Source organism: Schistocerca nitens, chromosome 1 (assembly GCF_023898315.1).
Source record: "Schistocerca nitens isolate TAMUIC-IGC-003100 chromosome 1, iqSchNite1.1, whole genome shotgun sequence".
NCBI classification, from domain to species: domain Eukaryota; kingdom Metazoa; phylum Arthropoda; class Insecta; order Orthoptera; family Acrididae; genus Schistocerca; species Schistocerca nitens.
Genome location: NC_064614.1, coordinates 122,438,730 through 122,582,908, shown reverse-complemented (window position 1 = coordinate 122,582,908; position 144,179 = coordinate 122,438,730). Strand labels below are relative to the sequence as shown.

Below are 144,179 nucleotides of genomic sequence, written 5' to 3'. Positions count from 1 at the left end.
TGGCGATATGCACGAAAATTTTTTTTTCATGGTTTCTCTTCAAAATAACGTTTGTATGATATCTGTATATTGCAATATAATTGAAAGTGTTCCCAGACTTTATGTACACCCTGTATTTATCATTGGATCGTTTGAAACCTGGTGGCCAAAAAAAGACCACGGTTGGCAGGCAAAAAAGTGCTCTGTCACCATGCTAATGCACTATCCCACACATCAGCGATAACAATGGCGAAAGTTCATGGCTTTGAATTGGTTCCTCATCCAACCTATTCGCCAGACTTAGTCCAAAGTGAATTCTTCCTATTTCCTAACTTGAAACTTTAGCTTGCCAGGAAGAAGTTTTTCATCATATGAAGAAGTGAAAGTTGCAATCAACAAGTGTTTTGCAGAGTTGACAACATATTTTCCATTGGGATGTAAAAGCTGGAGGGTCACTGACTAAGCCGGCCGCGGTGGTCTAGCGGTTCTAGGCGCTCAGTCCGGAACCGCGCGGCTGCTACGGTCGCAGGTTCGAATCCTGCCTCGGGCATGGATGTGTGTGATGTCCTTAGGTTAGTTAGGTTTAAGTAGTTCTAAGTTCTAGGGGACTGATGACCACAGATGTTAAGTCCCATAGTGCTCAGAGCCATTTGAACCATTTTTTCACTGACTAAGTGTATATCCCAGAAAGGAGCGTTCGTCGAGAACTATGGTGATCCGCTTACGAAACAAATATTTTTTCTCGCCTTTTTTACCATATTTATCATCCATTTCCCAGTTTCCAGATACGTTTCTTGGGGCTAGCAGGGTTTGCGAGATGGATGTTGAGTTATTTGTTAATGTGGGTTACAGACGGAGCTGCAGGCATGACAAGCATGCACAAATCCTATTCACTTCCTCACAGCCTAAGCAATTTGTATAGTCCGTCCAGAATGCCATATCTGGTAGATGCGCATGCGGCAGGGCACGCGTGGGGAGAGCGGTGGCGGTGGGGGTTATGGGCATTTTTGTAAATATTAAGTGGGGACCCTCCACACCCACGCTTCCATGGTTACCATTGAGAAAGATCTATTGTCGCCTCTGCTTTGGCTAGTATCTAAAAAGGATTCCACTGAAAATGCTGCGATTTATTTTCGCCTGTCTTGTTAACCATTTGTAACTTTCAGAGAAGCATCATGAATGGCGAACTTTGAGTAAAACCTAGACATTTCTCTGGCTTCCATGTTAAAATTTGCTTCTTTTACCAAAACACAGTGAAGTTTATGCAGTCTCACTTCACTAGCATGTTGTTGTGAGCTAACATCCCAAAGATGTTCGGGCTCACATGCAGTTCCTCTTTGTCGAAATGTCTTGGCTCAAACTCGTCTTGGGGTTGAACCACATGTGTCGCATTACACGCCCTAAATTAGACACTTGTAGCCCTTTGGTTAAATTGTCTGGCTGATGGCAAGTTGCAGAATTGTATGAAATGTACAACGTTTCCATGAATTACTACAGAATTAAATAGTTTCCATAAATGTTTCCCTTTATAGCCGATCTTAGTCCCGCCATATTTAACACTGTTATGTCTCCCTGGCCACAAACAGCTTCTATGGGGTTTCCCTATGACATAGATTGTCGTCTGTCTCACTCGCACACTACAGTGCTTAGGCCCTTTTCACCACAGAAGACGCCTGTGAATTTCCCCCTCTCGTGGTGAATCTGCGCTCTTTGTGGCACATGGCCCTGGACGACAGGGTTCGTTTCGCAATTCCTGAATGCAGACTCTTTAGGCCATATACTTAAACGAGAGCGAAATGCTCGTTAACTCACATTGTGCAGACACTATTGCTAGAGAATTCTGAAACACTACTTTATTAAGTGAGGACCGAGGAAAAGTAAGGTCAGCGGCTTATGAAAAAGCACATCCTTGGTACAAACAAAGGTGTAATATCTTCACATATGTTGTTCCAAAAACCATAGCATTTATCGTTTCATCAGCTATCAATGACCCTTAAAATTACATTCTTTCATCGAAAAACACTGTAATTACTGGAATAACACAGTAGATAATGAAGATTTATACACTAACGATACGGCAGAATACTCTCCTCTTTGTGTGCTGACATTTGCCAAAATCTCATATCTGAAGCCTTTTATGAAATCCGAGGAATGTTGTGGATATTTCACTCTGGCTTTATCGCTGCCGTGGCGCGATCGCAAATAAGTGTGCTATTTCATATCAGTTTTCTCGAGACTGGTGACAGATAGATACCTCTACCCAAGTCTAAAGAAAAATTCAATATGTTAGCTAAATTTCATATGCAACAACATGTTATGTAATATGCACCAAACGCAGAATCATAGGGACCCCTATTTTTCATTGCAAACTTTTCCGAAATTCGCGCAATTCACTTCCACGTAAATATCATAATAATTATGACCACTGACAAAAGGATGGGCACATCATCATGAACCTGACACATAAAGCTATAAGTAACGCAAAAAAGTTTTTTTTCTGAATAGTTTCTGCAAAATCGCTTGAGAAAGATTGAAGGACTTGCACCTCAATTCTGTCATCTCTGGTCGGCCGAAAGGTGGGAAACACTTGTCGGCCTCCCGAACAAACGTATGAACTCGCCCAGCGCTTTGGACGAAAACTGCTCACTGCCCATCAGCCTCCACATCCTGCGCTGACTCTACCAAAGGCGCCCATATTCCACCCCCTCCCCTCCCCACCACGCACACACACTCTTTACTCTGACACTCAGACCTCCAGATGTCAGACAATCAGATCGGTACCAAACGTTGGATGCCGGAAGAGTATCAACCAAAACACCAATTTAATTGGTGCTGTGTGCTGTCGTCCAGTAGAACATACGTGAACGGTAATTAAAAGTATCACCAGAACTATGTCGCACAGGAAAAGCTTATCTGTGAGTAATTATATTATAGATCTCGTGTGTGAGAGAAGGTAGATCCTTCAGTCGTCGTACCAAAGATTCTGCGTTCAAACCCTGCTTATGAAAAACTGTTTACACGTGAAACTGTCATATGGGAGAACATTTTTCCTGACATTCAAAAGGACGTTTCGGAGTTTGTAGCAATGCTCTTGAAGCGGTCTGCTTTCTCTTCGTTAGCTCAACGTTATGTACTTATCATTGGTTGGTTTGTTGAAGTGGGGAAGGGACCAAACAGTGGGGTCATCGGTCCCATCGGATGAGGGAAGGATGGGGAATGAAATCAGCCGTGTCATTTCAAAGGAACCATCCCAACATTTGCCTGTAGCGATTTAGGGAAATCACGAAAAACCTAAATCAGGAGGCCGGACGTGGGTTTGAACTTCCCGAATGCGAATCCAATGTGCTAAGCACGGCGCCACCTCGCTCTGTCTGAGAAAAGATGATCATGTTGTTGTTGTAGATTATTATTGATCTTATTATTTGGTTTATTATTAATTATTATTATTATTGTTATTTATTTTATTTCTTTCCTGTCTCAGACGTTATGTCTGGTTAGAAATGGAAAGTGACGCAGACCTTGATCAAGCGTGACTTTTTTTAAACTGTACGGTATATGTTACATTGCATTTAGGAACTTTCGGACAATTGAACATGTATCAATAATTACGGATTTCTGTAGTTGTATATATAAGTTTGGATGTAGCTGTATTGCTTTGATGTACTGGTGGATATTGTGTGGTATGACTCCTGTAGTTGATAGTATAATCGGTATAATGTCAACTTTATCCTGATGCCACATGTCCTTGACTTCCTCAGCCAGTTGGGTGTATTTTTCAATTTTTTCTCCTGTTTTCTTCTGTATATTTGTTCTATTGGGTATGGATATTTCGATTAGTTGTGTTAATTTCTTCCTTTTATTGGTGAGTATGATGTCAGGTTTGTTATGTGGTGTTGTTTTATCTGTTATAATGGTTCTGTTCCAGTATAATTTGTATTCATCATTCTCCAGTACATTTTATGTTTCATACTTGTATGCGGGAACGTGTTGTTTTATTAGTTTATGTTGTATGGCAAGTTGTTGATGTATTATTTTTGCTACATTGTCATGTCTTCTGGTGTATTCTGTATTTGCTATTATTGCACATCCGCTTGTGATGTGATCTACTGTTTCTATTTGTTGTTTGCAAAGTCTGCATTTATCTGTTGTGGTATTGGGATCTTTAATAATATGCTTGCTATAATATCTGGTATTTATTGTTTGATCCTGTATTGCAATCATGAATCCTTCCGTCTCACTGTATATATTGCCTTTTCTTAGCCATGTGTTGGATGCGCCTTGATCGATGTGTGGCTGTGTTAGATGATACAGGTGCTTGCCATGTAGTGTTTTCTTTTTCCAATTTACTTTCTTTGTATCTGTTGATGTTATCTGATCTAAAGGGTTGTAGAAGTGGTTATGAAATTGCAATGGTGTAGCCGATGTATTTATATGAGTGATTGCTTTGTGTATTTTGCTTGTTTCTGTTCGTTCTATAAAGAATTTTCTTAAATTGTCTACCTGTCCATAATGTTGGTTTTTATGTCGATAAATCGCCTTCCTCCTTCCTTTCTGCTTAATGTGAATCTTTCTGTTGCTGAATGTATGTGATGTATTCTATATTTGTGGCATTGTGATCGTGTAAGTGTATTGAGTGCTGCTAGTTCTGTGTTACTCCATTTCACTACTCCAAATGAATAGGTCAATATTGGTATAGCATAAGTATTTATAGCTTTTGTCTGGTTTCTTGCTGTCAGTTCTGTTTTCAGTATTTTTGTTAGTCTTTGTCTATATTTTTCTTTTAGTTCTTCTTTAATATTTGTATTATCTATTCCTATTTTCGCCTGTATCCTAGATATTTATAGGCATCTGTTTTTTCCATCGCTTCTAAGCAGTCGCTGTGGTTATCCAATAAGTAATCTTCTTGTTTAGTGTGTTTTCCCTTGACTATGCTATTTTTCTTACATTCGTCTGTTCCGAAAGCCATATTTATATCACTAATGAATACTTCTGTTATCTTTAGTAATTGGTTGAGTTGTTGATTTGTTGCTGCCAGTAGTTTTAGATCATCCATGTATAGCAAATGTGTGATTTTGTGTTGGTATGTTCCAGTAATATTATATCCATAATTAGTATTATTTAGCATGTTGGATAGTGGGTTCAGAGCAAGGCAGAACCAGAAAGGACTTAATGAGTCTCCTTGGTATATTCCACGCTTAATCTGTAATGGCTGTGATGTGATATTGTTTTAATTTAGCCGGCCGAAGTGGCCGTGCGGTTAAAGGCGCTGCAGTCTGGAGCCGCAAGACCGCTATGGTCGCAGGTTCAAATCCTGCCTCGGGCATGGATGTTTGTAATGTCCTTAGGTTAGTTAGGTTTAACTAGTTCTAAGTTCTAGGGGACTAATGACCTCAGCAGTTGAGTCCCATAGTGCTCAGAGCTATTTGAACCATTTTTTTTTGTTTTAATTTGTTTGGATATTAAGTGTGGTATTCCAATTTTTCATTACTATGTTTAGGAACTGTATAAATTTAGGATCTACTTTGTATATTTCCAATATCTGTAGTAACCATGAGTGGGGTACACTATCAAAACCTTTTTGGTAATCAATGTATGCGTAGTGTAGCGACCTTTGTTTAGTTTTAGCTTGATATGTCACCTCTGCATCTATTATCAGTTGCTCTTTACATCCTTGTGCTCCTTTGCAGCAGACTATTTGTTCTTCATTATAATTTTGTTCTGTGTTGTATGTGTCATTAATTTCTGTGTAATGACTAAAGTTAATATTTTGTATATTGTTGGTAGGCATGTTATGGGGCGATATTTTGCTGGGTATGCTTGATCTTTAGGTTTCAGATAAGTTATTCGTTGTGTAAACGTATCAGGAACTGTGTATGGGTCTGCAATGTAACTGTTAAATAATTTAGTTAGATGTGAATGTGTTGAGGTGAACTTCTTTAGCCAGAAATGTGCTATTTTATCTTTTCCAGGGGCTTTCCAATTGTGCATAGAATTAATTGCTCGGGTGACTTCATGTTGCAAAATTATCACTTCAGGCATTTGTGGTATCATCTCGTATATGTCTGTTTCTGCTTGTATCCACCGTGAATGTCTGTTATGTAGTACTGGGTTTGACCATATGATGCTCCAGAAGTGTTCCATGTCTGTTATGTTTGGTGGATTGTCTATTTCAATGTGGTGTGTTATCTATTGCCTGGTAAAATTTCTTTTGGTTTGTGCTGAATGTTTGATTTTGTTTCATTCTATTTTCACTTTTTTTGTATCTTCTAAGTCGTTTGGCCCATGCTTGTAATTTCTGTTTCTTTTCATCTAATTGCTCTATCGCTTCTTGTTGTGAGACTTTACCTAACCTTTTTGTTTTTTGTCTGATATTTCATTTCTTATAAATTGTGTTAGCTGTCCGATGTCTTTTCTCAGTTTTTCTATTCTGATCTGTAGCCTGTGTTGCCATACTGGTTTTATGGGTTTCTTCTGTGTGTTGGTTGGTTATGATCTCTGCCTAGTGTGTATATTTAGTGTAGTGAGTGCTCCTATATAAACCAGTAGTTGTAACTCTTCCATAGTTTAACTATATATGACGGTAGTATCTGTTCCTGAAAGAACAGTTACCTTGGCTGACCATGCAGCTTTGCTAGAAATGAAATGATAATTAAATAGACACCCTAGCTGCAAACAGGCGTTGATGTACTTCATTGGGGACATGTTGAAAATGTGTGCCCCGACCGGGACTCGAACCCGGGATCTCCTGCTTACATGGCAGACGCTATATGCATCTGAGCCACCACGGGCACAGAGGATAGTGCGTCTGCAGGGACTTATCCCTTGCACGCTCCCCGTGAGGTCCACATTCCCAACATGTCCACACCACTACATTCGTAGTGCGCCTAATAGATGTTTGCCCATCATACTCATTACTCGTGGCAGATTAATCTACCAAGTCCCGTACGAGTTCGGGCATAGCGTGTGCGTTCGCACAAGCAGGTCAATGGCCGGGAAGCCATATTTTAACTATATATGACGGCAGTATCTGTTCCTGAAAGAACAGTTACCTTGGATGACCATGCAGCTTTGCTAGAAATGAAATGATAATTAAATAGACACCCTAGCTGCAAACAGGCGTTGATGTACTTCATTGGGGACATGTTGAAAATGCAGCTAGGGTGTCTATTTAATTATCATTTCATTTCTAGCAAAGCTGCATGGTCATCCAAGGTAACTGTTCTTTCAGGAACAGATACTGCCGTCATATATAGTTAAAATATGGCTTCCCGGCCATTGACCTTCTTGTGCGAACGCACACGCTATTCCCGAACTCGTACGGGACTTGGTAGATTAATCTGCCACGAGTAATGAGTATGATGGGCAAACATCTATTAGGCGCACTACGAATGTAGTGGTGTGGAGATGTTGGGAATGTGGACCTCACGGGGAGCGTGCAAGGGATAAGTCCCTGCAGACGCACTATCCTCTGTGCCCGTGGTGGCTCAGATGGATAGAGCGTCTGCCATGTAAGCAGGAGATCCCGGGTTCAAGTCCCGGTCGGGGCACACATTTTCAACATGTCCCCAATGAAGTACATCAACGCCTGTTTGCAGCTAGGGTGTCTATGACTATGATGGGCAAACATCTATTAGGCGCACTACGAATGTATGTGTCTTCCATAATTGTATTTTCATTTATTTTGTTGTGTATGATTGTGTTGATAGTTGTTGTTGTTGTTCCGACTTGTGGGTTATTTGGTGGTCTATGCAAGAATGGTCTAATGTCTGTATTTGTGTCTTTGTATTCTATATATGTCAGCTGAAATTTTTCTTCTATATCTAACATGTGTGTCACTTCGTGTTCTATTTGTGCTTATTCTGGTGGCTGTCTTAAGATTTCGTTTTCCTCTGATTGTTTAATTGATTATTATTATTGATTATTATTATTATTATTATTATTATTATTATTACTTTCCACGTGTGATGCAATTGTTTCCTTATTTTTCTGTTCTGATTGTGTATTCTTTGAAACTGCAAATGTATTTTATGGGTTTACTATTTGCAAAAACACGAAGCGAAAGCAGACTGCTAAGAGAACATTGCTGTAAACTCCAAACAGCCCTTTTACATGTCATGAACACGTTGTCACACATAACACGTTCACGTATAATTATAGTAAAGAAAATTGTATTCATTGGTGTTTGTACCTGGGACGTTTGGAACCTTTGCCGGCCGCTGTGACCGAGCGATTCTAGGCGCTTCAGTCCGGAACCGCGCTGCTGCTGCGGTCGCAGGTTCGAATTCTGCCTCGGGCGTGGATGTGTGTGATGTTCTTAGGTTAGTTAGGTTTAAGTAGTTCTAGGTCTAGGGGACTGATGACTTCAAATGTTAAGTCCCATAGCGCTTAGAGCCATTTAACAACACGTTTTAACCTTTGGAACGTAGATCTAACGCTCCACCAACTTCCCCACGGAAGCAACATGTGTTTGTTACAGTTATACTCGTCATATAGTTCTGGAGTTCCTTTTAATTGGCGTTTATGCCCGTTCTACTCGATGACAGCACATAGTGCGAACTAAATCGGAGTTTTGATTGATACTCTATCGACATACAACGGTTGGTACCGATCTGAGTGTCTGACACTTGGAGGTTTGGGTGACAGGGAAGGAAAAAACGAAGTGCAGTTAGATGTTATTCTTTCAAGAAAACGATTGAGAAGTCGGTGTTGCACTGGTATTTAACAAGGTCGGAAATGGACCTTTTAATGGCTACTTTCAAGTCGCCGTTCGTCTTCCAAAATATTAAAAATATTCCATGCCCCCAAGTCTTGGTCCTCCCCTATAAACTATCGTATGGGGGCTCTTGGTTTGTACAGTCGTGTCTGTTTGTGCTTTGAATTTCGATCTCTAACGACGACGCGCTCGTTTTGTCTTTTTAATGTGGAGGAAGAAACTGAACGGATGGAAACGTGAAATATGGTATAAAACTGGTAAATGAAACGGTAAAAATTATTCGCACATTTACTTAGTGGTTTGAGGATATTTCCTCGGACCCCACAATTAGCTCAGAACTTACGAAGAAACGTTTTCGAACCGTCTGTCACTCCTAAGTCCTTTCATTAAAAAGCAATCATGACAGAAGCTACAACATCACACGAAAGACAACAATAACAATTTCTCACGACCGGTAAGGATAATGATGGCTGAAATAAACATCTATGGGCGTTTGTGATAATTTTAGCGTGTGGTTTTGCATACCTCATCTTGCAGTAAGCCACAGATCTATAGCAAACTCCCAGTTTTTATGTTTTTCGTCCAATATTTTGTCCTTCATGAATTCATCTTTTTAATAATAACATCTCTGTCTTTTTTAATGTCAGCTGCTACGTATTTTGTTAAACGTAGATATAATAAACGTTGCTAAAGACACTTCAACTACCTGTTACATTCGATTCATATTAGCGCCTTTCCTACAGCTAAGAAAACTCGTGATGTACGGATAATAAGTCTCTCTGTCATAAAATAAAATACAATTTTTGAACAACCTATGAAATGAAACTTAACAACTTGCTCTTTCTCTTGGTTTCACTAATTGTAACTGGCAAGAGTAAAGTAAACACTATTTCTAATTTTTACTGTCGCTGTAATTACCCGTAACCAGACCTACACAGCGCCTGGTATGGCAGGCGGTGACTTGTGCAAATTGTCCCGAAATTAATTATGAATTCTCACAGCTCACTTTAAAAAGTAAAATGCGTCGTTTTATAGACTTAGAAATTTTCACGACACACTGTTTAGTTCTGTTCCACAAAATAAAACGTCGCGACACATCTGTTGTAAAGGGCTAATCAAAGTTGCGCTAACTGATGGAAGCGGGAAACGTAACACTATGACATTCGGCGGGAAAGGATGAGCTAATTTTGGTTAAATGTAGGGTTGCCGTTTCTAGCTGGGACCTACCTCGTCAGGACACTCTGAGATGAGGGTGTAGAAATGAAGTAAAAAATAGTTCCAGCCCCGTTTTACTGGAGAAGTCTGGTATTTTCAGTACAGGATACGCAACACCATCTTCAAGACGACCTTGTCAACATAAACTTGTTGATATAAATAAAACTAACTGAGGCTACACTTACAAGTTGCGCTAAGAGAAGGCGTTACTTCACTACTTGTGCCAAGCTCGTAACAGTGTTTTGCAAAATCGGACAAAAGTGGGTCATGTCAGGGCAATGTGGTCCATAACGGTGACTGTCCCGATATATCAGGACAGATGGCAACCCTAGTTAAACATCAAAGCATGCATGGAAGCCTTACCGACAGACGTTCGCATTGAAGACAAACATACTATAAAGGCACACGGTGACTAAACTCAAAATTAATGAAAGGAACATAGGTTTTCAAAAACAGTACAGACTGAGGTACATTATCACTAACCGTACTTCCAACGAATAGGTCTGAGACTCTGAATGTATTCTGGTTGTTCAAATGATTGGCGGAGCGTCCTACGTCGTTTGGGGCGAGACTGCAACAACACTAATTTTTAAGAAAGCATTGTTAACATATAATCAAAACAGCGGCAGAGCATCCGCACCAAAGAATATCCAGCTCGATAGTGAAGACGGAGCGTCCTACGTCGTTTGGGGCGAGACTGCAACAACATTAATTTTTAAGAAACCATTGTTAACATATAATCAAAACAGCGGCAGAGCATCGGCACCAAAGAATATCCAGCTCGATAGTGAAGACACAAGGGAAGACAAATGAAAGTTCGAGCGATTTTGTTTGGCAACTCGTGAACACAGTATCACAACAGATTATCACATAAGCTATAGTAACTCATGAGAACGGTAATTTTGCAGTCATTAAGAAAAGAAAAGGGAAGAATTTTATTGGCTGTTATTTTAACAGCACAAAATTTTCTTACAGTTAGAATCTTCAATCTACCGGCGTAATAGGAACTCTGAAAACACTAGAGCTTAAATAGAAAATAGCATCTCACTGAAGTGAATAATGTTGTCATTACTGCTGAGGTTATTCTCTGAATAAGGTTACGTGTATTAGAGGAAAGTACCGATACACTTTTGCTAAGCACGAACAAGATTGAAGATAGAATAAATACAATATATTTCACAAAAATAACTGAATACAACGATTGCTTTACAGTTAACTTTGAGTCCAGAATTTTATCCAGAACTGATTTTATCAATTATTACCCGAAGTATCATTTTATACTGCGATAAGTTAGTTCATATTAAGCTGTGCCCTTTCATAAACTGCACATATTTTAACAGTCAGCATTTATTATAAACTACAGCCAGGAATCTTACTTCGTTCGTCCGCAGCTCGTGGTCGTGCGGTAGCGTTCTCGCTTCCCACGCCCGGGTTCCCGGGTTCGATTCCCGGCGGGGTTAGGGATTTTCTCTGCCTCGTGATGACTGGGTGTTGTGTGCTGTCCTTAGGTTAGTTAGGTTTAAGTAGTTCTAAGTTCTAGGGGACTGATGACCATAGATGTTAAGTCCCATAGTGCTCAGAGCCATTTGAACCAATCTTACTTCGTTCGACCTACCAGCTTACTTTGATAATTTACATGTTTCACTTGTCTTAGGTCTTAATCATATCAGAAATAACCGTTACTCTTATTTGCAAAGACGCTTTCAAGAGCAAACAGTGAACGTTTTAATTAATTGTTATTACTCCATACATTCTAATAATACGCTGGTGAGCAGAACTTGAGAAGGAAATTAACTTCCGGAAGACATGTCACTGCCAAGTAACATAGTTCAGTTAAGCTTGCACCATAGATAGATAGATCTGCTTCAGTATAGCACAGAAAGTAACTGAAAGAAGTGTGCAACGGGACGAACGGAAAAGACACTTGTATTCAAAGACAAATATTACACTGAAATCATTACGATTTATGATGGCACTCTGGACATAACAAAAGGTGGGACGTGGTTCTTAACAGGATGTGTGATCACCGTGCTCTGCAACGTACTCTCATGCTTGCCAAAAGGCTGTTAATGAGTTCTAGTGGTAGGTCAAAATTGTTCAAATGGCTCTGAGCACTATGCGACTTAACTTCTGAGGTTATCAGTCGCCTAGAACTTAGAACTAATTAAACCTAACTAACCTAAGGACATCACACACATCCATACCCGAGGCAGGATTCGAACCTGCGACCGTAGCGGTCGCTCGGCTCCAGACTGTAGCGCCCAGAGCGGTAGGTCATTCCATTCCTCTACCACCATGGTTGACAAGTGCTGGATGGTCGTTGGTGCATATACACGTGTTACAATAATCGCGACGAAACTGATAGCGACAAAATAAAATAAAATCATAAGGACGGCTGTAGGTATTTTTATTTTTTGTCACGATAGTAAACGGCCGTCGTCCCAGAGACCTCCTGCTAAAAGGATGGACATACAAAAGTGTTACAATAAGTCTCTCCAGCACATCCCACACGTGCTCGAAGGAACTGAAGTCGGGGGAACGGGCACAACACTCCCTTCGCTGAATATCCTCTTGTTCCAAGAGCTCCTCCACCTGTGCACTTCAACGCAGTCGTGCATTAACATCCATAAAAATGTCGTGGCCTCTTCGGGAATAGTACAGTGTCACAATAACGTTGACCGGTGAATGTACCGAATTCAGAGGTTTATAGGTAAGCACGTTCATGCAACAATATGGCTCCCCACATCATGACACCTAGGCTACCAAAACAATCATGTTCGACAGTGTTCCTGGGTGTGTTAGATATTCCCGCCTCTCGCCATATGAGGGTATGTCCAGAGTCACTATGCAGACTGAATCTGCTCTCATCTGAGAAGAGCACTCCACCTGACTCCTCGTTGGTCCAGTGCCTGAGCTCTTGGCACCATCGCAAACGGTGCCGTCGATTTGAGAGTGTCATTGAAACGCAGCGTACTGGTCGTTGGGTACGCTTATGGGCCGCAGTGTCACTGTGCAGCGCGAGATTGCGTGACTAACAGTCCCGTAAAATGTGGTTGCAATTGCACCCGCTGTCTGACGTGGTCCCTTCTAGCCTGTTGCACAATGTAGTGGTCGTCTGTGCTGTAATTGACCGTCGTCAACCACCTCCTCTCCTTCGGGCACGATCACCTTTGATTCGGAATGGTCCCCATGCACGTTAAACAATGATGTGAGCAATAGCAATCTCATGCGCTACACTCGTCACACTTCGTCCTAGTTCCAGTTCTCTGATGATTCTTCTCCGTTTGAAGTCATTCAAATGTTGTCTCCGGGCCTTGTTGTAATGAAAAACAGCAAAACAGTGCACCGTAACTGCTCGCTGATGGACACACACTGTTAGATTAGATTAGATTCCCGTTGCTTCAACCACCTCGAAATGCACGGACAGCCCCATTTGACCCTGACGTCATGCCATGTGACGTTCAGCTTTCGGTGTACAACTAGTGTAATACATACAGTCACGACACAATCTGCTGTAAAGTTGTTACCGTTTGACTGCTGGAGAGACACTAGTGCTCCAAGCGGTACGAAAGCAGTCCCAAGCGTTGTAAGGATAATGTTTGTTTTTAAAAGCACTATATGATTAAAAGTACCCGGACACCTGGCTGAAAACGACATTACAAGTTCGTGGCGCCCTCCATCGGTAATACTGGAATTCTATATGTTGTTGACCCATCCTTAGCCTTGATGACAGCTTCCACTCTCGCAGGCATACGTGCAATCAGGTGCCGGTAGGTTTCTTGGGGAATGGCAGCCCATTCTTCACGGAGTACTGCACTGAGGAGAAGTATCGATGTCGGTCGGTGAGGCCTGGCACGAAGTCGGCGTTCCAAAACATCCCAAAGGTGTTCTACAGGATTCAGGTCAGGACTCTGTGCAGGCCAGTCCATTACAGGGATGTTATTGTCGTGTAACCACTCCGCCACAGCTCGTGCATTATGAACAGGTGCTCGATTGTACTGAGAGATGCAATCGCCATCCCCAAATTGCTCTTCAAAAGTGGGAAGCAAGAAGGTGCTTAAAACAACAAGGAGAAAGCCCCCTCCATGAAAAACACGACCACACCACAACACGACTGCCTCCGAATTTTACTGTTGGCACTACACATGCTGGTATATGACGTTCACCGGGCTTTCGCCATACCCACACCCTGCCATCGGATCGCCATATTGTGTACCGTGATTCGTCACTCCACACAACGTTTTTTCCACTGTTCAATCGTCCAATGTTTACGCTCCTTACAGCAAGCGAGGCGTCGTTTGGCATTTACTGTCGTCGGCCTATTACATATTACGAGCCTCTTCAACTGTTGGCGATATTTGTCAGTTCAAATGGCTCTGAGCACTATGGGACATAACATCTATGGTCATCAGTCCCCTAGAACTTAGAACTACTTAAACCTAACTTACCTAAGGACATCACACAACACCCAGTCATCACAAGGCAGAGAAAATCCCTGACCCCGCCGGGAATCGAACCCGGGAACCCGGGCGCGGGAAGCGAGAACGCTACCGCACGACCACGAGCTGCGGACTCGCTGTCAGTCAACAGACGAGGTCGACCTGTACGCTTTTGTGCTGTACGTGTCCCTTCACGTTTCTACTTGACCATCACATCGGAAACAGTTGAAAGGTGGCTACACTGAGCCACAGCGCCAGAGATCGCGCTAGAGAGCATTGTTCCGCCGCCTCCACTGGCAGTGATTATTGAGATGTCGTAGTGGGCAGTGCTTGGGGAGAGCTCGTAGTAGTCAGTGCTTGTTAAGAACTCGTAGCAGAGAGTGTTTTTTGAGATGTGCTAGTAGGGAGTGCTTGCTGAGATGTGATACTGAAAAGTTCTTGTTGAGATGTGGTAATAGCGAGTCGGTGTGGAGATATATTGTAATGATTAGAGTGATTTTGGTCAATATATGAAGGTAACGAAACTTGATTTATTTTTCATTATTTAATGTCGTAAATAATGCTTCATTACAGGTTCAGTCAACAAAGCATCTGGCTTGTGTTCTGGGATTAGAGTGTAATTCTGGTTTTCTTGAGTAATTATGGTATTTCTATTTCCTTTAATTAATTCAGTATAAATGATATTTAAAATTTCTTGTGTTGTTGAAGAAGAACCGTGCCAGATGCGTACGTTGAGTCATACTTCCACACACAGAACAGTTATACTTGTGCTTTGGTTTCGTAGGTTTTATAGTTGCTGGGGACTTAATTAATTAATTGTGTTAATGAAAATTTCCATTTCATTCTTTGTTATTGTTCTATGCAGTCAGATAGCGTAATAATACTAGTCAGGGCCAACCGTTTACGAGACTTCGTAACCGAACAGACAGCTACCAAATCAAAAAATTAAAATTTTTTTCAGTACATTTAATTAAGCCCCCATGCACGTGGCGACCGCTGCTTCGGATCGTCCCTTCGAATTTTTCTGATTGTAAAAAATAGTAGACAGTAGTATTGTTGTAGTAATTTGTAGTTTAGTAATTGTAGTCTATATTGCATGTGTAGATTTGGTAATTGACATTCTTCTAATGGTATTTTGCAAAATTTATTTTTTTTGTTGTCTTGTCTACGGGTTTGATAATTTAGTGCAGTTATTTCAATTGTTCGTTAATCGTGGTTGAGGGAAGCATTTCGTGTGAATGATATTGTTGGAGATAAAGAGCCATTGTGTGTAATTTTCGTACAGTGACGAGTTTTGTATGTTTTGTAAATGATTACGCGATCGATGAAAAAGGCAAAAATGATGGATAGTCAGAATGATGAAATTGTTGACATGGCGAACTCGCCAACACAGGAGAATAGTATGATGAATAATGAAGTGGAAAACAATTTAATAAGTCGGGAAAATAGTCCGGAACCATTTCAAAATTTTTCTCAATCAGAAAATTTTCAGAATTCGAGATTAACGACAGAAGATTCTGGAATAGTATCGAACACAGATAGCTTTACAGCTATGACGAAGGAAACTGGTTTTGCGGGAAATGTTAGGGGCGAAAAGAATTTTGAAACACTTAACACGGAGCAGTTGATGAGTGCAATATTAAATTTGGGATCACGGTTCGACTCACTAGACTCACAAATGGGAACAATTAAGGCAGAGATAGGAACAATTAAAACTGATATGGTAACAATGGAAACACGGTTAGGATCTGAATTAAAAACAGTGACAACACGGTTATGCTCACGAATAGGGACATGTTTCAAAAATACGAAAGATGAATCAAAGAAAGAAACTAGAGAAGAAGTACAACCGATTTTGAATGCTCACAATAATAGCTTAATTTCAACAGAAATTAGACAAGAGGAACAGGACAGGGAACAGGAAGAAAAAGATCGCGTGATAGTAGAAAAATTTTCAGAATTAAATTTACAACGAGCACACGATAAGGAAGAAATATTTGAAAGAATTGAGGAATCCGTACCAAATGACTTAACGCAACAGTGTGAACAGTCAACTACTAAATGTGACAATACCGAAACCCGAGTTGCGGCACTTACGGAAGACGTAGACTTGTTGGAGAGAGATGAGGAGATTTCGGATAAATTTACAGGTCTTGGTTTAAATGGGGACAGAGATTCGGATGATACAGCTCCATTGCCATTTGCAGAAACCGAAGAGTATCAGAACATAAATAAACATGTTGAAAATCAGGAAAAAATTAATGAACGCGTTAAAAGGGAAGTTGAGGCATTACGAATGCAAGTCAAACAAATTGAAGGGGAAATTGTAGGAAAAGACAGCAAAAGAAATTTGGAATCACAGATAGCAGAGGGGTTTGAAGAAAATAATTTGTTTCATTTACGGGATACAACAAGAGAGCGCCAGGCGCGCGAACTTGACAATAATCGACATTGGGACTGGAACAGACGCGGTAGGTCTTTGTCGCCGCGAGGCGGAAGCTTTGACTGTAAACACTTCTTGACTGTTCGGAAATTTAAGATCTTTTGCAATTCTAGGAATGACATACGTCCATGTTCATGGTTGGATCAATTTACGTACGCACTTCCGCCGAATTTGTCACAAAGTCACAAACTGAAATTTATGTGCAGCTATTAAAGTCCTCAGGGGATTCACTATACTAAGTGAATATGTGCCGTAGCGTTCACAGGGCCCCGAGCTGTAGTGGTGCTATTTCCCTTTTAGTTTTCTGCACCGCTGCTTACTCTTTCACTATTCTTTGCATCTATAAAAAACAACTCTTCTACTATCCATCTATCTAGACAGTAGGTAAAGAATAACCGGATTTGACTGTTTTACCCAAAAGTGACTTTGGAAATTACCGTTTGGACTTACTATATTTTCTGCAGCATTCATTCGTAGTTTAAACGAAATTTTACCTGTTTATCTTCGTGACAATATTACTTCATATGTTGACGACATTCTTATTGCTAAACGTTCTTGGAGTGAGCACAACAAAATTTTGGATTCATTATTACGTATTTTTGCAAGAGTTGGCATTACAGTGAACTTGGAAACATCTGAATTTGGTCGTTCTCAGGTGAAATTTCTCGGTCACATTATTTCTACAGAAGGTATTCTTCCTTATCCAGAGAAACTAGACGCTATTCGTAATTATGCTGTTCCTTCCACAAAACGTGATGTTCGTAGTTTCCTTGGTGTCTGTAATTTTCTTAGACGCTTTGTTAGATTGGATGATTTGGCCACACCTCGTTTACACATTTCAGTTATGCGCACTTTGGTCCCAGAAAATGCTTTCATAAATTGCGAGAAAATTGCTACTTCAGTAATATGGAAAAACGTATTCGATCTGTTCTTGCCAAATGCAAATTATGTCAAAAGGCTAAGCCGCCAACTGTTTCTCACAGAGCACCGTTGTTTCCTATCATTCCAGCGAAATTAAAGGAGATGGCTGCAGTCGATTTGTTCGGTCCAGTGGTTCGTTCTACTAATGGTTTTGCGTACATTTTCGTAGCAGTGGAACTGACATCAAAATATGTGTGTTTTACACCTTTACGCAAAGCAACAGCTCGTTCAGTATCTAACGCTTTCATCAAACATTTTCTTAAAGAAGTTGGTCATGTTGATAAGGTTATATCAGATAATGGATCACAGTTTCGCTCTAAAGTTTGGCTTCGTACTCTACGGCGTCGTAAGATTAAACCAATTTTTATTTCACTTTTTCACCCTCAATCTAATGCTTCAGAGAGATGGATGAAGGAAATCAATAAATTGTGCCGTCTTTATTGTCATCAGAATCACAGAACTTGGGATCAGTATCTTCATATTTTTCAAAACATTCTGAATTAACTTCCTAATGACTCAACTTCTTTACCGCCTCTATTGATATTAAAAAATAAAGCACCGTCAAATCGCATTTCTGAAATCGTTCCTTTTCCGCCTTCACGGAAACTGCGGCATTCTGAAGTTGTCAACCTGGCTCTACGAAATATTGCATCTGCGGCTGCTAGAAGAGAAAAATCAGCGAAGCGTCCTGGTCGTTTAAAAACTTTGTCAGTTGGTCAGAAGGTATTAATTAAGTCTCATCGTTTGTCTCACAAAGGAAAAGGCTTATGTCGCAAATTTTTTCTGCTTTATAACGGTCCATATAGAGTTCGCAAAATTATTCATGATAACACTATTGAAGTAGAAACTCTTAAATCTCGACGCTCTAAGGGAATACATCATATATCGAACGTAAAAATTTTTGTGGAATGACATACTTTTGAGACATCAACAGTTGTACGTAAACACACGGAGAATGCAAGGATACCGCGCTGTGTTCTGGCGGCGGCGCGTACTCAAAGCAACAGTGAAGTCTGTGCGCCGCACAAGGCAGTCCTTGACCGCAAACAATCACTTTCTACGTCACGCGTCTACAGCTGATCGAGCGCTCAGCGCGAATGCACTGACAGACGTAAACAAATACACAGTCTAATTTCTCGGATTAAATTCAGTATAAAGCTATGGTGACTTTATAAATTATGTTATTAACGTTCAGTATTTTTCAGGATACGGTTGTATAAAATATTTAAGACCTTCAGGTAAATTCTGTGCATGTCCGACGTTAAGACGACTTACTATGGAGAAAATTTCAGGAAGAATGTAATTTCGAAGAAAAAAGTAATAAACTAAAAAAAGGTAACTGTTAATTGAGTTTATTTTTCAGGTAACATATTTCCACTTAGGTACGTAGTTTAGATGTAATTTGCTGCTTGCGATTACATGATTCATACTTTGTGCTAATTTCATGTTCTATGAATCTACTTGTGAAGCGACGTGCTTGTGTACATTTACTGATTTTGACAATTATTGATTAATGAACAGTGTTATTACTTATGTATATTATGCATCGCTTGGCTGCTATGCCTTTTCACTGATGTCATATTTTTTTTACGTGCCTGCTGTGCTTATTTATTTAAATTGTAATTGTCAACTGATTAATTGTGCTGACTGTGGTTATGTATGTAAGTTAAACTTTGTGATTTATCTGCTTTTGCCTTCATGTTTACTTATTAAGGTTATATATGAACATTTATTTGCTTATGCTGATATGATGATAATGACCTGTTTATTATGTAAGATACATATTTGCTGCTTTGCGTATGGATTGCATATTTACACATTTCTGTTTGTTGTCATAACTATTCTTTAATTTGCTATATACAGAAATGCTGATATGAGGTGTACGTACATGGAGTTTAGGCCACAGTATGGTGTTAATTATAGATTGTTCGCTTGGCAGAGCCTCATTATAGGGATTGTGCTGCATCCACTTGTTGACATTCTGTTCTCTACTGGTATATTTACTCGCTATTGCATGTTTTGCTTACGCTCAGTGCCTTATATTTTTAAGATAAGAAAATGAACTGCTATAATTCTACGAACGACATTGGTACAAGAAACTGCATAGAAGTCACATGAGCTGTAGGTTTTATGGAAGCTGTATAAATTTATGCTAATAGGAAGGAAGCTAACGACATGACATACCAACACTAGGTTAGACCATTAACAGTTATTACACTGCATTCTTCGTGAGCAGTTGAAATAGGAAGTGACACTTGACACAAGAAATACTCCACATGTTTGCTTCTGTTGGCCATAATTTTTGAAGTCGTGTACACACTGAAAAATCATGATCATTAACACTTCGTAATCGTACTTAATTACTGAGAGTTATTCAAACTAAGTCTGTTAGAGGTCATGTATGCATTTCTTTTATTTAATGATGGACAAGGAACCAAAATGTATCTTATAATTTATAACGAGTAGAAAATTTGGGTCAGATGGATTACACAGAGGTTGTGTGTGGACACTGTGTCTTCGGATTGTATGGGATGCTGAATTGAAGTTGCACTAGGATTTTGTCTGTACTTGTTCGAGGAGACTGACTAGAGGAAAGAGTTGTTATGGAAGTGAAATGATATTGGTGCTGAGGTTTATATGTATCAACGTATTGAAGAGGTATTATAGAGGTATTGAGATTATGTGAAGTTGATGATTATTGGAGTTTTCGTGGACAAGAGGTAAGGTAAATGATATTGATGATAAGGTTTATATGTATCGACGTATTGAAGATGTATTATTGAAGTATTGAGATTATGTGATGCTGATGATTATTGGAGTTTTGGTGGATAAGAGGTAAAGTAAGTGAGGAGCATATTTTTTTTTTGTTGGTCTATATGGAACAAGGAGGATGAAGATAGCAGACTAGAACACTAAAGTAGAAGGAAGATAGTCTATACACACACTTTGTTAAATCACTAAGCAGTATATACTTTTTTTTGAAGAGAGGAAGTATTTGCATATCTTGGCTCACTGACAGTTGTTCAGCAACAGTACATTTGATCTGGCTTGGCAAACATTGGTCTTGACATGATGACTATGACGTTGACTTAACTATTATTGACTGTTATACATTGCTGCCACTACTACTTGATACACATGATGAACATCAAATTTTGACAGACTTACATTTACACAGTTCACACTATTCAATTACACAGTAGCACTAATGTGGATGAAAGATGAGTGAGTGTTTTTTGTGTGTTTTCCTTTCCCTATCCCAAATTGGTACCAACCTATCTCCTAAATATTATTTTACTTGTTGTTGTGGCTTGCACTGACACCCATAAAAATTATAGGTTTACTGATATTTGTGTATTTGTAATATTTAATATGACAATTATCTGATATCATTTGTGTGTTTATTATGATTTGTATGTTTAGTGTAAAAGCATTGTATGTGTATTCAAACTATTGTTCATGCCTGAACTGTCTGATTAGTGATGGTGCTGCACTTTTCAACATGATGTGTGACATTTAGTCATGTTTAATTTCTGCTGATGAACAGTGTGATTAGTGAAAGTGAATATTATGGACTGCTTCTACTGAGATGATGTCACTTGTTGGTGTCTGCACCTGCTCAACATTGCTGGTGCCACTAATGGAACTGCTTATACTGAAATGGTGTTACTTGTTGATGTCTGCACCTGCTCAACATTGCTGGGTGCCACTGATGGACTGCTTCTACTGAAAAGATGTCACCTGTTGATGTCTGCACCTGCTCAACATTGCTGGGTGCCACTGATGGACTGCTTCTACTGAAATGGTGTTACTTGTTGGTGTCTGCACCTGCTTAACATTGCTGGGTGCCACTGATGGACTGCTTCTACTGAAAAGATGTCGCCTGTTGGTGTCTGCACCTGCTCAACATTGCTGGGTGCCACTGATGGACTGCTTCTACCGAAATGATGTCACTTGTTGGTGTGCGCACGTGCTCAACATTGCTGGGTGCCACTGATGGACTGCTTCTACTGAAAAGATGTCACCTGTTGCTGTGTGCACCTGCTCAACATTGCTGGTGCCACTAATGGAACTGCTTATACTGAAATGGTGTTACTTGTTGGTGTCTGCACCTATTCAACATTACTGGGTGCCACTGATGGACTGTTTCTACTGAAAAAATGTCACTTGTTGGTATTTGCACCTGCTCAACATTGCTGGTGCCACTAATGGAACTGCTTATACTGAAATGGTGTTACTTGTTGGTGTCTGCACCTATTCAACATTACTGGGTGCCACTGATGGACTGTTTCTACTGAAAAAATGTCACTTGTTGGTATTTGCACCTGTTGACCATTGCTGGGTGCTACTGCTGGAACTGTCAACTACTTGTTTCTTGGGCTATGGAAAGCGTTTATGTGAATATTTGTATAAACTGATTTTTTGTGTATTACTGTTTGTGAAAAGTTATGAGACTCTTACCTGCACATATTCGTCATTGCTGACGCTATTGATTGAACTGTTTAACCACATAATACTTGTGTAAACTGTTATGTAAAGTCACATGTATGAAAGAATTTGTATTGCTTACTGTATTTTATATATTAGTTTATTGAAAGGTCAGTGCAAAGCCAAAATTTTATCTAGTTATATGATATTTATGCATGAATATTATCTTTTATTTTTGTCTGTATTTTTTTGACGAATTTGGTGGTATTTTCACCACCAATGCTGGCAAAAATACCATCAAATTCTAGCCCGTGGAGGAAGGGCATATGAAAGGTGGCTACACTGAGCCACAGCGCCAGAGATCGCGCTAGAGAGCATTGTTCCGCCGCCTCCACTGGCAGTGATTATTGAGATGTCGTAGTGGGCAGTGCTTGGGGAGAGCTCGTGGTAGTCAGTGCTTGTTAAGAACTCGTAGCAGAGAGTGTTTTTTGAGATGTGCTAGTAGGGAGTGCTTGCTGAGATGTGATACTGAAAAGTTCTTGTTGAGATGTGGTAATAGCGAGTCGGTGTGGAGATATATTGTAATGATTAGAGTGATTTTGGTCAATATATGAAGGTAACGAAACTTGATTTATTTTTCATTATTTAATGTCGTAAATAATGCTTCATTACAGGTTCAGTCAACAAAGCATCTGGCTTGTGTTCTGGGATTAGAGTGTAATTCTGGTTTTCTTGAGTAATTATGGTATTTCTATTTCCTTTAATTAATTCAGTATAAATGATATTTAAAATTTCTTGTGTTGTTGAAGAAGAACCGTGCCAGATGCGTACGTTGAGTCATACTTCCACACACAGAACAGTTATACTTGTTCTTTGGTTTCGTAGGTTTTATAGTTGCTGGGGACTTAATTAATTAATTGTGTTAATGAAAATTTCCATTTCATTCTTTGTTATTGTTCTATGCAGTCAGATAGCGTAATAATACTAGTCAGGGCCAACCGTTTACGAGACTTCGTAACCGAACAGACAGCTACCAAATCAAAAAATTAAAATTATTTTCATTTCATTTAATTAAGCCCCCATGCACAGTGGACCTAGGGATGTTTAGGAGTGTGGAAATCTCGCGTACAGACGTATGACACAAGTAACACCGAGTCACCTGACGAGGTTTGAAAGTCCGTGAGTTCCGCGGAGCGTCCTATTCTGGTCTCTGACGATGTTTAATGACTACTGAGGCTGATGACATGGAGTACCGGGCAGTAGGTGGCAGCACAATGCACCTAAAACGAAAAACGTATGTTTTTGGGGGTGTCCGGATACTTTTATTCACGTATTGTATCTTCTACTTATGTAACAAAATACTTGTTATGTGTTTGCGTTCCATGCGTTAGTAAAAAACTAAGAGATATGAATTATCGTGAAATACATGTAGAAACAGCCGAATCACACTGATTCCATGACGTAAGCTATGGCTTACTCATGAAGAACTTCTGCCTCTGGATCCTTAAGCTAAAGGTATGGCGGCTTGTTTGATGCGTTAAATAACGTTTGTATTACATTCCGTATAGGTTCCCTACATTCCACGTTCATTGATTTGGCTAAAAATATAGCGAACAAAACTCTGCTTCGTTAGGTAGATATACGACATGTTTCTGTAAAGAAATTTTTTGATATTAAAGGAAAACGACGTTACTCAGTAAAAGTCTGTACATTACAAGAGAATTGTAAATAAACTCTCCAGTGGTGTACCGTTTCGTAGCCCCATGTCCTTAGGAAACTAAGTAATGACAAACGTGGTGTCTAATTTAGTTACTGTCGATTTTTATGGCAATGCATTCACTCCTTATTGTAAAAACTATCTTACAAATCAATACAAACATTAGTATTTGCTCTCATCCGTTATCGTATTCAGAAGTGTCGCTTGCTGGCCGCTTGGGGCGCTGCTATCGCTGTGGCTATCATAAACGAGACGGAGTGTCGCAACTGTTAGCTTAGGCTGTGGTACAATTGATAGACATCTGGCAACATGTTCCCGCACTTTAATTCACTTACACCGAGTAGTTAATACGTTATGTCACATTATCTATATCATTTTCAAATTTTGTAATATATATATATATAATTTGAGATCGAAGTAAGAGGAAAACCAGTTCCAAGCAGATTCTATTGGCGTATTCACTCAGACCTTGAGCACCTTGTGTTAAGCTGAATCAGAAGAAAACGGTTGGACACTTTCGGATATATCTAGTTACAAGTGTTCAGTTGTGACCTCTCTGGGCACAGGTGCATTGACCATCTGCGACAGTCTGTTGACCTTTTACTATGAGTGCATTACAGAGAGTTAGGTGAAAGTCTTGGGATTCATTATCTTGTTACAGAATGACGTTTTCTAGCTTTCATCAAAGTATTTCAAACTCATTAAAATTTTTTAGAACTGTTTTAAGTACCTCAGTATGACTGGCTGCTCATAAGCCATGGCAGGTATTTTAGTTAAGGATTATTTCAACATGTTGTGATAGAACTTAATAAAAAAGGTGACATCTACTCTTTGGACACAGCGTGCATCGTTTCACCTCTAGTGTTATTTTCCATGCCATTTATTAGTTTAATGAATCTCACTAGGTGCTATATGCATCCGATAGGGTCAGAGAGGGGGGAGGGTTGGGTGGGGATGCATGAGGAAACACTTCCCCCCCTCCCCCTCCTGCAGTCTGGAGTACAAGTTCTATATTCAATATAGAATACTCATACACTTCTGGAAGTGAGTGGATAACCATTCTGGGGAATGTAGTAAGGTTTTGGTGTCACTGATAAAATTTAGTACTTATGGCATGACAAGAAACTGATCAACTCATTTATATAAAAAACGACAATTTTGGAACCTGCTGACACACATGCTGGGTGCAGTGATTTTTTCAGGCACTACCTTGTCTGCGTTACCTCTACATCATTAGATGTGATGTCCTGGTCCGCACTTCAGTTGTCTCATAATGCGACTTTTGCCTTCATCCCTTGTTCAGGGTTAATGTTAGAATTATATTAGCAGGCGTTCTTCTATGGCTCTGAGAACTAAGGGACTTAACTTCTGAGGTCATCAGTCCCCTAGAACAGAACTACTTAAACCAAACTAACCTAAGGACATCACACACATCCATGCCCGAGGCAGGATTCGAATCTGCGACCGTAGCGTCCGCAGACTGAAGCGCCTAGAACCGCTCGGCCATCTCGGCCGGCCGTTCTTCTATATTCGGCAGGGTTTTTCACTTATGTTATGAGGGCTGTAGCTTTAATAGCTAGTTACGTGTTCCATAAATAATATTCACGATAAATGTTATGTTGCGTGACTTGTCGTGTGAACAAACTTACAACACGTAAAAATGAATATAATTCCGGGACATTCATAGTTTCGCTCCAATGGTTTGTTGGAACGAAATGCGGTTGGCATCTCTGCACATGTCTGTGTTTAATGTGTAACTGCCGGAAGCTTCATTGTTGTAGATCTGTTAGTTATTGCTGAGTGCTGCATTGAGTAGAACGTTGTGCGGCACAGTTCGCGAATTTCGAAACGGCAGAGTTAGAGGAGCAAATCGTCTTCATTAAATTATGCGTGAAACTCAAGAAAACATTTACAGTGACACACCAAATGATGCAGGTAGCCTGCGGTGGTGAGTGCTGAGACCATACTTGGTGTTACGAATGGTTCACACGGGTTAAAAATGGCTGGATGAAGTTAAGATGACACTCGTTTAAGACGCCCTTCGACGTTCTATCGACGACGCTCATGTCAAGAACGTCAGTGAAATTGTGTGTGCCAAATGAAGACTGACTGTCCGAGAGATTGCTAAAAATGTAAGATTTTAGTTGGACCATGTCATGAAGTCCTGACACGTCTTGGAATTCATCGTGCTACCGCCAAGTTCATCCCACGGCTCACGAGTCAAGACCAGAAAGACCTGTGAACATCTTTTGGATCGCAGAAATGAAAACGAGATGTTCATTAAGAGAATCATAACTGGTGATGAGACACGGCTCAACAGTTTTGATGTTGAGGCCACGGTTCAGTCTTCACAATGGGTTGGGAAGGATTCTCCAAGACTAAAAACAACTCGTTAGGTCAGGTCAAATTTCAAAGCCATGCTGATAGTTTTCTTTGACTTTTAAGGATTAGTTCATCACGTATCAGTACCACAGGGACAAACTGTTAATCGATGGTAATATCATGACCTCTTGTGACGCCTGCGAGGAAATGTAAGAAGGGGACGGCCTGAAAAATGGCGAGACAATTCACGGCTCTTGCATCACGTTAATGCACCTGCACATTCATCCTTGTTGGTGCCTGACAATTGCACAAAAAATCAAATTCACTGTGCTGCCTCATCCTCCGTACTCTCCAGACCTGGGCACTGCGGAATTTTTTTTTATTTCTAAAGTTGAAAAGCTCGGTTACAGGACGAAGATTTACAACGATAGACGACATAAAAGAAAACTTGCAGACGGCGCTTCGTGCAATCCAAGAAAAGTATCAAGACTGCTTCCGGAAGTGGAAACAACGTGGGGAGCGGTGTACCAATTGTGGAGGAGAGTATTTCGAAAGACACCATGCACAATAAGTAAAAGGTAGGTGCTGGAAAATTTTATGGACAAAGTTCCGGAATTTTTTGAACAGATCTCATACGAAGTGCATTCAAGTTCTAAGGCATCCGATTTTTTTTCTAATTAACTACTCACCCGAAATCGATGAAACTGGCGTTACTTCTCGACGTAATCGCCCTGCAGACGTACACATTTTTCACAACGCTGACACCATGATTCCATGGCAGCGGCGAAGGCTTCTTTAGGAGTCTGTTTTGACCAGTGGAAAATCGCTGAGGCAATAGCAGCATGGCTGGTGAATGTGCGGCCACGGAGAGTGTCTTTCATTGTTGGAAAAAACCAAAAGTCACTAGGAGCCAGGTCACGTGAGTAGGGAGCATGAGGAATCACTTCAAAGTTGTTATCACTAAGAAACTGTTGCGTAACGTTAGCTCGATGTGCGGGTGCGTTGTCTTGGTGAAACAGCACATGCGCAGCCCTTCCCGGATGTTTTTGTTGCAGTGCAGGAAGGAATTTGTTCTTCAAAACATTTTCGTAGGATGCACCTGTTACCGTAGTGCCCTTTGGAACGCAATGGGTAAGGATTACGCCCTCGCTGTCCTAGAACATGGACACCATCATTTTTTCAGCACTGGCGGTTACCCGAAATTTTTTTGGTGGCGGTGAATTCGTGTGCTTCCATTGAGCTGACTGGCGCTTTGTTTCTGGATTGAAAAATGGCATCCACGTCTCATCCATTGTCACAACCGACGAAAAGAAAGTCCCATTCATGCTGTCGTTGTGCGTCAACATTGCTTGGCAACATGCCACACGGGCAGCCATGTGGTCGTCCGTCAGCATTCGTAGCACCCACCTGGATGACACTTTTCGCATTTTCAGGTCGTCATGCAGGATTGTGTGCACAGAACCCACAGAAATGCCAACTCTGGAGGCGATCTGTTCAACAGTCATTCGGCGATCCTCCAAAACAATTCTCTCCACTTTCTCCATCATGTCGTCAGACCGGCTTGTGCGAGCCCGAGGTTGTTTCGGTTTGTTGTCACACGATGCTCTGCCTTCATTAAACTGTCGCACCCACGAACGCACTTTCGACACATCCATAACTCCATCACCACATGTCTCCTTCAACTGTCGATGAATTTCAATTGGTTTCACACCACGCAAATTCAGAAAACGAATGATTGCATGCTATTCAAGTAAGGAAAACGTCGCCATTTTAAGTATGTAAAACAGTTCTCATTCTCGCCGCTGGCGGTAAAATTCCATCTGCCGTATGGTGCTGCCATCTCTGGGACGTATTGACAATGAACGCGGCCTCATTTTAAAACAATGCGCATGTTTCTATCTCTTTCCAATCCGGAGAAAAAAAATCGGAGGCCTTAGATCTTGAATGCACCTCGTAATATAGGATGAGTCAGGAGAAATGTTACATAATTAGTCAGGTGGTTCTACATATGAAAATAAACTGTAAAAGTCCTATGAACATGTATCCGACTTTCGATTGTTGCAGAAGTGGAGCAGGTTGAAGGTTACACGCAAATCAATGGATACGAAGACAAGTGTGAATATTACTTACTTAAATGCTTTATAGGCGCCATGGTGGGCATAATAATGGCGGGGCAGGTGACTGATCCATCCTACAAGACGTCTGGGGGTTCTCCAACAGGTGGCAGCACTGTGACGTCACACTGAGGCAACTTCTGCAAGTATATCCAGTGTTCAATCGTGGCTTGGATCAGTGAGCAGTCGTGAGGATGTGTGCATGTCATGCTTGAGTGTTGTTTAATCGATCAAGTACATCGTCTCCGTGAATACCAACATGCCACATAAGTTCAGCTATGCAAAATACGGAGATGTATTGTTTGTGTATGGGTACTGCAATGGCAGTGTCCATGAGGCTGTGACAGGATACCAGAGATGTTTCACTGATCAATAAACCCCTGTATTTCCCAAGGTTTTTCGCATGTTACATGGAACCGGCACACTACCCAGTGTAGTATTTTATCCATCTTCAGCAACTGTACTCGCACATAATGAAATACTAAGTAACCAGTTGCATAAAAGAAATTTAATTTTTTTACCAGTTTCGGGCAGTTAGTGCTCTTCTTCAGAAGGTTATGCCTGTTGTATTATTTGCGACGACACTAAACGCCCAAATCCGGTAAAGAAATTAAATGTGTTTTATGCGACTGGTTGCTTATTGTTCCGTTATATACTATCCAGTGTACACATAACATCAGAAAATGAGACCGTCCACTCAGCTGAGGAAAAGGAAGATATTATTGCAATTGTACAATGGAGTCCCACCACGAATACATGGTTCATTAGCCATCAGCTCAGTAGTTGACAACCGCAATTGTGGCATACATTACATTCTGAGGGCTTATACCCATTCCATGCACAGCCCGTGCACCATCTGATTCCATGTGACTCAGTAAACAGACAAGTTCGTAAGTGGTTGGCTGTGCACAGATACGTCGTGCAATACACCTTATTTACAGGTGAGGCTACATTTACACGCAGTGATGTCATGAACACCCGCAATTCTCATACATGAGCAATGGAGAACCCACATGACACTAGGGAAACAAGATTCCAAGTTATAATCTCAGTGAACGTATGGTGTGATCCTGCCAAATCCCATGACAGCTGCAGCATACATACATTTTCTGGTGGAAGACCTACCTGCACTTTTGAAAGATATGTCGTTAGAGCAACGATGGCAAATGTACCTGCATCAAGCTGGATCACCGATTCGCTGTAACAGACAAATATCTCGGAATTTGAACGGTGGATTTGCTGTGGCGGACCCGTTAACTGCCCAGCCAGATCACCCAATCTAACCCCATTACACCCCTGCTTATGTTGTTGTTGTGGTCTTCAGTCCTGAGACTGGTATGATGCAGCTCTCCATGGTACTCTATCCTGTGCAAGCTTCTTCATCTCCCAGTACCTACTGCAACCTACATCCTTCTGAATCTGCTTAGTGTATTCATCTCTTGGCCTCACTCTACGATTTTTACTCTCCACGCTGCCCTCCAATGCTAAATTTGTGATCCCCTGATGCCTCAGAACATGTCCTACCAACCCGTACCTTCTTCTTGTCAAGTTGTGCCACAAACTCCTCTCCTTCCCAATTCTATTCAATACCTCCTCATTAGTTATGTGATCTACCCACCTTATCTTCAGCATTCTTCTGTAGCACCACATTTCGAAAACTTCTATTCTCTTCTTGTCCAAACTAGTTATCGTCCATGTTTCACTTCCATACATGGCTACACTCCATACAAATACTTTCAGAAACGACTTCCTGACACTTAAATCTATACTCGATGTTAACAAATTTCTCTGCTTCAGAAACGCTTTCCTTGCCATTGCCAGTCTACATTTTATATCCTCTCTACTTCGACCATCATCAGTTATTTTGCTCCCCAAATAGCGAAACTCCTTTACTACTTTAAGTGTCTCATTCCCTAATCTAATGCCCTCAGCATCACCCGACTTAATTCGACTACATTCCATTATCCTTGTTTTGCTTTTGTTGATGTTCATCTTATATCCTCCTTTCAAGACACTGTCTAATCCGTTCAACTGCTCTTCCAAGTCCTTTGCTGTCTCTCACAGAATTACAGTGTTATCGGCGAACCTCAAAGTTTTTATTTCTTCTCCATGGATTTTAATACCTACTCGAACTTTTCTTTTGTTTCCTTTACTGCTTGCTCAATATACAGATTGAATAACATCGAGTAGAGGCTACATACCTGGTTCACTCCCTTCCCAACCACTGCTTCCCTTTCGTGCCCCTCGACTCTTATAACTGCCATCTGGTTTCTGTACAAATTGTAAATAGCTCCCTGTATTTTACCCCTGCCACCTTTAGAATTTTAAAGAGAGTATTCCAGTCAACATTGTCAAAAGCTTTCTCTAAGTCTGCAAATGCTAGAAACGTAGGTTTGCCTTTCCTTAATCTTTCTTCTAAGATAAGTAGTAAGGTCAGTACTGCCTCACGTGTTCCAACATTTCTACGGAATCCAAACTGATATTCCCCGAGGTCGGCTTCTACCAGTTTTTCCATTCGTCTGTAAAGAATTCGCGTTAGTACTTTGCAGCTGTGACTTACTAAACTGATAGTTCGGTAATTTTCACGTCTGTCAACACCTGCTTTCTTTGGGATTGGAATTATTATATTCTTCTTGAAGTCTGAGGGTATTTCGCCTGTCTCATACATCTTGCTCACCAGATGGTAGAGTTTTGTCAGGACTGGCTCTCCCAAGGCCGTCAGTAGTTCTAATGGAATGTTGTCTACTCCCGGGGCCTTGTTTCGACTCAGGTCTTTCAGTACTCTATCAAACTCTTCACGCAGTATCGTATCTCCCATTTCATCTTCATCTACATCCTCTTCCATTTCCATAATATTGTCCTCAAGTACATTGCCCTCGTATAGACCGTGATGACTGGGTGTTGTGTGATGTCCTTAGGTAAGTTAGGTTTAAGTAGTTCTAAGTTCTAGGGGACTGATGGCCATAGATGTTAAGTCCCATAGTGCTCAGAGCCATTTGGCCCATTTGAACCTCGTATAGACCCTCTATATACTCCTTCCACCTTTCTGCTTCTGGGGCTGGTTAAAGCGGAACGTGTACGCTACGAAGGTGGATACACATGAAGAACTTGTCGCTCGCATCACCGACGCTGCTGCCCGCGATAACACATGCCGAAATGATTTTCGATGTGGGACACAACACACCCTCCGATGCGTTGACAAGTGCACTGAGAATGGAGGGGCACTTTTTGAACACCTCTTGTAGGATGGATCAATCATCTGTCCCACCATTATTCTGTCCACCACAGTGCCAACACATCATTTCTGTAATACTCACACTTCTTCGTAATCATTCATGGCTGTGTGTAGTCTTCAAGCCACTCTATTTCCGTAATGATCGGAAATCGGAAACATGTTCATGGCACTTTTTCGGTTTATTTCCACATATAGCATCACCTCATTCCTCTTGAATCACCCTGTGTATAGACAGAGTTAATCAACTAAAACTTACTGGGCGAGGTGGCGCAGTGGTTAGCACACTGGACTCGCATTTGGGAAGACGACGGTTCAAACCCGCGTACGGCCATCCTGATTTAGGTTTTCCGTGATTTCCCCAAATCGCTTCAAGCGAATGCCCGGATGGTTTCTTTGAAAAGGGCATGGCCGACTGCCTTCACCATCCTTCCCTAATCCGATGGGACCGATGGTCTCGCAGTTTGGTCCCCTCTCCCAAATCAACCAACCTAAAACCTGAACCGCAAATATTGCAGAAATGCAAAGTGTCGTTGATGTGCGATTTTCCCATTACAGATTAGTAGTCAGGGGCTCATATAGTTAGCCAAATATCAGACTGCAGTAATACTTCGAACGTGTATTGTTTGTACAAACATACCTTTTTAAATGAACAATGCCTATTGACATTAACAAACTAAAAGCAGGGTAAATTAGAATATCAGTGGTGTTTGTTGCAGGATTATATTGCGAGTAGTTTACGAGATACAAAATTGTTGAGGCTTTCGTGGCCACTTGTTGACAAACTGCCTATAGGCTTCTGTCTCGGGTTCTTCGGCCGACGTTCATCTAATGATTTTTCTGACGTTTCGCCAGCACGAGTGGCTGGCATTGTCAAAGCTCCACCCACCACCGGCAATGGAGGGTGAAGCTTTGACAATGCCAGCCACTCGTGCTGGCGAAACGTCAGAAAAATCATTAGATGAACGTCGGCCGAAGAACCCGAGACAGAAGCCTATAGGCAGTTTGTCAGTTTACGAGATATCGCATTGTGGAAAATTTCCACACCTTCACTTGTTTGTGCCATTCAACCTGCTTAGTTGCTGGTACGGCACTATTATGTGTGCTTACAGTGTGCTTGGGTGTTCCTTGAGTGCATTGCGACTTGCTAGTCAGTGCGTGACAGTCCAAGCAGAAAGTCGTGAATGGACGGCGGGATTTACCAATACAGAAAAAGCTGACGTACACATGGTGTATGGAGAGCTTAGGAAGAATGCGGTTCATTCTTGTATGGTGTTTGCGGCAAGATATCCCAATAAACAACAACCATCTCGGCGATTATTTATCGACCTCTTCAACGAGTTGTTTGAAAGAGGTAATGTAACGCCTAGACAACGTAACAGAAACAAACAAGTGACGACAGAAGAAGGGGAAATTAATGTTCGCCGCACGTAGCTCCCGTGCAATCGCACGAGAACATAGCATGAATCAGGCAAGTGTCCTATACACTCCCCCATCGACATAGATTCCCTCCCCTTCACATCTCTCTCCATCAAGAGCTGCATGGAACGATTATGAGAATTTTGTTAACTTCCATTCATCGGCATTAGGATAGGATACTCGAGATGTATCACATATCTTGTTTAGTGATTATGCCAAATTTACCAATCATGGCCAGGTAAACCGCCGAAATACGCACTGTTGGCCTGTTGATAATCCATGACGGCTTCGTCAGGTGGAACGTAAGCATCCATGGAGAGTAAACGTGAGGTGTGGGATAGTGAAACATCAGCTCATAGGCCCATGTTTCATCGGCGGAACACAGAATGCGCATTAGTATTGCAGCCTCCTAAAGGACCGTCTTCCAAGGACACTGGAAGACATTACTCTGCAGGCTAGGAGGAACCTGTGCTACCAACATGATGGCTGTCCAGCCTATAATGCACGAAATATTACATCATGTTCTCACAAATTATTTCAAATCGTTAGATAGTGCACAAAGGTTCTATACCTTGGTCAGCCCGTTCCCTGGATCTGACGACTGTAGACTTTTGCTGTGGGGAAAGCTGTCTACAAGGACGTACCAGATTAAAACTGTGTGCCCGACCGAGAGTCCAACTCGGGACCTTTGCATTTCACGGGCAAGTGCTCTACCATCCGCCCAAGCACGACTCACGACCCGTTCTCACAGCTTTACTTTTGCCAGTACCTCCTCGTCTCCTAGCTTCCAAACTTCACAGAAGCTCTTCTGCGAACCTGGCAGAACTAGCACTCCTCGAAGACAGGATATTGCGGAGACATGGCTTTGCCACAGCCTGGGCGATGTTCCCAGAATGAGATTTTCACTCTGCAGCGGACTGTGTGCTGATATGAAACTTCCTGTCAGATTAAAACTGTGTGCCGGACCAAGACTCGAACTCGAGACCTTTGCTTTTCAAGGGCAAGTGCTCTACCATCTAAGCCACCCAAGTACGACTCACGACCGCTCCTCACAGCTTTACTTCTGTCAGTAACTCGTCTCTCGTGTTGTGAATATCTGCCGCTCTCAAACTCATATGGATCGTTGATAGCAAATTTCATCCGTACATATCATGAAAATGGATGTATGTTTATGTGTGTGTATCTTCCACACCTCCTCATAAACCACAGTACCGATTTCAACCAAACTTAGTACACACATCCCTTACTGTCAGGCAACAACAGCTGTAGGAGTAAGAACCACCTACCTATTGCAGTTCAGGAGATATGACTTCATAAACGTTCAGATGCATGAAAAATTGCCGCATCGTAACGTTTAAATTCATTAGCTGTTTGCTACTAACTCTGTTCGCAAGTTATTGATTCAAATGGCTCTGAGCACTATGGGACTTAACATCTGAGGTCATCAAAAATGGTTCAAATGGCTCTGAGCACTATGGGACTTAACTTCTAAGGTCATCAGTCCCCTAGAACTTAGAACTACTTAAACCTAACTAACCTAAAGACATCACACACATCCATGCCCGAGGCAGGATTCGAACCTGCGACCGTAGCAGTCGCGCGGTTCCGGACTGAAGCGCCTAGAACCGCTCGGCCACCGCGGCCGGCTTCGCAACTTATTACGCAGACAGTATCCACATATACCTACCAAATATATCGTTGTACGACACGTAGTCCAAAAGATATGGCGCCATAAACACTCAGATGCGTGAAAAAAATGCCGCATCATGTGTGAAGTTTTAATAGATTTATTCTGTACTACTAAGAAGTCCTACAGTCGAGTCAGCGTAAGGAAATACCTGACATCTGGCAGCGCTTTTGACAGCTTTCAACTGCGAAATGCAAACTGCTATAGGCAAAAACAGTGACCGTCTATAGAGCGTCTAAAGGCGTTGGCAAAGAGATCTTTGCAAAATCGCGTTGTAGATACGTGAAGCAGCTGTCCCCTGCGTACAGAAACTATACCTTCCTAACAGAAAATTGACAAAATGAATACATTGGCAATGCCGGGTTTGTCTGCTAGTAAGCACTGTGAGGCTACGGTTATTAGCCTCCGGTTGCTTAAAAAGATGCCTGCAGGCAGTACGTGTGTGAACTGTACACGTAATTTGAATTGCTTTCCATTTGTGGAATGAACATATTTCGCTTAACTCAGGAGTTACGCTAGAATTTTATCCTGTACGACATTAGTGAAGGAGAATATGCAAAATGTTAACTTACTGACGTATATAAAACCAAAGTTTGCAATTATTCTCATGGAAAAATCATCCGAAACTAAACGTTTTAGGAGTTCTGTTATATGCTTTCCCATTTCACACTAATGTGACAAAAGTCATAGTACACTACTGGCCATTAAAATTGCTACACCAAGAAGAAATGCAGATGATAAACGGGTATTAATTGGACAAATATATTATACTAGAACTGACATGTGATTACATTTTCACGCGGTTTGGGTGCATAGACTCTGAGAAGTCAGTACCCAGAACAACCACCTCTGGCCGTAATAACGGCCTTGATACGCCTGGGCATTGAGTCAAACAGAGCTTAGATGGCGTGTACAGGTACAGCTGCCCATGCAGCTTCAACACGATATCACAGTTCATCAAGAATAGTGACTGGCGTATTGTGACGAGCCAGTTGCTCGGCCATCATTGACCAGACGTTTTCAATTGGTGAGAGATCTGGAGAATGTGCTGGCCAGGGCAGCAGTCGAACATTTTCTATATCCAAAGAGGCCCGTACAGGACCTGCAACATGCGGTCGTGCATTATCCTGCTGAAATGTAGGGTTTCGCAGGGATCGAATGAAGGGTAGAGCCACGGGTCTTAACACATCTGAAATGTAACGTCCACTGTTCAAAGTGCCGTCAATGCCAACAAGAGGTGACCGAAACGTGTAACCAATGGCACCCCGTACCGTCACGCCGGGTGATATGCCAGTATGGCGATGACGAATAGACACTTCAAATGTGCGTTCACCGCCATGTCGCCAAACACGAATGCGACCATCATGATGCTGTAAACAGAACCTGGATTCATCCGAAAAAATGACGTTTTGCCATTCGTGTACCCATCTTCGTCGTTGAGTACACCATCGCAGGCGCTCCTGTCTGTGATGCAGCGTCAAGGGTAACCGCACCCATGGTTTCCGAGCTGATAGTCCATGCTGCTGCAAACGTCGTCGAACTGTTCGTGCAGATGGTTGTTGCCTTGCAAACGTCCCCATCTGTTGACTCAGGGATCGAGACGTGTCTGCACGATCCGTTACAGCCATGCGGATAAGATGCGTGTCATCTCGACTGCTAGTGATACGAGGCCGTTGGGATCCAACAAGGCGTTCCGCATTACCCTCCTGAACCCACCGATTCCATATTCTGGTAACTGTAATTGGCTCTCGACCAACGCGAGCAGCAATGACGCGATACGATAAACCGCAATCGCGATAGGCTACAATCCGACCTTTATCAGAATCGGAAACGTGATGGTACGCATTTCTCCTCCTTACACGAGGCATCACAACAACGTTTCACCAGGAAACGCCGGTCAACCGCTGTTTGTGTATGAAAAATCGGTTGGAAACTTTCCTCATGTCACCGCGTTGTAGGTGTCGCCACCGGCGCCAACCTTGTGTGAATTCTCTGAAAAGCTAATCATTTGCACATCACAGCATCTTCTTCCTGTCGGTTAAATTTCGCGTCTGTTGCACGTCATCTTCGTGGTGTAGCAATTTTAATGGCCAGTAGTGTATATCTCTTACTATATGTCGGACCCCCTATTGCCCGGCTTAGTGCAGCAGCTCGACGTGGCATGGAGTCGACAAATCGTTGAAAGTCCTCTGCTGAAATACTGAGCTTGCTACCTTATAGCCGTCCATAACTGCGAAAGTGTAGCCGGTGCAGGATTTTGTGCACGAACTGACCTCTCGATTATGTCCTACTAACGTTTGATGGGATTCATGTCGGACGGTATGAGTGGCCAAATCATTCGCTCGAATTGTCCAAAATGTTCTTCAAACCAGTCACGAACAGTTGTGGTCCGGTGACATGGCGCATTGCCACCCTTAAAAATTCCATCGTTGTTTGGGAACATGAAGTCCATGAATGGCCGCAAATGGTCTCTAAGTAGCCGAACATAGCCATTTCTAGTCAGTGATCGGTTCATTTGGACCAGAGGACCCATACCATTCCACGTCAACGTAGTCCACACCATTATGGAGCCACCACCAGCTTGCACAGTGCCTTGTTGACATCTTAGGTCCATGGCTTCATGGGGTCTGTGCCACATTCGAACCCTACCATCAGCTCTTACCAACTGAAATCGGGACTCATCTGACCAGGCCACTGTTTCCTAGTCTAGGGTCGAACCCATACGGCCACGAGCTCAGGAGATGCGCTGCAGGCGATGTCGTGCTTTTAGAAAAGGTACTCGCATCAGTCATTGCTGCCATACTCCAGTAACGTCAAATTTCTCCACGCTGTCCTAACGGTTACGTTCGTCGTACGTCCCACATTGGTTTCTGCGGTTATTTCACGCGGTACTGCTTGTCCGTTAGCACTGACAACTCTACAAAAACGCCGCTGCACTCGGTCGTTAAATGAAGTCTTGTCCGTGGTGAGAAGTAATGCCTGAAATGTGCTATTCTCGGCACTCTTTCGACGCTGTGGATCTCGGAATATTGAATTCCTTTACGATTTCCGAAATGAAACGTTTCAGTCTGTTAATTCCCGTCATGCCGCTATAATCACGTGAAGACCTTTTAACATGAATCACCTCAGTACAAATAACAACTCTGTCGATGCATTGCCCTTTTATATCTTGTGTACGCAGTACTGTCGCCGTCTGCATATGCGCATATCGCTGTGTCATGACTTTGTCACATCATTATAAGTTTTGATCAATATGCACAGCTAAGAACATAGAACTTTCTGCCCTGATTATAATTTCCTGTTGGTGTGCTTGGCATACTAGGTTGACAGGATGTGGGATATTTTTGGCAGTACAAAACTTGTGAGGCGTGTTTTTTCGAAGTTTAAATCTACCTCATTTCTGTAAAACCTGCCGGTCGGAGTGGCCGTGCGGTTCTAGGCGCTACAGTCTGGAACCGAGCGACCGCTACGGTCGCAGGTTCAAATCCTGCCTCGGGCATGGATGTGTGTGATGTCTTTAGGTTAGTTACGTTTAAGTAGTTCTAAGTTCTAGGCGACCTCAGAAGTTAAGTGCATAGTGCTCAGAGCCATTTGAACCATTTGTGTAAAACCAGTCCGTAACGTTTCCAAAAATATCGTTTAATGTTTTTTCTGTTGATGCTCCTTCGCTCACCTTCACAACAACACTTGTACCATCTTCAAATATGACTAATTCTGCCTCCTGATTACAATAAAATGGCAGAGCAGTAACATAAAGCTATGGGACTCCCACTGTAATTTCTCGCCATGCAGATTATGTGGTCTCCCTCTTTTTATTACTGTAGTAGTCTGGGGTTGCTTTCTACATTCTCTTTCTTAAGCCTAACGTGTCAGAACTTCATATTAAAAAAGAGAGAGAGAGAGAGAAAAGAAAATGTCTAATAGAATATTACGATTGAAAAAAAATGTTCAAATGTGTGTCAAATCTTATGGGACTTAACTGCTAAGGTCATCAGACCCTAAGCTTACACATTACGTAACCTAAATTATCCTAAGGACAAACATACACACCCATGCCCGAGGAAGGACGCGAACCTCCGCCGGGACCAGCCGCACAGTCCATGACGGCAGCGCGTTAAACCGCTCGGCTAATCCTGCGCGGCTATTACGATTGATACAGTCAAATTTCTTCTACAATAGTCACAGAAGATCCCAACTGCTGATATTTTATCCTTTCCAGAATGGTTCAAATGGCTCTGAGCACTATGGGACTTAACATCTGTGGTCATCAGTCCCCTAGAACTTAGAACTACTTAAACCTAACCCACCTAAGGACATCACACACATCCATGCCCGAGGCAGGATTCGAACCTGCGAACGTAGCAGTCGCGCGGTTCCAGACTAAAGCGCCTAGAACCTTTTATCCTGTAAAAAATTTATTGTGTTCTCAGTAAATGTTTAAACAGCTGTCTCAGAGGAGTCCCTTTTGAAAAACCGAACAGTGATTGACGAAGTATCCCATTACTACAGAGATGTTTGACAACCCTGGCGTTCACAAAAATTTTAGAGAATTATGTAAAGAACTCGGTATTCATAAGTCCTGTTAATAGTTTGAATGTCACGAACACGCAGTGCATGGAGTGAACTCCACATTTCAGCGTCCATGTACACAGCGCGTGTGTGCTGCAGCAGCAAGCCCGATAGACTAACTGTAAATCGATGTTGTAACAAACGAAAGCAGAAGGAAGCAAGCGGTTCCTGTGGCACTGACTCAGTTCACGAGGCACATCGGCAGACGTTATCAGCTCGGTCACGGTGCGACTGGCTACCTTTCTTTCTTTTTTTTTTTTTTTAATCTCATGTTCGATATTGTTCGTTGCATTTGTTCGGTGCGGACGTCCTATGACAACAGTCCAATATCGTCGTTGACCTAGTCAATCTGACCGAACACGCAGAGCTACCGCCCCGGCGTTTCCTTGGTCAGATGTCGGCGGAATGAGTCTGCAGTTTCAGATAAATCCGGCAGTGCACTTTTTTTTATTAAAAAGATTACGAAATCGTATAAACGAAATTTCTTGTTTCGCTAGAGACTTATGGACTTTCCTGCCTAATTTTACGGACTCACGATAACGAAAAATGAGTCGTTCTATTACTTACTTCTGAAACGCGTGGCTTTAACACTTTTGCAGAACATTTACTTACTCACAGTCGCAGACAGATATCATTTCCACTTGAAATTTAAAATGTTCAAATGTGTGTGAAATCTTATGGGACTTCACTGCTAAGGTCATCATTCCCTAAGCTTACACACTACTTAACCTAAATTATCCCAAGGACAAACACACACGTGATGACTGGGTGTTGTGTGACGTCCTTAGGTTAGTTAGGTTTAAGTAGTTCTAAGTTCTAGGGGACTGATGACCATTGATGTTAAGTCGTATAAGACTTAACGAACATGAATTAGCAGTCGATGACATTTTTTCAGTTCACCATTTGTCAATCAAGTGCACGTGTTCGACTACCAGTGAGATTTAACATTGAGAACGATAACTAAAGTTATTTACAGAGGTAAGGCATCAACCTTCAACGTGTAAAACATTATATTTTGCAACTGAATACTCTTCTTAACGAAGCGACAAGTAAAAGAAAGCGGGGTCAGGGAATTTCTCTGCCTCGTGATGGCTGGGTGTTGTGTGCTGTCCTTAGGTTAGTTAGGTTTAAGTAGTTCTAAGTTCTAGGGGACTGATGACCATAGATGTTAAGTCCCATAGTGCTCAGAGCCATTTGACCCATTTGAAGTAAAAGAAAGGTAGCAGTTTGCTTTATTCATATAAACCGAAGAAATTGTGGAAAAGCTGACTACAGAAACACGAAAGTTACACGATGAACATGTTCGCTTTTTTTTCTGACTGATTGATGCGGCCCGCCGTAAATTCCTCTCCTGTGCCAACCTTTTCATCTAAGAGTAGCATTTGCAACCTACGTCCTCAGGATGTATTCCAATCTCTCTCTTCGTCTACGTTTTTGCGCTCTACAGTTCCGTCTAGTAGCATAGAAGTTATTCCCTGATGTCGTAACAGGTGTCCCTGATGTCGTAACAGGTGTCCTATCATCCTTTCCTTTCTTACTGTCAGTGTTTTCCACGTATTCCTTTCCTCGCTGATTCTGCAGAGAACCTCCTCATTCCTTACCTTTCCAACATTTTTCTTTAGCATCACATCTCAAATGCTTCGATTCTCTTATGTTCCGCTTTTCACGCAGTCCATGTCCCAGAACCATACAGTGCTGTGCTCCAAACATAAACATAGCGAGTATTAAATGATTAAAATTTCATTCCGTTTGGAACAGATATCCATCATGAACATCAATATGACCTTCTGACCCCTACGGGTACGGATACACATTTTTATGCATTGTGGCATGAAATAAAACAGCCCAAGAATGTTATATTGTAGTATTCCTTGCCTTGCCTAAAACACATGCTGTGCCAGTTCATGGAGGCTGCTGGCTAGCGACTGGTACGAAAGCATACGCCTTCGGTCTTCCCAATGCACCCCAGAGACGCTCTTTGGGTGACAAAGAAGGGAGTCGGGCAGGCCAGTCAAAGACCTCTACGTTCTTCAAGTCGTTTGTTGTGTGGACTGCTGTGTGGGGTCTTGCAGTATCCTGATGGAATGTGCCACTGGGTATCCTGCTCATGATGGGTCTGATAACAGGATTCACCATTCTTGGCACAGAGTGGCGAGCGTTCAGCCTCCCTCCAACAGCTACAAAACCAGCCCTGCTGTTGCATCCAGTAGCTCCCCACACCGTTATTCTAGGAGATGTGTGGGTCTCGAGAATCGCTGCTTCCAGTGCCCTTCCACCAGGTCGTTTATGGTCACGCTGCCAACGATCTGACCACCACAAACAGAAGCGACACTCGTCTCTGAACACCACAGGATGCCACTCAATGTCCAACTTCCCGCTGGCGTACACCAGTGGCCGTCAATCTTCTCTGCTTAAGAGCCAACACTGAGACTGTAAGGCGACACATCGGGCCTCATAGAAAGAGGTGGAAGTGGAGGGGGGGGGGGAGGGGGGAGGTGGCGGGTTAAAGTGGCCGCTCAAAATGAAATTCAGTGTCCACCAAACCATGATTAGTGATAGAAGCTTACCAATTACATATTTTGAATCTACATGTTATGGAGTATCACTCCAAATATTTTTAATAAAATGATACAGTGGAACTACACGCATTTTTCTGAAGGCTTACATAGTGAACTGTTTTCCGTGCCTAAGCTGATACTGAGACCAGTGCCATTGCAACAGGATCCCATGTTTCTTTTTTGATATCCAGACATCTCTATGCTCTAGTATCTGAAAGAATACCAAGCGGCTGCAGCAAACTGGTTTCAATCAGTCTTTTGTATTAGGCCGAACAGAACAGAACACAGACGGTTTTAAATAAGACTTAATTAATTTAAAATGTCACAAGGGAACAGAATGGCGGGTGATAGGTCTGAATATAAAAGTGTACAGATGTCAGTTTTATCTGTTGCATTATGCGTGTTTTTTGGTATTAACTAACTCTTACTGGGGTGAACACCTTTTACGCTTTTCCCCACGAGTAGTGTGACAACTTTTCCTGGCTGGACGTCATATCGGATTAGTGATTCACAGAAGACTATCAGACTGAAATAAAGAACAAGGAACTCCATTTCTAGACCAAAAGACGTTGATTAAACATTGATATTGTAAAAAATTATTACTCTCCATAGAAGTGAGGTAACAAAAATAATATAAATCGCTTATTTTGCATCACACGACTCAAAAACAATAAAGTTTTTTACTGAAAAATAACTGAACAAGCTTCCTCCGTCAATCTCTCTGACAACATTAGCGGTTTACATTATTTAGGTCTATATTATAACTAGTCGATCACCACTCGGCAGTCAGTAGCGCTGTTCAGGGCATAAAATATTCAATGACCACTTTTCCCGTCCTGGTCCCTTCAGCACTGCTTCTCAACCGATCTTACTATCGATAGGTAACCAACTTAAATTAGTACGTTATATTAATTAATAACAGCAATTGCAATATGAGACACGATCACAAATGTTTACTAAATGTTTTGAGTGTCATATTTATTTTACTCATTGCATTGCTTTACAACAGCCCTAATTCGATTTTGCATTACCTGACAAACATGTACCACATCTGAAGATGACCGTCTCTATAATGCGCATTCCGAATCCATGTCACTTCCGTTGGACATTTATACCATAGCAGCTGATCGGTGCTAATTGTTCTCACTCCTGAGTTGTCAGCAATGGAACACAAACGATTAAATATTCCCCTCTCACTTCTGCTACACATGCAGTGGTTGGCATACATCATACTCTGCCCATATCGTAAGCTGCCAACTTTACTTAGCTCACGGTCACTTAAAATTAAGCACATCTTAAAATATTACTGTCACTTTACTTTTCTTTATCACAACGAGAATGAGAAAAATAGACTTTTAAGCGAGATCTCAACCATGCTACCAGCTGCCTGTAACCAGGGGCGCCGACTTATATATAAAAAAAGGGGGGGGGCATACTGGGGGTCTTGCCCCGGGTAATTTTCTAAATTTTACATGAAGAATAGTGAGTCTAAAATTTTTAACCATTTTAGAGTCATGTGAACAACATGAGAACCCCGAAAATTGGACTCTCGATAACTCGACACACCGGAAAACTCGACAAGCCTGACACATTTTTTGGCTTTGAAAAAAGAAACAAAACATAAACACGCACGTGATTTCCTTAAAAGGCTAACTTAATTTATAGTAATAATCATGCTTATAGACTATTTCAGAGCAGTGAATATATAGCTCTGGAAAAACTGAAATTATATTTAAAAAATCCTAAACTATCATAAAAGAGTAAAACCTAAAATATTGCTGTCGCACAGTAATAACACTTTGATTAATGAGTGAAATAGCTAATTTAAGCTTACTTTGAATAAGGCTCAAGGTTCATTAAATAAAAACAATATCTCAAAGTTAATGCTTTAATACAGTTGATAAAGTTAATACAGTATGGCTATTACTTTCAGTCATAATGTATGTAAATAGCGGGTTTTAATTGCGTCTTACACCCTAAAAATATTAAAGTATTTGAAAATAAATAATACAGTACTATAGGCCCCTAGTAACACAGTACTAAACTAGTATTAATATTTCGAAATTGAAAATTTAACATTATGTTTGTATTTAATTCTCTATTTTATAACGATTTTTAATAGTTCTCTAAATGCCATTATTAGGGCTAGAGTGTCTTTAGAAAGGTGCAAATGTCGACCGTCTGACTGGATTACTGAATATGAAGTCGTTGATGACTGGTCGGATACCCAATTCATCCAAAACATCTCGGTGGGCATGAAGAACAGCCAAGTTGTTCAATCGCTTCTGTCCCATTGTTGATCGGAGATATGACTTCAGACGTCTAAGGGCACTAAATGACCGTTCTGCTGTCGTGATTGGAACTATTTGGAGAAATTTCACAAACTTCAATGTAAATAGCTTTGTAGTATTCCTTTGGGGTTTTGAAAGAGTGCGGTCAGCTCGCTTCATTGTTTTCATACTTCTTTGGTATACTTTGATTCCGAGGAAGCGAAGGATCATCAACTTGTGAAGGTTTTTCTTTTAAACACAATCCCCAAAAGTGTTCAAAACTATCACACCTTCCATTCAATATACAAATCAGGCCTTCATATTTTTTTTCCAGATCAGCAGCACTTAGAGGAGGGCATTGAATTTTTTCATTGACATCCTCTACTGGGTTCACTGCATGGCAATAAAGACGTAAAAAGAAATAAGTCTTGAATTGTAACATTGACTCAAGGCAGCCTGCACATTTGTAACCTGCCTCTGTTTTGTCCTCAGTAGAAAATGCTTCAAAAAAGCTCTGGAAGTTCTTCAAAGTTTTTCAATATTCTCAAGATACCAGAGGCTCGAATAGTCCATCGAGACGAGCGAAGGGGTCGTAGACCAACTTGGTCGTTGGCGCTCTCACAGCGTATGCTTCTGAAATGTCCCATCGTTTTGTTGGATTCCCTTACGGTGTTTATTAAGTCCTTGGCTAAAACCATAATATCCCTCATAGACGTAAGGTGGCAGAGAGTGTCTACAACTGCCAAGTCTAAACTGTGAGCAGTACAGTGCACATAACGTGCTTTTGGTTTATATTCAAAACTAACTTTATTAGTCCTTTGAACTTACCTCTCATATTCGAGGCACCATCATAGCACTGTCCTCTTAAGTTATCCATTGACAAATCAAGACGTGCAAAAAAGTCTTTTAAAATAGTTCAAATGGCTCTGAGCTCTATGGGACTTAACATCTATGGTCATCAGTCCCCTAGAACTTAGAACTACTTAAACCTAACTAACCTAAGGACATCACACAACACCCAGTCATCACGAGGCAGAGAAAATCCCTGACCCCGCCGGGAATCGAACCCGGGAACCCGGGCGTGGGAAGCGAGAACGCTACCGCACGACCACGAGCTGCGGACTCTTTTAAAATAGTAAACAGTTTTTGTGACTCAGTGATGGGGTCTCGTATAAGCCAATGAAGTCTTCGTTGATGATTAAGGAATCATTGACAGTACGAATACAAAATGTCACTTGTTCGTGAATCGAAGAATCACTTGTTTTGTCAACCATAATAGAAAAATGTTTAGTCTTGATTGAAGCCAATAACTTTCTCAACACAGACTTTCCTAGTAGATCAATGATCTCGTTTTGAATATCGTGGAACGTCCACTTATATCCCGAACGCCCTAACCGTTCTTTAACCTCAAGTAAATCATTCTTTCAGAGTTCCAACAATTGAACAAAATCTGAGTTTACATCTTCGTGCCTTCTAATTGCTAGTCCTTGTCGGCATAGAAATTGCACAGTAGTAAAAATTGTCTCAAGAGCTAAACGGACTTTCTTCATATCACTATCTAACTGTTCATTCAATTGGGAGGCCACACTTCGGTTAGTGATGGGATTTAGTTTCAGAACAACTCTTTATGCGTAAACGTATTTTCATGAAGACGGAATTTTCCCAAAGTCTTTTTCCAGTTAGAAAACCCTACGGAAGTAAATGCAGCTTCTTTTTTTTTTTAAGTAAATCGTAATAGATTTTTCGCATCTGCCTCTTTGCAGGTTTTGCAAAAAACTCTTTCTGTAGGTGCTTCATATTCTAGCCATGTGTATTTGATCAACCAAGACTTCTAAAATGATCTTCCTTTACCGGATTGTCCAGGTTTCGGCTGTGAACAGATCTCGCCTGAAGACGACGAAACAATTGACGACGCAGTAATTGTTGGAGGTTGGCTTGCAGTATCATCAACTTCCAAGTGCGCCTTTTTGGTAACAAATGTATCCATTGCAAACTTAATTCACAATACACTAAGAGTCTAAAGTAAACAAATAAACTATAGTCGTATAAAATAGTCCACTAGACACTAAAGTCGGAACACTAAACACGTCTGCAGCATGCACTGAACGGAACTACCCACACTGAATGACTGCGACAGCAAGGTGGGCTTTATATAGCCGCGGCGTCGTAATGTCTTGTACTGTCAAGGCGACGCGAGGTTCCAGGCGCTTCTGCTCCAGTCCTTTTGATGTCGCCGCGGCCGCAGCGCTGGCCCGCTGGCGCCAGACTTTACCTGAAGGTTCGCGCACGGGGACAAATTCTAAGTATGCCCACAGCACCGTAACACTATCATGATTATTATTGCCGTAATAATTATTTGTTTTAACTCATTACTAAATGTATTTTTAAAGTTAACTATCGTCAAACAAGGAAAAATTATAAATTCCAACATAATTTTGTGATTTTACAAAGCGTAATATAACTAATAAATTTCTTAAATTATTGGGTGGGTGGGGGTTCTCCGCCCTCCTCCCCCCCTCCCAAAGGCCCCATGGAGTCCGTGCCTGTACCTGTAACTTCTACCCTGATTTCAGCTATTCTCCTCCGCCTTTTAGTCAGAGCCAGTCCAAAAATACAAATGAAATAATTAATATTCTGTGTCAGTCATTTATTTTGACATGACACGTGTTGACGCTTCACACGATACTCCTCAGGTGGAGAGTTGTGTAGTTACATAGCTGGTGTTAGTGAAGATCACAGACTCCTTTCTGTAGCAACAGACCGTGGGAAATGTAGATTTAGTTGCGCCTTTTGCCGATGATAAAATGTTTTAGAAAAGGCATTTTTTAAAGTTAAAAAAACATGAATTTCTGAGAGTAAATTCTACTGACAGGGGCTGCAGAGCCGCAAAAAGTCTGCACACTGTAACTTCTTGTATGTCCTCTCTACTGTACATTATGTTTAAACTGTCACTTCAAAGACATTATACATGTTAGAGATTTGCTTACTTTATGTACAAACAGGGTAGCTGATGATTACTGGATGCTGCATAGACAATGTTCTCAGGCAACGCACAAAACCAAAAGTTCGAAAATGAGCTTCGAAGGAACAAATAACAGACGTTAAAAGTTGCGCCTTTTTATTAATGCTGAAGAAAATTATACAGATTCAAAACATCCATTGCTCTGAAATCCAGTGGAAGCTTCCTACTTGCAACCACACGAATTCCACGTTCAGCAGAATCCCTTCAGACTGAGCTGTGGAGAACGAAGTCTCCCGGAGGATTATGGACAGCAAATGAGAAGCTACCATCAGATTGCCATCTCCAATACAGGACCTGGAAAACTCTCAACAGGCTGAGAACAGGGGAGACTAGGTGCAAGACTAATTTGAAGAGGTGAAGTATCAGCGATGATGGATGTTGTAGATGTGCGGCAAGGCAATTCTCTGAACACTTGTCGCTCTGCAGTAATGTGAGCCAACCCTGTCACATGGAAGACTTGTCTGCAGCGAATAACTGTGCCATTCTAGTTGATGAGCATTTCACTCATAAAGTGTGAAGTTCTCTGTTATTAATACTAGATTGTAGTTTTTATTACATTGTATTTTAGTATTCTTTGTACTCGGATAAATAAATAAGCAAAATGGTAGGAATGCCTTAATGTACCAAATTTTAATGAATATGTTTTTTAATGTATTGAGTACGTCAGTTCTACGAATTTTCTGATTCTTCATCATTACTTTGAGGCGAAAAAAACCTAATTGATTGAGGGAAATCCTTAATATTTCAGAACGTCGCAAAGAAAAAATTAATGATCACTTAAAATAATTTTTAAAAATTGTAATGTATATATTTGTAGACCGGACTAATTGACTATTGGCAATGATTGTTGACTACAAGCTTTACAAGGAAGTAAATGCACTAAGAAGCTGGTTTCAGTATTTCAAAGTCGTCTGCAAGAGGTTCTAGTGCCAACACCACATTTTTTCCGTATTAGACGCTACTGTGCATCGAGTGCTTTTCGGCCAACAGTCGGCAATCATTATATGTAATTATAGATATATACGCCATAGATGACGGCTCTATTTGTGTGTGCACCTTGGATTGTCGTACTAGTTTGGTGGAAGGCTTGATGATACATTTTGTCTTGGTGGTGATAGGAAATCTCGGATACTGGGACTACTGAAGTTCTCAACAGCGTATTCTTCGTCCAGCTATGTGTAAACCATAAATCTATTTCTAATTTGTACAAATTTTAGGCGATATTTTAGATTTACAGTGCCCAGTCACATTAATGCGACAGCCTGCGAAAAGCATGAATAACCACGTTTTGCAGAGCGGACCGCTGCGAGACGTGCAGGAAGAGAGGCAGTAAAGTTCTGGAAGGTACCGACAGGGACGTGGAGCCCTGCCGACTTCAGTGCCGTGGCCACATGCGATTGGTTTCTCGGCTGAGGATCCGTGGCGTGAACAGCCCGATCGAGGTGGTCCCATAGATTATTGATTGGATTTGAATCGTAGGATATTGGTGGTCAGAGGGGTACGGGAAAATTAACCCAGTACTTTTCGAACCAAGGACATGCAGTGTCAACTGTATGACACGTTGCATTGTCCTGCTGGTAGATGTCATCGTGTCGAGGAAAAACAAACTACCTGTGGAGGTGGAAAAGGTCCTCCAGTGTAGATGTATAATTGTGTTGATCCATTGTGATTTCCAGAATGCCGAGAACACCAAGGGAATGCACTCCTGATGCCCGATGCCCATATCATTAACGTCGATATGCAGCACGATTTAGAAACGTATATTGTGTTCGATCATTACGAATTACCTCGAAGATAACGGTCTATTGACACACAGTCAACACGGATTTGGAAAACATCGTTCTTGTGAAGCACAACTAGCTCTTTACACACACGAAATGTTGAGTGCTATTGACAAGGGGTTCAAATTGATTCCGCATTTCCGGATTTCCAAAAGGGTTTTGTCACTGTACTACACGAAGCGGCTTGTAGTGAAATTGCGTGCTTATGAAATACCGTCTCAATTATGGGACTGGATTCGTGATTTCCTGTTAGAGAGGTCACAGTTTGTATTAAAACAGAAGTGATCTCTTGCGTTCCCCGAGGTAGTGTTATAAGGTCTCTGCTGTCCCTTATCTATATAAACAATTTAGGAGACAATCTGAGCAGCTGTCTCAGGTTGTTTGCAGATGATGCTTTCGCTTATTGTGTAGCAAACTCATCAGAAGCTCAAAACAAATTGCAAAACGATTTAGAACAGATATCTGAATGGTGCAAAAACTGGAAATTGACCCTAAACAATGAAAAGTGTGAGGTCATCCACATGAGTTCTAAAAGAGATCCGTTAAACTTCACTTACACGATAAATCAGTCCAATATAAAGGCCATAAATTCAACTAAATGCCTAAGAATTACAGTTACGAACAACTTAAATTGGAGAGAACACACAGAAAATGTTGTGGGGAAGGCAAACCAAAGAATGCGTTTTATTGGCAAAACATTTACAAAATGTGACAGATCTACTAAAGAGACTGCCTACGCTACGCTTGTCCGTCCTCTTCTAGAGTACTGCTGTGCGGTTTGGGATCCTTTCCAGATAGGATTATCGGAGTACATCGAGAAAGTTCAAAGAAGGGCAGCACGTATCGTATTATCGCGAAATATGGGAGAGAGTGTCACGGACATGATACGGGATTTGGGACTGATACTACTAAAACAAAGGCGTTTTTTGTTGCGGCGGAATCTTCTCACGAAATTTCAGTCACCAACTTTCTCCTCCGAATGCGAAAATATTTTGTTGACGCCGTCCTACATACAGTGTGTTAACTGCAAGTCGGCAGAGTTGTGAAGGGAGTGCGGGGAGAGGAGGAAGCAAGCATTGTCTGGCGAGGGGTAGGAGCCGTTGGGGGGGGGGGGGGGGGGGGAAGGCACGCCTACCAGTTGCAGTGCTGGCACTACAAATTGCGCGTCTGGTTACACGAATGCAGACTAAAGGCTTGGAAGTAAAACTCGCTTTAAATGTTGTTCGTAAACGAAACTGAAATCGTCATGTACATTAAAATGTATGTTTGTCTACTATGCGCTCACAAACCATTCATCCGATGCAATGAAACTTTGGTGAAACTAACCGTAGGCCTACCGGTAGGGGTTGTTGGCGACTCCCGAGATGGGCCAGCAACTGTCTCTTCACTCATTTTGACAATGTTTAGCACAACTGCACAATAAAAACACGCAGAACAGTACAGCGCAAAACAATAACGAAGTAGACGACAATGGCTACCTTGTACAACACAGTCAGCTACGTAATGTTGGCAGCAGTCGAAACTGCGTGCCTACCGAAGCCTCCCGACGTTTGCCGACTTCTACCGATTCAGGAGTAGGGAGAGGTCTTCCACTGTAGGTAGATAAGGTCATCATAATAAAAGAAGGGAAATCAGAGTTCGCGCGGAACAATATAGGTGTTCGTTTTTTCCGTGCACTGTTCGAGAGTGCAATAATAGAGAATCTGTAACCTCCCAACAGTCAAAAATAGTTATAACATTCACATTTTTGTGTAACCTCCCCACAGATAAATTCCGTTACCTACCAATAATACAATGTGACTAACCTCCTAATAAAAAATGTGACTCATATATAACCTTTCAATAATTAACTGACTGTGAATCTAAACTGGTAAATTTGGACGTCAGCAGTGCTGCGTCATGGCCCTGAAAGATCATTCTGAATAAATTGAAAGTTCTTACCTCAATGAAGTCGCCGGATAACGCGTATATATCTGCTCCTATAAGAAATTTTTCTGGCACAGCCCAGTGCAATGCTGGCCGCTAGATATGTCATGTATAAAAGGAAACGACTGATTTTTATTTACGATAATCAGGATGACCATGGATTGCAGAAATTAGTAAATTCTTTAAATTCAGATGAGTGATTGTCAAAAAGTTCATTTTATAAAAAGGATTATTATTAAAAGATTTTTTGAGACAGTTACATGGGACTTGATATAACAACAGTACAAATTTTGTTGTAACTACATATACGAGCGGCTGCTTTTACCTTACATTACATCGCTCAGGCACCGCCATCGCTCCTCACGACCGGCTCAGCCAACTCCATACACACGACTGCTAGCTACTGCCACTACTACTGACACTGCTCTTAAGCCCGGCGCAGACATCGGCGCAGATGTCTGTACATGCAAAAGATCGCTGCAAATGTGGTGTGTTCACATGACACAAACCCCAATCTACTACTCGCCCACCATCTGTCAGTGTAGAAAAGAAATATCAGTGGCAAGCGACTACACTCCCCGTAAACGTCGAAAATTTAATTCCGTTATTTTGAAATTTAGAAATGGAGAAAGTTCTGTTGTGGTCTGTGTTCGTAACTTGTATTGCAAAAAACATTCAGACCAACCGCAGGAAACTGAGAAAGCGGTCAAAATGGTGTAGATAGTGGCTGCTAAAGCGAAAGCAGTTTCCTCACGTAAATTTACTGCGAGAGTTGCTGTGCGAACCTAACGACTGGCGAAATTATTTGCGGATGGATGTCGAAACTTATAATTATCTCTTAAAGCTTGTAACCCCGCATATTATGTGAAAAATACTTGTATGAGAAGGGCAATTTCTCCTCATGAACGGCTGGCCAAGCAGATCAAAATACCATAACGTTGGCTGGTATACTTGATCTACTCCTACACCAGATCTTCTAGATTTCTGAACTTTGGATAACTCTTTTCGGTAAACAGTTCGCAACGATTTTGTTTTTTATATTACTGTTCCTCTGTTTGCCAAGGCATCAACTGCCCGCAATTTTTCAAATAGAGCATTGTATGCTTTTTGTATGTCTTTTTGTCTCGGTCACTATATTATTTACTTTTAATCTTCCACAAACATGGTTGGTTTCTATATAGTTCAATGAATACACTTACAAATTCTCGAGAACACTAAAGAGTATCAGCCACTTTAATGCCCTGTGCGCACAAATACAAACACTAGACTGAGCAAACAGCTGTTTCACGCCAGATTTGCGGCGACCTCCTGTCCACACACTCCAACTTGTCTGCGCAGATGTGGTTTGAACCCACAGATTTGCGAGGTTTCGCTCAAACCTCCAACTCCAACTTCCAGGTTTGCACACACCTCAGGTTGGTGCAAATCTTCTGTCCACATGCAACGATCCGTCTGCGCAGATGTGATGTGCGCAGACATTTGCGCAGACAGATCGTTGCGTGTGGACGGGCCTTTAGCCAACACTGCTCTCTGGTCTGAGATTCTCTTATAGCTTACATATCGCAGGCAGCGCGTGAGCAATCCATCGAAATTACATCTGCTCGAGCGCGCTATCAATAAATTCCTCAGTCATGGACCTCTTACAGACCGTCTACCAGGCACTTATGTGTGATTTTCAGTGTATCAATGTAGATGTAGATGATGGTTGGAGGGTGTTTGCTTTAAGACGTTTCACGACGTACATGCCAACGACCATCTGCACGATGGAGCGTAAAAAGTGACTCGTATGAAAAGGCCACCAATCCCCACTCACTGGACGTCCAGTTGCGGTATTGGCGCGCAAATTTCATCTTTCCTCGACGACGAACAGCAGTCAGCATGGGTGCGAGAACCAGGCGTCTGCAGCGGAAGCCCATAGGCAGGAGCGTTCGCTGAACGGTCGTTGAGGAGACACTGTTGGTAGCCCCTTGTTTCATCTGGGTGATCATTAGGTCAACAGTTGCGCGTCTATTCACCCGTACCAATCTCCAGAGCCACCACCTATGGCACCACAGTTGGCTTGGCACTGGTTCTTGATAGCGCCATTTTGCAATGCACAATATACTTTAACCATGGTGTCACGCGAACAGTTTACAGACTTTGCCGTTTCAGATATGCTTCCACCTTTGGTCCGGAAGAGAGTGATGATGCCTTTTTGGACATCAGACAGATTGGTCCGCTTCCGCATTACGACAACGACTGCAATGTTTCTTGCGTCTACTTGGCATGCTTTATATACCCTCCCACCTACGGTCTGCGAGTCGTCAGTGCACGTTGGCGTTCAACATAGGCGATGGTCCCATCAGCGTGAGTGGATAGTGATAACGACCGACTGTTTCTTGCCCAGGACGTCAAATGTCTACATCTACATCCATACTCCGCAAGCCACCTGACGGTGTGTGGCGGAGGGTACCTTGAGTACCTCTATCGGTTCTCCCTTCTATTCCAGTCTCGTATTGTTCGTGGAAAGAAGGATTGTCGTTATGCCTCTGTGTCGGCTCTAATCTCTCTGATTTTATCCTCATGGTCTCTTCGCGAGATATACGTAGGTGGGAGCAATATACTGCTTGACTCCTCGGTGAAGGTATGTTCTCGAAACTTCAACAAAAGCCCCTACCGAGCTACTGAGCGTCTCTCCTGCAGAGTCTTACACTGGAGTTTATCTATAATTCCGTAACGCTTTCGCGATTACTAAATGATCCTGTAACGAAGCGCGCTGCTCTCCGTTGGATCTTCTCTATCTCTTCTATCAACCCTATCTGGTACGGATCCCACACTGCTGAGCAGTATTCAAGCAGTGGGCGAACAAGTGTACTGTAACCTACTTCCTTTGTTTTCGGATTGCATTTCCTTAGGATTCTTCCAATGAATCTCAGTCTGGCATCTGCTTTACCGACGATCAACTTTATATGATCACTCCATTTTAAATCACTCCTAATGCGTACTCCCAGATAGTTTATGGAATTAACTGCTTCCAGTTGCTGACCTGCTATATTGTAGCTAAATGATATGGGTTCTTTCTTTCTATGTATTCGCAGCACATTACACTTGTCTACATTGAGATTCAATTGCCATTCCCTGCACCATGCGTCAATTCTCTGCAGATCCTCCTGCATTTCAGTACAATTTTCCATTGTTACAACCTCTCGATATACCACAGCATCATCCGCAAAAAGCCTCAGTGAACTTCCGATGTCATCCACAAGGTCATTTATGTATATTGTGAATAGCAACGGTCCTATGACACTCCCCTGCGGCACACCTGAAATCACTCTTACTTCGGAAGACTTCTCTCCATTGAGAATGACATGCTGCGTTCTGTTATCTAGGAACTCTTCAATGCAATCACAAAATTGGTCTGATAGTCGTTATGCTCTTACTTTGTTCATTAAACGACTGTGGGGAACTGTATCGAACGGCTTGCGGAAGTCAAGAAACACGGCGTCTACCTGGGAACCCGTGTCTATGGCCCTCTGAGCCTCGTGGATGAATAGCGCGAGCTGGGTTTCACACGATCGACTTTTTCGAAACACATGCTGATTCCTACAGAGTAGATTTCTACTTTCCAGAAAAGTCATTATACTCGAACATAATACGTGTTCCAAAATTCTACAACTGATCGACGTTAGAGATATAGGTCTATAGTTGTGCACATCTGTTCGACGTCCCTTCTTGAAAACGGGGATGACCTGTGCCCTTTTCCAATCCTTTGGAACGCCACGCTGTTCTAGAGACCTACGGTATACCGCTGCAAGAAGGGGGGCAAGTTCCTTCACGTACTCTGTGTAAAATCGAACTGGTATCCCATCAGGTCTAGCGGCCTTTCCTCTTTTGAGCGATTTTAATAGTTTCTCTATCCCTCTGTCGTCTATTTCGATATCTACCATTTTGTCATCTGTGCGACAATCTAGAGAAGGAACTACAGTGTAGTCTTCCTCTGTGATACAGCTTTGGAAAAAGACGTTTAGTATTTCGGCCTTTAGTCTGTCATCCTCTGTTTCAGTACCATTTTGGTCACAGAGTGTCTGGACATTCTGCTTTGATCCACTTACCGCTTTGACATAAGACCAAAATTTCTTAGGATTTTCTGCCAAGTCAGTACATAGAACTTTACTTCCGAATTCATTGAACGCCTCTCGCATAGCCCTCCTCACATTACATGTCGCTTCGCGTAATTTTTGCTTGTCTGCAAGGCGTTTGCTATGTTTATGTTTGCTGTGAAGTTCCCTTTGCTTCTGCAGCAGTTTTCTAACTCGGTTGTTGTACCACGGTGGCTCTTTCCCATCTCTTACGATCTTGCTTGGCACATACTCATCTAACGCATATTGTACGATGGTTTTGAACTTTGTCCACTGATCCTCAACACTATCTGTACTTAAAACACAAATTTTGTGTTGAGCCGTCAGCTACTCTGAAATCTGATTTTTGACACCTTTGCTACACAGAAAAATATTCCTACCTTTTTTAATATTTCTATTTACGGCTGAAATCATCGATGCAGTAACCGCTTTATGATCGCTGATTCCCTGTTCTGCGTTAACTGTTTCAAATAGTTCGGGTCTGTTTGTCACCAGAAGGTCTAATATGTTTTCGCCACGAGTCGGTTCTCTGTTTAACTGCTCAAGGTAGTTTTCAGATAAAGCACTTAAAAAAATTTCACTGGATTTCATTGTCCCTGCCACCCGTTATGAACGTTTGAGTCTCCTAGTCTATATCCGGCAAATTAAAATCTCCACCCAGAAATATAACATGGTGGGGAAATCTACTCGAAATATTTTCCAAATTATCCTTCAGGTGCTCAGCCACAACAGCTGCTGAGCCAGGGGGCCTATAGAGACATCCAATTACCATGTCTGAGCCTGCTTTAACGGTGAACTTCACCCAAATTATTTCACCTTTCGGATCTCCGTCAATTTCCTTCGATGCCAAGCGAATACCGTCTCTTTATTGACTTGCCTGGCATTTGACACGCGACATAAAATACCTTGCAGGAATATACCCTGGCAAAAGATACTGTCCGGATCGGCGAATGCAAGTATGAAAAAATTCCAGCAACCGACTTCCTCCACCGTATTTAGAAGCATTCTAGGACGAAATGGAACTCCCTATTAAAACCGATAAACTAGATTTAAGGTTGACTCTGCCCTGCTGACACCGTACCCACTCTCCCCTTCTGTACATGGTGCGATGTTAGAATGTCTCGTCGAAGTTAGTAACAATTGCCCAATTACGATTTAAGCATGGGAACGTCCATCATCTTTTCTGCCTTCGTCGGGGCCCTATCCCCAACTACGTCTGTGACATGATGGAAGTTCTTCTCTTGCTTGGATGGCCTTTGCGTCATCATGAACCTATTACTGGAAGTTGTAGAACTATTGCCCTCGTGCCAAGTGTCAAAGGTCTGCTTGCAACTAATGATATTGTTGTATGCAGACTTTTATACGATTTTTAATAGAAGGATATAGGAGTGCAGTTGATACACAGTAAGTAAGAATAATAACGTCTTCTGTCACAAGAAACTTTAGTGTTTTATTAAATCACACAATGTTCTCCGCGCCCTGTGGATCCATCGTCCGCAGCAAATCGTTCAATACAAATACATTATTTCGTATGCTCTAGAGGGAGGAGAGACGAATGCAAATTGCTTAGGAGTCGGTGTGTGAGGTCAACAACAATAGATAAGTAATGAACTTGCCATCACAGGTGATGAAACATGGCCTCGAAACTAAGGCTCATTAGTTCCAGTGAAAGCATTGTAGATCGCCAAGAGCGGAACTAGTGTGGCATCGCGTAATGGTTAAGCTCAATGCATTCTTCGATTTTAACGGCATTTCGCACCGTGAGTTCTTGCAACAAGGTCGAACGATCAATAATGAGTACTACTTGCAAATTCAACGCTGTTTGCGTGAAGGAATCCGGAAAAAGCCCCCGGATTTGAGGCGAAAGTGCCCTTGGCTTTTAAAACACTATAGCGCACTTGCCCACACTTCGTTGGTTATTCGTGAATTTTTGGTCAAATATAATACTATAATGTTGGCTCAGCCTCGATATTCGCCAGATTGGCTTCATATCAGTTTTCTCTGTTCCTAAAAACAAAGAGAAGCTTAAAGTACTTTCGGTTTTCAAAACTAGTGTGCAAAACTTAAGGACGAAAGTAGCTTTCGTATCATGTGTCGCAGCCACGCAGCATAGCTCCAGCAAACGTGGACAGTATATACCCCAGCGAATTGGTGCAGTGGTCCGCACACTGGACTCGCATTCGAGAGGACGACTGTTCAAACCCGCGTCCGGCCATCCTGGTTTAGGTTTCCCGTGATTTCCCTAAATCGTTTCAGGCAAATGGTTCCTTTGAAAGGGCACAGCCGACTTCCTTCCCTAATCCGATGGGACCGATGACGTCGTTGTTTGGTCCCCTCCCCCGAATCAACCAACCAATCATACATAGAAAGAACTACAGCAGTATAGTACAGAAAGTAACTGAAAGATATATGAAATGAGACGAACAGGAATGTCACTTTTAGTCACAGACGATAATTACGCTGAAATCACCGCGATTCATAATGGTTCTCTGAACATATTATTAAATCGAAGATAAATGTATGTATACAGGGCGATTCTTATTAACGTTCAAAAAAAACCTCCGAAACGAAGCAGATGACGCTGAGGCAAGTAACTAAGTATAACACACATGGTGCCGCAAATGTCGGGAAATACCCGCAAAGTAGATGACAAATGTTGAACATTTGACGTTACCAGACAACGTACATCGCCATACGTGGCAGCAGTTGGGCTTGTCGGTCCTACCCCAACCGCTAGGCGCCCCTTTTTTTTTGAACACCTTTCGTAAATGTGGTGTGTTGTAAACGAAGAAGTTGCAAAATTATTGTCCTCGCTGTAACCAAGAAGAAGCTGCTCTTATTTTGTGTTTTTTCCCCTTTAGTGCCCTTTTTTTACGGACGTTAATAAGATGTAGATCATTTACTGGCTGCGAGGCAATTCGAGAGCTTATACTCATTTACTTGTGACGCAATACGCTATAGTTTTGTTGTATTGTGCTTTGCAATAAACCAGCGAAGATCACGAGAGCCGGCAAATAAAATGGCAGATCTTATCTCAATATAAAAAGATAACTGTCTAACGCAATACAAAAAAAAAAAAAAAAATACTGCGTGCCACAAGCAAGACTCGAACCCTGAGCCCCAAGAGCTAAAGTCGCACGCGAGGGCCAGGAGCCACACCGACGCAAATACCTGTCTTAAGGGGACCACCCCCTGCCTATCTAACCCATGTTAATTTAGACAAGTATTTGACCCATTTCTGAAAAAAACTATTTGATGCATGATGCAGGACCTTAATTTTTTACTGTATGTTACATGATGCTAGTAAAGTCAACTGTACTAAAATCTACTTTATCCATTTTATAGTTTTTAAGAAATACTGTTTTTAAATTTATTAACAAAAATATTAAGTTTTTTTTGCAGAAAATATTTTTTGTTGAACTTCCTAATGGGGGAATATTAATGAATGTAGTAGCAGAGGTGGCTTTTTATGTTATGCAGAGTCTCTGAAAATTTCATTCATTTACCAATGATAGTTTCTGATATAATGGGGCATATGTAGTGAAAATTTTAGTTTGCGGGAAATTGACTTTAAAGAAAAAACTTTTGAAATTTGTTACTTACAGTTAATTAAAACTGTCCTGGTGCATATGATGGCCCTTCTTCGGCCTCTAGCAGGTCTTCCAGCTTCTTTTTCACCTTCCTGGATGTTTGTCTTGCTTTCTTGGCCATATTAGATGCAGACCTGTCTGCATCGTCTATCCTCATTTTATCGCAATGTTGCAGGCCAGTGATCATATTTTCACCAGGATTAATTCCCAGCTTTTTCAGTACCCAACACTTTCCAATATTACCACAACTGAATGTAATAACAGCATCATGAACTCCTAGTTTCATTGTATGCGTGCCTACAAATACAGCTTTAGGAAGGCGGTTCCAAATTATCCTGCTGAAACATTCATTTGGATTCTGTGTCTGCCAATGCAGACATTTCTTTAGAAGGTCAGGATGAGCCAACTCTCTGAAAATAGGTTTAGTTGATGTAATAACACCAGCAGGAAGAGAATGCTGGTGAGAATAAGATTCTCCAGTTGTATTGCACCACGAATTTTCTCCTGATGGACACAATCCATGACATGGCTTATCATCAGTAGAAGACTTATGGAAGAATCTGGCCCAAACATCTCTCTTCATTGCCTCCAGATTTTCTTTATTTCTCCTAATAGCCTGCTCATAGTATACTTCCAAGTTACCTATAACAACTACTCGCAATCACACTTGAACAAATCTAACCGCGTGTTTGAAAGGTTGTTATTTACAAACAGCAGAAACAAAAGAATACCGACCGTTGCATTCCAAGGATAGCCAACACACTCTGGAGTAAAAAACAAAATACCTAAACTGCAATGTAGAGGATGTAAAGATCTAAAACATATGCAGAAAAGTGGGTGACAGAAAAGTGGGTGTGGTATATAAACACACGTGGTAGGAAAATGCTCTTTAAATGCTCGAAAAAAAATTTTTTCATCAAAATCCTTTTCAGTGTACTTAAATAAAACCTTAATCTATCGAAATATGATGAAAACCGAAAATCGATTTTTTTCGACCTGAACCACGGTGTGGTCTCCTTTACTTGGGTTGGGATGATCAGGCGCGACCGACCGATAGGCTCCGCCTCTCCGCATGCGGCGAGGCACGTCATGTGGTGACGTCACACTGTCAAGACTCGTCATCCTCTTTTCGGGTATTTCCCGTCGTTTGCTGCTTCATGCGTCTGATATTAAATTACTTGCCCCAACGTCATCTACGCTGCTCCGGGGGTTTTTTAAACGCTAATAAGATTCCCCCTGTATATGTAGTACGTAGGTACTACAATCTACTTGGCAATAAAACTCTCGTTAATTTGATTTTTTTTTCCTCCGCCCCTCTCGATTATTTGAACTCCTGTTATTTTGAACCGTCGCTAATTTGGATTTTTTCGCTGGTCCATTGAGTTTCAAATTATCGAGAGTCGACTGTACTTTAACATAAGATCACTGCTATTAATGAGTAGATTATGACAGATTATTAGTTTTTTTTTTTTAATTTGCCCAATAATTGCGTGAAATATTGATTTTTGTTGCACGTGGAAGTTGTTTGAAGGCCACCTGCAACTAGTACCGGGTTCCGGGATAGCGGTTTATTGACGTTGATATCGCCAGTAACGTAATCGAACAGTAATGGACCTCTCCACCTGTTTATGAGCAATAACTTAACTGACAGTCGCAGCACCAACCGTTGATCTACTGCCAGCAGTGGCGTTCAGCAAGTAATGCAACACATTTTTTTCTCGGCCAATTTCGGTTGATACAAAATGCGGACGTTATTGTGGGACATTGCGGAATATTCCCGCTTCACCCCCTCCTGTTCCACAAAGTTTCGTCGGGTAGCGACGCTATACGTAGCTTTCAAAATGGTGTCTGTAATGGAGGTGCGTTCCAAGCAGAGAACTATCACTGAGAGTCTTTAGGCGAAAAACCAGAGCATGACATTTATTCATAGGCGCTTGCAGAATGTATACTGAGACCTAGCAATGAATAAAAGCATGGTGAGTCGTTGAGCGAGGCGTTTGTCATCATCTACGTCTACATCTACATCTACGTGATTACTTTGCTACTCACAATAAAGTGCCTGGCAGGGGTTCAATGAACCACCTTCAAGCTGTCTCTCTGCCGTTCCACTCTCGAACGGCACGCGGGAAAAACGAGCTCTAAATTTTTCCGTGCGAGCCCTGATTTCTCTTATTTCATCGCGATGATCATTTCTCCCTATGTAGGTGGATACCAACAGAATGTTTTCGCAATCGGAGGAGAAAACTGGTGATTGAAATTTCATGAGAAGTCCCGTCGCAACGAAAAACGCCTTTGTTTTAATGATTGCCACTCCAGTTCACGTATCATGTCTGAGACACTATCTCCCCTATTTCGCGGTAATACAAAACGAGCTGCCCTTCTTTATACTCTTTCGATGTCATCCGTCTGTCCCACCTGATGCGAATCCCACACGGCACAGCAATACTCCAGAATAGGGCGCACAAGCGTGGTGTAAGCAGTCTGTTTGGTAGACCTGTTGCACCTTCTAAGTGTTCTGCCAATGAATCGCAGTCTTCGGTTTGCTCTACCCACAATTTTATCTATGTGATCGTTCCAATTTAGGTTATTTGTAATTGTAATCCCTAAGTATTTAGTTGAATTTACAGCCTTCAGATTTGTGTGACTTATCGCGTAATCGAAATTTAGCTGATTTCTTTTAGTACACATGTGAATAACTTCAAACTTTTCCTTGTTCAGGGTCAATTGCCACTTTTCGCACCACACAGATATCTTATCTAAATTATTTTGCAAGTCGTTTTGATCATCTGATGACTTTGCAAGGCGGTAAATGACAGCATCATCTGCAAACAATCTAAGACGGCTACGCAGATTGTCTCCCATGTCGTTAATATAGATCAGGAACAATAGAGGGCCTATAACACATCCTCGGGGAGAGCCGGATATTACTTCTCTTTCACTCGAAAACTTTCCGTCTATTACTACGAAATGTGACCTTTCTGACAGGAAATCACGAATCCAGTCGCACAACGTAGGCACGCACGTGGTTAGAAGACGCTTGTAAGGAACGGTGTTGAAAGCCTTCTGGAAATCTAAAAATATGGAATCAATTTGACATCCCCTGTCGATAGCACCTATTACTTCATGAGTATAAAGAGCTAGTAGTGTTTCAAAAGAACGACATTTTCTGAAACCGTGCTGACTATGTGTCAATAAATCGTTTTCTGTGAGGTACTTCATAATGTTCGAATACAGTATATGTTCCAAAACCCTACTCCAAATCGAATTAGTGATATAGGCCTGCAATTCAGCGGATTACTCCTACTTCCCTTTTTGGGTATTGGTGTGACTTGAGCAATTTTCCAGTCTTTAGGTGCGGATCTTTCTGTGAGCAAGTGGTTGTACATAATTGCTAAATATGGAGCTATTTTATCAGCATAGTCTGAGAGGAACCTGACTGTTATACAATCTGGACCGGAGGCCTAGCCTTTATTAAGTGATTTAAGCTGCTTCGTTACTCCGGGGATATCTACTTCTATGTTTCTCATCTTGGCAGTTGTTCTTGATTGGAATTCAGGAATCTTTACTTCGTCTTCTTTGGTGAAGGAGGAAGTAGTTTCGGAAAACCGTGTTTAATAACTCTGCTTTAGTGGCACTGTCATCAGTGACTTCACCGTTGTTATCTACATCTACAGCTATGCTCTGCAAACCACCATGAGGTGCATGGCAGATGGTACATCCCATTGTACCAGTAATTAGGTTCTTCCTGTTCCGTTCAGCGCGGAAATAATGATTGCTTGAATGCCTCTGTGCGTACACTAGTTACTCTAACCTTACCGTCAAGATCCCTGTGTGAGCGACACGCAGGGCATTGAAATATATAGCTAAAGCAATCATTTAAAGCCAGTTCTTGAAACTTTGTTAGTAGACTTTCTCAGGATAGTTTACGTCTATCTTCAAGAGCCTGCCATTTCAGTTCCTTCTGTTATCTCTATGACACTCTCCCCTGGTTTAAACAAATCTGCGACCATTCGTGCTGCTCTTCTCTGTATACGTTCAATATCCCATGTTAGTCCAATCTAGTACGGGTCCAACACATTTCAGCAGTATTCTAGGATGCGTCACACGAGTGAGTTGAAAACAATCATCGCAACAATGTCGCGCAAATCTGTCCGATCTTGCGCATGCCGGCTGACAGCACACAGCTGTGACTCCTGCAATTCTTTCAGAAAATGCAAGAAACGACTCCGCAAATTGCTGCAGATTTCAATGCGTGGCCATCAACAAGTATCAGCGTGCGAACCATTCAACGAAACATCATCCATATGCCCTTTCGGAGCCGAAGGTCCACTCGTCTACCCTTGCTGACTGCACGACATAAGGCTTTATGTCTCGCCTGGGCCCGTCAACACCGACATTGGTCTAATGATGAATGGAACATGTTGCCTGGCCGGACGAGTCTCGTTTCAAATTGTATCGAGCGGATGGGGTGTACGGGTATGGAGACAATCTCATGAATCCATGGACCCTGCATGTCAGCAGGGGACTGTTCAAGCTGGTGGAGGCTCTGTAATGGAGTGGGGCGTCTGCAGTTGGACTGATATGATACACCTGATACGTCGTGACACGTACGTAAGCATCCTGTCTGATCACATTCATCCATTCATGTCCACTGTGCATTCCGACGGACTTGAGCAATTCTAGCAGGGCAATGCGACACCCCACACGTCCAGAATTTCTACAGGATGGCTCCAGGAACACGCTTCTGAGCCTAAACACTTCCGATGGCCACCAAACTCTCCAGACATGAACATTATTTAGCATATCTGGGATGCCTTGCAACGTGCTGTTCGGAAGAGATCTCCATCCCCTCACACTCTTACGGATTTATGGATAGCCCTGCAGGATTCATGGTGTCAGCGTTAGTCGAGTCGATGCCGCGTCGTGTTGCGACACTTCTGCGTGCTCGCGGACGCCCTACGCGATATTGGGCAGATGTATCAGTTTCTTTGGCTCTTCTGTGTAAATTTAACATGAGTGTGACCTTTAGTTTCATTCGACAGCCTGATGAAATCCTTCTTTAATATATCTATGAGTACTGTGGAACTGCATTGTCATGTTTGTTGGCCCACCCCTATTGTCAAACCAGATTGCAGTAGTTTTCATTGCACCACTTTTCATTAATTAATTTCACTTTGTTCCATAGATGGGGTAATCTGTTTACTAATTAGGTTACCAGTTACAGATCTTACTGGCATCATAGGGATGCTGAGCAGCCAACCACAGTCTCATACATTTCTTTAAAAAAAAAAAAAAAAAAAGTAGAGCGTCTGGTAACTGCTCTGAAATCCCTTAGGACGAGGTGGATAGAGCAACGTAATAAATTAATAACTCGGTAGAAGTAAATGAAAGTGTGGGAGCATATAGCCAGAGGTGCCCTAGTCGTGCACCGAAAGCTGAACGTCACATGGCAAGAGGTCAGCGTGACCACAGCACCATATGGGACTGGTTCTGTAATACGAGACAGTTGGAGGGACGGGAAAAGACAGTGCGTGTCAGTCAGTGAGCAGCTGGCAATTATGTTGCATTGCGGTGGCGTTCTTCGTTACGAAATAGCCCGGAGACAACATTTGGATCTTGGATGACTTCACATGGGGAAGAATCATCGAGAAACTTGGGGAAGGACGAAGTGTGGCGAGTGAAGAAAAAGAGTTTGGTGTTGCTCACGGCGTAGTCTCACCTTCATGGGGAGCTTTCAGAACGACAGGCACTGCTTCCCGACGGAGAGGCGGTGGTCGAGTACAGTGGCAGAAGCGACCCACGTCAGACAGGGGGTACAGTTGCAACCACATTCGACAGGACTGTAAGGCACGTAATCGCAAGCACTGCAGTGGCACGGCTGCATGGAGATGGTCTCTTTTCCCCGCCGACGAGTATGTTGTATTCCACTGACACCTGCACACAGGCTGCACCGTTAGCGGTGGCGTCTAGGGCATAGAGACTAGACCAACGAGCAGTGGAGTCACGCATTCTTCTCGGATGACATCAGATTAAGTCTGAGTAGTGATTCTTGACGTACCATAATATGGCAACAGGTGGGGACCCAGGAGCGTTGCCGAACATGATCGTTTTGCTGGCCCAGTTGTTATGATGTGGAAGGCATAATGTTACGTGGCCGTTCTGATCTACAGATCTTTGAACACAGCACACTCACCAGTCAACGTTATTGTGGCACTGTACTCCTTTCCCGTGTTGCGTCTTTTCAGTTGTGCATTTGGCTCTGACTTCACTTTCATGGATGACGACGCACGATCGCATTGGACAGGAAAGAAAAATAGGTTTAACACCCCTTCGACATTTAGGTCATTAGAGATGGAGCACGAGCTCGGATTGTGGCAAGGATGGGGGAGGAAATCGGTCGTGCCCTTTCAAAGGAACAATCCCGGCACTTGGCTGGAGCGATTTGCCTTCTAGTACCACTGGGGTCAATATGACCCCATAAGCACTTTTGAAATATACAGGGTGTAAATTTTATGCTGATAAACCCGAATAACTCGAAAACTAAGCTTCATACGAAAAAATGTGCAGAATCCAAAGTTGATTATTTTCGAGTGGGACATCTGCTGGTTCTAAAATTAGCCTACCAACCCGGACCCCTGGGGGTGGGGCGGGAGGCAACTTTAAAATTTCAAATGGGAACCCCAATTTTTTTATTGCAGAATCAGATTCTACAGAAAAAACTACGTACATTTTGTCATAAACATTTGGTTTGATTCTTGGTAGTTGGCGCTGTAATTCAAGAAAATCCATGTTCTCATTTTTGCGTGGAAAATGGTTACAGATAAATAAAAAATACTTATTTACTTCGTAAATTTTGATTCGCTAAAACTAAAACTCTCCCTCTCTCCCCACAGGGTGCGGTTTGAGAGAGAGGAATTAGAGTTTTACAAAAGTTGACCCAAATATTAATTTCTTTCCGCAGATTTTCTTGAATTACAGCGCCATGTACCAAGAATAAAAACAAAAAGACAAAATGTACGTAGTTTTTTATGTAGAATCTGACACTGCAATAAAAAATGGGGCTTCCCATCTGAAATTTTAAAGTTGCCTCCCGCCCCACCCCCAGGAGGCTGGGGTAGCTGGCTAATTTTAGCACCAGCAGATGTCCTCCTCGAAAATAATCAACTTTGCATCCTACACATTTTTTCGTGTGAAGCTTATTTTTCGAGTTATTCTGGTTTGTCAACTTAAAATTTACACCCTGTATATCTCCCTTGTTTTCGAAACGATTATTTTCAAATTTATGACTTTGTCTCTCTAAGTTGCTTGTATGCAATAACATATTGTTCAGTTTTAGCTTTACAACATATTAAAATTTTTGCATGGGCTGTGCACTGAGTACCACTGCGGTCAGAATGACCCCAACCTAAATTTTTGTTTTGTTTCTTGAATGTAACATGAAAACAGAATGACGAATGTTACGTTGAACAGATATTGTACGAAACACCTGCAACAATGAAACTAACATTTCTCACTTATTCTTTATATACACTGTCGTCATTTCTTGCCTCAGCTGTTGTATATTGCCTCAGTTGTTGCTGGTGTTTTGCCTCAGCGTGTGCAAGAACTACATAATGACTAGAAAACGTTTGAGTAGTGCTGAGACCGGCAGGTGTGGCCGAGCGGTTCTAGGCACTTCAGTCTGAAACCGCGCGACCGCTACCCTTGCAGGTTCGAATCCTGCCTCGGGAATGGATGTGTGTGATGTCCTTAGGTTAGTTAGGTTTAAGAAGTTCTAGGGGACTGATGACCTCAGATGTTAAGTCCCATAGTGCTCAGAGCCATTTTTTTTAGTCGTAGTAGTGCTGAAATACAAGCAATTTTGAATAAAGAAGAGGAATTAGCAGATATACCGTCTGATGACGATGAAGGGATTGATGCTTTTATTTCTGGAGGTAGTGAATCAACTTAAGACTCTGATGAAGAAGTCGGAGATTTGAAAACTCTACTTCATGAAGTTGCTGACATTTCAAATCAGAACGTTTTCAAGTAAGTACACATAATCTACCATATGTCTGCAAAAACTTTAATGATAGTACTAATAATAATAATATGTAAGTACATATGTAAAATAGTAATCCCATTTTTTCAGTTCGAGAAATGGAAATGAAACTTGGGGAAAAAAATCCTGTTAGATTACATGGGAGACAACCAGCATGAAATATATTGAAGACGGCTCCAGGTACCATGAGGTATACTGCTAGGAACGTAAATACTGTGCAGTCAGCATTTGAATTTTTTATGAAGCCAAGCATTTTCCAGATTATTTTGAAGTGGACCAACAAAGAAGGTAACATTAGTTTCAGTAACTAATGGACAGATCTTGATAGAGAAGAATTTGAATGCTTTCTTGGCCCGCTTATTTTTGCAGGATTGTACAAAGGCCACAATGAGGGCACAATGAATTTATGGAGCGAAGAGCCCTGATAAATTGGCTCATATAGGGTATTTATATGAACAGTGGGTAAGCACATTACATGATGCATACGAACCACACGAGAATATTACAACCGATGAACAACTGGTAACTTTTAGGGGTAGATGTCCATTTCTCTAGTTCATCCCCTCAAAACTAGGAAAGTACGGTATAAAGATATGGGCTACGTGTGACAACACTAATTACTATGTCACACACCTGCAGGTATACACAGGGAAGGGCGAAGGCCAGCCTAGAGAAATAAATCATGGTAAAAGAGTAGTTTTAGAATTGACAGAACATTTATCCAGGAGTGCTAGAAGTGTCACAACAGATAATTTCTTTACAAGTTTGGAGTTGGCAAAGGAACTAGAACGAAAACAAATGCCTCTGCTAGGAACACTAAGAAAAAATCTGCTACCTGTAGAATTTATCGAAGCATGGGGAAAAACTGCAGCTTCACGTCTCTTTGGATTCCAGGAATCAGCTACAATAGTCTCCTATTGCCCAAAAATAGGGTAATATAGTGACATTGCTGAGTACTATGCATTTCAGAAAGGAAATAGGCGACGGCGAAGCAGCAAAACCTATTGTAAGTGTAGACTATAATACAACTAAATCAGTTGAAGACACAATGGACAAGTTAGTCAGGACCTACACCACAAAATGTATGATAAGATGATGGCCCGTGGTTATTTTTTATAATGTTGTGCCCTAAATGCTTTCATAATTTGTCTGGACTAAAATCGTGACTGGAATAAAAAAAAAACTACAAAGGAAGAGAATTTCTTCTGGAACGAGGAACAAGTCCCAAAACAGAAGGCGGCTCAGTAAAGCTTCTCTTCCTCATCTTCCTCCTTCAGCAAAAGTGCATACCGGGACGGTGCTCCCTATGCGAAAGTTCAGTGGATAGAAAACGTGCAGGAGATGCTTTTCTTTTATCTGTAAACAACATTCTTTGTTTTAAATGTAAAGAGTTGCTTTGTTTTAAATTTAACGATATCTAAGATCAAAGATTAAGACAAGATCTGTAAATGCTGATATACATAGTTTACCTGGTTTAGTAATGCATGCTTTTATATTAGTTCATTAAAATAAATAAAATACTGCCAGTATATGCCGTGCTAATTACTTGGGGTCATATTGACCCCAGCAGTACTCAGTGTAACAAAAAAACCCTGTGAGTCGGAGGGTTAAGGAAGTCGCAGGAATCTAAATCTGGAGGGCCGGACGCGGGTTTGAACCGGCGTCCTCTCAAAAGCGAGTCCAATGCGCTAACCACTGCACCACCTCGCTCAGCGTGAGCGTGTTGAACAGTGCAGGTGGAGGAATTCTTGAAACGAGAGGCTGTTCGGCGAAAGAACTGGCCAGCCCCCCCCCCCCCCCCCCGACTTAAAAAAAAAGCACACAGGTGTATAAATCAACTCTTGCTTATGAAACAACTGAAGAGGCCCAGTTCGTTAATGCATTCGATATGCCTAATAACCGCTGGAATAATTTGGAATGTGCCTCTTCACAATGAAACCGAGGATGACAAACAATAAATCTGTAATAAAATAAGGAATAAAGTGAAACTGAAGGAATGAGTCGTCGTAGATCACACTTTTAGATGCCAGCTTTCAATGCCGGCATTTACTGTCCGCAGCTGAGAGAGTGCGTGCATGAAGCATGAAAACTGTCAATGATTTTAGCAAACAGAATTGTAAGGAATCGACCATTTCCGTTTAGGAAACGCATACCAGCAGTTGTCTTTTTTTTAAGTGTATGCTACATACAGTACCACATGAATCAAGACACGATGTTTATTATTGCTCTTTTACTTTGTAACAGATATGTTACTTGGCGTAATTTCAGAGTAAATACTGCTACGCACAGATGCTTCAAAACCAGTGTATTATACACACCTACTTTAACAGTTTTGTTAGTTTCCAAAGTAGGGTATATAGTAATTTTATTTTAAAATGTTGATATGCATTAAAACGTGCAGAACTTGTAGAATTGTGTTGTAAGCCTGTTTCTTGCAATCTTAAAATTTGTTGTAGTTCTCGGGTTGTATTGGCGAGTTTCTTCTTCCCCGATAGAAAATTCTGTTAAGAGTGTTTTTGCCAATTAATGGTAAGCACATGAAGATGGACTGGAAAAAATCGCGTACGGATGCCGGTAATACAGTAAGTACAAGTGCTTTGCAGGACAGAAAAACACGTAATTATCGAAAACCTTCATGTTTACCTGACACAGATCCTAGTACTTACGACCCATCAGCAAAAAAATGTGACGTAGACAAATATGGTACTTCCCATTCAGCGAGTAAAATTCTGATGATGAGTGCCCTGTTTAGATTGGGCAGCGAAAAAGCAGGAAAGACGGTTCTTCACGGCAAATGTGTACAAAACATTCGATATAGACAGTTTTCCTGGTCATTCACTCATTGTTGAAATATTTGGTGTCGTAATCGGACAAACAGCTGCGTGTGTGCCGTGTGTTGACGATTAGTTGGCCGCTGGTCATCGGAGTTCGACAGTAGAGCAACTGTTGTGTAAACAGGCGCACGGACATCTATAAGGACCAGTGCGATCGGCAACGGTGACTGTTTGGGGCGATCTGTCAGGTTCCGATAAGAAGGTCATCATAAGGCCAGCAGCGCCTTCTCAGTCCTGTGCCGTTCGTAGCTCCTGCTGGATGCTTTCTGGATATCCTTTCGAAAGATGGCATCTTTTATGAGAATGACTTCGTCTGCGAAGACTGTTTTTAAATTCAGCACTCTGCTGGAAACCAAAAGAGGACTCGCCCAAAAAGTATTCACTCAGAAAGTATCAGTTATTGGCGTTCCCTTCAACAAAGGACAGGTAAGTTGTTTTTCGGCAGTCAGAGATTTTGATTGTTGCCGTTTTGAAACAGTCTGCCATCTACTGGAGGCTTTAGAATATTATTTTTGCTTTTTTCTTTGCGATCGCACTATGATGGTCTGCTAATAAGTTGTGTTGGAAAGTGATTGGCAGGGAGCTAATTTTATAGTATTGCCAATTTGACGTCAAATAATTTATGTAATGTATACATAAAAATCGCGATGTAAGATATTTCTACTGATTGATGACTTATAAAAATGATAGGCTAAGCAATGGCTTCTGGCGTGCGGCCTATACCGTATCTAAAGACGAAAAAATAATATGTCTTTTTCTTTAGTTTTTGGTATTCTGCATAGGTCACTTACGGTATCCCACATTGTGCTATCGTAGCTAATTTAAAATGTTTATTGCTTCAGCTCGGTTCCATTGGTATAAGGCCCACATTGCAGCACACAGACCAATAGACAGGATATTTGTTACTAATTTGAGTGTGAAGGCATGTTAATAAGTGACCTCAAGAGTAGTTCGTGTCAAACATTTACCTGATCATTCAAGTCAAAATTTTCGACACTGAATCACTTCACCAGCAGCGTCTCGTTGATTAAGATGATTGAACTATATTGAAAAGGTGCAGCGATCAAGCTCCTGACAGGTCATACGGTATTGATTTTTGTATTTGTGCTTCACGTTACACGCATTTAGTCATTCGTGTTTTTATTTCAAACAGAGAACACACACAAAAAATTTCATAGATTTAACTTCAAAATTGCTTACTTAATGAAATATTTATATAAAAATCTTTCATCTCATATTTCACCGCCATAGTGGCTGAAATTCCATAAAGAGTGAAACATGTATTTTTTAATAGTTTTAAATGAGAAGCGAAATTCCAATTTTCATAGATTTAGCTTTGAAAATGCTTTCGTAATGGGATACTTTCATTTTAAAAAATGCATCCCCCATTGAATGCCCTCAGCAGCTGAATTTCCAAAAATGCTGAATCGTGTATTTTTTTTATTTCTGACCGAAAAGCCAAATACCAATTTTGTAGTTCTAGCTTCAAAAATGCCTTATTAGCAATATATTTTCACAAAGCCTTTCATCCCCTGTTTAACCCCCCTTATGGATGGAATATCAAAAAATCCATTCATAAACAATGCCTGCAGTATAAGACAAACACTCTCGGCAAATTTCAAGTTTCTATCCTTAGTGGTTTGGGCAGGGCAATGATGAGTCAGTGAATGAGTGATTTGGAAAATTGCCTTTTATATGAAGAGAGTGAGAAAGCAGCTACTTTGAAGAAAAAAAAAAAAAGTCACTGCCCATCCTTTTACAATGGGTGGCTGCCAGTCATATCTACTTCTTGACGCCAAGCATTCATGTAACTTTATACTGATTTCAGAGACTAGTAGGCTATGTCTGTCTGTTTTCTGGACAGGTGAACAACCATTTTAATATGAACATTAGGCCTACTGTTGACCAAAGTTTGGTTTAGGTGACTACTAGGATCAGTTCTGAAATATTCCTTCACTTATATGCTTTGTGGCTCTTTTTCAAATAAGTTGGTGCTCTGTCTCTAACGATCTTGAAATTAGTGTGTCCTGAAGCTCCAACCTTCCTTCCCAAATAACTTAAAATGGATGTCAGCATAATTCTTTAAAAGACCATGGCAGCAGTACTTTGACAGGTCTTCTCCACTTAAGCTAATGCTTTATCTCTAATTGGCTCAGTATTTATATGACATTTAAACCTGCCTTGTCATAACCTATAAGTGCACACGTGTATTTTTATGGTGTTACTACATGTGTAGGGTGTTTTTTACCCCAGTTAGAAAAAAAAAATTTCCATATAACTGTTCAGGAAATTGGAATGTACATGTATACATAACAACATTAGAGTATTTTAAAGGTATATTTAATGACTATGAAGATGTTAACATGCAGTTGTCATAATGACAAAAATTAAATCTCTCTACGTAATCAAAATCATAACCGATAAATTCGTTGCAAACTGAAAATTAACATTCCTTGCATATTAACGTACAGCAAGTCTTGTGTGTAGTTTTGGTTTTTTGGTCCTTCCGTTGGGGATACACCTCACATCTCCCAGATGACGATCTAGCTCTCTTCTGTCTTGGCACTGCCACCCCAATGATGGACCTCACAGCAGATTTGGTAAGTCAGGGAAAGCATTTCTTGGTGTTCCAGATGTTTTTCCCACAGAGCGCCATCCTTTCCTGTATAGATTAGATTCAGTGTTCGTTCCTTATACCCACATAATGACATGATTCTCGTGGGTGTGAAACATATTAGAAAGTATAACATAAAAACATAAAACATTTGAATATAATACTTACTACCCTGATCATTTGTTAGGGGATTGTCAAAATAGGTGAATACAATACAGTAAACTGGAACAGCTAACATTTACAGAATAGCATGCTGTCAGAATGAAACATTGTTATGCACTATTAATAAATTTATCATACACAAAATACCTAATCTTGACTGTTGTAACAAAGTGCTGTCAAAACTGAAATCTAACAGACATTTTTATTTAAGCTGGCCTAACAGTCTCTGTTAAGATATTCATCTACCTATAGAGTAGAAGGAGTTGCCTATCAAAAATTCTTTCAAGCCCTGTTTAAATCATACTTTATCTGAAACAAAGTGTTTTATGGTTGCTGGCAATTTATTGAAAATGTATGTTCCTGAATATTGGACCCCTTTTCTGGACCAAGGAAAGTGATTGTAGGTCCTTATGTAGATTGTTCTTTTTCTAGTACTAATAATATGTATTGAGCTATTGGTTGGAAATATACATATATTACTTGCAACAAATTTCATTAAGGAATAAATATACTGAGAAGCAGTGGGAAGAATATATAAAGTTCCTTGAACATGTTTTTACATGACATGATGTTCTTGAATTTACACCACAAATGATTCTTATTGCACACTTTTGTGCGCTAAAAACTTTTGTTTGATGCATTACCCCAGAATATAATCCCATATGACACAATAGAATGAAAATAAGCAAAGTATTCAAGTTCTTTTTATTTATATCTCCTACATCAGACGTCATTCTCACTGTGAATACAGACTTGTTTAAGCGCTTAAGCAATTCTGTGGTATGCCTTTCCCAACTGATTTTATTATCAAATTGTAATCACAGAAATTTAACACTGTCAATCTCTTCAATATCCGCATCCTCTGAATCATTACCATATTCATTTGCCCAGTGTTCTACATAGGAGATTCCATGTCTTTTATCATGTTCAAATGTGAAATCTGTTCCCAAAGTGCAGTGGCTGGATTATCACACACACGGGGTATATTTTACCCAGGCACTAGAAGACACACCTCTACTCAAAAAGACAATGCATGAAACTGAGGAACTAACACATTTTTACAAGGAGAGATAGTTGGTTGAAAGGTATGTGGAAGGTCACAGTTGCAGCAGTAGTTAGCTAACAATGCTACCAACATATCAAAGCTACAGCAGGGTATGTGCTTACAGTCAATATCAGTGTCACTTCCAAATTGTCAGAAAACTCTTTCTGATAAGTGTATCTACATAAACATATTAGTAAAATGACATTGTTTGTGAAGTTGAGAGGTTTTTTTTCACTTTAAAGATCACAATACAGCCTCATTTTATTTCTTTTTCGAATTAGCTTACATCCTTTGTGAGACAGTTGTTTGCTGTGTCTACAATTTGGTGTATAAAACTAGCAGTGCTATAACAAAAGTGACATATATTACAAAAATGATTCCACTTTGTATTTTGATCATAATCTGGATGTTCAGTTTTGGAGTTTTTAAACTATAGCATCTTGTTTATTAAATATGTTTTGTAAAATCACGTATCTTTCCATCTCCCATTTCACTGATGTCAATACTGACAGCAAAATGGCCTGCAACTATAGTGTTCACTAAATGGAATTTTTATTTTTTATTCCCCCCTCTAGTCTCCGTCATTATGGTGGGTTTCTCTATTTTCACTACCACATTATAAGTGCATACAATGCCCATAATGTTCTTAGTGTTGGCTGTATCTTCATTTAAATAACATACTTTCTTGAGAAAATCAAAAAGTACATATTTAAATTAGTCGAAGATATTTTTCATATCATCAATTGGAGATTGACATACACTTAGTTTGTAGCGTACATCTGCCGCATGTATTAGTTCTTTTGCTGTTAGTTCAGAGCTCAATACAGCAGTTATTTTACAGTTTGTTAATACAGAAGTAGGATGAAAATACAATACTGGACACTCTTGGGTGGACCACAAACAATGGAAGGAGTAAAGGTAACCACACCCTTTATATTTGAGTTATTGAGCAATCTACTAGAGATGATAATCCAGATTGAACTCATTATTAAGATTTGCACAGTTCATCTTCCTCAGTGCAGACAAATTCACACACACACACACACACACACACACACACACACACACACACACACACACACACACACACACAGAACATTAACTGAGACCGTAGCAGTGATTTCAACCTTGCTAATGTGCTTGTTGACCAATCATTGCCAAAAATATACAGTGGATGGCTATATACAGGGTGTCCCATGTATCTTGACCACCCTAAGTAACTGTTTGTCCAGATGCAAATTACAAAATGTTTCAAGCAAATGTTTTGTAGCAGTCAGGAGGACATCAGTCAGCATGATTGCCTTCATTATATCTTTGTTTTTTACAAAGGTATGAATAGTGGTATGACGTTTTTAAATGGCACCCTGTATTTTTTATTCGATAGTTCATTTCCTCTCCTGAAGACCTATTTAAAAATGTATCACAGTGTACCATTCACTGAAACACAATGTTATTAATTACATAATACAACCTTGACGTTGACACTCCCAGTGCTTAGTGTAGGTACTCGGGGTAATGGAACACATCCGCGTGCTGACATTGACAGAGCACACATGTAAACATAAGTAGAATGCATACCTGTGATTCCGTCAACTATCATCAGTTGAAGAGTTGTGTTAGTAGACTGTACACCAACGAAGAGAAGGTAGAAATGCTACTCATCTATGGAGAATGTAAGTTAGCACAACAGTAATTGCAATACTGTTTTCTTATAAATGGGTACATTTAGTACAGTGGTTCAGTCCTTTTAAATACTGTTGTGTAGAGTAGGCATACAGTAAAGGCTGTCCTTCCTGCAAATTGCATCGACATAATATTTATTTTATTGTTGTTGAAGGTATGCAAAATGCTACGCAGGCAGCGGAACTCTACAGAGAGTGATATCCTGACAAGAACCCACCTTCCTGACGGATGGTTTCTCATCTTGTTGCGACGCTTCAGGAAATGAGAAGTTTCAACCCCCCAAGACAATGCAATCGTCGTAGCACTCACACAGATGAAGCTGCTGAAGCTACTGTTCTCGCTTCCATTGCTATGAATCCAAATGTGAGCACATGACGGCTTAACACGAGATTGGCATTCCTAAAACCATTGTACATCGTATTCTTATGCGTCACCAGTTCAATCCTTACCATTTACACCTACATCAAGAATTGCATGGGAATGTTTTCCAGAATCGTGTACAGTTCTATCACTGGGCACAGCAGCAAATCCTCGCCAACCCGAACTTCTTCTCAAATGTTTGACTTACCAATGAATATTCCTTCTCAAACAAAGGACAGGTAAATACAGGAAACGTGCATTATTTTTCCTGTGACAACCCATGATGGCTTAGACAGGTGGATCATCAGTGTCAATGGAGAGTTAACATCTGGTGTGGGATGCTTGGTACTACAATTATTGCCCCTTATTTCATCAATAGTAGTCTAAATGGCACAACTTGTGCCAACTTCCTCAGACAAATTCTTCCACTTCTTCTGGACGAAATGCCGCTAAGAACCAGAATGCTTATGTGGCATCAACACGATGGATGTCCATCACATAATGCATTTGCATACACGTCATGTTCTGAACTGGAGGTATCCTGCCAGATGGATTGGTCGAGGGGGAAGAGTTAATTGGCTTGCTAGGTCTCCTGATTTAAAACCTCTGGACTTTTTTCTTTTGGGATGCATTAAAGACGTTGTCTATCGCGATATTCCAACAACTCCAGAGGACATGCAGGAACGTATTGTGCACCGCTGTGATGTGAAGCCATATATCCCTCCTCCGATGCGGTGTTTTAAGTGCGGGAAGTTCGGGCACATGTCATCTCGCTGTACTTCCAGCATCACATGTCGAGATTGTGGACGTCCTTCGCATCCCAATACTCCATGTGCTCCGCCTCCCATCTGTGTTAACTGCGGAGAACACCATTCTCCCTGCTCGCTGGACTGTAGGATATTCCAGAAGGAACGAAAGATAATGGAATATAAGACTCTGGACCGCCTGACCTACACCGAGGCTAAACGGAAGTATGAGCCGCTCAATCCTGTGGCAATGACCTACGCCGCTGCTGCAACAATGGTTCTCCCATCGTCACTTATCGTTGGCTCTAAGATCTGTCAGAATCCACCGGCCCCATTGGTTGTGGGGGGCACTTCACTCCCTGTTGCTCCTGCTCCATCTTCTTCAGGAGCAACACCCCCCCAACCATCGGGGACATCAGTTCCCCCTTCCCAGCTGGAGAAGAGTAAGACTTCTTCGGCTACTCTCGCCAGGAAGGGGTCCCTTTGGGACCTACCTTCGCAAGTTCCGACCAGTGGAAAAGCAGACACCCGCAAGTGGCTGAAACAACCACCAGTCCCTGGTTGTACGGCCTCACGGTCGTCGTCCGTCCCTGAGACTGATCCAGTGAAGCCCTCCAAGCCTGAACCACCGAAGGCACAGCGAGAGAAACAGAAGAAGAAGAAAGTCCCCAAGGCTAACGATATTGCGGTGGCACCCATCCTACCGCTTCCTACAAGCACTGTGTCTGAGGACGAGGTGGAGATTCTGGCGTCCGCTGAGGACCTCGATCTCGCCGGTCCCTCAGACACCATGGAAAGCACTAGCACAGGCACTCATTCGGAGGCAGCAGGTGACCCAGCAGCGTAATCTGCCTTCCCAGTCCCGTCACGCCTTTCTCAGACATGGACAATACCATCCTCCAGTGGAACTGCAGCGGTTTCTTCCACCATCTAGCTGAGCTCCGCCAACTTATCAGCTTTCAACCTTTCTTCTGCATTGCACTTCAGGTAACTTGGTTTCCAGCAATGCGAACCCCCGCCCTCCGTGGCTATCGGGGTTATTATAAGAACCGGGCAGCTTATGAAAGGGTGTCTGGTGGTGTCTGCATATATGTCCTTAACTCTCTTCACAGCGAGTCTGTTCCTCTACATACAACTTTAGAGGCTGTCGCTGTTCGGGTGTGGATGCCACAGGCTGTTACTGTCTGCAGTCTGTACCTTCCACCGGATGGTGATGTTGCGCAGCATGTCCTGGCTGCGCTGATAGCCCAATTGCCGCCACCTTTCTTGTTACTGGGCGACTTTAACGCCCATAACCCTCTGTGGGGTGGGTCAGTGGCAACAGGTCGAGGCACCACCGTTGAGCATTTATTGGCGCAGCTCGATCTCTCGATTTTAAATGATGGTGCCTCCACACACTTCAGTGTTGCACATGGCACATACTCCGCCATTGACCTATCGATCTGTAGCCCTAGCCTCTTACCGTCTGTCCAATGGAGTGTGCATGACGACCTGTGTGGTAGTGACCATTTTCCAATCTTTCTGTCACTGCCACGGCGTCACTCTTCTGGGCGCCCCAGCAGATGGGCTATGAATAAGGCTGACTGGGACTTGTTCTCCTCCATTGCCGCTATTGAGCCTCTCTCTAGTGACGACATTGATGCGGGGGTTCACTCAGTCACCACCAGCATCGTTACTGCCGCAGAATCTGCCATTCCCAGTTCTTCTGGGTCCCCTCGGCGGCGGACTGTGCCTTGGTGGTCGCCTGAGATCGCTGAGGCGATTAAAGATCGCCGGCGGGTGCTACAGCGTCACAAGCGACATCCCTGCATTGAACACCTCATCACCTTCAAACGGCTAAGTGTGCGGGCCCGCCGCCTTATCCGCCAAAGCAAGCAGGAGTGCTGGGAGCGGTATGTGCCCACCATTGGCCTCCATGTCTCTCCATCGCAGGTCTGGGCCAAGATCCGACACCTCTATGGCTATCGGACCCCTGTCAGTGTCCCTGCGCTCTCACTGAATGGAGCAGTTTGTACAGACTCCGACGAAATTGCCAACAGCTTGGCAGAGCATTTTGCTCTTAGTTCCGCTTCTTCCAATTACCCGCTGGCCTTCCGCTCCATTAAAGAGCGGATGGAACGTCGGAGCCTTTCTTTTCGCACCCACCATTCTGAATCCTACAGTGCTCCATTCAGTGAGTGGGAATTTCACAGCGCTCTTGCCGCTTGCCCTGATACCGCTCCTGGGCCAGATCGCATTCACTGTCAGATGCTGAAACACCTTTCAGTGGACTGCAAGCGACGCCTCCTCGACCTTTACAACCGTCTCTGGGTCGAGGGTGAGTTTCCGTCGCAATGGCGGGAAAGCATTGTCATCCCCGTTTTGAAACCGGGCAAGAGCCCTTTGGAGGTGGACAGCTACGCCCCATTAGCCTCACCAACGTTCTTTGCAAGCTTCTCAAATGGATGGTGAGCCGGTGCTTGAATTGGGTACTGGAGTTTCGGGGCCTTCTGGCTCCATCTCAGGGTGGATTCCGTAAAGGCTGCTCCGCCACCGACAATCTGGTGAGTCTGGAGTCGGCCATCCGTACTGCCTTTGCCCGCCGTCAGCACCTGGTCGCTGTCTTTTTCAACATGCGGAAGGCGTACGATACGACATGGCGTCATCACATACTTTCTGCGCTTCATGGATGGGGTCTTCGGGGCCCTCTGCCAATCTTTATCTGAAATTTTCTGTCGTATCGTACCTTCCGCGTGCAAGTTGCGGCCTCTCATAGTTCCTGCCGAGTCCAGGAGAACGGGGTACCACAGGGATCTGTCCTCAGTGTCTGCCTGTTTTTAATCACAATAAACGGGCTCGCTGCAGCGGTGGGAAATTCTGTCTCCGCTTCCCTGTATGCTGACGACTTCTGCCTTTACTACAGCTCTACTGGCATTGCAGCTGTTGAACGTCAGCTACAGGGCGCTATCCGCAAGGCGCAGTCTTGGGCTGTAGCGCATGGTTTTCAGTTTTCGGCTGCCAAGACCTGCGTTATGCATTTCTGCCGGCGCCGAACGGTCCATCCTGAGCCGCGGCTTTATCTTGCCGACGAACTCCTTGCTGTGGTGGAGACCCACAGGTTTTTGGGTGTAGTTTTTGATGCCCGGCTGACTTGGCTGCCTCATATTCGGCAGCTTAAACAGGCGTGTTGGCGGCATCTAAATGCTCTGAGATGCTTGAGCCTCACCCGCTGGGGCGCCGACCGATCTACCCTGTTACGGCTCTACCAGGCGTTAATCCAGTCCCGTCTGGATTGTGGGAGCCTGGCTTATGGCTCAGCATCCCCATCTGCATTGCAGGTGCTGGATCCAATCCTCCACAGCGGGATACGCCTTGCCACTGGTGCTTTCCGTACCAGCCCTGTGGACAGCATACTAGTGGAGGCAGGTGTCCCTCCACTGCGGTTACGGCACCAACGTTTGCTGGCCGCGATGCTGCCCATGTTTTCAGCTTGCCCGGGCATCCTAACTATCGGCTACTATTCCCAGAGTCGCACGTCCATCTTCCAGATCGTCGACCCAGGGCTGGCAGTACGATCGCGGTCCACGTCCGAGTGCTTCTCTCTGGGCTTAGGGCCTTACTTCTTCCGCCTCCTTTCAGGGCACCTCTGCGTACACCCCCATGGTGTGTGCCTCGCCCTCGCCTTCAGCTGGAATTGGCACAGGGCCTGAAGGACTCAGTCCCTCCAGAGGCCTTCCGCCACCGTTTTCTTTCCCTCCTTGCAATGTATCAGGGCTCTGGCATTGCGTACACTGACGGCTCGATGGTTGCTGGTCGTGCCGGTTATGCGCTTACTCTAGGGGACCATTCCGAACAACGTTCATTGCCGGCTGGCTGCAGCATTTACACAGCTGAGCTGGTCGCCATCTTTCGTGCCCTAGAGTATATCCGCTCCTGCTCAGGTGAGTCCTTCGTGATCTGTAGCGATTCCCTGAGCGGTTTACGAGCTCTCGACCAGTGTTTCCCTCATTCTTGTCTGGTGATGGCTATCCAGGGGTCCCTGCATACTCTTGCCCGTTGCAGCCGCTCTGTGGTCTTTGTGTGGACCCCCGGTCATGTCGGTATCCCGGGCAATGAATATGTTGACCGCCTGGTGAAAGAGGCCATCAGTAAACCATCTATGGACATTGGCCTCCCAGAGACTGATTTGCGAGCAGTCCTCCGCCGAAAAGTTTTTGCGCTTTGGGACGCTGAATGGCGCGATCGGATCACGCCCAATAAACTCCGTGCCATTAAGGAGACGACGACTGTGTGGCGGTCATCCATGCGAGCCAACCGCAGGGACTGTCGTCCTTTGTCAGCTCTGCATTGGCCACTCTTGGCTGACACACAGTTACTTACTGCGTCGGGAGGACCCTCCTCTGTGTCGCTGCGGGGTGGCTTTGAAGTGGCCCACATTTTGTTGGCCTGCCCCCTTTTAGCTGTGGTCAGGCAGACATTTGCGCTGCCTGATACACTCCCTGCCCTTTTAACTGATGACCCTGCTATGGCTGGCTTAGTTTTACGTTTTATTCGGGCAGGGGGTTTTTATCATTTAATTTGAGTGTATATGTTTTATTTTATTGTTATGTGTTGATTCTGGCCTTTGGCCTACGGTTTTAAACTGAGTTTTTAATGTGTTCTTGGTGGTTGGCTTTTCCTTTTTTATTCTATGGTCGGCCAACCACCGCCACACTCCGTGTGATTTTAATTTGTTATGTCTGTTCTTTGTCTGAGTTTTTCTTGTCCTGTGTTGTCTGTCGTCTCTATTATCTGTTTTTTTTACTCTGTGTGGTAGTTTTTAAGTTTTGGAACAAGGGACCGATGACCGTTGCAGTCTGGTTCCTTTAATCCCACAAACCAACCGACCAACCAACGTATTGTGCTTGCCTGTAATTCTCTTCAGCAGGCAACACTGGAAGCAGTAAATAATTCTTTCATTCAACAAGTGTACCAGTGTATCGGTGTCCATGGTCACAACTTTGAGCACCTTTAAATGTTCTACTCCTGGCAATGGTACAGTGAATGTTCTACTCCTTGGCAATGGAACAAGAGAGTCAAAGTCAATTTTGTGTTAAGTTTTTACTTGATTTTCATTTGCTTTCTGACAATTCCAGTAAGTGGACGAGTTTGTGATCCCGGGCTCAAAGTCAGCATTTTGTTATGTAATTAATAACGTTGTGACGTTGTGTTCCAGTGAATGGTACACTGTGATACGTTTTTGAATAGGTCTTTAGGAGAGGAAATGAATTACCAAATAAAAACTACAGGGTGCCATTTAAAAAAGTCATACTGCTGTTCATACCTTTGTAAAAAAAACAAAGCTACAATGAAGGTAATCGTGCTGATTGATGTCCCCCTGACGACTATGGAACATCTGCTTGAAACATTTTGTAATATGCATCTGGACAAACAGTTATTTAGGGTGGTCAAGATAAATGGGACAACCTGTATATTCATTCCATTATTACAGCAAGACCCACCATACATCTACATCCGTACTCTGCAGACCACCGCAAAGTGCATAACAGAGGGAACATCCTGTTCTCCCAGTTATTTGGATTTCTATCCGTTCCAGCCACATATGGAGCGCAGGAAGAATGATTGAATGTCTCTGTGTGTGTGCTGTAATTATTCTTATCTTATCCTCACGGTCCCTATGTGAGTAATACATTAGGGGGTCATAATATATCCATAGAGTCACCATTTAAAACCGGTTCTTGAAACTTTGTTAGTAGACTTTCGCAGGTTAGTTTACGGCTATCTTCAAGAGTCTGCCAGTTCAGTTTCTTCAGTATCTCTGTGACACTCTCCCATGGATCTAACAAACCTGTGACAATTTGTGCTGCCCTTCTCTGTATACTTTCAATATCCCCTGTTAGTACTATTTGGTACAGGTCCCACACACTTGAGCAGTATTCTTGAATGGGGTGCCCAAGTGATTGTAAGTGATCACCTTTGGAGACTGATTGCATTTCCCCAGGTTTCTACCAACAAATCAAAGTCTACCACTTGCTTTGCTGATAACAGAGCCTATGTGATCATTCCATTTCATATCCCTACAAAACGTTACACCCAGGTTATATGAGTTGGCCGATTCCAACAGTGTTTCATTGGTATTATAGTCATAGGATACTACGTCTTTTTCATTTTGTAAAGTGCACAATTTTACATTTAAAAACATTTAAAGCAAGTTGCGAATCTTTTCACCACTTTAAAATCTTATCGACATCTGACTGAATTTTATGCAGCTTCTTTCAGACAGTACTTCATTACATATAACTGCATGATCTGCAAGAATCTGAGGTTCCTATTAATATTATGTGCAGGGGTCATTAATATACAACGTGAACAGCAAGAGTCCCAATACACGTCTCTGGGGCAGCCCTGAAGTCACTTCTACATCTGACAAAGACTGTCCATGCAAGCTAACATGATGCTTCCCCCCTCCTGAAAAGTCCCCAGTCCAGTCCCAAATTTCACTTGATACCCCATATGATTGTACTATATGGAGAGCTTTGAAGTTATCTGCTGCAGTTAATAGGAAACCATCAATCATTCAGTAGTCATGCAAATTAAGCAAGGCTCTAAGATGGTACCATGAAGCAGATTATGCATGTGTGTTAAGACAAGTAGTCCTGTTACAGGATTCTGAAGGTTACCTTGTGCTACTGCAGCTCAGCTGGATGCAAGCTCATTTCTTGTTATGTGTCTGTGCAAACAGCATGGTAGATCACTCAGCAGTTCCTTGCTGGACGACAGCAACAGTGAATGATAACTGGTACCTCTTAGAAGCACCACCTCACTATAAAGTAGGGAAGCAGTCACACCACTGTGTACCTCTTGCCACTGCACTGGAAGGAACACTGAGAGTAGTGTGACTGTAGGAACACAACCTTTGGGACTTGAAATGTGGGAAAAGGTAACCTAGGCTGACAAGTCTTGGTACAAGCAGGGTACACAATGATGACAGGAAGCAAGTACATTCAAAACTACAAGATGCTGCACCATAAAAAGGTATGAAGATTAGGGATTAATGTCCCATCGATGGCGAGGTCATTATAAATGTATCATGAGCTCAGATTGGGAAGGCAATTGGCCATACCCTTTCAAAGAGCCCAACGTGGCATGTGCCTTCAGCAATTTGTGGAAATCACACAAAACCCAAATGTGAAGGTAAGAACTTTAGAACTTTTTGAGTTCCTTGGGTAAGGAGATCCAGTACGTGGCTCCTTTGATAGGTGGTCCATTTTCCATCAGTCCGAGTCTACTCCAGTCTTTATGAAAATCTTCCTTATTTCTTGTATTATAAGCATGAAGTTCTGTATTTCAGCTAGTAATTTTTCAGCTCCCCTTTACTGCTGTAATTGTTTGCAATATAGACCTTCATAATATTAAAGTTTAAAACTAGATCTTTGGATGAGATTCTGGTCTTTGATGGTAGCTACTATCCTCAGAGGTTTCTTCCGTAACACAAAGACTCTGTTCATGTATATATATGTTGCTCCATACAATATAATACCATATAATAGAAAAGGGTACACAAGTCCAAAATATATTATTCTTAATATTTTTGACTTTCGATATGAGGTTACCCTCCTAAAAGCATATAGACTAGATTTTAATTTATTACATACAATACATAATCAACTTGATGTTCCGAGGTGAGCTGCCCAAAAACTTGCAAACAGCGTCGAGCAGATTTTCATTCCTCACCTTTTGTTCATTTGATCCACAAGGCTGAAAGTACATTATTTTGGTTTTCTGAGGTTAACTCTTTTTGAACAGATATGTCACGGCATATAATGGTGATGGAACAGTGTATTATCATGAGTACTTGGAAGGTAATTTACATACCTTATAAAAAGAAATGGTTCCCATATTAAGCCCTGCAGCACATCAGGATGTCTTTCCAATAGTTTCAGTGTCCTATGAGTCTGTGCCACTACACATCCCCCACAGAATGGTGTCTCCATGCCAGCGAGCATGGATTCCAAAAACACTGGTCATGTGAAACCCGATTTGCACTTTTCTCATATGACGTACTGAAAGCTTTGGATCAAGGCAGTCAGGTAGATGCTGCCTTGATTCCCGAAAAGCATTGAAAGAAATTACATAAATATTCAGTCAGATCTTGATAAGATTTCAAATTGGTGAGGAGATTGGCAACTTAGTTAAAATGTTCTGAAGTGTAAAATTGTGTGCTTCACAAAACAAAAAACTGATATTATGATCAGTGAGTCACAGTTGGAATCAGCTAACTCATACAACTATATGGGTGTAACACTTTGTAGGGACATGAAATGGAATTATCACATTGGCTCTGTTGTTGGTAAAGCAAATGGTAGTCTTTGATTTATTGGTAGAATACTGGGGAAGTGCAATCTGTCTGCAAAGGAGATTGCTTACAAATCATTTGTGTGAGTCATTCTAGAATATTGCTCAAGTGTGTGTGGGACTAATACTAAATAGGACTAACAGGGGATATTGAACATACACAGAGATGGGCATCACAAATGTTCACAGGATTGTTTGACCTGTGGGAGATTGTTACTGAGATGCTGAAGAAACTGAACTGAAGACTTATGAAGATAGACATAAACTATCCCAAGAACGTCTATTACCAAAGTTTCGAGAACTGGCTTTAAATGATGACTATAGGAATATACTACAACCTCCTATGTATCCCTTACATAGGGATCGTGAGGACAAGATTAGAATAATTACAGCATGCACAGAGGCACTTCCCATGCTCCATACTTGAATGGAACAGGAACAAACCCTAATAACTGGTACAATGGTATGTATCCTCTGACATACACTTTGCAGAGTTTTTTTTGCAGAGTATGACTTTAGGTGCAGATGTAGATCATGAGGGATAAGGGAGGTGACATATGCTATTAAGTTAGTGTTCCTCATTCAGTTGTTGTTGTTGTTGTTGTTGTTGTTGTTGTTGTTGTTGAGGTCTTCAGTCCTGAGACTGGTTTGATGCAGCTCTCCATGGTACTCTATCCTGTGCAAGCTCCTTCATCTCCCAGTACCTACTGCAACCTACATCCTTCTGAATCTGCTTAGCGTATTCATCTCTTGGTCTCCCTCTACGATTCTTACCTGCCACGCTGTCCTCCAATGCTAAATTTGTGATCCCTTCTTCTAGTCAAGTTGTGCCACAAACTTCTCCCCAATCCTATTCAATAACTCCTCATTAGTTACGTGATCTACCCACCTAATCTTCAGTTACTCATTGTTATTTCACCCTTAAAAGCAATCTTATCTGCTCATATAGTAAATAAAACAGAATTGTTTTTTTTGTTTTTGTTGTTGTGATGTTCTTGTTCTTCTTCTAGAGAGATAAGTTTTGGTGTAATTTTTTCTGGATATAATGATTTTGCTGCCAGATTTGCCAAGTTATTCCACTATTTCTATTATATTTTCTTGTGAGTCATGCCAGTATGATCATTCATACCATTTGTCCATGAGTAACCTCTGTGCCTACAGTTAGTTTGGCCGTATATGGATCTCACATACTGGGGCAACATTCATGTGTAGCCCATCTCAAGTAAGCTCTTTTATAGACAAGATGTTCTACTGATAAATGAAAGCTTGTGCTGCGAATGTAGTAACTGAATGTTACTACTAATTCAGCCCAAACATCCGTTCCCTGCTATAGTTCCATATAGATGGTCAGTTGCATGATTGATAAAACACTTGTATGACAGGGCAGCTCTGTAACAGAAATGTGGCAGCATAATAAGAAATAATAAATGACATTTGATTTCCTAACATAAACCTAATACAATGAAATATAAAGAAGTTTGCAGTCTCTTGGCAGTCTACTTATTGTCACTATAGCTGTTTGTAAGTGAGCAGACACTGTGTTATTGTTTCTTGTTCTTTATAAATAGGGAGTGCTAAGTTGGAAGGTGATCTTCAGTGTAGTGTACTGGACACACTGACCTGAAATGTGTAATTCCTGGTGCAGAACTGTGCAAGTTGTTGAACATGCTTCACAAGACAATGAAAGTGACTTCAACAGCTTCTTCACTATGCAGGCCATTTGCTTTCTCCCTTCCAGCACAAGTTTCTCTGAACTATGTAGACAGGATTTGCCTCACTATCATACCCTCCACTCTTGCAATCCCCTGGCCTAAACCTCTGCTAACATGTTCCCACTGCCTCACCTTACCTTTCTCTTCTCTCTTCTGTCCTCACTATCCCTACTCCTTCCAGAATGTGCACTGCCTTCTCCTGCTACTCTTCCCTCCACCCCCATATGGGCAGTCTCTCTCCCTCCCTCTCTCTTTTCCTCCCCCCTTTCTCCCTCCCCCTCCCCCTCTCCTGCTCCCTCTTTCCTATCTCCACTTTTCAACCATCTCCCTTCTCTTCCCCTCATTCTACCTCTTCATCTTCACCATTATCTCCCTCTCCCCTCCCTCAGCTTCTCCCCCATCTCCCACTTCCTGCATCTCTTTTTGCTGTACCGTCTGTACTATTTTTGTCGTATTGTGTGACTGTGGAGTGATCGGTCCAAAGTTCTATGTCTTTCTCGCTACCCCCTCCTTGCATCCTACCCTGCCCTCTCCCCATCTCCATTAATAATCAGGTATCAGTAATTAGTCTTGCCATGGACATGGGTGTGGGGTGTGTGTGGGTGTTTGTGTGTACTTATGCTAGAAAAAGAGCTAGTGCTCGAAAGCTAGTGCGAATTCTGTTTTTCGTTACGTGTTTCTGCACTCCATGTGTGCTCAGCTGTAGGTGAATGATTGTCTTTCCCTTATTTTATCTATAACTACAACAGGCATCATTTCTATGTCTTAGTTTATGAATTTGTCCATTTTTGTATATTTTTCTATCTTTTTTAATGATGTATTCACATTAAGTACTGGATTTTCAGCCAAACCCTGGTGTATCCAAAGGACCTCAGCAGTTGCGTGATGCAGGTCTCATTGGCGCTCTGCAGTCTGTGAGTAAGTACCTTATATGCCGGAGGGCTCTAACAACCAAACATTCATCTTGTATGTGACCCCCTGCAGGTCCAGGGGTTAGAAAAGGCCAGAGGTATTCCTGCCTGTCGTAAGAGGTGACTAAAAGGAGTCTCACATGTTTCAACCATTATGTGATGGTCCCCTGAAGGGTTTGACCTCCATTTTTCAAAATTTTCCTGAAGAGTGAGCCAATTGGGGAAAGACGCCTTACATGGTGCATTGTGTCCATCGTGCATTGAGATCTTTAGCCCACTACCTCATCGTCGCATTTCAGTCCCGCTCATTCTCCATCTCTTGGCCAAGGACACCTTCCTGGGTGTGTTTTCCACCATGCACTATGCAGTGTCACTTTCTATGTCGACAATGACTGTGGACTTATTTGCACCTGATATCCAGCATGGTAGCCAGTCCGTTGTGGTGGGACTGCCTTGTACACTGTTGGTTGTAGACCCCTGACTACACAGGGATCGCTCTGCTGATGCCTGCGCCATTAACTCCCCACATATGCCAAGGGGTAAATGCCCCTGGGGCATTGGGACTCCTGGCAATGGCCATCCTGCCAGGTGGCCTTTGCTGCGGCTGGGTGGCGCCCATGGGGAGGTCACCTGGTCGGAGTGGGTGGCATCAGGGCGGATGACACACGATGAAGCATAGTCCATCATCACTTGCTGGTGGTGAAACACCAGCAGTCTGTAAGCATTCACGAGCTCAATTCAACGCACAGAAGTATGACCCCAAATCGTTCCCCTCCCTGGCCACACCATGGGAGGAACGTCAGGCTAAGGGTGGCAACAGATCTTATTAGCACCGATACCTTGTATGTTCAAGAGCTAATGGGGAATCTTTAATGACAATAAAGCCTCAGTTTTGTGTTGAGCATTTAGAGGACGAGTTTGGGGAGGTGGAGGGGTTGTCGAAAATGAGATCTGGGTCAGTCTCGATCAAAACAGCATCCTCTGCCCAGTCACGGATATTACTTGCTTGTGACCAGCTGGGGGGGGGGGGGGGGGGGGGGGGGGGATGTTTCTGTAACCATCACGCCCCATAAGAGCTTAAATATGGTCCAGGGTATCATATTTCACAGGGACCTTCTTTTGCAGTCTGACGATGAGCTGTGCGGCAATTTAGAGCGGCGAGATGTACATTTCGTCCAGCCACCGAGCGAGGTGGCGCAGTGGTTAGCACACTGGACTCGCATTCGGGAGGACGACGGTTCAATCCCGTCTCCGGCCATCCTGATTTAGGTTTTCCGTGATTTCCCTGAAATCGTTTCAGGCAAATGCCGGGATGGTTCCTTTGAAAGGGCACGGCCGATTTCCTTCCCAATCCTTCCCTAACCCGAGCTTGCGCTCCGTCTCTAATGACCTCGTTGTCGACGGGACGTTAAACACTAACCACCACCACCACCACCACCACCACCATTTCGTCCAGTGTGTCCACCGGGGTTCGAGGGATAATCAGGTTGCCACCGGTGCCTTCATCTTGGCCTTTGAGGGTGATACATTGCCTGAGAAGGTCAAGGAGATGGTCTACCGCTGTGATGTAAAGCCCTAGATCTCTCCCACAATGTGGTGCTTTAAATGCTGGAAGTTCAGCCATATGTCTTCCCACTGTACTTCCAGCATCACATGTCGAGATTGCGGATGCCCATCACATCCCAATACTCCATGTGCCCCGCCTCTCATCTGCGTTAGCTGTGAAGAGCACCGTTCACCTTGCTCACAGACTGCAGGATTCTCCAGAAAGAAAGGAAAATCATGGAGTACAAGACCCTGGACCGACTGACCTATCCTGAGGCTAAAAGAAAGTTTGAATGCCACCACTACAACAGTTCTGGCACCATCAGCTCCACCAACCCCAGTCACCTCTCTCAGTGCCGGAAAACTAAACCTGCCCCATTGATGGTGGGGGGCATTTCCCTCCGTGTTGTTCCTCCTGCACCTCCTACTTCGGGAACACCTCCCCCCCCCCCCCCCCCCCCCCAACCATCAGGGACATCCTCCCTAATTCTAAGCTGGAGAAGTGTAAGTCTTCTTCGGCTTCTCTCGCTAGGAGGGGGTCCCTTGGGTCACTCCCTTCCGCGGTTTCTACTAGTGGGAAAGATGACACCCACCATTGGCTGAAGAGCCCAAAAGCAGCTGGTTGTAGGGCTTTACGCTCATCCTCAGTCCCGGAGACAGAGCCACTGAAGTCCTCCCAGCCAGGGAAACCCAAGGAGCAGCAAGAGAAATCCAAAAAGAAGACCCGTAAGATCAAGGAAATTGCGATGGCACCCACACCACCACTACCTACAAGCTCTGCATCTGAGGAGGGGGTAGAGATTCTGGCGTCCGCTGAGGACCTAGATCTCACCAGACCCTCAGACACAATGGATATAGACTGCTCAGGCAATAAGTCAGTGGCAGCAGGTGACTCTGTGGCATAAACTGCCTCATTGAATGTTCAATGGCTTCCCAGTCTCACGATGACGTCATCCTCCAGTGGAATTGCGGAGGTTTTTTCCACCGCCTGGCTGAGCTACAGCAACTGTTAAGCTTTACACCTGCTATCTGCATTGCCCTCCAGGAAACCTGGTTCCTGGCAATGCGGACCCCCGCCCTCCGCGGCTATAAGAGATATTACAGGAACCGTAGCGACAATAATCGAGTGTCAGGTGGAGTTTGCGTTTGTGTCCTAAACTTGGTCTGTAGTGAATGTGTGTCCCTTCAAACCCCTCTCGAAGCTGTGGCTGTCAGAATAAGGATGACACAGGAAATAACTGTCTGCAATGTATATCTTCCTCCAGATGGTGCAGTACCCCTGAATGTATTAGCTGCACTGATTGATCAACTCCCTAAACCTTTCCTACTTTTGGGAGATTTTAATGCCCATAACCCCTTGTGGGGTGGCACTGTGCTTACTGGCCGAGGCAGAGATGTTGAAACTTTACTGTCTCAGTTCAACCTCAGCCTCTTAAATACTGGGGCCGCTACACATTTCAGTGTGACTCATGGTAGTTACTCGGCCATTGATTTATCAGTTTGCAGCCCAGGACTTCTCCCATCTATCCACTGGAGAGTACATGACGACCTGTGTGGTAGTGACCACTTCCCCATCTTCCTGTAACTGCCCCGACATCAGGCCCACAGACACCTGCCTAGATGGGCTTTAAACAAGGCAGACTGGGAAACTTTCACCTCTGCTGTCACCGTTTACTCTCCCCCACACGGTAACATTGATATGATGGTTGAGCAGGTGACTACAACAATTGTTTCTGTGGCAGAAAACGCAATCCTTTGCTCTTTAGGGTGCCCCTGGCGTAAGGCAGTTTCTTGGTGGTCGCTAGAAGTCGCTGAAGCAATTAAGGAGCGTTGGCGAGCTCTACAGAAGCATAAGCGGTGCCCTTCCCTGGAGCACCTCGTAGCCTTTAAACGGCCCTGTACCTGCGTTCGCCAGCTTGTCAAATGACGGAAGCAGGATTGTTGGGAGAGATATGTCTCGACCATTGGGTGCCATACATCACCTTCCAAAGTCTGGACAAAGATCAAACGTGTTTTCGGGTACCAGACCCCACCAAGTGTCCTGGTGTTAACATAAATGGCGTGTTATCTACTGATGCAAATGCGATTGCCGAGGACTTTGCTGAGCACTTTGCTTGAGCCTCTGCATCGGATAATTAACCCCCAGCCTTTCGCACTCTCAGACGGCGGCTGGAAGGAAAAGTCCTCTCATTCACTACATGCCACAGTGAATCCTGTAACGGGCGCTACAGAATGAGAGCTCCTCAGTGCCCTTGCACATCACCCTGACACGGCTCCTGAGCCTGATCAGATCCAGAACCAAATGATTAAAAATCTCTAATCTGACTACAAGCGACATATCCTCCTCATCTTCAACCGGACCTGGTGTGATGGTGTCTTTCCATCGCAATGGCGGGAGAGCACCATCATTCTGGTGCTCAAACCCGGTAAAAACCCACTTGATGTGGATAGCTATCAATCAGCCCATCAGCCTCGCCAATGTTTTTTGTAAGCTGCTGGAACATACGGTGTGTCAGCAGTTGGCTTGGGTCGGGTCCTGGAGTCACGTGGCCTATTGGCTTTATGTCAGGGCAGCTTGCGTCAGTGTCGCTCCACCACTAATAATCTTGTGTCCCTCGAGTTTGCCATCTGAACAGCCTTTTTCAGATGCCAACACCTGGTTGCGGTCTTTTTTGATTTACAAAAAGCATATGACACGAACTGGTGGCACCATATCCTTGCCACATTTTATGAATGGGGTCTCCAGGGCCGATTCCCAATTTTTATCCTAAAATTCCTGTCGGTCCATACTTTCCATGTCCAAGTTGGTGCCTCTCATAGTTCTATCCATATCCAGGAGAGTGGAGTCCCACAGGGCTCTGTATTGAGTGTCTCTCTATTTTTAGTGGCCATTAGCAGTCTAGCAACACCTGTCAGACTGTCCGCCTCACCTTCTCTGTATGCAGATGACTTCTGCATTTCGTACTGCTGCTCCAGTACTGGTGTTGCTGAGCATCACCTACAGGGAGTCATCCACAAGGCACAGTCATGGGCTCTAGCCCATGGCTTCCAGTTTTCTGCCATGAAGATGTGTGTCATGCATTTCTGTCGGTATTTTACTGTTTATCTGGAACCAGCACTGTACCTTAATGATGATCCACTCACTGTAGTGGAGACATGCCCTTCGCTGCCTGAGCAACACCAACTGGGGTGCAGATCGCTCCACGCTGCTGCAGCTCTACAAAGCCCTTGTTCAATCCCGCCTTGACTATGGGAGTGTGATTTATGGTTTGGCGGCGTCCTCAACAGTGCATTTACTTGACTCATTGCACCATTGCAGAGTTCGACTAGTGACAGGAGCTTTTAGGATGAGTCCGGTGACAAGCGTACTGGTGGAGGCTGGAGTCGCCACATTGGAGGTAAGACGTGCACAACTGTTCGCCAGTTATGTTGCACACATTCATAGCTCTCCTGAACATCCTAATTACCGTCTTCTTTTCCCAACCATGGCAGTTCACCTCCCACATAGACAGCCCAGGTCAGGGCTAACGATTACAGTTCACGCTTCTGTCTGAACAGGAGTCCTTCCCTTCACCACCTCTCCTCGAGGTCCATTCACGTACACCTCTGTGGTGTAGCTGTAGGTCGAATCTTTGCCTGGACCTTTTGTGTGGCCCTAAGGACTCTGTTAACCCTGTGGCTCTCCACTGTCACTTCCTCTCGATTCTTGAAGAGTTCCGGGGCTCTGAAGTGGTTTACACTGACAGCTTGATGGCTGGTGGTAATGTTGGCTTTGCCTTTACCCGATGGCTGCAGTGTATTCACTGCAGAGCTGGTGGCCATATCTCGTGCACTTGAGTATACCGATTAATGCCCCGAGGAATCATTTCTTCTGTGTACTGAGTCCTTGAGCAGCCTACAAGCTATCATCGACCAGTGCTACCCTCGCTATCCTTTGGTGGTGTCCATCCAAGAGTCCATCTGTGCTCTGGACCTGTCCTGTCATTCAGTAGCGTTTGTGTGGACCCCAGAACACGTGGGCATCCCAGGCAACGAACTTGCCGACAGGCTGGCCAAACAGGCTATGCGTAAACTGCTTCTGGAGATGGGCATCTCTGAACCTGACCTGCGTTCTGACTTACCCTGCAGGATTTTTCAGCTTTGGGAGATGGAATGGCATAACAGTACGCACAACAAACTGTGTGTCATTAAGGAGACAACGAATGTGTGGAAGTCTTCCAAGTGGGCCTCTTGCAGGGACTCAGTTGTTCTCTGCCGGCTCTGCATTTGCCAGACTTGGGTGACCCACGGTTACTTCTTGCGCGGTGAAGACCCACCTCAGTATTGGTGTGGCACCTGGTTGACAGTGGCCCATATTCTGATGCACTGTCCCACTTTAACTGCCCTGCGACGAAATCTTCGGTTACCGGACTCGTTGCCACTAATTTTATCAGACAACACCTCATCGGTTGATTTAGTTTTATGTTTTATTCATGAGGGTGGGTTTTATCATTTGATCTAAGTTTTAGCGCATGTCCTTTGTCCCTCTTTGTCCTCCACCTTAGTGCTTTTAGGGTGGAGGTTTTAATGTGTTGCAAAGTGGCTGGATTATCCTCTTTATTCTCGTGGTCGGCCAGCCACTGCAATCTGCTTTCTTGTTTTACTCTCTTTTGTTTCTAGCATCTCTCTGTTGTTTTCTTGTCCTCTTTTGTTCCTTTTAGTGTTCGTTGCCTTTCCTTCGTTCTTGTGGTTTTTCCTTTCTTTCCGTTTTGTGTTATATGTCTCATCTGTTTTATTCTCACACTTGTGGCATTGTTTTATTATGAACAACGGACCAATGACCTTGTAGTTTGGTCCCTTCCTCCCTCTTTTAAACCACCCACTCATCTTGTATATGATCAGTCCTCCCAATTGCCTTTCATTTTTCATTTTCCTGTTTCTTTTAACTGTTATCTTGCCTCCACCTCACCAAATTGTGCTTTTTAAATGGCCTGTGAGTATTCTTTTCTATCATCCTCAGCGTAGGTGGAACACAGTTTATAGGTGCTGTTGTGGAGTCTGTTCTCAGACTGGTGGTCCCTGTGGTCAATGACAGCAGAGTTCACGAAATGAATGGCTAACCAGGATCAACATACAGAGCATAGCAAAAGTTGTAGTAAGTGTGCAAATGGTCCAGGGAGTGACCTGAATGGAAAATGTAAATGCAGGCAAACTCAATCACTCTACTATCAGTTTCATGCATCAATGTCTTCAGAGAATAGAGTATTGCTGGACAAGTGTGGGCCTGTGGTATTTTCAGACTCTGACATGTCAGTGGATAGACCCACATGAGGTTGTTCGCAGATGATGCTGTAATTTACCGTCTAGTAAGGTCATCCGAAGACCAGTATCAGTTGCAAAGTGATTTAGAAAAGATTGCTGTATGGTGTGGCAGGTGGCAGTTGACGCTAAATAACGAAAAGTGTGAGGTGATCCACATGAGTTCCAAAAGAAATCCATTGGAATTCGATTACTCGATAAATAGTACAATTCTCAAGGCTGTCAATTCAATTAAGTATCTGGGTGTTAAAATTACGAACAACTTCAGATGGAAAGACCACATAGAAAATATTGTGGGGAAGGCGGGCCAAAGGTTGCGTTTCATTGGCAGGACACTTAGAAGATGCAACAAATCTGCTAAAGAGACAGCTTACACTACACTCGTTCGTCCTCTGTTAGAATATTGCTGCGTGGTGTGGGATCCTTACCAGGTGGGATTGACAGAGGACATAGAAAGGGTGCAAAAAAGGGCAGCTCATTTTGTATTATTACGTAATAAGGGAGAGAGTGTGGCAGATATGATATGCGAGTTGGGATGGAAGTCATTAAAGCAAAGACGTTTTTCGTCGCGGCGAGATCTACACTCCTGGAAATTGAAATAAGAACACCGTGAATTCATTGTCCCAGGAAGGGGAAACTTTATTGACACATTCCTGGGGTCAGATACATCACATGATCACACTGACAGAACCACAGGCACATAGACACAGGCAACAGAGCATGCACAATGTCGGCACTAGTACAGTGTATATCCACCTTTCGCAGCAATGCAGGCTGCTATTCTCGCATTGAGACGATCGTAGAGATGCTGGATGTAGTCCTGTGGAACGGCTTGCCATGCCATTTCCACCTGGCGCCTCAGTTGGACCAGCGTTCGTGCTGGACGTGCAGACCGCGTGAGACGACGCTTCATCCAGTCCCAAACATGCTCAATGGGGTACAGATCCGGAGATCTTGCTGGCCAGGGTAGTTGACTTACACCTTCTAGAGCACGTTGGGTGGCACGGGATACATGCGGACGTGCATTGTCCTGTTGGAACAGCAAGTTCCCTTGCCGGTCTAGGAATGGTAGAATGATGGGTTCGATGACGGTTTGGATGTACCGTGCACTATTCAGTGTCCCCTCGATGATCACCAGTGGTGTACGGCCAGTGTAGGAGATCGCTCCCCACACCATGATGCCGGGTGTTGGCCCTGTGTGCCTCGGTCGTATGCAGTCCTGATTGTGGCGCTCACCTGCACGGCGCCAAACACGCATACGACCATCATTGGCACCAAGGCAGAAGCGACTCTCATCGCTGAAGACGACACGTCTCCATTCGTCCCTCCATTCATGCCTGTCGCGACACCACTGGAGGCGGGCTGCATGATGTTGGGGCATGAGCGGAAGACGGCCTAACGGTGTGCGGGACCGTAGCCCAGCTTCATGGAGACGGTTGCGAATGGTCCTCGCCGATACCCCAGGAGCAACAGTGTCCCTAATTTGCTGGGAAGTTGCGGTGCGGTCCCCTACGGCACTGCGTAGGATCCTACGGTCTTGGCGTGCATCCGTGCGTCGCTGCGGTCCGGTCCCAGGTCGACGGGCACGTGCACCTTCCGCTGACCACTGGCGACAACATTGATGTACTGTGGAGACCTCACGCCCCACGTGTTGAGCAATTCGGCGGTACGTCCACCCGGCCTCCCGCATGCCCACTATACGCCCTCGCTCAAAGTCCGTCAACTGCACATACGGTTCACGTCCACGCTGTCGCGGCATGCTACCAGTGTTAAAGACTGCGATGGAGCTCCGTATGCCACGGCAAACTGGCTGACACTGACGGCGGCGGTGCACAAATGCTGCGCAGCTAGCGCCATTCGACGGCCAACACCGCGGGTCCTGGTGTGTCCGCTGTGCCGTGCGTGTAATCATTGCTTGTACAGCCCTCTCGCAGTGTCCGGAGCACGTATGGTGGGTCTGACACACCGGTGTCAATGTGTTCTTTTTTCCATTTCCAGGAGTGTATTTACGAAATTTCAGTCACCAACTTTCTCTTCCGAATGCGAAAATATTTTTTTTGAGCCCAACCTACATAGGTAGGAATGATCATCAAAATAAAATCAGAGAAATCAGAGCTCGAACAGAAAGGTTTAGGTGTTTGTTTTCCCCGCGCGCTGTTCAGGAGTGGAATGGTAGAGAGATAGTATGATTGTGGTTCGATGAACTCTCTGCTAAGCACTTAAATATGAATTGCAGAGTAATCATGTAGATGTAGATACCCCTACTGCAGTAGTGGTACCTTCCACAGGAGCACACTGTGGCTGTGATATAAACCCAGATTATCCCTGACCTTGCCTCTATATGAATACTTGGGCTGGACCAGGAATCCAAATCACTGTCAGGTATTAAACCCCTCCCCCATTTAATTGCCATGTAGGGCCAGAGATGGCCTAGATTCTGCCGACTTCACTTAGGAAGGGGAGAGAGAGGTGTCGGAATCCCTGCCCAGGGCTTCTGTGGTATTTCCTCATCACAGGTGTCAGCACTGCCTGTGGAAGAACTGGCTAATCAACAGTTTCTGGGGCACTGCTTGGTACTGGCTACAAAGAATTGAGTGTCAGCTATGGTTCAGATTGGGGTGACAGTTCAGCCTCCGAGGGCACCTCAGTCCGAGAATGCTCAACCTTTATCAAATGTTTGATGAGGGGGTTGTCTCTGAAGCTGGTGGGAACCAGAAATGGCTTTGGAACTACAGGCGGTTCCACCTCGATCGGTGTCAATTACTTGTCATTGTCAACCAACGTAGGCACATAAAATGTTGGCAGAGGTTGGAGATGTGGCAGGCAGATTCTTGGGAAGGCTTGTCACTGTCGTGGTTGCATGAGGCATGGTCCATTGTCTGCCAAGGGGGACTGGGAGGCTACATATAATTACAGCCCAAACGTATTATGATGCCGGACTATGTGCTCTTTGATGGCTGCAACTTAAAACATTTGCTAGCTGCAAAGCCGTGGGTTATTGCCAAAAGTGTGGGTCCATACACAGGATCTCAAGTAATAATAAGGCTGTGTGTGTGTCCTTAGTGGGGTTGCTGAGTTGGGTGCAGCTCCTGAAAGAGGGTGTGCAGTCTGTGCCTGTGTAAAATTTTGGCCAGACTATGTCTATGTGTGGGATGCGTCGCTATTCTGCAAGGAAGCTGGTGACTGCTAACCTGGTGTTGGCTGTCATCATAATCTTGCACATTTTGCACTTTGGAGGTGATGACTGCCTGCTCGGCTTCCAAATTGGATGCTGAGGGAGTCAGGTCAGATGTGCAGTCTGTTGAATGCCTTCCAGTTTTTCATTTTCCTGTTTCTTTTAACTATTATATTTCCTTCCTCTCACTGAGTTGTACATTTAGGTGGGCTGTGTGTATTCTTTCTTATCCTACTCGGCGTAGGTAGAGCACAGTTAGTGATCACTGGCACAGGTGGTGACACAGAAACTGGGAACAAACAGACGGTCCCCGAGTTTGTACGCTGCTAAACAGATGGTCAACCTAAGGCAGTTTTTAAGTTGCAAGCGAGCTATATGGCACATTTTCAGTACCATTCCATTTATAAAATGGAGATGCTTTGAGTTAAGAGCCATTGTCAGAAACCATTGTGTGCCCCCTATGTTGCAAATATGGAGAAGGCATGGATGATAGTTGCAGTGGTGGTGAAAGCCATTTATGAACCATGTTGCTTCTCATAATGGCCTGGCAAAATCAGTATGCACTCTAAGCTGGGAGTGGTCAGGGAATGCCATGAGTTGGAATGCTGTGTAGGGGCTGATTCATTGCGCAAAGGCCTGGCAGTTCTGAAACATATGTTCTGTGGTGGTGTCAACACCTGGCCAGTGCACATATTGGTGCTCTGTTGCCTTCAGTTTGCACATTCCCCTATCTGCCGTGTAGATGAGCTGTAGTATGTGGAGGTGGAGCAAGAGTGGAATTACCACCCACCATTCATATTTATCTGTGGCTAACAATAAGACACCATCAGTTGTCTTAAGCCTGTGTCATAATGAGAAACATGGCAGGTGTTACAGCAAACTCTCCGGAAAGAGCATCCGTGTTTCCATGCTGTGTGGTCTAGTTACAGTTATTAATCAACAATGCACACCATTTCAGCCTCTGCACCATCTTATCACAAATTTTTGAGTAGGGACCGAGTAGTAAAATGAGGGGCTTGTAATCAGTGATGAAGAGAAACCTAGCACCATGAAGACATGTGTGAAACTTTATGACATTGTATATGAAAGCCAATATCCCTTTCATGATTTGTAAATAATTTTGCTGTGCCACGAATACAATGGACTGTTTTGTGCCACCATCATATTTATTGGAAAGGATTGCACCAGTGCCACAATCTGAACATCAGTGGCAAGTGTTTGCTGGGACTGAATGCTGCTAAATATGAGGGCAATGTAAAGCACTTTTTAAATTGCAAGTGAGTTTTCTGGCATGCCTCTATTGTCAATAGCACTTGTCAGAGGTTTCAGAGGAGTTGGAAGTGCTAAAAAGGTGTGGGGCCATGATATTATTTCTCATATTTCCCAACTTCTTTTTCTCATTTGTCATTAGTTTTTGGGAGTGGTCCATATTTCCTATAGCAGCTCCATACTTTTCCTTTTCACATGAGTGTCAGTCTTGTCAGTAGTGTCTTTTATTTAATTAATGCTCTAATACGTTTTTATAAATTACTTTTCTTTTTCACTATCACACACAGTAACTCTTTTCCTCCATTCTCCTAATTAGTTGCTGAAACAGAATTTTTTTGTCCCAAAAACAAGGGAACAACCTGTATTCAGTGCTAGTTTCTCTTCAATTGATGGCAATTTCCTCTGCTGAACAGTCTGATCATATCGATGAGTGTCTTTCTTTAATGTTGAACATTTCATTTGTTTTGCATGGCTTTTGTATTCATGTGTAAATATATTTAAGAGAAGGTTTCCTTTAATATTTTCACAGATTTGAATGTTCAGGATGTTGGTGACGTAGTTTATGAGCCCATACCTAATTTGCCACCTCTGGAGAACTACCACAACATTGCACATGTAGCTGCTTGCCAAAAGGAGGTAAGAATTCATTCTAAAAAATATTATTGTCTTGCTCTTGCATATTTTCCTCTGCCATGTACTTCACACTGCATTTTACTGCTTATACTATTGCTAAGGGGCACACTTTGTCAGTTTCATGGTCCCATATATTTCCTTGTCAGCCTGAAAAGTTCTAATGAAACATTTTATTTCTGTTGAGTTTCTGCAAAAATTTCATTTTGAAGGATAGCTTGATGTTTCAACAGGTATATGTATTTAGGCAGCCAACGGCCTTGCCTCAGTGGTAATTCTGGTTCCCGATAGATCAGCAAAGTCAAGTGATGTCGGGCTTAGCTAGCACTTGGATGGGTCACCATCCAGGTCTGCTGAGTGCTATTGGCAAGCAGGGTGCATCAGCCCTGCTCGATTGAGAAGCAGCGACACTGGTTACAAAAACTGACAGTGGCCAGGAGAGCAGTGTGCTGACCACTTGCCCCTCCGTATCTGCATCTGGTAACACCTAAGGGCTGAGGACAACAAAGTGGCCGGTTGGTACCATTGGGCCTTCATGGCATGTTCAGGCAGTGTTGTTCATTTGTTTGTATGTATTTCGGCAGTCTACATCGAGAATACATTTACCAGCAAACATACCAAGTTTTAATCTTTGTGGACTTGGAGAAGGCCTATAAGAAAATATGTGGACAAGTATGAAGACTAGTGGTGAGTCAACTACTTACATCAAAGCAACTAAACAATCCCGTATAGACTGTGTGAGGGCTGTCAGACTACAAAATTCAGCATCACTGGAGCTTACTGTTACAAAAGGATTTGCCACATGTGTGCTATAGCACCAATGCTATTTAAAAGCTACATGGAGCAGCCGACAAGTATCTAGATCTGGAGATCTAGGAAGCACTTACAAAGTCTAGAGAAGCGGATGTGAAGGCATGGGAATCCCTGTGGGGGATTGAGGGATGAAATCATGTACACACTCCTCTTTGCTGATGACCAGGACATTGTAACAAGAGACAAGGATGATAATGAATACATTCTTTGGAACTTAAAAGAGGAACTTAAAGACAGGACATTACAGTTATTAAACAGTTTAAGATTCAGGATGAAATGATGATAATATTTTGAGAAGGATAGACTGCTACTCACCACAGAGCAGATTTGGGTCACAGACAAGCTAAAGAGTACTAAACACGTAAGATTTGGCCTTCTTCCAAAACAGGCAATGCACGCACACAAATGGAGCTCTCACAGATGTGACTACTGTCTCTGGCTGCCGTGAACAGAACATCACAATGAGCATGACAAAAGCCATTTATCTTAAGATTTGGGGATCTGGAGGCAGGAGCCAGCAAGATAAAAGGATGTAAGACTTTTAAGTATCCGGGGGTTATGATATCATCAGACAGAAAAAGTGAAGATGACATAAATAATAAAATACAGTGCTGCCAGCAAGTCACTTTAGTTTTAGTTTCACTATGTTTTGATGAAACAACAAAAATTGCTGGTGCAAAAGCATAAGAAACTGTGGTTGGCTATTAGTTAGCAGCTCAGAATAAAATTGTGAGCCATCATGTATAGACTTTTTAATTGGTAAATCAACATCTGAGTATATTGCTGGTAAACTTAAAAGCCCATTAAATTCAGCAAGCCTTTCTTTGCATAAACTATTAATGCTTGGGAGTGCTCTCTCTCACAGGAATACTGAAGTTAAATGGAGTCTTTCTGTGCCAAGTAGATGTCTTACAGAGGACTGGGCATCTCACTCAGAAAAAACTGTAAATCAATGATAGTAAAAAACACTGTGAAACTGTGTGACAACAAACTAGCAAAAGTCCCTACAACAAAAGAGGTGCTTTCTTTGGAGCAATGTGCGAATGAGAAATCCCATAACCACATAGAAGAAGAAAGAAGGAAGAAAATAAAAAACAACTAATGAAGAGGAAAAAAGAGCATGAGAAGAAGAAGAAATGCAACAAAAATTTCCAGTGTGGAAACTGAAGGATTCATCGTGTAAAGAAATACGTAAATAAAAGGGACAACAGGAACAGGAAAACTTATGGCAGTTAATAATCTGGTCTCTGAAGCTAATGAAGACTTATGGTTGCCTTACAGAAGAAAGACTTTCAAGAATCAACACTTGCCCAGGCCATTTTGAGAGGTGCTCTTCAGGTCCAGAAAGAAGTTCAGAATCAGAAACAAGATGCAGATGCTTTCCAGTCTAGAGCTGATAAAAGAAGAAGTGCTTCAGCAACATAATTTTTTAAGAAAAATCAAAGAATTAAAGGTGCTAATTACTCCAGTGCAATTTTCTTCGCAATTATGTACTTAGGAGGTTTGTGAGAAAGGTTATGAGACTGATAACACCACAAGCAATTTGGCAACACTGTGTTGTTCTGATTGATTGTGTAGACAGGTTTTTTCATCCCTTCCACATGCTTAGTCAAAGTTTCACTTCCATACAGCCACCACGTGTTTTTTGAGTGAGCCAACAGCGAAGTTGTGTTTTTGTTGTGTGCTATGAACATGAAAAGCAGACTTTAGAGCAACATTATGCCATCAAGTTTCATGTTAAACTTGGGGAATCCACGAGTTGGACCTTGGAAAAGTTGAAACAGGCCGATGGGGAATATTTCTTATCAATAGCACAAGTTTTTCACTGGCACAAATAATTTTTGGGAGGCCCAGATCACACTGAAGATAAGCTTCACTGTGGGAGACCCTCAACTTCAAAAACCAACAAAAATGTTGTATGTGTACATGTTCTTGTGAGATCAGACCAATGTTTAATAATAAGGATGATGGGTGACCTGTTAAACTTTCACCATACGTCACGTTTTGAGAAAATATTTGCACAAGCAAAAGTTTTGTGCTAAAATGGTGCCGAAAAACCTCACAACTGAGTGGAAGGACATCTGATGAAATATGTGCATTGATCTTCCTGAGAGGATTGCTAATGACCACAAGTGGTTCAGTTGATGAATCCTGGATTGTTGACTATGAGCGTGGACATTGTGGCAAAGTGAGGAGTAGCACACTGAGACATCTCCTCGACCAAAAAAAGCTTGAATGAGCAAATGACACATCAGTACAATGCCGATTTACTTTTTTGACAACAGAGGTATTGTGCACAAGGAAATTGTTTCTCAGGGACAAACTATAACCCAAGTGTTTTACGAAGATGTCCTTGAAATGCTCAGGAAAAGAGTGAATTGAGTGAGAATGGATGTTCAGACATGTGGACGCTCCACCATGATAACACCCATGTCACAAGGTCATTTCCATCATGGGATTTTTTATCTAGAAAGGCATTTCTACTATTTCACTACCACTCCATTGACCCGATCTGAGTCCTTGTGGCTTTTTTCTTTTCCCAAAATTGAAAAATTTCTTAAAAGAACACCATGTTGGGGCTCTGGAGAACATTCAAAAGAACATGACTGACATGTTAAAGGCCCTACCAGTTGAAGCCTTGCTACCAAGACTGGCAATAACAACTCCGCCAATATATAGCTGCCGAAGAGAACTACTTTGAAGGAGACAAATTTTATTTTTATTTATTTTTTTATCTTTTATACATAAATTAGGCTCATACTTTTCTCACACACATTCTATTTTTTTTTATCTTATTGTGAACATATTATTTCTCCTATAGTTAAATTTTTTTTATTAATAACAGTAGAAAGGCCATAAATTGTACAATACTTACGTAATTACAAATAAATAGTGGCCAAACCACATCAGACGTTGTGCATTTACTGTCAGTATTAGAGTAGTACATTGGAATTTGATAGTGCCCTTACAAAGTCATAGCTATCAACATTGAGAAGAGACTGTCAGTAATAACATAGCAAATGTGGATGCTGGTCTGGAAGCCCTCCCATGGAAAATTTTTGAAATTGGAAGCATGATTTAGGTATGTAAATGCTGTATTCCAGACACTTTCCGAAAGTAAATAAAGAAGATTTTTCCAGGAATGAAAGCAATTTTAAATGAAAAAAAAATCAAGTTAAGTGGGAAAGGCTAAAAATTAGTTTAGTGAACATCAACAGTGCTTCAAAAACATTGTCTCTGTAATTTTAAAATGCTGCAAAATCAATATACACTTCTGAACGAACAGAAAAACTCTAATTTTTGCGTTTAAAAATATAAATAAATAAAAAATAAAAGAATCCTTAGCAGTTCACACAATATACTCAGTGTTTTTGAATTCTGAAATGACAAATAAAACTACCAAACACAGATAATGTCACAAAATTACCAAAAATTTTCATCAGTTTTTAATAATTTACTCTTGACACAATTTGCAAAATATTAAAGGAGACGGCCATTACTATAAAAACGTGCATCATCGTGGTACGTGTTATTAAGTGTGGGTAAATAGATGAACTATGTACTTTGTTTCATGACCTGGTTAAAAAACTGCTAAAGCTTACAGATGAACGCTATGAAATTGTTACCTCACTCAGTTCAAAATCAGTTTTATTCGTAGGAGGGTTGCCCATAAAGTAATGCACCACATTTTTTTTCTTCGGCAATTCTTTATTGAACATAATGAGAATTACACACACAAAAGAATGACGTTTTATCTACACACCTTAATTCCTTGTAATCTCCAACCCCCAACCCCTTCTATGGCCTTCCTCCCCCCGTTTTTTTACAAAACATTTGTGAAATTTTATTTAAAAAAATCTGTAGGAAATGTCAGCAATCAATCACAATTTTTGTTTTTACTTTTCAGATCTACCTAGGCTTTGGCCACTGAGTGGCCAGTCTCAAAGCTTTTAATACGTGCTTACATCTAAACCGTCATGTTGAGAGTTACGTTCAGCATGACGGTATAGATGTAAACATAACTCAAAGCATTGAGAATAGCCACACTGTCCCGAAATCTATGTCGATCTGGAAAATAAAAACAAAAATTGCGACTGATTGGTGACATTCCCTACAGATTTTTACAAAACAGTCACTGGGCACCAGCTCAAAAATGGAGTCAAACCTGATTGAAGAAATCTAGCTAATTTTAATAAGCCTTGTGCATTTACAAAAATGTTCACATGTGTGTGAAATCTTATGGGACTTAACTGCTAAGGTCATCAGTCCCTAAGCTTACACACTACTTAACCTAAATTATCCTAAGGACAAACACGCACACCCATGCCCGAGGGAGGACTCGAACCTCTGACGGGATCAGCCGCACAGTCCATGACTGCAGCACCTTAGACCGCTCGGCTGATCCCGCGCGGCATGAACTTACAGTTAACGTAAATAAACATTTTTCTATGGTTGTGAACAGATAATGTATTCAATAGAAAACAAAATATATTAAAAATTTAACAATAATTTGGTTTGAATAATAATATTTACAATAACTATTTAATGTTGAACAAAATAAGAAACAACACAGTAAATAACCAAGACACTGATCATAATATAAAAATTTAAAAAAAATACTAGACAAATCAAACATTCTTGGCTTTTGCTTGTGCAAACTCTTTCACATGATCTGTGTAATTTAAGTCCTCTACAAGTTCATGCTCAATCGATATTGTTGCAAGATCATTCAAACGAGTTTGGCTCATCGTTGATCAAAGGTATGTCTTTATCAATTTCAGTTTTGAGAAACCCCTCTCTCCACTCACAACTGTCACTGGGAGCGTTAGGAGAAATCTCAGAGCAATGTTAACATTAGGGCAAAAATTATGTCTCCCTATAAACTTCAGAGTCTCCTTTGGACCTATTCCAGGTTTCAACAATGTTGAAAGCACTTTTTGTTTCTTCTCAACTACAGTGCAAAATCGCTGCGAGGTTTCTACACTTTGTGTCCAGGCTGTCAGGAGGTGTATTATTTAGCTCGCCGATGTCGTAGAGAAAATCAAAATAATCACAATGAGATTTCAGATGATTGAAGCTCTCATCCAAAATGTGGTTACTATATCTAAAAGATAATAGTAGAATTCAATCTTTTAACGTTTCGTTGGGTCATCTATTGTCTCATCCCTTCCTTCATAGGTAAAGTGTATTAACTTCTTACTTCGTCGCTGGGAAACGCTTATCTGTGGTAAGCATTTCCATGGCCTCAGAAACATTTATGTCACAGGTCTGGAGGGTCTTACTGACTACACTGATGTGAAGCAGAACTTCGTACCAGATTACCAGAGAAGTGAGAAAAGTGTAATTTTTTATTTGATTCGCAAGTGACGTTGCTTCATGAGCGGTCATACCATCGAATTCTTCTGATATCTGAACCAGTGCATCACAAACGCCTCCTACTTTTACCTCAGGGGAGTTAAGTGCATCAATGCGACTTTCCCACCTAGTATCGCTCAGTGGCTTCAGTGACAGGTTAGGCAGATACTTCAAGACATCCCATCGTCGAACGGAGGACGAGAAGAAGTCATACAATCTTTTCACTATCGAAGACATGGAAACAGCATAATATTTAGAAGACATAGCGGCATCGTTTACAACAAGATTCAATGAGTGACTGCAACATGGTACATAAAATGCTCTCTTGTTCATATCTGAAATTCTCTTTTGGGGACCAGACTTCTTTCCTTTCATGTTTGCTCCATTGTCATATCCTTGCCCTCTCATTTTACACAATAGGATTTTTTTATCTTCCAAGAACTTGAGTACGACCTGCGTCAAAGTGGAGCTTGAAGAATCAGGCACTGGAAGAAATCCCAGGAAATGCTCCCGAATTCGGACATCGTATACCCCGTCAAGTCTCGTCTCCTGGACAAAACGTACCGCAACTGTCATCTGCTCAACTTTTGAAATATCAGGTGTGAAGTCCAGAATTATACTGTAATACTTTGCAGATTTCATCATTAATAGAATGTTGTTGGTTATAGATGATCCAATAACGTGAATTATTTCATTCTGTGTTTCTTTTCCAAGATAATGATGACCCTTGTTCTCACCTTGCTTTGTTCTGTGCAGGTGCTCCATCATCACAGTGTCAAAATTTCTGAATAATTCAACAAGTTTCAAGAAGTTTCCGTTGTCAGGCTGAAAGAGTGTATCTGTACTTTCTCTCAAAGGCAGACATTGCCGACCCAAGAAATGAATTATTGCTATTAAGCGCTCAAGAACATTTTTCCCATGTTCGCTTTCAGTATTCAGAAGCCTTTGATGATGAACATCGACAGTTAGTGACTTTTTCAGTCCCTCGGAAAACACAATCCACTTTTTATATGAAGTCAAATGCTTGGTAGACTTCCCGTGACTTTTGAGATACGAAGCAACCTGCCGCCAGTCGCTTATACTGTTCTTTACAATTTTTACTGTAGATGATGGAAAAAAGTTTGCAACAAAAACAGAACACAGCATCCTGGTTCTTTGAGTACACCAACCAATGTCGATCTGCTTCTTGTAAATTCTTCAAAGAATAGCTGTAGTGCACAGGGCTGAAATGCCGGTTGTACGCGTTTTTAGGACATTCTTCAGCTTCCTTAATGCACTTGGGAGGACCTCGCATGACCAAAGTCATTTGAATGCAGTCAGTAATAATTTCCGGCCATCTTCCAGGATCTGAGTCAATTGTGTCGTCCAGTTTAGGCTTGCCTTCAATCCCTTCTCTGGTGGTGAGTACTTCGGCTGATGTTCCTCCAGCATTTTCCAAATCGGGTTGCCTAATTTCAGTTCTGCCTGATGTTTCAATCTTGGAGCTTTCGTCACAAAGCAGGTCTTGAGTCCAGGCGAGGTCTGTTGAACATGTTGTGGATGGCCCACCATCAGCATTGCTACTGTATGCAATGGTCAGGGTACTGTGTTCATCAACTTTCTGGTCATGTCCTGAAGATAAAGACGTAGCTGCAGTAGCTCCACTAGTTTCTGTACTTTCAGGATCTATTTTTCCACCCTCACCGCTGCTAGATCGTTCTCTCTTTGGCTTGAAGTATCGTTGTAGTGCATCCTTTTGCTTCTTATCGTCATCTTCTTTCAGCGCCCGTCTTTTCCTATATTCACTGCCAGACAGTCTTTTTCTACCGTCGGACATGTTTCGATCCAGCCTGTAAAGAACGATTATGTGAAACTAACTGTTAATGTCAGTGTACTAACTTTATTTGCAACACACTTTGCAGACAATTTCCTGATATTCCACTGAACGTAAACGAAAATTATATTACTTTAGGATATACTGTTCAGGAGATGAAGTCATAAGAACTGAGCCACGTGAAATTGAATTTCAGGCTGAATTTCACTACAGACGCTGGTGAAACGGTCAAAGAGTGGGGCGGGAGACAGTGGAGAGAGGAAGAATAAGGAGATGCAGTAACATAATAAAGCAATAAATACACACCCGGGCATCGATGGGTACTAATGATAGTCGAAATATATTAACTCACAGCACTGCGATTGTTCATTTCAAAGAACTGACACTCATCTGTCGTAATTTGTGTCACTTCTTTCATGTCTGATTATGGTATAAGGGGTAACAAATTAGCCTTTGCCGTATCACTTCATTTTTCTTCACTTTATTTTCATTCTAGCTATTGGGACGACGCGTGCTTATATGCCAACTTGCCAATTTTTGAAGTAACAGATCACAAGAAAAATAAATTTTCCTATTCTGCAATCTTGAAATAGAAAAATTCTAACTTGTGAGTAACGTGCAATTGCAATACTAATTGTACATTATATGAAAAGCACTTACCTATTACATCCCAAGTTACAGGCAATTCGGGCCCAGCAATTCTTCTGTTCTTACGATACGCAATGAAAGTGCTTCAGACCAATCTTGACCCCCTCGGCAACTACCGAAACGAATTCTGTAGTTTTTGTTGTAGAGAACGCAACAATACCTATTGCCTGGAAAGGTGAAGTGGTGACGTGGCCGTGCCAGGAACTAGGTCACATGACGAGGTACAGCGAGGCTACGGTTAAACTAGTGCCCAAGAAGAAGAAGCAAGAATCTCACAATAAGTATGTGACCGATGATATGGATAAATGTATTATCAGGCAGCAATTTCTATGGCATTACGAACAATAGAAAGAAATACGAACTTTGCGAAAACTGCACAACTTTTGTCAAACAGAAATGAGATTCAGAGCTAGCAAGGAAACCCTTAGAAGCAATGTTCTGCCTATGGATTTTCGTTTTAGAAGGTGTCAGAATTAAGGTTTTGTTTTGTGGGCCGGCCATTGTGGCCAAGTGGTTCTAGGCGCTTCAGTCTGGAACCGCGCAACCGCTACGGTCGCAGGTTTGAATCCTGCCTCGGGCATGGATGTGTGTGATGTCCTTAGGTTAGTTAGATTTAAGTAGTTCTAAGTTCTAGGGGACTGATGATTTCAGAGGTTAAGTCCCCTAGTGCTCAGAGCCATTTGAACAATTTTGTTTTGTGTGGACGAGAGGGCATTGTTGCTAAAAGACCATACTTTCTCAGGTTTTCATCAGAATCAAAGCGACCAGTAGTTTACTAAGATTAAACGTGGATTCACACGCATTATACAGTAAATAAATGTTGGCAAAGCAATAGTGTGTGAGTGGTATTGTCAGACAAAAGTGCCGGTCAGAGTTTAATTATTGTTCATGCAGGCGGAGACAGGTGTTTCATGGCTCGAAAACCAAAACGTCCGACTATCACTCAGAAACGGATAGCAAAAATTTTCAAAAATACGTCGAAACCCAACTTATGCCAGGCTTATTAGCAATGTCTTTATCCCTTGTAATTACTCGCAGTGTATTTACCCATTCGGAATACTTATAGCCATTGTAGGTGTTGGACATGTTTGACTGTAGTTATGTTCAACCATTCTTTTCCATAATCCGGGAAGAATAATACACTTGGAAACTGCCATTGAAGGGCTTAAAATGTAACCGCAGTATCGAACTTTGCATTCGAATTTCCAAATTAGATTTAGTTAGTTGTGAGTAAACGCACGGCGTGTAACAGGCTGTAAGCGCTCCACTCATAAGAATACTGGCGTATACACCAGACAGCTTCCCCTCTCTGTTCCTCCGACGTAAACACGACGGTGCTGCCACAGTGGCAAGGAAGAAATTAGTCCTCCTCCCTCCCCTTATTCAAAAGGGGCGGCCAGCAGGTAGTTGAGGCACCATGCCACAGTTCTCAAAACCACTCCCTCCGAGGTTTGGTTTCGAATCCCCTCTTGGGCATGAATGTTGAGTTTGTCCTTAAAAAAAGGGGGGGGGGCAGATTTTCCTCCCCTTGGTTTAATTCATACTTAATTGGAAGAATGCAGAAAGTTGAAATAAGTGGTTCATGTAATGTTAAAACAACAGCTGATTCCTCAAACTGTGGGGGCTACCAAGTACGGGGTCCCACAGGGTTCGGTCTTAGGTCCTTTACTGTTCTTGATATACATTAATGACTTACCATTCCACATTGATGAAGATGCAAAGTTAGTTCTTTTTGCTGATGATACAAGTATAGTAATAACATCCAAAAACCAAGGACTAAGTGATATAATTGTAAATGATATTTTTCACAAAATTAAGTGGTTCTCAGCAAACGGACTCTCTTTAAATTTTGATAAAACACAGTATATACAGTTCCGTACAGTAAATGGCACAACTCCAGTAATAAATGTAGACTTTGAACAGAAGTCTGTAGCTAAGGTAGAATTTACAAAATTTTTAGGTGTGTCCATTGATGAGAGGTTAAACTGAAAGTAACACATTGATGGTCTGCTGAAACGTCTGAGTTCAGCTACGTATGCTATTAGGGTTATTGCAAATTTTGGTGATAAGAATCTCAGTAAATTAGCTTACTGTGCCTACTTTCATTCACTGCTTTTGTATGGCATCATATTCTGGGGTAATTCATCGTTGAGTAGAAAAGTATTCATTGCTCAAAAACGTGTAATCAGAATAATTGCTGGAGCCCACCCACGGTCATCCTGCAGACATTTATTTAAGGATCTAGGGATCCTCACAGTATATATATTCACTTATGAAATTTGTTGTTAATAATCCAACCCAGTTCAAAAGTAATAGCAGTGTGCATAGCTATAACACCAGGGTTAAATCTGACTTTGGCACAGAAAGGGATAAATTATGCTGCCACAAAAGTCTTTGGTCACCTACCAAACAGCATCAAAAGCCTGACAGATAGCCAACTAACATTTAAAAATAAATTAAAAGAATTTCTAGATGACAACTCCTTCTACTCATTGGCTGAATTTTTAGATATAAATTAAGGGGGGGGGGAGGGGGGGGGAACCTTAAACATTAGTGTCATGCAATATTTTGTGTAATGTAATATCTTGTACAGACATCTTTTATTAACCTGACACGTTCCACATCATTACGAAGTGTCGTATTCATGATCTATGGAACAAATATTAATCTAATCTAATCTAGTGCCACCCCATGCAGCCACACTTTTCACACATGCCTTGCGCTGGCCCTGGGTGTATGCCCTGTCGGTACCAGTCCTTGTCCTGGTGGCGGAGCCAGGCCAGTGCTTCACTGTGTTAATCACCTCCTCATCGTCCTCAAAATGTCTTCCAACTGCCGAGTCATAATGCATCTGTCCTCGTGAATGACAACATCAGCTCTCTGCAACATGTCAGATGTGACAGCTGTGGATGGTCTCCCCGACCACTGCAAATCGTGGAGCTCTACCGAACCACCTTCTGATGACCACCCCCCATGCCCAGCGACTAACAGTACTTCTGTCGACAGCAGGTGCTCCATAGACTTTACACAAGCGATTTTTGAATATTCCCCACAATTTATTTCTCTACAGTGGAAATTCAATGACGGCACATTGCTTGTAACATGCATCACCTACAAATGCCAGTTTGAAACTGTCCCGTAGCTACGCCATCGGTCAGAAGTAACAGAAACTTGGCGTGCTCGCTCAGGAGACTTCAGATAATACATACAAAACATTTTGCACTCATAGCATTGTTTTTCGCTGAGGAAAAAAAAATGCAGTGCATTACTTTCTGGGCAACCCTCGTACTATTTGAGCTTACTCTCTGGGAACAAAAAATTTTCATCGGCACTCGAAATAACTTACTTTAATAAGCCATGGTGATGAAATCATTCATAGACAGATTTTCTACTTACTTGGGAAGGAAATCATTGCAATCTATAAAACATTTTAGTACCATATGATTAGTGAAATATAAACAGTACCTGTACCAGTTTTACAAAACACCAAACTGAAAAAGGTGTATTTTGTAATTTTTAGTAACTTTCCATAATTCCATACTTAAGATGATAAATCCATAACAATTATGGACAACCCATAATAGCTGGCAGCCATTCACAGTGAAAAAAAAAGATATTAGCATAAAGATTTTAAAAAAATCTTCTTATTTGTAAGCAGTTAAATTTTTATTTTAATCAACCCTTTCCTGAGAGATACTGAAAGTGTTTCTTAAGAAGAGAAATTTGTTAACATCAAGTATAGGTTTAAGTGTCAGGAAGCCTTTTCCAAAAGTATTTGTATGGAGTGTAGCCATGTATGGAAGTGAAACATGGATGATAAATAGTTTAGACAAGAAGAGAATAGAACCTTTCGAAATGTGGTGCTACAGAATAATGTTGAAGCTTAGATGGGTAGATCACGTAACTAATGAATAGAATTGGGGAGAAGAGGAATTTGTCGCGCAACTTGACTAGACGAAGGGATCGGTTGGTTGGACATGTTCTGAGGCAACAAGGGATCACCAGTTTAGTATTGGAGGGAAGCGTCAAGGGTAAAAGTCATAAAGGAAGACCAAGGGATGAATACACTAAGCAGATTCAGAAGGATGTAGGTTGCAGTAGTTTCTCAGAGATGAAGAAGCTTGCACAGGATAGGGTAGCATGGAGAGCTGCATCAAACTAGTCTCTGGACTGAAGACCATAACAACAACAACTTCTTTTCTTTTTAGATCCATAATATTATTTTCGAGATACATGTTGTTACATTCTAAATGAAGTTGAACAGTTGAAACTCCAGGTAGGAATACCAACAATGTGTAAAGAAGGCACGTCAAGTTGCAGACAGGCACAATTAAGACACTTATGGAGACACTTACACAAAGCTTTCGGCCATAGCTTTCATCAGCAAAAGAAAAACATGCACCATTCATACACACAAGCAAGCACATCTCATGCACACATGACCGCCAACTGTGACAGCTCAGTCCAGAATGCAGCTATCACATGAGATGGAAGCAGCAGTCTGAAGACCTGTCAAAAGTTAGACAGAGATAGTAGTGTTGTGGTTGATAATGAGGAACAAATATTTCACTGACACTTTACCATTGATACAAAAATCCTTGTTCTGGTCTACATTTTTCAAAAGGATCAGGAGTGCTGCTTCTTTGGAAATTCCCCTTTTCTCATCTTAGAGTTTTGCTTCAGCTTTACTTATATATACCATTAACCAGCAAATAATGCCCACCCTTTTTCTTGCAGTTAACAGTATACATTCTGGAAAATACTTCCAGTTTTCTGAAACCCATGTTCAAAATTGCATCACAATCTGTAGCAAGTCTCTAATTCGTAACCTGTTGCATACATACTAGTGTTGAAGGTTTGTATTGTTAGCAGCCACAAAGAACATCAGGCAATAGCTTGAAAACATTTGTAAAATCAATTTCAAACTGTCAAGTCCTGGGAAATGAATACACGTAGTGGAAAGAGTTACGGTAACCACTTCTGTATAATTGAGGCATAAGGCATTGAGTAATCATTGGGTACATAAAATAGGATTGAAAATGGTTCTGAGCTTTGAACAGGGCTAATTGATACAAAACCTTCATACATACATCACCTACATTTCCTGGCTGACTACATTGCCCCACTTCTGTATTTCCTCCCCCACTCCCCACTATCCCATAGTGTAAGAATTGTAAGAAAATGAAGTTAATTTTTCTTACTATTTCACAAATTTTTGTCTCGAAAGATGTGTTGTATCCATAGTAAGTCTGTACTGAATTTTCTACTATACATGTTCACAAACAGACGGTGTCATGTTTCTACAAGTATTGTTTTGACAACAGGTATCAAACCATGTGCGGGAAATTGTGTCGAGCGGTCACATGTGCCTCACAATTGGTGGGGACCATTCGATTACTGCTGGCTCCATCACTGGCAGTGTTAATGGACTGGGAGATAAGTTACCAATTATACTATGGATTGATGCCCATGCAGACATTAACACAATGTCAACTAGCCCATCAGGAAATGCACATGGCATGCCTGTTGCTCTTTTACTCAAAGAGATTGCCGAGACATGGCTTCCAGACTTGCCTGCAATGGAGTGGTTGGTGCCCAAGTACGTATTTATAATTTTTAATGCGTATAAGTTTTAAGATTTTTGTGAGAAATGATTTGAACTTCTGCCTGTCTCTCACAAGTGAGCAAGGAAACTTTGTAGGTATATTATTTTGAAGGAAATATGCATTTGCAGTTCACAAAATAAAGTAAATAATTGGTAGATATACTCAAAAAATTATAATTCCAGCAAATAGTTTTATTACTTTTAACTGTTACCATAAAGTTCCCAATACTTCCACCTCCTTAAGCATTAATGAATGTTTGACTTTCCTTGCTTAAGTTAAAGGAAAGGTAAACTGTTTTCTGCGCAGATATAATACATTTTGTGAATTGTGTTTTATTTATCTCATGACATACATTTGCAATCCATTTGGTTTGCGTACAGGGGACATGTCAAAAATTTATAAAACAGTTACAATGATTTTCCATTAATAAATAATAGCACTATAATAAATAATAACACTATAAGGATATTTCTTGGAATGTGTAGCACATTGTATCCAGCTCAAATTTCCAGTTTGTCCCTCATGATTCATCCACTGAGTAATAACACTTCAGTGCCAGTACGTCATATAGCTTTATTTTAAGTGAACCCAAATTCATCTGCTTCAACTTGTTCCCTTTTAATTTATTACAAATTTTCTTTTCCATGTATTGAGGTCCGTGGGCATACAATCTGAGGCGGTGGGTGGGGAGCATAAAATTTTAGTTTCTAGTATCATGTGAATGGACAAAATGGTTTCCCTCAAATAATTCATGTCTGGTGTACAAAAATATAATAATCACATGTATGTGTAAGATTAGATTAGATTAGATTAGGTTAATACTAGTTCCATGGATCATGAATACGATATTTCGTAATGATGTGGAACGAGTCAAATTTTCCAGTACATGACATGATTAAGTTAATTTAACAACATAATTAAGTTAATATAACAACGTTTTTATTTTTTTTTATTTTTTTATAGTTTTTTGTTTGGTTTTTTCTTTTTTTTCTTAATTTACATCTAAAAATTCCTCTATAGAGTAGAAGGAGTTGTCATTCAGAAATTCTTTTAATTTCTTCTTAAATACTTGTTGGTTATCTGTCAGACTTTTGATACTATTTGGTAAGTGACCAAAGACTTTAGTGGCAGTATAATTCACCCCTTTCTGTGCCAAAGTTAGATTTAATCTTGAATAGTGAAGATCATCCTTTCTCCTAGTATTGTAGTTATGCACACTGCTATTACTTTTGAATTGGGTTTGGTTGTTAATAACAAATTTCATAAGAGAGTATATACAGGGGTTACAAAAAGGTACTGCCAAACTTTCAGGAAACATTCCTCACACACAAATAAAGAAAATATGTTATGTGGACATGTGTCCGAAAAACACTTACTTTCCATGTTAGAGCTCATTTTATTAATTCTCTTAAAATCACATTAATCATGGAATGGAAACACACAGCAACAGAACGTACCAGCGTGACTTCAAACATTTTGTTACAGGAAATGTTCAAAATGTCCTCCGTTAGCAAGGATACATGCATCCACCCTCTGTCGCATGGAATCTCTGATGCGCTGATGCAGCCTTGGAGAATGGCGTATTGTATCACAGCCGTCCACAATACGAGCACGAAGAGTCTCTACATTTGGTACCGGGGTTGCATAGACAAGAGCTTTCAAATGCCCCCATAAATGAAAGTCAAGAGGGTTGAGGTCAGGAGAGTGTGGAGGCCAGGGAATTGGTCCGCTTCTACCAATCCATCGGTCACCGAATCTGTTGTTGAGTAGCGTACGAACACTTTAACTGAAATGTGCAGGAGCTCCATCGTGCATGAACCACATGTTGTGTCGTACTTGTAAAGGCACATGTTCTAGCAGCACAGGTAGAGTACCCGTATGAAATCATGATAACATGCTCCATTGAGCGTAGGTGGACGAAACTAAAATGAGCTCTAACATGGAAATTAAGCATTTCCGGACACATGTCCACATAACACCTTTTCTTTATTTGTGTGTGAGGAATGTTTCCTGAAAGTTTGGCCGTACGTTTTTGTAACACCCTGTATACTGAAAAGCTACTGTGAATATCCCTAGATCCTTAAATAAATGTCTGCAGGATGATCTTGGGTGGACTCCAGCTATTATTCTGATTACACGCTTTTGTGCAATAAATACTTTATTCCTCAGTGATGAATTACCCCAAAATATGATGCCATGTGTGAGCAATGAGTGAAAATAGGCATAGTAAGCTAATTTACTAAGATGTTTATCACCAAAATTTGCAATGACCCTTATTGCATAAGTAGTTGAACTCAAACGTTTCAGCAGATCATCAATGTGTTTCTTCCAATTTAATCTCTCATCAATGGACACACCTATAAATTTTGAATATTCTACCTTAGCTATATGCTTCTGATTAAGGTCTATATTTATTAATGGTGTCATACCATTTACTGTACGGAACTGTATGTACTGTGTCTTATCAAAGTTCAGTGAGAGTCCGTTTACAAGGAACCACTTAGTAATTTTCTAAAAGACATTATTGACAATTTCATCAGTTAATTCTTGTTTGTCAGGTGTGATTACTATACTTGTATCATCAGCAAAGAGAACTAACTTTGCCTCTTCATGGATATAGAACGGCAAGTCATTAATATATATTAAGAACAACAAAGGACCCAAGACCGACCCTTGTGGAACCCTATTCTTGATAGTTCCCCAGTTTGAGGATTGTGCTGATCTTTGCATATTATGATAATTGCTTATTTCAACTTTCTGCACTCTTCCAGTTAGGTACGAATTAAACCATTTGTACACTGTCCCATTCATGCCACAATACTGGAGCTTGTCTAGCAGAATTTCATGATTTACACAATCAAAAGCCTTTCAGAGATCACAAAAAATCCCAATGGGTGGTGTTTGGTTATTCAGATCATTCAAAGTTTGATTGGTGAAAGCATATATGGCATTTTCTGTTGAAAAACCTTTCTGGAAACCAAACTGACATTTTGTTAGTACTTCATTTTTACAGATATGTGAAGATACTCTTGAATACATTACTTTCTCAAAATTTTTGGATAAAGCTGTTAGAAGGGAGATTGGATGGTAATTATTGACATCAGATCTATCCCCTTTTTTATGCAAAGGTATAACAATAGCATATTTCAGTCTATCAGGGAAAATGCCCTGTTCCAGAGAGCTATTACACAGGCGGCTGAGAATCTTACTTATCTGTTGAGAACAAGCTTTTAGTATTTTGCTGGAAATGCCATCAATTCCATGTGAGCTTTTGCTTTTAAGCAAGTTTATTATTTTCCTAATTTCAGAGGGAGAAGTGGGTGAGATTTCAATTGTATCAAATTGCATAGGTATGGCCTCTTCCATTAACAGCCTAGCATCTTCTAATGAACACCTGGATCCTATTATATCCACAACATTTAGAAAATGATTATTAAAAATATTTTCAACTTCTGACTTTTTGTTCGTAAAGTTTTCATTCAATTTGGTGGTAATACTGTCTTCCTTGGTTGACCTGTTTCTCTTTTAATAATATTCCAAATTGTTTTAATTTTATTATCAGAGTTGCTGATTTCAGACATGATAAACATACATCTGGATTTTTTAATAACTTTTCTTATATAGCACAGTAGTTTTTATAATGTTTGATAGTTTCTGGGTCACTACTCTTTCTTGCTGTCAGATACATTTCCCTTTTCCGGTTACAAGATATTTTTATACCCTTAGTAAGCCATGGTTTGTTACATGGTTTCTTACGAGTATATTTAACTATTTTCTTGGGGAAGCAGTTTTCAAATGCATTTACAAAAGTGTCATGAAATAAATTATATTTTAAATTGGCATCAGGTTCACGGTACACCTCATCCCAGTCTAACTGCTGTAGGCTTTCCCTGAAATTTGCAATTGTTAAATCGTTGACTGAACGTACTACTTTGGAGGACTGTGTAGTACTGCTGAATGGAGCTATGTCATATATTGTAACTAGCTGTGCACCATGATCAGAAAGACCATTCTCAACAGGCTGAGCATTTATTTGGTTAAACTTATCTTGGTCTATAAAGAAGTTATTTATCAGTGAGCTGCTATCCTTTAACACCCGAGTAGGAAAATCAATAACGGGTGTCAAATTGAAAGAACCGAGTAATACTTCAAGGTCATTTTTCCTATTACCCTCTTTCAGAGAATCTACATTGAAGTCTCCACAAATAATAATTTGCTTTCCCCCGTCTGACAGATAGCACAACAAGGAGTCCAAATTTTTCAGAAATAGATGAAAATTTCCCGATGGGGACCTATATACAGTTACAATTATAAATGTGCCTTTATTTAATTTAAGCTCACAGGCACATGTTTCTCTACACAAAACTTTTTTGTTTCTATACTTTTTGCACAATGATAACTTTTGACATATATGGCAACTCCTCCTTTCTCCATATTTTCTCTAATTACATGTGCAGAGAGCTTATATCCACTTACATTTACCTTATCCATACAGTAACAATGTGATTCTCAGACAGGCATAGTATATCTATTTCATCCTCAGCTTCTAAGTCTTTTAAACAAACCAGAAGAAATATACTTACATTATTTTTAATTATACTTTTATGAGAACCTTTACTTATTCTAACATTTGCAGTACTCTCCTGTCTGAGTTTCTCATTGTGCTTAGGCCTAGTGGTCACATGGTGTTCAGAGAGGCAGATTATGTCAACTGGGTTGGGTGACTTTAATTCATCAATGCAATTACCTAGGACTGAGATACAACTTGGTGGAGATAAAATTTCTGGTGATTGGTGAAAATTTATAATTCACAGCTGTGATTGGTGATCCAATGTGCTAGAATTGTGCTGTTTAATTTCTTTCCTAAACTGAAGATTTGTTTCAATCCTGACCTCTCGTAGAACTTGACATCTTTCTGTCTTACCTATCCTAAAAAGGTGCTGCTCCAACACGTGTAACCACTGGTATTTTACCTTTCATGGCAGTGCCTCCCCCCCCCCCCTTAAATTTCCTGCTATTACCCCAGCCAGTTTACCCTTCCCTTTCCTGTTGAGATGTAGGCCGTGCGTAGTATAGTCCCACCTACTGAGAGAATCAACAGGAACCACACCAATATGAGCCCCCGCACCCGACCCAAACAGCCGTTCCAACTCCAAATTAACTCTCCGAACAGAAGAGTTCAAATGAGGCCGGTCATGGCGTCTCAGGACAGATACAGATTCACCATTGGTGTGTCTCAATGCTGACGCAATCTTTACCAGGTCACACTCTATACTGTACCCAGGATCTCTGTCGATACTGTTCCCTGGCCCTCCCACAATAACCACGGCGTCTTCCCTGGTAAATCCTTTACAGAGTGAACCTAAATCCTCTGTCACCTGATCCAGACTAGCACTTGGTTTGAAAAAAATTTGTGACCTGGTATTCTGGTCCTAATTCCTCCTGCAGAAGTTGGCCTACACTAAGGATGTTGTTGTTTGTTGTGGTCTTCAGTCCTGAGACTGGTTTGATGCAGCTCTCCATGCTACTCTATCCTGTGCAAGCTTCTTCATCTCCCGGTACCTACTGCAACCTACATCCTTCTGAATCTGCTTAGTGTATTCATCTCTTGGTCTCCCTCTACGATTTTTACCCTCCACGCTGCCCTCCAATGCTAAATTTGTGATCCCTTGATGCCTCAAAACGTGTCCTACCAACCGATCCCTTCTTCTAGTCAAGTTGTGCCACAAACTCCTCCTCTCCCCAATCCTATTCAATAGCTCATCATTAGTTACGTGATCTACCCACCTTATCTTCAGCATTCTTCTGTAGCACCACATTTCGAAAGCTTCTATTCTCTTCTTGTCCAAACTAGTTATCGTCCATGTTTCACATCCATACATGGCTACACTCCGTACAAATACTTTCAGAAACGACTTCCTGACACTTAAATCTGTACTTGATGTTAACAAATTTCTCTTCTTCAGAAACGATTTCCTTGCCATTGCCAGTCTACATTTTATATCCTCTCTACTTCGACCATCATCACTTATTTTGCTCCCCAAATAGCAAAACTCCTTTACTACTTTAAGTGTCTCATTTCCTAATCTAATTCCCTCAGCATCACCCAATTTAATTTGACTACATTCCATTATCCTCGTTTTGCTTTTGTTGATGCTCATCTTATATCCTCCTTTCAAGACACTGTCCATTCCGTTCAACTGCTCTTCCAGGTCCGTTACTGTCTCTGACAGAATTACAATGTCATCGGTGAACCTCAAAGTTTTTACTTCTTCTCCATGAATTTTAATACCTACTCCGAATTTTTCTTTTGTTTCCTTTACTGCTTGCTCAATATACAGATTGAATAACATCGGGGACAGGCTACAACCCTGTCTTACTCCCTTCCCAACCACTGCTTCCCTTTCATGTCCCTCGACTCTTATAACTGCCATCTGGTTTCTGTACAAATTGTAAATAGCCTTTCGTTCCCTGTATTTTACCCCTGCCACCTTCACAATTTGAAAGAGAGTATTCCAGTTAACATTGTCAAAAGCTTTCTCTAAGTCTACAAATGTTAGAAATGTAGGTTTGCCTTTTCTTAATCTTTCTTCTAAGATAAGTCGTAAGGTTAGTATTGCCTCACGTGTTCCAACATTTCTACGGAATCCAAACTAATCTTCCCCGAGGTCCACTTCTACCAGTTTTCCATTCGTCTGTAAATAATTCGCGTTAGTATTTTGCAGCTGTGACTTATTAAACTGATAGTTCGGTAATTTTCACATCTGTCAACACCTGCTTTCTTTGGGATTGGAATTATTATATTCTTCTTGAAGTCTGAGGGTATTTCACCTGTCTCATACATCTTGCTCACCAGATGGTAGAGTTTTGTCATGACTGGCTCTCCCGAGGCCATCAGTAGTTCTAATGGAATGTTGTCTACTCCCGGGGCCTTGTTTCGACTCATGTCTTTCAGTGCTCTGTCAAACTCTTCACACAGTATCTTATCTCCCATTTCATCTTCATCTACATCCTCTTCCATTTCCATAATATTGTCCTCCAGTACATCGCCCTTGTATAGACCCTCTATATACTCCTTCCACCTTTCTGCCTTCCCTTCTTTGCTTAGAACTGGGTTGCAATCTGAGCTCTTGATATTCATACAAGTGGTTCTCTTCTCTCCAAAGGTCTCTTTAATTTTCCTGTAGGCAGTATCTATCTTACCCCTAGTGAGATAAGCCTCTACATCCTTACATTTGTCCTCTAGCCATCCCTGCTTAGCCATTTTGCACTTCCTGTCGATCTCATTTTTGAGACGTTTGTATTCCTTTTTGCCTGCATTTTTATATTTTCTCCTTTCATCAATGAAATTCAATATTTCTTCTGTTACCCAAGGATTTCTGTTAGCCCTCGTCTTTTTACCTACTTGACCGTCTGCTGCCTTCACTACTTCATCCCTCAGAGCTACCCATTCTTCTTCTACTGTATTTCTTTCCCCCATTCCTGTCAGTTGTTCCCTTATGCTCTCCCTGAAACTCTGTACAACCTCTGGTTCTTTCAGTTTATCCAGGTCCCATCTCCTTAAATTCCCACCTTTTTGCGGTTTCTTCAGTTTCAATCTGCAGTTCATAACCAATAGATTGTGGTCAGAATCCACATCTGCCCCTGGAAATGTCTTACAATTTAAAACCTGGTTCCTAAATCTCTGTCTTACCATTATATAATCTATCTGATACCTTTTAGTATCTCCAGGATTCTTCCATGTATACAACCTTCTTTTATGATTCTTGAACCAAGTGTTAGCTATGATTAAGTTATGCTCTAAGCAAAATTCTACAAGGTGACTTCCTCTTTCATTTCTTCCCCCCAATCCATATTCACCTACTATGTTTCCTTCTCTCCCTTTTCCTACTGACGAATTCCAGTCACCCATGACTATTAAATTTTCGTCTCCCTTCACTACCTGAATAATTTCTTTGATCTCATCATACATTTCATCAATTTCTTCATCATCTGCAGAGCTAGTTGGCATATAAACTTGTAGTACTGTAGTAGGCGTGGGCTTTGTGTCTATCTTGGCCACAATAATGCGTTCAGTATGCTGTTTGTAGTAGCTAACCTGCACTCCTATTTTTTTATTCATTATTAAACCTACTCCTGCATTACCCCTATTTGATTTTGTATTTATAACCCTGTAATCACCTGACCAAAAGTCTTGTTCCCCCTGCCACCGAACTTCACTAATTCCCACTATATCTAACTTTAAGCTATCCATTTCTGTTTTTAAATTTTCTAACCTACCTGCCCGATTAAGGGATCTGACATTCCACTCTCCGATCCATAGAACGCCAGTTTTCTTTCTCCTGATAACGACGTCCTCCTGAGTAGTCCCCGCCCAGAGATCCGAATGGGGGACTATTTTACCTCCGGAATATTTTACCCAAGAGGACGCCATCATCATTTAATCATACAGTAAAGCTGCATGTCCTCGGGAAAAATTACGGCTGTAGTTTCCCCTTGCTTTCAGCCGTTCGCAGTACCAGCACAGCAAGGCCGTTTTGGTTAATGTTACAAGGCCAGATCAGTCAATCATCCAGACTGTTGCCCCTGCAACTACTGAAAACGCTGCTGCCCGTCAGGAACCACATGTTTGTCTGGCCTCTCAACAGATACCCCTCCATTGTGGTTGCACCTACGGTACGGCCATCTGTATCGCTGAGGCACGCAAGCCTCCCCACCAACGGCAAGGTCCATGGTTCATGGGGGGACACTAAGGATGGCAGAGTTAATATTTTAAGTTTTCTAAATAATAGTCAACATGGTTCTTTGTGATTTGCTGTGCACATACTTTGAATGATTTTTTTCCCTCTATTTTTAGTATCCGCACTATGTTTGTCGAGTTACCATAAAAAACAATACCATGCCTAATAATGAGTTCGAAGTAGCTTGTATATGCTACTTTTCGTGTGTCCATGTCACCTTATAAATAAATAAAAAACTTTTTAATTTTTAATTCAGTGCATTAGTATTTCTAAAATGACTCTTTCATATAGTGTTCATTAAAAAATGACGATCATTCCACTTGGGGCCTGTGGAATGGTACATTAGCTTATTTGTTTTAGTTGTAAATATTTGTCATGTATTGTTGTTTTTCTGACATGTTCCACATCCTGGAGGACCACCTCACTACGGATCAATTGGAATGAAAGTAAATCTAATCTAGGCAAAGGCAATTGTGGTCACATGATACTTCATAGAAATAAGTATGTGGTTCAGAACAACATGCCCACTTATCAAATGCATAATTATGGTTTACTATTTTTAGCCTTTGGTACTGGTCTTTTTTTTATAAAAATTTCCTTACCGCTTAGTAATGAAGGCCATCAAGTATAAATAAATATCTGACTTTCTTTTAAATATTTCTTGTGTACAGGAATCAATAACAGTTTAAATCCTTTTGCTTTTCTTTATAGGCTCTCTGTGAAAGACATTGGCTACATTGGTCTACGTGATGTTGACTCAGGCGAAAGGTATGTACATTAAATGCAAATGATTCAACATCATGTGGCAATTTTGAAGGAAAAATGAGAATAGATTAAGAAAACTTTTCTTGACAGTAGTAAATATTATGAAACCTTCATGTACATTTTTTGATTGGATCTATTTTTTTATTATTGAATGAAAGAACAGAAGCGGTCCACGAAAAATACATTCTGTATATCTGTTAATTATTTACTCGCTACTTTTTAGTCTTCGAAGAATTCTGTGATCTAACTAAATTACAGAAATTATGGTGAGGAAAGTCCTAACTGAATGTAAATAACTTTGGAGAAATTTGAGCAACTCACCAGATACTAGAAGCATTGAGTTGTTGGCAGGTGCACATAAAAATTGTGGCAGCTGAATACACAGTGACTGGTGGCATGGGTAGCAGGAATAAGAGGTGGGAGGGAGGATTGGGGAGGGGTGGCTGATGGCCCAGAGGGAGGCAGCAGATGTGCAGGATAGGAATGCAGTATGCAACACACACATGCACCTGAGCCAATAAGTTTGTGTGGCACGTGATGATGATGACGATGACGTGGTGGAGAGGATTCGGAGGGTGTGTAAGAGAGAGGAAGGGGGGACTGTTGGGTAGAAGGTGTGGGTGCATTGGGTTAGTGGAGACTGAGGCCAGGAGGATTATGAGAGGGAAGGATGAGCTCCAAGGAAAACTCCTGATGCTGGGGGAAGGGTTCAGGTGGCCTGGTTTCAACTGGAGGGTCTGTATCGTATTCTGTTGTGAGCATCTTCCTTCATCTGTTTGTATTTTCATCCATTTCTAATTTTGTCCGTCATTGCGATTTCCTTCTTACCTCTGTCTCATTCCTCCCACTTTTCCCGCTATAATTATTTGTTGCAGACAATTCCTACTCTGTAGAGGTCCCAGTCAAGACTTGTTTTCTTTCTCTGATCGCGTCCAATAATATTCTCTGTTCTCCTATTTTCTTCATTATTGCTTTGTTTTTAAGTCTGTCAGCCCACTTCACTTTAAGCATTATTCTCCGTAGCCACATTTCAAAACTTTCTAAATATCATTCTTCTTAACCATCCCTGATTCGTCACTGTATAACACAACACTCTGGACATAACACTTAGCAAATATTTTTGTCAGCTCCATTGAAATTCTTCTGGCCATTGGTAACTGCTTCACTTTTTCTAATGCTCTCTTTCCAGCCTCCGTCGAGTAGACCGTTTGCCGGGTGCAAATATTTCAATTTGACGTCACTTCGGCAACTTGTGCACTGATGGGGATGAAATGATGATGATTAGGACAACACAACACCCAGTCCCTGAGCAGTGAAAATCTCTGACCCAGCTGGGAAATGAATCCGGTCCCTTAGGATTGACATTCTGTCGCGCTGGCCACTCAGCTACTGGGGACAGACATTTATAAATAATAGTGTATAGAATAGTAATAAATAAATCCAATAGGAGTAAGAGAATAATAATAAGAGGTCTGCCATAAGCAACAGCTATTATAACTATTGTGATGGAGGAATGTCCACTATAGCATTTGTTCTCTCTAGAGGCAGACAGTATTATGCAAGAGAAAAAAATGAGGATTTTTTTAAGCACAAAAATCATTGATATGTGGAGTATTGTGTTATGATCATGATTTTCTTAAATAATGACTGCAGGAAAATCATTAGGAATGGCACAAATAGGGGGAAAAGCACTGTCACTTAGCCAAATATCAGGGAGAGGGTAATTAAACAATAAACCTGAAGAATAGTCTAATACAGGAGTGGCACACTAAAATTTCATTGCAAAAAAAAGAGAATATGGCATTTTGTAAAGGCAAATTGTTACTTCTTTCACTGCCTTGAGAGCAATAGCGCCAATGTTCATGTGTGTATTAAGTCTTAGACAGAATAAATACCTTATGCACAGAGAGATCAGTAATTACATTAATCAGCTGATTATTTTCTTGTAGGAAATTCCTGTCTGATTGTGGTATATTAGCATATAGCACAGAGGAAGTGGAACGTTACGGTGTTTCAGATATAGTACAGGCTGTACTTGCAAAACTTGACCCAAGTGGGTGTCGTCCAATTCATATGAGTTTTGATATTGACAGCCTAGATGTGAATGAAGCACCAGCTACTGGAACCCCTGGTAAGTTGTCTCCAGTTACTACTTGTTAAATGTGCAGACATTAGTAAAAGTTAATTTGTGTGTCTTACAAACTAGTTAGTTATATCATACATTTATTTGCAATGGAGTCTTTAATTTTAATAATATTATTTCATTGTTTTCCTGAAAAGAAATGCACTCAAACAGCCATTGTATCAATTGATCTTCCCTCATCACGTAACACATTGACTGCTACGCGAGTTAAATATAACTCACAGTAAGTGGTCCCTTCGGGCCACGTGAAGTAAATACAACTCCTCCGTGGTAGAGTTGTAACTCACAGGAGCGTGCTGTGACTCGGTGTTATAGTAGGTTATGGCCCCAGTAACAAATCATGTTCGTGGCCTACGGTTTTCAAGAACTCGAGAGTAGTTATTGACATTTGAATTCGTGAGTTATATATAACTCACATTGCTCAGTCGTATTGGACTTTTCCTCTTTTTATTATTTATTTATTATTTAGTTTGACATATTACTTACACAGTCGATTGCAAATCACACACAGTTTTATTTACATTCTTCACCTCTAATTGCAACAACAATAAAACTGAAAAATTTGGGTCATTCCACTTTGTTTCTCTAACACCTGTATGCACTGTTCTTTATGAAAAAAACATTTTACGCAAAAATATAAGTCACAATTCTTACATTTCCATGCAGTTTGTTTGCATTTCTTGACAGCTTGCTCTCGTCCAAATTCATTCTTCATTTTTTTTTTTTTTAGCACGCTGTACACCTTCTGGCTGCACAATCTGCAGGTAACGTGGTGGCTTTGGTGAGAGATGTCTCAGGCTCATCGGCATCTTCTGTATGGAGCAGTCTCAAAGGCACTTCCTCTTTGAATTCTGTGGTTGAGATCTTCTTGTTGTTGATGTATTGGTAAATCACATGAGCATTTACCAGTGCTGACCCTGTCAGCAATTCAATTGCAAACTTCCTGTACCACTTCACACACACCACCTTATACAATGCAAGTACGACTTCATTTGGTCAGAAAGATCTATAAAATACTTTGATTGATTATAGTCAGTTATCATTGCTGGTTTTTTCTTTGTGCCCTTCCTGGTTTGAACTTCTGCTTCTTCTTCTACACGAACAGTACTCAACATCAGAACATCCCTCTTATCTTTCCATTTCAGTAATACTACACCTGTGGTACTTTGCTTTGTGTTCCCCCTTCTTCAGTTTTGCCTGTGCAACATCTTGAGGATTCAGTTTTCTGTTTGATCTTAGAGTACCAACTAAATGTGTTGATTGTTCAAGAAGCTGGTGTGCTAGATGAACACTTGTGTAAAAATTGTCTGTATATAAGATTCTGCCCTCATTTAGTAATCCACTCATAAGGCTCATAGCAACAGAAGTGGCAAGAGGAACACCAGGATTCACATTCTTCCCACAGTAAACTATCATATTCAAGGTGTAGCCACCCTTCGGACAAAGTTTGAACAATTTAATTCCGAATTTATGGTGCTTATTCTTTATATACTGAATGAAACTTAGTCTTACGCGAAATGGCACAAATGTTTCGTCAATGCAAACTTCTTTCTCTGGCACAACTGCACTTTGAAATCTCTGCAGTAATTTATCTATAAGAGGTTGAATTTTGAATAAGCGGTTTCTCAGTGGGCACTAGTTATCGGAAAAATGCACATACATAAAAGCAGTTCAAAACGATTGTGTGACATAACATTTTTTACAGTGTTGTGATAGAGCATATTTCTTGACCAATAATTTGGAATCCTCAGTTTTACATTTAGTGACATCCATAAGAAAAATCGTAAAAATTGTTCAATTTCAGTTCTTCTGACATCAATCCACTTTTTCAGTCACAGATTAACAGTTACTGAATGACTTTCTAAGACCTGTTTTGCATACAAATATGTTTGTTGAGTTACATATTCTAAAATTTCATCAGTTACAAAATATTTGAATAAATCATATGGTGTCTTGCCTTTGAGAGTTAGTGCAACAGAAGCATTTACACCAGAACTGGAATGAATAAATGTAAAGCTTTTCATATTTTTACCCGTAAATGGCCCCAGACAATCTCATTAGAATTTGTTCTAAGTGTGCCATCTTCATCTTCAGAACTTTCTGATATTGCACTTACTTCAATTGAACCTGAATCAACCGCAGTAGTTATGGCGCTAACATGGTTAGAGGTGCTTTGTTGCCTGGTTTTTACAGCTGTGAAGTCTGGTTCTCTGACTTAATGTGGATATAAAACTCTTCTTCCTACATTCACTGATGTGATTCCATCATCAGAACTTCCGGTTTAACATCCGGTCTCCTCTGGTAAAAATTCGTCTGAGCTATCACCAAATAAAGACACAGAATCTTCATCACTTATGTCAATAACTTCATCTAAAAGCTGCTGTACATGCCTTTGTTCATCTTCATAACTTCTAAGAGACATTTTCTTCTGCCACCATATCACTTTGTTATGGAGCAAACAACACTGAACAGAGACTGTAGCAACAATGCATGAAAGCAATAATGGAACTGTACACAAAAATGCTGTGGAATGAGAAACTGACAGGAGTACACCTGGTACCTTTACTCTGGGGCCATGTGAATCATATGTAACTCACACAAAAAATTTAAAAAAGGTACTAAAATGCCATATGTTCACTTTATTTGCACTTAACAACTTGGAGCAAAGTAAAGCAGGATATTGAAAAAAAAGTAAATGGCCCCAAGGGGTCGGTAACCCAACTATACCATGGCAGTCAATGTGTTAAACACACAAATTTGGTAATCCATTTGAAATCTCCTTCATTCCTTCCCATGAATATTACTTGCTCAGTGACATTAAATTCAGTTGAATATTTTCACAAGCTAATTTTTCATTTATACTAATGCATAATGCTTTTTTACTGTAGTTTTTGCAACAAGCATTCTTTTCTATAGAATCCCAGAGTGTGGAATAACTGTTAATGAATTTTAGACAACATTATTATAGTCTCACCTTCAAATGGTGTTGTGGTGATACCACTGATAACACTCTTAAGGCATTTCAATGGATTTTTCCTGAACGTGGTTCAGTCATTGCAAGCAACGAGAGGCTGTATGTGTGGTGACACTGCCATATACTTCGCTGTGATAAGTGAAAGAGATCATCGCAGATGACATTAAGCATCTTTGCAGCTGTCTGCATAGCGACTGTCATCATTTACAGTGGTTGTTTACACTCTTTTCTTTGTTCATCCTGTGCTTGCATAGTACAGTTAAATATCAAATACTGAACAATGTTTATTGTGAATGTGAGCATGAGTTCCCATAGTGTTGAATCCAGAAAAAGAAAAAGAGGAAAAGGATAATGGTAACATGTAGAGTCACCTAAAGAATGGATATGTTGATGCAAGCACTAGAAATGGGAATTGGAACAGAAGAAGGCTTACTGCTCAACCGTATATCACCATCCACGACTTTTAATTCACTGCAAAAGATACGTCAGATGTAATGGGCATGTGACCATCGGCACTGGACATTGGCGCATGGCAGAGCATTGCATGGTCTGATGAATGTTGATACCTTCTTTATCACGTTGATAGGAAGGCATGAATCTGTCATCTTCCAGGGGACCAGCTCCTTGATACCTGTATTGTGGGATGGAGACGAAGTGGCTGCATTATGCTCTGCGGAGCTTTCACATTGGCATCCATGGGTCCAATGGAGCTCGTGCAAAGCACCATGACTGCTAAGGAATATTGTACACTAATTGCTGACCATATACACCCTTCATGACAATCATATTTCCTGGCAGCAGTGGCATTTTTCAGCAAGACAATGTACGTTATCACAAGGCCAGGAGTATAGAGTGGTTCGAGGAACACAGTGGTGAGTTCCAATTGATGTGTGCTGCCTCCCCCCCCCCCCCCCTCCCCAGCTCGCCTAGTCTGAACATGATCAAACACATCTGGGATGTGATTGGCTGTGGCATCAGAGCTCGTTGACCTCCCTCCCAGAATTTATGGGAATTAAGTGACGTGTGTGTGTGTGTGTGTGTGTGTGTGTGTGTGTGAGGCCTTGGTAGAGCACTTGAGGGAATTGGCACCATATCTACACACATGTGCGCGCGCACACGCGCACATGTGTGTAGATATGGTGCCAATTCCCTCAAGTGCTCTACCAAGGCCTCATTAGTTCCATGCCATGATGTGTCACTGCTGTTATCTGTGCGAATAGTGGACATACCGGCTATTAGGTGGTCATAATGTTATGGCTGATCAGGGTAAATGGTCACCATGTTGCTTTCCACACCATAGTGAGATATCACTATTATGATCCCTGGAACATGGATGTAACAAAACGAAACCTTCCAAAGCTGTGACATTTTATACGCATTTAATCATTGCCCAGCCAGTCTTAATTATAATGGCCACATCACAGCAAACAAATAATGTAATGTTATCATATTAATTAAGTGCAGTTTTCTTTTGGCTTATCAGCAATGTTAGAAAAAGGATAGATTGCTACTCACAAAAAGGATAGATTGCTGCTCACCATAAGGATGATCTATTGAGTCGCACACAGGCACAAGGAGAAAACTATAACACGTAATAGCTTTCAGCCAAAGCCTTCTTCAGCAAAGAAAACACACACATACTCACACAAGCAAGCATTCCTCATGCACAGATGAGCACTACCCCTAGCAGCTCTAACTTGAATGTGACTGTCATGTGGCAGTGACTTAAACACTGACGGGAAAATAGAATTGCAACACCAGGAAGGAATTGTGTAATATAAATGAAAGTTGGTGGGTGTGTTTCTAAATGAGAGAGATGATGTCAATAAAATTTTGTGCCAGTGGCATAAGAATGCCAATAGGAGCACCACTATAAGGACGCAAATCAGGCTTGCTTTAAATACATGCTGCAACAGTCATGAGTGTGAGTTACCTTTGAGATAAGATGTGGTGATTTGATGTTGGTCAAGAATACCTTTAAGGTGACAAAGAACCCATTATCAACACCTCACTGAATTTGAATGACATCTTGTAATAGGGCTGTGAGAAGCTTTATGTTCCTTCCGCGATATTGCAGAAGACATGGGAATGTGCAGTTGCAAGAAGACTGGGCTCCGTATGGTCATGTGGCACTACCAAGAGGGAAGACCATTCTGTTCAATGTACAGCTCAGGCTCAACGTACTGGAACTGTAGCAGCAATTTTGGCAGCAAATGGCACTGTAGTGACATAATGAGCTGTTACAACTTCAAGAACAGCTCTGACACAGATGCCCTGTTGCACGCATTCCACTGACAATGAACAACCATCACTTGTGACTTCAGCAAAGTGTCGTTGAAGGGCAGGATGGAGGTCTGTTGTGTTTTCTAATGGAAGCTGTTTCTGTCTTGCTGCCAGTGATGGCCATGTGTTGCTTAGGAGGAGGCCAGTGGAGGGCCTGGAACCAACCTATCTGCATGCTGGACATACTGGACCTACAACTTGAGTTATGATTTAGGGTGCAATTTTATATGACAGCAGGAGCACTCTCATGGTTATCCATTGCAAATTTGTGTGTCATTCTGGTGATCTGACCTTTTGTGTTGCCATTCATGAACAGTATTCCAGGGAGTGTTTTCCAGCAGGATAACACCCACCCAAATATCGCTGTTGTAGCATAACATGCTTTACAGAATGCTGACATGTTGCCTTGGCCTGCTCGATAACCAGGTCGAACCGCCTACGGGTCCGGGGGTTAGAATAGGCCCGAGGTATCCCTGCCTGTCGTAAGAGGCGACTAAAAGGAGTCTCACACTTCTTGGCCCTATAAGTTCAGGTCCAATTTTATGGTTTGACCTGCCACTTTCCAAATTCTACAGAAGTGCGGGCCATATGGGGAAAGATGCCTTAAGTGGTGCATGAGTTATCCATTGTGCCCTTAGATTTGATCTGAACCTCTTGTCATGGTTTTGCATCTCCATCCGCAATTCAACTATCTGGGCGAAGTCACCTTTCGGGGTATGTCATCTTCTTCCATTGTTTCCTGTCCTCTTTCACCCCCATGACAATATTGGATTTCTCTGCACCCAATATTCAGCACGTTAGCCAGTCCGTTGTGGTTGGCCTGTCATGTACACATTTGGTGGTAGCCCCCTGACAACACAGGAATCGCACTGCTGATGCCTGAGCTGTAAACTCCCCATGTATGCCAAGGAGTAGATGTCTGTCTTCCTGGGGCATCAGGACTCCTGGCAATGGCCATCATGCCAGGTGGCCTTAGCTGTGGTTGGGTGGCGCCTGTGGGGAGAGCCCCTGATCGGAGGGGTGGCATCGGGGTGGATGACCTGCAGTGAAACGAACTAAGTCATCTATTGCTGGTGATCGTATGGCACCAGCAGTCTCTAAGAAGGGCAAGAACAAGTACAATACTGACAGATACGACCCTAAATTGTTTCCCTCCCACGCTACACCATAGGAGGAACATAGGGCTGTAGAAAGAAGAGAGCCATATTCGCCTCAGTATTTAGTCTGTAGCCAATGGACGGGACTCCTTACTACCTACAAAGCCTCATTTTTTATTGAACATCTTGAGGATAAGTTTGGGGAAGTGACAGCGCTGTCCAAGATGAGAAGCGGTGCAGTTTTGATTCAGACAGCATTTCCAGCCCAATCCCAGGCGTTATTCGCTTTTGACCAGCTGGGTGATATTCCTGTCCAGGGGATTATTTTCCATTCAATCTAGAACGGTGGGGTGTTAATTTCAACCAGCGCGTTTACAGGGGAACCAAAAGCAACAGTGTTGCTAGTGGTGCCTTTATCTTGGCCTTTGAGCATGATGCATTGCCTGAAAAGGTCAAGGTGATGGTTTACCGCTGTGACATTAAACCATACATCCCTCCCCCTATGTGGTGCTTTAATTGCTGGAAACTCTGACACATATCTTCCTACTGCACTTCCAGCTCCACATGTCGAGACTGCAGACGTCCACTGCATCCAGATACTTCATGTGCGCGTCCTCCCACTTGTATCAACTGTGGAGCGCAGCACTCCCTCTGCTTGCCAGACTGCCCAGTACTCCAAAAGGAGCGGAAAATCATGGAGTAAAATACCCTGGACCAGTTGACTTACCAAGAGGCTAAACATAAATTTGAACAATTACACCCCGTTCGGTTGATGTCCACATATGCTGCAACTACATAACCATCGCCATCACAAGTACCAGTCGTGTACCACACTCTGTGCCACGAACAATGCGCCCTCCATCCTCGTGCGTAAGGGGTCCTTTGGGACCCTTTCTCCCAAAGTCTCCACTGATGCCACAGTGGACACTCACCAGTGGCAAAAGGAGCCAAAAGCTGCTGGACGAAGAGCTTCATCGTCTTCCTCCGTGCCTGAAGCTACTTCAAAGAAGTCCTCCTAGCAAGCCACTAAAGACAAGCGAGAGGGCAAGCAAACAAAGAAGTCTGCTAAGAAAAAGGACCCTGCGGTGTCCCCAAAACTACCACTCTCTACCAATTCTGCACCTGAGGATGAGGTGGAGATCTTAGTGTCCCCTGACGACCTGGATCTCACTGATGCCTCATCCACAATAGGAAAGAATGTAAATACTCAATCAGTGGCAGCAGGTGGACCTGAGGCATAACGTGCCTCCTCGCATGCTTCATGCCTTCCCAGGCTCACAATACAGTCATCCTCCAGTGGAATTGCTACAGTTTTTTCCACCATCCGGCTGAGCTACGGCAACTTTTATGCTTTACACCTGCGTTCTGCATTGCCCTCCAGGAAACCTGGTTCCTGGCAATGCAGACACCTGCCCTCCGCGGCTATAGTGGATATTACAAGAACCGTAGTGACTATAATAGTGTGCCAGGTGGCATTTGTGTCTATGTTCTGAACTCAGTATGCAGTGAACCTACGCCCCTTCAAACCCCTCTTGAAGCTGTGGCTGTCAGGATAAGAATGACACAGGAAATAACTGTCTGCTAAGTAGATCTTCCTCCAGATGGTGCAGTACCCCTGAACGCATTGGCTGCACTGATTCATCAACTCCCTAAACCTTTCCTACTTTCGGGAGATTTGAACGTCCATAACCCTTTGTGGGGTGGTAGTGTGCTTACTGGCCGAGGTAGAGATGTCAAAACTTTCCTGTCTCAACTCGACCTCTGCCTCTTAAACATTGGGGCCTCCACACGTTTCAGTGTGGCTCATAGCACTTATTCGGCTATTGATTTATCCTTCTGCAGCCCAGGACTTCTCCCATCTGTCCACTGGAGAGCCCACGATAACTTGTATGGTAGTGACCACTTTCCCATCTTCCTGTCACTCCCCCAGCGACATTCCTCCGGATATCTACCAAGATGGGCTTTAAACAAGGCATACTGGGAAGCTTTCACCTCTGCTGTCACCGTTGAATCTCCTCCACATGGTACCATCGATGTGGTAGTTGAACAGGTCACTAGAATGATCGTTTGTGTGGCAGAAAACACGATCCCATGTTCTTTAGGGTACCCCTGTCGAAAGTCAATACCTTGGTGGTCGCCAGAAATCACTGAGGCCATTAAAGAGCGTCGGTGAGCTATACAGCGACATAAGTGGCACCCTTCCCTAGAGCAGCTAATAGCTTTTAAATGGCTCCATGCCCGCGTTCGCCAGCTTATTAAAAGATGGAAACAGGAATGTTGGGAGAGGTAAGTCGTGACCATTGGGTGCCATACATCACCTTCCAAACTCTGGATGAAGACCAGACCCCGACAGGTGTCACTGGCCTTCACATCAATGGCATGTTATCTGCTGTTGCAAATGCAATTGCCGAGCATTTTGCTGAGTACTATGCGTCAGAGAATTATCGCCCAGCATTTCACACCCTCAAACAGCAGATGAAAAGGAAAGCCCTCTCATTCACTGAACGTCACAGTGAACCCTATAATGCTCCATTTACACAGTGGGAGCTCCTCAGCGTCCTTGCACATTGCCGCGACACAGCTCCTGGGCCAGATCAGGTCCACAGTCAGATGATCAAACATCTCTCGTCTGACTACAAGTGACATCTCCTCGTCATTTTCAACCAGATCTGGTGCGATGGCGTCTTTCCATCGCAATGGCAAGACAGCACCATCATTCCGGTGGTCAAACCTGGCAAACACCCACTTGATGTGGATAGCTATCGGCCCATCAGTCTCACCAACATTTTTTGTTAGCTGTTAGAATGTATGGTAAATCATCTGTTGTGTTGGGTCCTGGAGTAACGTGGCCTACTGGCTCCATGCCAGTGCGATTTCCACCAGGGTCGCTCTACCACTGTGTCTTGTCTCCCTCAAGTCTACCATCTGAACAGCTTTCTCCAGACGCCAACACCTGGTTGCCGTCTTTTTTTATTTATGAAAAGCTTATGACACGACCTGGCGACATCATATCCTTGCCACATTATATGAGTGGGGTTTCCGGGGCCTGCTCCCAATTTTTAACCAAAATTTCCTGTCGCTCCATACTATCCATGTCCAAGTTGGTGCCTCCCATAGTTCCCCCCCCCCTCCCCCCCAATATCCAGGAGAACGGGGTCCCGCAGGGCTCTTTATTGAATGTATCTCTATTTTTAGTGGCCATTAACGGTCTAGCAGCAGTTGTCAGGCCGTCCATCGCACCTTCTCTGTAGGCCGTCCATCGCACCTTCTCTGTATGCAAACGACTTCTCCATTTCATACTGCTCCTCCTGTACTGGTGTTGCTGAGTGGCGCCTACAGGGAGCCATGCACAAGGCCCAGTCATGGGCTTTAGCCCACGGTTTCCAGTTTTCAGCTGTAAAGTCGTGTGTCGTGCACTTTTGTCAGCGTCGTACCATTCTTTCAGAACTAGATTGATGTGGCTTCTTTACATTTGTCAGCTGAAGCAGAAGCGCCCTCCGCCGCCTGAGCAACACCATCTGGGGTGCAGATCGGTCCACGCTGCTTCAGCTCTACAGAGCCCTTGTTCAATTCCACCTTGACTATGGTAGGCTGGTTTATGGTTCAGCAGCACCCTCAACGCTATGTTTACTTGACCCAGTGCACCAATGTGGTGTTTGACTGGCAACGGGAGCTTTTAGGACGAGTCCGGTGACCAGTGTGCTGGTGGAGGGCAGAGTCCCTCCATTGAAGGTTAGGCATGCACAACTGAACAACTGATCGCCAGTTATGTTGCACACATTCGTAGTTCTCCTGATCATCCATATGACCGTCTCCTTTTCTGTCCCACTGTGGTTCATCTCCCATGTTGAGGCCTAGGTCAGGGCTTACATTTATGATTGTGGTTTTGCGTCCGATCTCTTCTGTCTGAAGTGGTGTCCGTGCCTTTACCACATATACTTGAGGTCCAGTCACGTACACCTCCATGATGTACACACAGGCCGAAGCTTCGCCTGGACCTTTCACATGGTCCTAAGGACTCAGTTAACCCCGCAGCTCTCTGCTGTTACTTCCTCTGGATTCTTGACATGTACCAGGACCATGAAGTGGTTTACACTGACGGTTTGATGACTGATGGTCACATTGGCTTTGCATATGTTCATGGAGGACATATTGAACGGTACTCCTTGCCAGATGGCTGCAGTGTTTTCACTGCAGAGCTGGCAGCCATTTCTCATGCTCTTGAGCGCATTCGCTCATGCCCTTGCAAGTCATTTCTTCACTGTACTGATTCCTTGAGCAGCCTACTTGCTATCAACCAGTGCTACCCCCACCATCCGTTGGTAGTGACCATCCAGGAGTCCATCTATGCCCTGGAATAGTCCAGTCATTCCATGGTGTTTGTGTGGACCCCAGGCCACGTCAGAATCCCAGGAAATGAACTTGGCAACAGGCTGGCCAAACAGTCTACACAGAAACCACTTCTAACTGACCTGCGATCATTATTATGATGCAAGGTTTTTCAGCTTTTGGAGATGGAATGGCATAATCTCAGTATGCATGCAACTGCATGCCATTAAGGAGACTACGTATGTGAGGAAGTCCTCCATGCGGGCTTCTCGCAGGGCTCTGTGGTTCTCTGCCGGCTCCGCATTGGCTATATGTGGCTTACACATGGCTACCTCTTCCGTCATGAGGACCCACCTCGGTGTCACTGTGGCTCACATATGACTATTGTCCACATCTTGTTGGACTGCCCACTTTTAGCCCCTCTGCGATGGACTTTTAACCTTCCCAGCACCCTACCTTCGGTGTTGAACAACAATGCCTCAACAGCAGATTTAGTTTTACGTTTTATTCGTGAGGGGGGGGGGGGTTATCGTACCATCTAAGGAAGGCCATTTAGCCTTCTCTCCAAGGCTGCCACCCTCCCTCCATTTTAACTCTGTCGCACTTTCTTTGCATTTGTTTGTCTTGGTGGTCGTCTTTTTCCTACATGTTTTCATCTCGCCTTGTCTTCTTAGATGGACATTTTAATGTGTTGCAGAGTGGCTGGCTCATCCTCTTGTATTATTGTGATCAGCCAGCCCAAACCATCTGCTCTGTGGTTTTAATACCTTCTTCTACTTTTCCTTGTGCCCCATTTTTTGTTTGTTCCATTCATTTTCTTAGTAGGTGTGGTTCCCCATTCCTTTTCCACCTTTTACTTTCAGGAGTGCTAGTTCTGCAAGGGTCGCAGGAGAGCTTCTGCAAAGTTTGGAAGGTAGGAGACGAGGTACTGGCAGAAGAAAAGCTGTGTGGACGGGGCGTGAGTCGTGCTTGGGTAGCTCAGTTGGTAGAGCACTTGCTCGCGAAAGGCAAAGGTCCCGAGTGCAAGTCTCGGTCCGGCACACCGTTTTAATCTGCCAGGAAGTTTCATATCAGTGCACACTCCGCTGCAGAGTGAAAATCTCATTCTGGCATTGATTTCTTGTTTGAGCTAGTGGGTTTGCATTTATTGTGTACTGTTAATAACTTCAGTGAGTATTCCATCCCAACCTGCAGATTTTTTGTTTTTTAATGTTAGGATTGCATTTTCTACATCCTTCACAAATACTTTTAAAGGTTTTGTAAAGTTTTCAAAGTTTTCATTTAGGCCAAAGGGATTTACTTTATTGTGATAAACTGTTACATCTACATCGGACTTTACTATATTTATAAAGAATTCATTAAGTATTTGAGTTGGACTTACAGTAGTATTGCCTTCAGTGTCAATTTTTGAAACTTCTTAGTTACAGCCTTTAACACCTAACTCAGATTTAATGACTGACCACACACCACCCTTTATCCTATTTTTATGGTTTAAAATTGGCCTGTTATTTGCAAATTGCTTTTGTTGCCTTGACGGCTTTTTGTTATGATTTTATAGAGTCTTAACATACACAATGAAATCAGTATCTTTATTATATTTTAATTCTTGTGCCTCCCCTCCCTCCCCCTCCCATGAACCATGGACCTTGCCGTTGGTGGGGAGGCTTGCATGCCTCAACGATACAGATAGCCGTACCGTAGGTGCAACGGAGGGGTATCTGTTGAGAGGCCAGACAAACGTGTGGTTCGGTTCCTGAAGAGGGGCAGCAGCCTTTTCAGTAGTTGCAGAGGCAACGATCTGGATGATTGACTGATCTGGCCTTGTAACACTAACCGAAATGGCCTTGCTGTGCTGGTACTGCGAACGGCTGAAAGCAGGAGGAAACTACAGCCGTAATTTTTCCCGAGGGCATGCAACTTTACTGTATGATTAAATGATGATGGTGTCCTCTTGGATGGTGTCCTCTTGGATGGTGTACTCTTGACAGAGTACTGAAAGACCTAAGTCAAAACAAGGCCCCGGGAGTAGACAAAATTCCATTAGAACTACTGACGGCCTTGGGAGAGCCAGTCCTGACAAAACTCTACCATCTGGTGAGCAAGATGTATGACACAGGCGAAATATCCTCAGACTTCAAGAAGAATATAATAATTCCAATCCCAAAGAAAGCAGGTGTTGGCAGATGTGAAAATTACCGAACTATCAGTTTAATAAGTCACGGCTGCAAAATACTAACGCGAATTCTTTACAGACAAATGGAAAAACTGGTAGAAGCCGACCTCTGGGAAGATCAGTTGGGATTCCGTAGAAATATTGGAACACGTGAGGCAATACTGACCCTACGACTTATCTTAGAAGCTAGATTAAGGAAAGGCAAACCTATGTTTCTATCATTTGTAGACTTAGAGAAAGCTCTTGACAATGTTGACTGGAATACGCTCTTTCAAATTCTGAAGGTGGCAGGGGTAAAATACAGGGAGCGAAAGGCTATTTACAATTTGTACAGAAACCAGATGGCAGTTATAAGAGTCGAGGGGCATGAAAGGGAAGCAATGGTTGGGAAAGGAGTGAGACAGGGTTGTAGCCTCTCCCCGATGTTATTCAATCTGTATATTGAGCAAGCAGTAAAGGAAACAAAAGAAAAATTCAGAGTAGGTATTAAAATCCATGGAGAAGAAATAAAAACTTTGAGTTTCGCCGATGACATTGTAATTCTGTCAGAGACAGCAAAGGACTTGCAAGAGCAGTTGAATGGAATTGACAGTGTCTTGAAAGCAGGGTATAAGATGCACATCTACAAAACCAAAACGAGGATAACGGAATGTAGTTGAATCAAGTCGGGTGATGCTGAGGGAATTAGATTAGGAAATGAGACAATAGTAAAGTAGTTTTGCTGTTTGGGGAGCAAAATAACTTACGATGGTCGAAGTAGAGAGGATATAAAATGTAGACTGGCAATAGCAAGGAAAGCATTTCTGAAAAAGAAAAATTTGTTAACATCGAGTACAGATTTAAATGTCAGGAAGTCATTTCTGAAAGTATTTGTATGGAGCGTAGCCATGTATGGAAGTGAAACATGGACGATAAATAGTTCGGACAAGAAGAGAATAGAAGCTTTCGAAATGTGGTGCTACAGAAGAATGCTGAAGATAAGATGGATAGATCACATAACTAATGAGGAGGTATTGAATGGTAGCACATGTTCTGAGGCATCAAGGGATCACCAATTTAGTATTGGAGGGCAGCATGTAGGGTAAAAATCATAGAGGGAGACCAAGATATGAATACACTAAGCAGATTCAGAAGGATTTAGGTTGCAGTAGGTACTGGGAGATGAAGAAGCTTGCACAGGACAGAGTAGCATGGAGAGCTGCATTAAACTAGTCTCAGGACTGAAGACCACAACAACATAATTCTCTGTGCAGTTGCCTTTTCCTTACACTGAAACTTTAATATCCTGAGTAATCCATTTTAATTTAATTCTCACTTTATTGCCGCAGAGTCTAGGTGAAGTATTTCATTAAAAACACCTAGGAAACTATTTAGGAATGTCTCGAAGTTTTCATCACTCGAGTTACAATGATCAAAAGGCTATTTTTTATCTTTTAGCTTATTACTAAATATTAGCAAGTTTTCTTTGCTAAAATTCCTTCTCATGTGGATCCTCATACTTGAAATGTTCTTGTCTGTCTGTGGCAGCTCAGTGAATAATGCACAATGATCTGAAATACCTAGATCTAGATAAAATTTATATACATCTTCATCTAAATAATTAATTAGAACATTATCCGTACAGGTTGCTGATTGGCCACTGTCTATTTTTGATTCAATATTAAAATTAGCAGCTATTACAACTTTTTCTTTTTTTGTCTCTACAAAGGTCTTCCAGCTTAATTTGAAGCTTAGATAAGAATAGTTCTGATGTTGGCCTTCCTGGGAGTCTTAATATACATATTATTATAAAATTTACTAGTGAGTCTGCTATTTCTATACAACAGCTCTCAAACACATTCTCCATTTAAATAATTAAAGCAGTTTCTAGTCTCATAATTTATATCACTATGTAGAAGTATACATGAACCTCCATGAGACTTGTTTCTTCTGCAAAACCTACTTCCAATCTGAATGTCCCTATTTTGTTTAAAATTTTTGATTGTTTCCTCAGTGCTTATTTAAACAAATAGTTCTGTTATTTGCACAGTCTGTCAGAATGATTTCCAATTCGTCTGTTTTGGAGCTTTTCTTGTTTAAAGTCTCAGTGTTTAAGATACTTATATTCCAGTGCATGACATATCTACTTTGACCATTATTTATAGGCTTTAGCACATATATGGGACATCGTTGGACGACAACTCCGATGTCACCCACAACTAGTGTTAACTGTTCCTGTATTGACCAACCAAGTGCAACAGGCATGGAACTCCATCTCACAAGCTGACATCCAGCACCTATACAACACAATGAATTCATGTTTGCTTGCTTCCATTCAACATTCTGGCAGCTACACCAGATATTAATGTATCAGCATTTCACATTTGTAATGGCTTATCTCATGCGCACTTTAACATGTGATTTTGCAATGTTAATCACTGAAATATGTTACCTAGGAAGCGTATTCCTGAAATTTCATTACTCTGCATTTATTATTTTTTGGTGTTGCGTTTTTTTCTGTCAGCTCATTTTTCATTTCAAGGCAGATGGTTCAATTTCTCTCCAGCTTCTTATTTTGCAGAGAAATGATTGGTGAATTTAATAAAATCACCAGTGACATCAATGCTTTTTGTGTATGAAAGTGGCAGACCTCTGCCAGTATGAATAATTAATTTATTCTTCAATGCTACAGAAATTATTAAATACTAGCATCTTCTTCATCTTATCCTTAAATAGAACTAATGCTTTTATGTCCTTTATTTTTGCAAGATGTGCATTAATATTATTTAAAGTTGATGTTGCAGCCTTCTCTGACATAAAGCCCTGCTATATACTTCTCTATGAAATTCATTCCTATTTCTAATTTCATTATTACCATTCAGTGCAACCTCATGTTTACTATGCTTATTTACATTAAATTGTATCTTGCATAGTACGAGGTGGACTTACACTACGAGAGGGACTGCAGATTGTGGAGGAAGTTCATCGCACCGGACGTTTGGCAGCTTTTGATATTGTAGAAGTTAACCCAGAACTCTCAGATGAAAGGGGTGTTCAGCTCACTGTCGAGGCAGCAATTGAAGTATGCCGCTCCGCTGTTGGCTTTGAGCGAAGAGGATGGCCAGCTGCAGGCATTACCGTTGACAAAAGGTCATGTAATTAATGCCAAGTGATCTTAACACAGCACTGAGTTGTTAAAAAAAAAAAAAACATTGCATTGTTACTGTGGTGTAGTACTGCTCACTGTAAGTTTGAGTCACCTTAGCTGGATGATGGCATTGATAACAGGAAATGTTCTAGTCTGTATTTAGAAGATTATGAGCCACTTATTTGTGAAATTGTGTTAAATAATGTAAAAGTGTATGAAATGACCATTTACTGTATAGGGAAAGATGGATCAGGGATATGCCTTGACATCGGAAGTTGGTAGGACCCTTGCCATGCAACAACATATGTCCAGAGCCTGACTTGTAAGTTTCAGAGATGATGTCACTCTTTGTAGTTTCAGAAGCCTGTTGGTTATGCAGTTTAGCCTGTCAAGTTGTAGTTTTTGTTGAAATTTAGAGTATTATAGCAGGATTAAGAAACCATTTTAGTAAACAATGTGTGCAAAAAAATTGAACTTATGAATTGTAATGAAACCAGCCATTTTGTATATAAGCAGAGTTACATCGTATTAACAGTTTATTCACCTAGTTTAAAGCAGAACATCATGGATTAAATGTGAAGTACTTTAGGATGTGCACCTATTTGGTGCCCATCAGTTTCCCAATAAGGTTCTCTCTTAATACTAACTTGGCAGTAGAACTGCAAATTTAGTGGCAGTGAAATTCCACTCACTTTTGTGGAAAGTTTTCTTCTAAAGTGAAAAGTCATGTATAAAGTGAAAACTTGGACTGTCTTCTTGAACATTTTACTGTTCAATAAATTAGACCTGTGACATACATTAAGTTCTCTTAGAAGTGTATGTTCAGTAAGTACCTTTTGAATTGTGTATTTTATCTGTTTTACTCGCCTTATTCCATCTGCTCTTGGAGGACTAATTAAGAGAGCTGCCACCTTGTGTAAATATAGCTAGGTAAATACTGAAAATATATCACTTCTGTCTTTTATTGACCTGTTAATAAATGTCATATCATGGTAGTTCACGGTGAACATGTTCCATGGTACAGCAGATGACTATTTTCTAAATAATTTGTTACATTAATTATCATTCATAATCTACTGTTTATGTCTGTATGTCCCAGTATGCTGTTTCACATGTTTGTGACTTACCACCTCCCCTTTTATGCACTTTGTGTTTTACTCCTAAGTATTTAATTTATAAATCAACTAACATCAATGAAAAGGCTGAAAATTTCTTAGTATTACATTAACTGAATGTTTATGTATAATTTTACTGAAATAAATACCATTGAAATTTCTTCTGCTGTTTGACTGTCTGCATGATTTTCTTCCTTCGTGAAAACTCATGGTGTAAAAAAAATGGGGAGGGGATCCCTCACATCCTAATATTACAAAGAAACATCTGTAGTATTTTTTAACATTCTTAACAGTTCTTTACTTGGAAAATGATTCTGGCTACAAAATTACAACACAAATTTCACGTTATTAACAGTCACTATACTTTTCAGTGTGAGAGCAAAGTAAACAGTAAATGTTATATAGTGCTTTATATATTGGGCTTTAAATTGTTCATGTGTTTGCATGTAAAGTGATTTTGCACTGCAGTGTCAAACTAATTACAACACAAGGTGACAGTTTGCGCTTCGCAGTTATTGCAACGGCTGCAGACTAGAACACGTAATGCCATCAACAAAGACATTCTACGGAATGTCTGGCTGTCGTGCCTACCACCTGATGCGCAGAAGATGCAGTATGCGCTGGTGATCCTGATGCATTTGCACAAATTACATACTGTATCACAGAAATGTACCCATACCAGCAACACAATGCGTGAAATATAAACACTTCAACAGAGTACTGTGAAACCTGTCTGAGTGAATCCAAAGCAACTGTTGAATGTAATATTTCACAGTAATGAAATTTCTAAACAAATTAAAAGGAAAGTAAGGTTTCCACTTGTGCCTGCACATTGATTTTTGATTTAAAGTCTCCACATAACCAGAGGAAGCCATTTGATTTCTTGGCCACTACCAAGGGTGTGGACCAAGCACTGGTTTTAACATGTTGAACTGCCCCAGTGTCATGGAAAAATCGTGTTCGTGCCTAACAGCTGTCCAGAGGGAGACTTCAAAGGGCCATGCTCAGCAGATACGGGGTACCGCATTTGGCCATGAGGAGATACAAGCCTGGAAATCTGTGGTACATCTGAAGCCAGGTTCAAATATAGATACAAAGGTGGTCCAAAGGTTGTTAAGTCCCTGGAAGAGAACTGTGTCAGAGACAACCTGAACCTCATCACTGATGGGGAATACAAAAAGCAAGAAGGCATCCAGACTGAAATTGTTGCCTGCTGAATGTCTATTGATGATAAACGCTCGAGATGTTTTTGTAGACAGATACAATTGGGAATTGAATGGGCCAACTCCCTTTCCCTATTCCACCATGTAACTCATCTGTTTCTTCAAATTTATTGATCATGTTCTTTAGCCCATTTATTAACATGGGACCTCTTGTAGTTATTTCTGTTGGCAGTATTCCTGCAATGGAGTGCTGCTATTGCTGAGTGAATGCAGCATTCATGTGCCACTGAGAAAGTTGGATCAAAGCACTCCCTCTCTTACTTTTGGGGTTCCAGACAGCTTACGAGGTTGATATCTGTACCTCAGTTGCTGAGATAGTGCACAGAGAGCCGTTAAGAATACCAACTGAGTTTCTAACCTCTGTGCCACTTCTGAACCAAACAGAGTTATCCTTGTTTGTACAGATGATTCAGGATTACATGCCAGAGATCGGACAAGCACCAGCTATGCATCAAGGCTAACAAGCTGTTTTCATGCACAAGGCACTAACATATTGTTTGCATGTCGTGCTGCACTCGGATTCCTCATGGACACCACCTGCATTTCAGGCTGTGAGGCAATGTTTGAACTGATTTTAGGTGGGCCGAACCCGGTAGTACAGCAATGCTTGACCTGTCTGCGACAGTGGTGGGACAAGCCCCTAGCACTCTGTCATGAGCCAAAAATGATCTTAATATTCTGGTCCTGCAATGCAGGACATATCAGACATTAAGCTGATAAGAACAAATACTAAATTTCTATCTTAGACAGAAGGTACGGGACCCTACCAAGTTTTGTGACAAAATGAACGCACATCTGAGATTCTGCAAAATGGGAAAGCTAGCAAAGTATCAATGGAAAGACTGAAACAAGCATGGGTCATGCTGACTCCAGTCTCAGATGACTAGGAAAACAATGTGGTTGGGCATGGGGACAGTGTTCCCACAACCATACATCCTGCAGACAATGAACATAGTCCTGGGCAACTCACACTGGCCTCACAGAAGACCATTCCACTTGCCACATCATTGCAGCCAAAGGTGGTTTGTACAATAGCTGGCAGAGTTGTCAAACTGAAGTACTCCTATATTTCAAGCACTCTGCAGTTTAGTGGATGGTGGGAGGGCAGTGGCAGTATTAGTATCTCCACAGGTGAAGTATGATGTACTTTAT

At 42.0% G+C, this 144,179-nt stretch overlaps 1 protein-coding gene and 1 non-coding gene across 3 annotated transcripts; one reads left to right on the top strand and one right to left on the bottom strand.

The window, feature by feature from the left end:
• The first annotated feature begins 69,296 nt into the window (after nt 1-69,296).
• On the top strand, nt 69,297-140,779 carry LOC126242557 (arginase, hepatic). Of its 2 annotated transcripts, none has more exons than XM_049948096.1 (7): nt 69,297-69,764; nt 86,840-86,912; nt 98,722-98,828; nt 112,776-113,050; nt 122,510-122,566; nt 124,513-124,694; nt 140,475-140,779. In XM_049948096.1, exons 1-7 carry the CDS (start codon nt 69,624-69,626, stop codon nt 140,702-140,704), a joined length of 1,065 nt encoding a protein of 354 aa, XP_049804053.1. In that variant the 5' UTR covers nt 69,297-69,623; the 3' UTR covers nt 140,705-140,779. The 2 variants fall into 2 exon arrangements, with proteins under 2 accessions (XP_049804053.1, XP_049804054.1); XM_049948097.1 differs by lacking the exon at nt 69,297-69,764 and adding an exon at nt 71,903-71,938.
• Nucleotides 140,780-143,600: 2,821 nt separating this feature from the next.
• LOC126204758 (U2 spliceosomal RNA) lies at nt 143,601-143,784 on the bottom strand. Its single transcript, XR_007540540.1, has one exon. It is a non-coding gene; the product is annotated as a U2 spliceosomal RNA (small nuclear RNA).
• Nucleotides 143,785-144,179: the final 395 nt, after the last annotated feature.

What these genes read in the sequence shown, in the direction of transcription:
- LOC126242557 (XM_049948096.1), top strand. Translation starts at nt 69,624, where the DNA reads ATGGCATCTTTTATGAGAATGACTTCGTCTGCGAAGACTGTTTTTAAA. An exon ending in TGGCGCTCTGCAGTCTGTGA is followed by an intron (nt 86,913 to 98,721) that starts GTAAGTACCTTA and finishes ATATTTTCACAG; the next exon opens with ATTTGAATGTTCAGGATGTT. An exon ending in TAGCTGCTTGCCAAAAGGAG is followed by an intron (nt 98,829 to 112,775) that starts GTAAGAATTCAT and finishes TTTTGACAACAG; the next exon opens with GTATCAAACCATGTGCGGGA.